Here is a 144,179-nt window from a genome sequence, read left to right as displayed (position 1 = left end):
CTTTTTCTGTGCTGTGTCGCCTGTTGTGCGATAGTTGTGGCAGAGAGAGCGGGCTCCTGATGGGCTTCAGAAAGAGCCTGAGCTGCTGCTCGCAGCACAAGCCGAGCCCGACTCTTCCACCGCTGTGCAAAAGGGCAATGTAAACTGTTCCACATGTGGGAGCAGAGCGCGGGCGCTGTCGGGAGAAGGTAGCGGGGCTATTAAATGTAAAACCAGGGCTGAACAATCAAAATACTTGTCCACCAGCGTGTGAGATACTCAGATATCTGCGAACAGGGAGAGAAAATTAAAAGCTGTAAGTACATACTGTAAAGCTCTTTAGTTTCTTGTTTATGGTCACAACGGGCCAACTTTCAAAGCCACTTCTTGAAACATTGCCCACGGTTTCCCACCTGCAACTAGTTAGGCACACGAGCCCTGTACTTCCCGCGCTGGCACAGCTCATTTGCATCCCTCCTACCCAGCTGGTTTGCAGTGTGGGCACGGGTCTCAGTCCAGCCCCTGCGCCGTGCTGCAGTTGCAGCCCCTTCGCTGCAGCCTTGCTCCGTGCACGCACCCCTGTGTTGTCCCCTTGTGCTTGCCATTTGTTTTTTGCACCTGCTGTTTCTTTACAACCATCCAGTTCAACCTGCTGCACGTTGCTGTGATGTGAGCCAGCCTGCCCAACGCCACGTTGGCCTTCGTATTGTGCATTTCTCCTAGGAGTGAAAAAAAAAGGGATTGCATGGGGCAGGTAGCTTACTGGTGTGCAGCTCTGCCAAAGAGCCTCTTTGGAGGCTAAAGAGGTTGCTTGCAAAATATAGTGTCTTGGCTCAGTTTTCATTGTCTAGGCACATTTCATTTCAAAAAATCACAAGCTACCAACACAACCATGTCATTGTGATTTTTCAACCATTTTCTTTTTTTTGTGTGAGTGTGTTTTGTATTTTGGTGAAGTCACACGCCCCCCAGCTATTGGAACAAAGCTCAGCTGAGCGCTGAACACACCGAACAAGAGGAAATTACTAAAGCAAAAAGTTCACGAGGCCATAAGCGTGGGCATTTCTCCCGCAGCCTCGGCGAGCCCTGGTGCAGCCACGTGCATCCCCTCCGAGATGCTCAGGGTTGGGTCCTGCTGGGAACCCACAAAAGCAAACCCTCCCCAGGAACACCCATAAAACCTCAGGGATACTTTCACAACACTCCTGGGGCACCATGACCCTTCACACCCCTCCTCCACCGAACAAACTTTTTAAAGGCTGAGATGTGTTGCCGAGATAATGAGCACCGAAGAATTTACAGCAGGTGCTATTTGAAGAGACTTCGAACAATGCAGAATTACCTGTGCCCATTTAAGTCCATTAATCTTCTCTTGTAAAAATAGCAATAAGCTGTGATTTAGCAGCAGGGAGGAGCGAAGCTGGGAGCCCTGAGGTTAAGAGAGAGAAAGATCAGCGCTTGTAGTTCGTTTTCTCTCTGCTTGTGCAACAAGTGGCTGGACTGCTGGAAAATGTGACTGCAGGTACGGCTTGGAAAATGCCAAATTTCTCTAACTGCTGTTGCTAGCATTATTTAGCAGCTATATGCAAATAATAGAGTCCGGTGCCCAAAGAGAGTTTACAGCCTGCGAAATCCCATAAAGCAGACAGGCTCACACTGAAAGCCCAGGGAAGCCCCCAATAAAGGTGGGTGCTAAAGCACAGCAATTGCCTGAAATTTGAAGGTACACAGCAGCAGTTAATCATGATAATTACCACCTGCTCAGCTATTATCTCAGCTGCTGCCGCTGATGTGTCCACAGCAGGTACCCTCAGAACAAAGTCTTATTATGATGGATAGGCTCTGATTTTTAATCTTGGAGCACCTAAAAAAAAAAAAAAAACCCAAGCCCTGACCAGAGCTTGCTGCAGCCGAAGGGGATTCTTCCCCACCACCAGCCCTGTAGCGTCAGGAGCCTGTCCAAAGAAGTGATTTATGTGAATACAGCCCTGGAAGATTTTCTTCCCGCATGAAAACAAATGAGCTGGCAAAGCATTAATTTAAAATACTTGACTCGTTAATGAGCAGTATATAGGATAATGGTTGCTTCTGTAAGGCCTTTCTGCCTCGGCTCTGCAGGCAGCTGCGTTTGCCCTGACCCGGTGGGCGCGTGCCTGGCCCCAGTGCCGGGGGCTGCACGTGGGGGTGGCCGTGGCTCGGGACAGCTGCTGGCATTTTGGTGAGGGCTCTGGGCACTCTGGGACAAGTTAGCCCTAATTAAAAATACTTCTATTTTTCCTTCGATTGAAAAAAAAAAAAATCTGAAATAGTTTTTGAAACTATTTTGTTCACCTTCTGTTTTTCAGGTGAAGAAGGGCTTTCTCGGTGTCATGTTAAAATAATTCAAATTCTTCCAATATTCACTAAAAGCTCACAGAAATAACTTACCCTTTTAAACCTAGGAAGCTCTAAACAATTACAACGTTGCTTTTTGCTTCATTTTAAAAAAGCAATATACCTCTGGTTTAGACCACATTTATGTAGAAAATTATTGCTTGCTTGTTTGTTTGCAAGAGGCAGTCAGTTAGTGCTGAAACAGTAATTCTGGAAACACGGAGGCCTCTGTTTTTTCTGTACATCATAGCTTGTTTTGCAACTCTGCTTCTGATGTACCTGAAAAGCATTGCCCCCGCGGTTTCCCCACCAAGGAACCCCCACGCCGAAGCCCACAGTGGGTGCGGGAAGGGGGAAACGGATGCGGCACTCCCCCAGCCTACTGCACTTAAGCCTGAGTCTGTGAAAAATCCCTTTTATGATGGGCAAACTGCAGTACGATTGACTTAAACCTCCAGCCTCCGTCGGAGGTTGCAATGCGACGGAAAGCTGGCGGCAGAGCCAGCTGAGGGGTTTCGTGAGGTCTTGTTTCAGGAGGAAATAAATTTCTCCTCTGGCCTGACGCAATCAGTTTACTGAGTGGCCAGTAGCAGCGGATGCCTCATGTGCTGTTTTGCAAAGTGTTTGTGGATATCCTCGGATGAACGTTGCCAAAGATAAGATCTTCATTACGGAAATCTCGAGAGCGATTGAGAAAATGGCTCAACGGGGATGTCAGGGTGGTTTCCCCAGAGGAATCCGGGTGGCCCTGCGGGTGTGCAGCACCGTCACCACCTCCAGGGAGCTGTTCGTCAAGGGACAGCCTGTCCTGGCACGGCCACTCGTAGATGCTAGCTCCTGCCTGACTGTCTTCTCAGTGCCTGCAGGTCCCGAGGCACTCTGCTGTAAAAAACCATGAGCTGGGTCTCCAGTGAGCTCCTTCTGGAAGGGATTTTGGGCTGACCCAGGAGGTGTTCATAGGCACTCTCTGAACCGTGGAGGGGCAACACGTGCCCTCCTGAGGAGTTAACTGCTCCACGGCAGCTGCTGTCGTATCTGAAAGGACCACCAGAAAAATCTGGAAATTGTCCATGACCAAGGAGGAATCAGCGAGCTACACAACAAGTGTGGTCTTTGTGCCACATTCAGTCCTGAAGCCAAACTGAAGAAGTTCAAAGAAATATGAAGTTATGCTGTTTTACATCAAAGCTTTTCCCTAAACGCTACTAATTTTCCCCAGACAAGAAGGCCTCAGAGACAGCTGGACTGCCAGCAAGATTACCAGCTCCTGGCAGCTCCTTCTTAAATAAATCCTGAGGATCTCTGCTCTGAGAGAAGCAGGGAACTCAAAACTTCAGACTGGAATTTGCATCTCGTTCTTGATAAATTTGGATACAACTCTCCCAAAATAAGGTGGGAGACCTCCTAGAAATTCTGAGGTGTTGGAGTAGAAACTGAGGAAATTCTACCAAACCCATGGACATCAGCTCCAGCCCTACTGGATGGCAGGTGGGAAGCCATCCTTCTGCTTGCACACTCACGAGCATCTCTCAGCACTGTGTGGGCTTTCCTTGGGGTCGGTGATTTGCACATACTTGGATTTAGAAGAGATATTTTGCTGCCAGTTCCTGGAAGCAAAACGTGAGGTGTTGAATGTGTAACACTTACCATTCTACCCTAACTAGGTCCATCACACAGGCCAGGACTTTGCCTCTTTTTTCCTACCTCTCTTTTTGGTAAGCAATGTTTCCTTACATCTCAGTGCTTTCCCAGTTAAAGGACTGGTGTAAAACTCACGTACATAGGATTTATACTTCTGGTTTTCAATAGGCACTGACTGTTTGGCACTTCCTTAATGTGAGATCGTAAAATACCTAAAACAAGGACTGCTTTGGAAAGATAATGAATACCTGAATTGCTCTTGAGAGCAGAGGTAATTGTGTGTTAATGCACACGTTGTGAGCCAAAAATCGTGGCTCAGGAAGAAACTCAAGACTGGGTTCAAAAGGTGCTTAAAAAGGGAAGCTATCTCAAGCATTTGATATGACATCCAAAGGATTTACCTGGGTCAGAGCAACCTGACGAATTCACTTGAAAGTGAATCTCCCTGGAAGTATTCCTTCATCCTAGAAAAAGCAGGAGGGATCAGAAATGCCATTCTTCACAGAGAGTGTGATATTCAGCTCACGCAGTCCTGTAAGCACACAGGAGAGGAAAAGAGGGTGATGGGCTCAGGTTTCGGAAATAATATTCTCTCCCCTGTACATCCACTATCTTTCCATACACAAACAGATGTGCTCACAGATTCATCTGCAATGCAATTCTAAAATCAGTTATTTTCAGAGCAGTGCATGGGACAAAAACTCCTGAAATTTGCATTTTCTTTAAAAGAATTTATATTATTTTTAAAAATAAATATGCATTTTATTACTCCTCAAATCACCTGATGATTCAGGCTCCCCCCGAGATGTACCCATGTATGAGTTTTTCTTCTGATATCTTTTAGGTGGTTTCCAAGCCTTCGAAGGACTTAAAATACATATTAAAGAAGATATTAAATTTAAAATCATTTAGGAAATGAACGAAGTTCAACAGAATTTAGGTATTCTGAATGTGTAGATCTGAATTTGCTTTAAAGGTTTTCCAAGATATTTAGGTTACAGGGGTGATCTAATGCTTCCCTCAAACACTGCTCACAGGTTGATTTGCACGGCTTTGGAGGTTAATACTATATTTCAACAGATTTTTTTTTAATTATTTTATATTATCTCCCCTTCTGCCCAGGATGTCTTTGTAAGACTTTTAGATAAGAGAAATCTTGATCTGGATTGGGTTTTTGGTTGAGTTGGTTTTCCTCAACTTCTAACTTACCTTTGCAACACCACCCATCAGCATGCTACTATGCTCTGCAATGCCACCATAGCTCTACATCAGGGAGTTTTTCAAAAAAATCACAAGAAGGTGGGCTGATGCCTCACTCCCAGGCATACCAGATGAGGTGAGGCTCAGTACTGTAGCCCAGACCAGCTGCACCTTTCCTTCTTGGAGCATTAGACCACAGGTTTTCACAGCCAGCACTCCGGTCCCCTTCAACCTCAGACTGGGAATAAGCCCCAGTGTGTCCCACTGGGCAGGCACATGCTGATCCTATTTCTTCACCTTGCTGGAGGAGCTCAGCAGCCCCCAGTCCTTGCCTGCTGCAGGCTGAAATGGGGTTTTTGCTTCAGTGGATGGAGTCCGCACTTAGAGAAAAGTTATTATAAAGCAGTCTTCTCTGTGTATGTTGATCCCTCTGAAAGGCCTTCTCTGCTAATCTCAATAGGCCTAATTTCTTTAGACATTCCAGGAGGATTTTTCCATCTCAGTCTAGACACACTTCATCCCACTGTTTCGAGAGAGAAAGCCTTTTGAAACTGCCAGAGCTCCTTTGTTTGCTGCTCTGAAGGGCTTTGGTGCCTGCAGACATGGTAGGAGAGGCAAGGAGAAGGTGAAGTCTTCCAGGCTCACCATTACCCTGCGTGTCTACCACAGGACACGCTGGATGGCTTGAGTTCCTAGTCTCTTTCTGTTTCTTGTTGCTTAAAAAGTTCCCTATGAAAATAAATAAAAGGACATGATCCTGAGCTCTAGCTCTGCCTCTGGCGTACCGAGAAAGTGCCCTCATCTCTGTTTCCTGCAAATACTATTTGTATTGTGCAAATGAGTCACGTAACATCTATGCAGCGTCTATAGCGTTAGCAAGAGTACAGACTAAAAAGGCATAATCACGACGTTTTCTGTGTCCCTGAATGAATTCCTCCATTCCAGGATCAGTCTTTTAGGGTATAAACACCTTCTGCTGGGATTTCAGAGCATGCCCCATCCTTGAAAGCCAAAGGCATGACAGAATCAGACCCAATTTACTTTTTATATTTTTTGGCCGCACTAGTGCCCACGTATGGCAGTACTTCTAAAGGCAGAGCCTTTGCGGAGCTAAGTAAGCTAGAGAGAGCTGCCTGGCCTCGGTGAGAAGTGCCAGCCAGCGGGGCTGGCCAGGTCACTGGGCTGTGTGTCATTTTGGGGTAACGAAGTCAGCAGCATCTTAGACGCAACGGCAACGCAGTGCGCTTTGTTATTCTCTTACCTTTGCATGCAGCCCTCCTGAAAAATGTCACAAAGTGTGACTCATCACATCTGCATGAAGTTATGAAAAAAGTAAGCCTTGTTAACCTGCTGTTTGAAAACCAGAACACTTTTATCAGTTCATATAATTGCTAACCCCTTATTCACTGTTCAACACTGAAGGGTTCTTTGCCTCCTAAGATCCCACTAATTGCTGACAGATTTGATTTCTCCGTGACAGCAGGAGTCCTGTTTCTGGCCTTTACATCAAGTAATTGCTTTATTTTTCTCCCTCTGCTCTGAAAAACGGAATTCCCTTCTCCCCTGCTTGAACCTCTGTAATGACTTCTTTCTATGTTATTAAATCCTTGCCATTTAAATCACATTTAGAGATGTTTTGAATAACTGATTCCAATTACTAAGGCTCTTACTAAGGAGCAGCTGAAAACGCAAGTCATTACTTGCCCACAGACAAGCAGCTACACCTTGCAGCAAAGTCTCTGGTGGACTGTATTTTATTCTACTCGGTAAGGTGCAATTTATACTCACAGGAGGCGGGTGTTCAACAAATATACAGCTGCTGGAGTTCTCATGGCTCGTCACTTGTGCAAAATGGAGGCCTGCTTTTATATTTATTTTATAAATAGTACCAATCCTTAAAGAAATCCTCCTGTCCTTCCTGCGGTGGCTTGGGAAGCTTGGAACAACAGTGGAGATGAGCAGCTGACCGGGGAATGACCCACGCAAGGTTTCTATCCAGAGATCTAATAAAAAAGCATGGCAGGGGAAAAGGAAACAGGACTGCGGGTCGTGCATTCCTTCCGCGGGACACGATCAGCGTCTGTTGTTCTTAACATTGTTTTTTACACAGGTCACGATTCCTTGAATCGTCTGAGAACTTCCCAGCAACAACAGTTTAGTTCAGTTATTAATCATACTTGTAATCATTAGTGCCTTTGTAGAAAAAACTATGTGCCAGGAGATGATTATTTGACAAATTACTGCAGGGACTCAGCATAATAGCTTTGCTGATACAATCAACATTGAGCCATTACTTTAGAAAAATAATAAGAAAACAAAACAGCAAAACACATATGAAGCAACTTCCAAACTGTTTATGAAACACCCTGTAAATGAAAGGGGACTGAGTTTTGTATGCAGTCATCTTTACAAATGCAGGCTCAGTTCGTTTTCATATGCAGGCGCTACTGTGGCACATGGAAGCAGCTAATAAATGAAGATAACTCATAATAACTGAGGAATGTGCAGCTGTCTCTAATTCAAGGAGTGTGGATGCTGCAGACTCAACTCAGGCTCAGTCTGCACTGGAAGCTGCTGCACAATGCACTGGGAAGGCTGCAGCCTGTGGGCAGCGCCCGTTTTCTTCTGATGTGGGTTGAACTGGGGCACTGGAATCCGTACAAGAAACACATAATCACTTCTGTATTCATACATTAACTTTCCGGTACTTCCTTCAGTCTAGCCCTGATAATTAGCCCTGCTAATATACACAAAGGCCCTGCTTTACTTTTGACCAGCGGACTAAAACTACCACCAAGTGGAATAAAAGGTATGCTGATAAAAGCACAGCCTGACCACTAAACTCGCATCAGTGGTCAGGACTTCTGCCAGCACAGCTCTACAGCAATTTGAGCTCTCCTTTTTCCAGCCCTGACAGCACAGAAACCAGCACAGGCCCTCAGTTCTTACACCCTCAGGCTGCGCATGGTCCACATAACAAAATTCACCTCTCAATATGCAATGGTTGTTTTTATGCAATGCCATTTTGCTTAATAAGCAGATACTTTCATGCCTTAATACTTTTATTGTATTTGTTTGTACTTTTATTGTATTTGTTCATACTTTTATTGTATTTGTTTTGGAAAGTTACTTAATACTGGGTAAGGTGTTCTTATATTTTGCTTGGAAGTGCACTGTGTGTCTTCAGGTTGCCTAAAAGTGTGAGCAGATGCGTATCTGCATCTCCTTGCATGCACTGCTCTCTTTTCCATGCTCCGATAGATAAGTATTCACTAAGGTCCAGCCTTACCTTCACTGAAATAAATGAGAATTTTCCCATTGACTTCACTAGGTAAAGGTATGGATCCAGAACCCAACTGCTTATATTAACAGTGCCCCAATGATATCATTTCATGCATACAAAATCATAGTTAATGAGCACACTAAAGAAAGTGGATTCATTTGGTATTCAGAGATAACCTTCTTAAATGTGTAAGGTAAAATAAAAATCAAATTTCGATAAGTGTAAGAGAATTGTTTTCTGTTCTCTAGTGTGAATGTTCACAGCTTTCCTTTCCTATGCATGAAAAAAGGAGAATATTGAAACTACCTGCTGTTTTGTTGTTGTTGTTGTTTTTAAACCTAATATCAAGAAAGTACTAGTTGTGATGACATTATTTTTTTTCTCTGAGCACAGACCAATATGCCTTGCAAGCTGGATTTGGTTGTTACTTGTTGCTTGTCTGGCAGGCTGGGCCACGGGCTGAGGATGGGGCTCACCTACACAGCGCAGGCTGGGGGAGAAAGGCTGGCTCAGTGCTGAGCGCCCCGCTCGGCACATCTTTTAATTAAACCCATTACTGGCTTTAGCTAGAGATGCTTAAGAGAATAATCCCTGAGTTTTGATCTGCTCTTTCTGAAGGGGTGGTGGTATCTGAAGGGATTTTAGTTGTTTCCCCCCCAAAAAAAATGATGAGCCAGCATTGCCAGAGGGAGGATGCTTTTCATGTACACTGCTGATGTGGGAAATGCCTGGAAACAGAATGACCCTTTCTTGCCCATCCTGAACAAGTTCCAGGCTGAAAAGTAGTGCCAGAAGCAGGATCTGAGCTGGCAGCCCTGCCCACCCCATCCCTGCTCCCCGGCCACTGGCACCAGTTAGGTGCCTGCACCTCGGGACACCTGCAATTAGCCCCAGCAGGGCAGGCTTTCCACAGCGGTTAGGAAAGAACAGCACCGTTTTCAAAAGAGCCAGGACGTCAAACTTCACGTTTGAAAGTCTCCCCAGGAATCCCGTCTATCTGCCTTCTTAGTCACTTTGAAGGTTTGTGATTAAATCCATACTTACAGTGTGATTCTCCCACACACGGGGAGCGATGGGAGCTTTGTCATCACCACTAATGGGGACGGGGTTGTGAGGAATGAAATGTGCAAGGAGTATGCGAGGGGAAAAAATAGGCTTGAAGTCATCAAATGAAAAGAGCCAGAGGAGTTTTTAGTTTTTGCTTGTGCTTTAATTACTGAAAATGATAGAAGTGTTTTGCCCTTTTTTTTTTTTCTTTTTTTTTAACAGTTAAGTTTAAAACTGTTTGGAGTTGTTTGTTTGTTTCTTTTGGGAACGACTTCCAGCAACCGCGAGATATAAATCAAGCCCTGGTTTTGCTTTCCTTTTTCCTCTGCAGCCGCAGCTTAAACAACCAAACAGCGGGGCAGCTTCGCAGCAGCCCGAAGTCATACTGAGCGCTCTGCAAAGGATGGCGTGGGGCCGCGGCCCTGCTCAGCCCGGGGCAGGCCGCATCCTGCTGCGCTGCCGTGGCGTGGGCAGGTTCCTGTGATGGGGCAAGCTCAGAATGGCCTCCTCTTTGGGGTCCCTCATCCCTCTCTGCTCTCTCCTCAGGACCCTTCTCCCCTTGGATTACAAAGGAGCAGCGCTGGAAGTTGGACGATAGCCTGGGTTTTGTGGTTATTTAGGGTGAAATTCTAACTGAATTCTCACTTCACGGGCCTGCCTGCCTTCTCCCTCGGTGCTTCAGTTTTCTGTTTGTAAAATACAAATCGTAGCTCTTCGGCATCTCCCAGGCATGCTGTGAGGATAAATGTATTAAAGATGTGCAGTAGTCAGAGTCCACATCGGGGCAAGAAGTCTTAGGGAAGATAAATATGCCTGTAGACACCAAGTAGTCTCTTTCTTTGATGCTTTAATGCATTTATGGTCAATAAAGAAACCTTGAGTTGTACAAAGGCTGTCTGGCAGTTCTAATATTAGCATCCATGCCATAGCTGCTCCTCATGGGCGATGCGTGTTTACATCTCTGTGTGGTGCTGATGCTGCTGATAACGTTTTCACGTCCGATAAACCGAGCTGCTATAAACTCGGTTTGTGCCTGTCAGTGAACTGGCTTGTGAAAATGAAGAAAGACACAGCTCAGTCACTTGAGAGCGCGAGGAGAGGAAAAAGACAGAACGTTTCTGTAAAGCAAAAAGATGCAGAAGTTGTTTCTTCACAGGAAGTGACTCTGGGAAAACCATTATAAAGTGGCAAAGGAACAAATATCATTTAGCGGACGTGCCAGTGGACGGTCGTGTTTCCCTCAGTGTCAGTGCAAGGAGGCTGAGAGCCTCTTGTGACGAACACGGTGAGCGTTGTCACCGGCTGATGCCATCGCTGCCCTGGGGAGCGGAGCAGCAGGCGGGGAGCAGAGGTGGTGCTCGGCACCATGCGGCCACGTGCAGGGCTCTGGGAAGGCTGGTGCCAGCAGCCATCCACGCCGGGACACAACCCTCCTCACCAGCCCTGTTCCGCTTCTTGCTTCTTACCCACGCAGCTGCCTCAGAGCAGGGTTGGGTTTTATTATTATTATTTTTTTTTTATTTCCTGGAACATTCGTCTAAATCACATTTGCAGATATTTCAGATTTTTCATCCACGTGACACCTGAGCTTTATTTACTTTTGAAATAAGTCATCTCATTAACAGAATTCATTATCCATTATTACTGTCATGTCACTCCGGCAATAAAAGGCATGACTGTAGAAGTATTCAGTGGCTTAGCTGGTAGCATAGTGAGCCATTGTGCTGCAGACCTGTATTCATGCCGTACATCGGTATGCCAAGGCTGGCAGGGACTGGGAGCATCAATGAGGTAATAGTCTTAATCTCCGAGGGGAGGATTATGTTGTGCTGCGCTGCAAATGCCTCCTACCGTCAGCGGGATAATACTTCAGATGGAGCTATAAATTGTTCAACAAATAAGCACAGGTGCTGGGAAGAGGCTAAAAAAAAAAATAAAACCCACCCTGCAACGTTCCACCATTATCTCCAGATAAGAGGTGGAAAAACTGTTCTTCTCCCTGCTAAACCATTATCGCTCTTTCTGCATTTAATTTGCCAGCGTGGGACGGCCAGCCACTCGAGAGTGAAGTGCGCCTGTAGTAGTTGGGGCTCTTCTTCACTGAGATGCTGTCTGCTTTTGTTGGTTGAACAAAGGCTGGTTGTAGATACATGTGGCATGAAGTGAATGCGGGCAGGGTGCCCCAGCCCTGCAGGAGCTCCTCCTGGCCTGACCCAAGCTCCCTGCTCTGTGGAGCACCGAAGGGAAGGGACTCCTGCAGCCTTGGTTCGATAAACGCTCCTCAGCACCCTCAGCCAGCTTCCTGGTGAGGATTTCGACTCAGCACCTTGCGAAGGATGTTTTGTTCCCTTTGTTACCTTCCTAGCAAGGATCAAAACTGAAGGCAGGGCTTGCTGCTCCTCCGTTTTGCACTGTGTATCACCCATCGACAAGGTGCTGCGTTCATACCGAGCTGGAAGTCAGCAGCCGCTGTGCTTTACGCCACTTTCCTGCTCAGGACAGCAGTTAACGATCGTTACCGCACATGGCATGAGGAAGCTCATAAATTCTCCGTTTCGTACTTTGTAGACCTGATACTTAGTTCCCCTTTACTGGCCCAGGAGAACACAAGGCATTCAGCTGAGGCAGATGCATGAATGACCTTGGTTTGTTGGTTTGCTTCCTGCCCTGCTGCAGGTCCTAGCATGAGAAAGAAAGCAAATGAGACGTCTCATTTACTAGAAAAAAGTTGGCAAATGGTTTGCTACAAGAAACTGTACTTTCCACAAAGCCTTTCACCTTAGGATGCCAAAACTGGGCAAATGGAATTACTCCCATTTTACAGAACATAGGTATGAGATAAATATTGACAATTATTGAATCAGTGCTTGTGTTGGGATTAACTTTGTCCAGTGACTCCTGGAAGATGTTCCACTGCAAGACAGCAGAAGAGGGGAGAAGGCATTTAGTGGCTAAACACTGATCAGAGATTTGCTCTTGAATATGCTGACTTTTACAGGTAACACTGATTTGCATGGCCCAAGCACTTGTCTCTATTGTTATCATGGTCTTTCCAATACTAGAATGTGTACTCGATCCAAAGCTTCATCCAGCCACAAAGCAAATCAGTGAGATTTTGAGTGGGAAGCAATGTTTTCAGCCTCATGGTTATTGCTGGAGTCTGGCTGTGAAGCTTTGTTTTGGACCAAGTTAACATTAATTTATATTTTCCTGAGTTACTTCTCAAGCAACTTCCCTTTTGTGCCCAGCTGTAACTGAGGGACCTGTTCTTTGCCCAGACTACATCTCCCACGATGCAAGGAGGACCTTCTTTCTTTCCATACAAAATACCTTTCTTTGATTAGAGATGTCCAAATAAACAATTCCAGGACCCTGGGGATCAACAGTTCTTAAAGGGTTATGTTCCATGGGATGTTTCTACAAACAATTCTTGCAAACAATGTCCTGTGTGGGGATTACAGCAAATGCTGGAACATTGAACTTGCCCATCAGATTGAAATTCCTTCCAAAATTTTATCTCAGCTCCAACTTGCTCAGTTTTGAGAAATGGGAAGAGAGACCTCTTTTGAGCAAACTCTTAGCAACATGTGATTTTAAAAATGATTAAATTGTGGCTCTGACTCCATTCCCAGTCATGCAAATGGAGACATTAAGTAATTCCGCTGATATGAGCAGTCTTTGCTATGGGTAGAACCACAATAAGCTAGAGGAGAATGAAGCTCACAGTGTAGTTCAGGGTATAATGAAACAGCTTTTTCGTGTGGCAGTGGAACTAATGCAAATCTTGGTACAATTCTGAATGTTGTGTCCTTTCTTCTTCAGGTAGCGTGCACAATACTGCACAAAAAAGTAAGTAGCAATCACTTTTCCTTAAATAAATGTTGGTCTATTCCTGACCTCAGACTGATTTCATTGTTTCCGTCTCTTCATGTTTCTTTGCTTTCACTTTTCCCCCTTCCCCACAGAAATGCCTAATTTTGTTTGTTAGGAAGTTAATGGTTCTCGCAGGGTTTGCAAAGACTAGAAGAAACTCAATCTCTTCTTAAGATCTTGGTCTGGAGTTTTGCTTTAGTACCTACTCATCCAGTCATAGCAGCTTCTTATGACGCAACTCAAAAACAAGTGTTTTCTTCAAAAGAAAGGTAAGAGAGCTTTCCAGAGTCAGCATTGTGTGGTCTGGCCTTCACCTGAGTTGCATTCACACCAAATCTGACCTGAATTGTTTGTCTCTAGTTACCCATGATCAGGGGAGAGGAGATGGGAGAGAAGCATTGGCACATAAAAAAAAATAATAAATAAAATAAAAGAAAGAAACAAAACAAAACAAAACAAAATCACAAACAAACACTACTTTACCAACATTTCAACAAAGTACCCAATGCACCCCTATCGTTTGGGTGGTTTTCAACAGGCTTTGGGAGCCCTTTTATCTTTCCGCCACTCTGATTTAAGATACAGTGTTACTTAAAACCCCCTAACAGTCAGCTAAATGTCAAAAGATGAGAAAATAAATTTCCACCAGGTTCTGCTTTTTATAAAAAATGTATCAATTTAATAACTCGGTTTAAAGAAAAACAGAATGATCATGTTAAAATACTGCCAAATTTATAAACTTTGACAGTCCCACATACTGAGATGAACAGGGCAAATTTATTTAATAAGAAATAAAATACATTTTCTCCCTGCATTCACTGAAATAAGAAGACACACACATCTGTCCCAAATTTCTTTTAAGAAACAGAATGGCTGCTAGTTATGGGAAAATAGTGCCTTTCTGCTGGATTACTTCAAGATAAATCTACAGCTTTGCTGTAGCAGTATCAGAATTCAAAATGTAATCAGTTCAAGTAGAATGAGATCAAACATTTTTGTCCACATTAACTCCTTGATGTCACAACTCAGTACCTCACAGTGAAAGATGTGTATGTGAAACACACCAAAGGTTATGCAGGGTCTTGCTGGCCTATTGCATGGGTTGGTAGCTTCCCGTAGGAACGTGTGGGCAGCACCGCAGCAGCTTACGCTAGGACAGGAGGCACAGATTTACATGTTTTTAGAAAGATGCAATTCCTACCATTGGCAAGACCTCACAGCCTCCTTGTCCAATAGCTGCATAGAGACTAAACACAACATTCTTGGATTAAAAAGAAATTGTTTCAGGTATACTTCATTGCTAGATTTATTTATTATTTTTTTTTCAGTTAGAGCATTAACCAATTTGAAAAGGGTTTCAGAAAAGGGATTATTCTTTTATCGGTTGACCTTAGAGGAAGGATCGTCCACTTTCACCCTCAAACAGTACAGAAAATGGGGAAAAAATGTTTTCACACAAAATAAAAATGGCACATTTTCAAGACTGAGAATATGGTAATCCTTCCCCATCACAAAAGGTAGACATATTACACAAACAAAGTCTTGCTACATCTCCAAAAGATGGAATTTATCCAGTAACCCACATCAAAAGGAAAATCCTTGTTTAGGTACTTCTGGTCTCCTCCCAACCCAAAGGCTTTTCTTCTGGATCTAAAGGCTTTGGTCTCCTCTGTTTACTCTGTGCTTGTCAAATGTACCAAGGGGATACCAAGAAAAGCAAGGAGTTTCCTTATTTATGAAGCTAGGACCAGATCATGCAATCCAACCTGGTGTATAAGCAATTGTTTTCTTTTCTGTGCTTTCCCGCTATCAGGGTGAGCATATGCTGGGCCATGTTTTGGGGACCTGAACTTTATAAAAATTTTAAAAACCGAAGGCAGCAAAAGCATGCCAATACCTCACTGTATCAGTGAACCTTCCTAACGAGAAGCAAGAAAGGGTTTAGTGGGGGCAAATAAGGGTCAGACAAAAGGACAAAGGTTCCCCATTAGCGCTACCTGATGAAGTCTTGGTTTGTGCATGGTGTGACGCAGCTGCAGCTGCCCAGCAAGGCTGGGCTGTGTATGCCCTGGCACAGGCTCAGCTTGTGCTGGCCGGAGTGCTCTTTTCTGCTACAGCCTGAAATGGTTCTGCAAACAAGGCGACCTGTATGAGCAAAAATCACTTGATGCCAGTATAAGCTGTGTTTCCCCAAAAGCTTTTGCCAGCGTGAAGTGTTCTTAAAAACTGTAAAAATAAAAAAAACCCACAATGTCACACCCTTGGCTGGCACTGCCATGTGTGCAGATGTTTTAAAGGTATATTTGGCCCAGGTTTGCTTTTGCTGGATAAGACTGCACCAATGTAATTGAAGAATGTTATATTAATAATAAATGGCATGTTTATTAACATATTTAACAATGTTAATACACTGGAAGCTGTCAGACTGGTGTTACCCTGAGTAAAGACCATAATAACCGTACGTGGTAACTCTAGGGGAAACTCAAACCTTTCTTCTCATGGATGTGGAAAGTGCTGAAACCAAAAAATAAAGCGACATCTCTCCCACCTTTGCAAAGAGCAACTTTTAGGCAGGAAAACTTTGTTAGGCAGGGTCTAGAATACAATACAATGAAAGCAGGAAAGGAAAAAGAAACGAGCTTGTGCTGCAGCATGTCAAGGTCTGTGGATTCCCAAAGGCTATCCCTTGCTAATGGAAGCGCTTTGCTCTCTATGAAACAGAGATGTTGTACGTAATTGCCTGTTGAGAAGCATCTAAAGTGACTTGACCTGCCATAGTGAAATGAAGACTTCCATGAGAGAGTCCCAGAGGGAAAATTAGTGGCCCTGAACACACCTGGCTGGGACAAAGCACGTGTCCTCCAAGGAACAGGCAGGCCAGACTCTGCATCTGCCCAAGAAGTCTGAATACAAATCCTTGAGAACTAAAATTAAAAAGTAATTACCCAAACGAGGGTTGCAGAATCCATTACTTTGCAGATAGATAGGGTTTATTAGAACGAGCGAGCATCGGTCAGATATGACAAATGTGACCTACCATAACCCACCGTACCACAGCCGCATATAAAAATGCCCTATTTCATTCTGCAGAGCTGCCTGGTTTTTAGGGCATTGCTCGTGCTGGAGCACTAGCTAGTGCTGGAGCTTTGCTCTAACAGCACCCAAGTCCACTCCCAAGTGTCCTCCTCCCATCTTCAGAGCTGGCAGATGATGGGGGCTACAAACCAGGGAGACTGAACAGCTGTGGTTCAGGATGGAGCATCTGCATCACTGTGTTTGCCAGCTGAGGTTTGGAAAGGAGAGGACTTAAATGTATTTTAGGACCACAGTTTTTCCCATTCAGCCAGCACTTTTTTTCCATAGTTGCGTGCAGGTTAGAAGGGCATTTGGACTCCAACCAGCAAAAGCTCATGAGCATTTCCAAGTCATGAGCTTGGAAGTCGGTAGGATTACTCACCTATTTGAGAGCAAGGTTTTGTAGGGAGAGGTAGTGCATTTTATGAGGAAAGCTGATATCACTGGAAAAAAATGGACAAGCTTTCACGGAGACAAGTTGTACGTGTGAGCCCTGCCCCAGGCTTTCATTTGTGGTGCAGATGAATGGCTGGGTTCACACCTCCTGCTGCCTCGGAGCACCTTGGGCCCGCTTTCCTCGCCTTCACAGGCACTTGGCTGCTGTGCCTGTTCCCACAGCATCGCCGCTGAGAGCCCAACTGCTCCCTAGATGTATCCGTCTTTTTCTCCCAGGGCACCTGAGGCACATCCTGAATTACGTGCCTGTAATTCAGGGGGATTTAGGACACCTGATGTGTCATGTAATGTTACACAATTACATCCCAGATCCTGGCTTTCAACACCTAAAATCCAGCGAACCTGGATGAGGTGATTTCAGGCGGAGTTCCTTTGTGCTTCCATTAAATGATTCTTTGGACAACAATTAGCTGCAACATCAAGCAAACCTAAAACCCTGGCTCCGAATTCCCCATATTCTCCATACTCTAATCCACCCCCGCATAATCTGTTATATCACACAGCCTTTGGTGTAGGTGTGTAGCTCAGCTCTGATGACTGAATGCTATTATGCGAACACCCATGCGGTGCTTGCAGACGGAGCAGCGCTGCCGTGCCTACTTCTACGCAGAAGTCAACCTTGAGCATCCTTACCCCCAACCCCTTCACCCCATCGGTGCTCTGCATTTCAGTACCAGCACCAGAGAACTGGCTCCGCTCCCTGCTCTCCATCTGCTTCAGCTCACTGGAAAATGAGTGGGGTGAGCACACCTGATGCTGTCTGAACAGCAGGCTCCCAGCAGGACAGGTGAGAGTGGAGAAAATGATGTTCTGTGCTTCCTGGTACGCACAGCCATGAGCTGGCGGTTTGTCTTTGAGGTGAGATGAGGAGGAGGAGAAGAGGATGCGGGATAAGGATTTCGATTCATTGCATTTCCCCCCGATATTCCACTGAATTTGATGTGCAAAGGTTGTCACGTAGTTCAGCTCCTGTTGGGGAGACTTAAACTCTGTTAGGAGTTACGGTGCCAAGACAACTGCTCTTGCAATATATACACAAGAGAATCTTCCTATTTCTCATATTCAAGAGAAAACCAGGCTTTTTACTTGCATGGAGCACAAAATCTTAGTTTCTTCTTCCCTCAATATATTTCATTTACACTAGAACTGTAACTCTGAAACCAAATGCCTTCTTATACCCATTTATATTTGTCAGCCATCACAATATGTGCCAAATGCAGAGTTCCTGAAAAACAAAGGACTGGTGAACAACTCCTGCCTGATATGAAAATATGTTGTGCTGTAGAAACATAATGGGAAGTTTTCAGAATATTAAAAAAAAAAAAAAAAGGCAAAAAAAAAAAAAAAGGGCAGAAACCCCAACAACCTCCACCCACCCAAATATGAATCAAGGGAACAAACTGGCCAGAAGCCTTGTATGCTTACATAAACCTGCATTATTATTAAGAAACTATGTACTAAGGAAAATTCAATCCCTAGCAGGGTGAACCTCAAGAAACAGGAAAGTAGCAAAAGGGAGTTTAGCAAGAGCAATGGTAACAGCACATAAGACAATGGCAGTGCATGCCATAATGGCATTTGTCCGAAAGAAACCCTTCTAATTTTGAAATTTATTTAAAAATTGTTATAGCCATTATCTGATTATCACAAATCACATTAGCTGATTCCAAAAGCTGTTTCATCAGCGCAGAACTTTTTCATAGCACTGGGGCTGCACAGGTGCATACAAAGGTATAATTTGAATTTATTTCTTTATTAAATTCAGCTGAGCAGTAAAAAATACCATTTTATCAGACATATTTTTCTAGGTGCTCATAATGGCAAAACTATTGTAAGTCACTCACAGGCTTGACAAACTGGCTCTAAGAGACCATCAAGGAAACATCTGCTGGCAAATTTCTGTCAAGAATAACTCAAACCTCTTTATGAAAGGTAATTTCAGCATCTCTGGCCTAGCAAAGACCAGGTGGAACCAAAGCAGCCCAGCTCTTATTTAGGCAGTTCTTTGCTGGGCTGGCATGTTTTTGTCCACAGTTCCCCACACAAACCTGACACTTTCTGACTGTGGCTGAAGTCCTGCAGTACACCGTGCCTTCACTTATGTACAGGTTGTCTGGGATGTCTGGACACAGAAATCTGGGCAGATGACTAAAACCTTTCTATTCAGATAACATTTCCCTGTAGTTCCACGTTGTTGGAAATCTGGGTGGCTACTAGTCCTTTTTCTTTCTTTCTTTCTCTTTCTTTCTTTCTCTCTTTCTTTCTTTCTCTCTTTCTTTTTCTTTCTTTCTTTCTTTCTTTCTTTCTTTCTTTCTTTCTTTCTTTCTTTCTTTCTTTCTTTCTTTCTTTCTTTCTTTCTTTCTTTCTTTCTTTCTTTCTTTCTTTTTCTTTCTTTCTTTCTCTTCCTTCCTTCCTTTTCTTTCCTTCCTTCCTTCCCTCCTTCCTTTTCTTTCCTTCTTTCCTTCCTTCTTTCCTTCCTTCCTTCCCTTTCTTTCTTTCCTTCTTCCTTCCTTCCTAATACACCCTCTTTTTAAAATTCACACTCACACCATTTAATGGTTTTAACTTGTACCAGTTCACTGGATTAGTAAAACAAAATAATAAAATTGTGACGTATCTTCCCACCATCAATAGGGAAAAAAGAAAAAAAAAAAAGTTTTTAGGCTTCCCCCAGCATTTGCAGTGATGAAATTGCTAAACTATTCCTGGTGTGTAGTGCAGAAAAGAACTAATTATGTGACTTTTTTTTTTTTTTTTAATTTCAGAACAAAGAAAATATAATAGTTGTTGGTCCTGGAAACTTAAATATAGAATGTGCCATAATCCAGACTTCATTATGACTTCAGGGACTAGTAATAATAATAATAAGGCATTATGTAGTCCTAAGGAGCTTCATATCTAGAAGGTAAATACTTAAAAGCCATGGCACATCAGCAAATCCAGGGGCAAGAATAGAGATTATTATGGTTTTAGGTGGAGGAATGTTATTATTCTTTTTATTATTTTATTTATTTATTTTTTAAAACAGCTCTAAATCTGATCGCAGAAGAGCTCAGTTTTGAAAAGGAGATTTGGTGTTCAACATCAGGTACTTTGTGCCACTTCTGTGTTGGTATTCCATACTACACAAACAGCCTGAAAACCCTTAAGAATTGAACAAACTCAAGTTAAAAGCTTTGATCATGGAGTGAGAATAGGAAGCAGATAAGTGTGTAGTGTTTCCCTTTGTTGTTTTGCCCTCAGACATGGACCGCTGCAATTTTAAGTCATTGTTTGCTGATTTTTTTGGTTACACTTGTACAATGTTTTGATCATCTCCGTTCTTCATACAGACAGACCCTCACTGCAGAAAGCAACCACTAAACCATCCTTGTTATGGACAACCTACAAAACCTGGGTGATTAAAGATATTAAATTACTTTTATCCTAAAAACACTGAATAGCATCTGAGTCATAAGACTGTGTAAATATAATATATACTCTATACGATATAACTGTAGTTATAGAGTCTAACTATAGTTACTCTATAACTGTAGTGAATATAATATTGGTAACGAAGTAATGGTTGCAGTGGGTGACCTACCTTGTGTTTGCTTTGAACTTGAGTAACACAAGCCTTGTGGAGGACCAGGAGAGTAAAATTACCTTTGGGGCATCTCGAATTTAGTTTTTGGAGATGTCAGTGGTTTCATATTCTGCTCAAAATAAGACAGGATCTCAATCACAGTCTACCTATGTTAAATGGGTACCAGCTGAATATGCTGGCCATTGGACTATGGGAGAGAGGAGGACTTGCTCTTTGAAATAAAAAGTAGGATTAGAAATAAACCCTACAGAATGGACTTTCTTATCAGTTTTATTTTCTAATGGCTCTTTTTGGTCACTTGCCCGCTGTGAATCCTCTTTTTAAGATGCTAACAATCCACCAAAAAAAAAAAAAAAGTTGCACAGGTCTCAGAGCCTGCTAATGAGCGTAATTGGGTTCTGTAATGATTAACACTGGCTCCAAGTCACTTCATGGAGAATGATGATTTAACATGGATAAGTGACAAAGAGTGACCCATTATCGTTCAGAAAATAATGCTGCTTTGCCAGCAAGGGGTTCTCAGGCAAATTTTCTGCAAAGCTATGGGTGGAAAAGACAAGAAGATGAGAAAAGCATGCCAAAGTAGCCCCTGAATTAAGGGAAAGGTAACAGCTGGATTAATGTTCAACTGCTTCATTTTGGGGTTTGCCATGAATAATTAAATGCAATTAATAAATAGTACCCTGAAGATAGGATCAAACAGACTTTGGGTGTGGTGCTTAATCCTTCCTGGGTTGGGGAGTAAGGCCAGCAGCCTACAATGGATTTAACTAATTCTTTTAATTGCAGCTTCATTTGCCTGATCTTTCTAAATGGTATTAATCTAGTGATTTGCAGAATAAGCACTTGGAAGAGACATCCCAAAATCACTTTAAAATCTCAAAGATATATTTCTCTTCTTATACTTTTTCAGTGGGAGAAGAGATTTCAGACAATGCAAAATTCTATTAATTTGGCTAAGCATTCATAGTCTTTGTTGATAGGAAATGAGAATTTAAAATGCTATTAACAAATTCAACCTCTGGAATCAACGTTTGTACTGACAAATTCTGCAAGGCTCCTAATTATTTATTTATGTATTAAATATTTTGTAAATGACAGAACTGCAGCATTTCACTGATTTCTGTGCTGGGAACTGATACCTTGCATAGATTTCTCTGTCTCACTAAAATATTCACAAGAAAGTGCTCTGGTGTGTTAGTGACCACATCAGGAGATGATGCGATAATCCCATTTCCGAATGACTGTAGTATCTTTTGCCTGGACAGCAGCAAGCAGAGCTCATATTTACAAGAAGCCTTTAGCTCTTAGGAAATGCCAGCTAATCAAAGTTGTAGTCCATATCCCCACGATCCTCTTTTTTTCCATATCAGATCTGCCCTCCACTTCATCGCAGAACACCGTTCAGGTGTGCAGCTCCTTTCTTTAAAGAGTTCACTAAGCTGAGCCCAGCAGGGCTAAAACAATTAAAGAGAACTTGAGATGAAGACTATCACCAACAGCTCCCCTCCTTGGGCTCAGCAGAGAACTTCTCTGACAGCAGTTCATCCAAGAAAAATCTCATGAATTGCAGTTCACGTGGAAAGAAGTGAAGCTCAGTGAATGTGTATGATTTGCCACGGGTGACTGATGTGCCCATTCTGACCCTGGAGACACTTAGAGTTTGATCCTGAGAAGCACTGGCTTACTGAAATGCGTGAAGTGGATGGTGAGACAGTGGTACTTGGGATCTCCCAGACCTGGGCACCAAAATCAAGGCATTGCTGCTTACCGTGCATCTTGAACACGCTGTCAAGACCAGATCTTTCTAGGCTTGTTCAAGCTGTAGGTCATTTTTCTTCTTAAGGTATCTAAGGGATGTCTGAAGGGTGTCGTAAGATAAGAGAAAAGTGAAACTCAACATTGCTTATGCTGCATGGGCCTGGCCTTTTACCATGTAAATAAATAGCAATGTTCCCACTGGCTCAGCTTAGTCCTGCTTTGATGTGCCTCTAGCTCACAGGAAGGCTTGTTCTGTCTTTTAATTATAAACTATGAAGAATATGTTAAAAAAATGATCAACCACGAGTAACGTGGGCTGTCCAACCACACACACAGCTGTGCTGACTTAATGCAGGTTCACCCCACTTTTCCTTCTCCTCCCCAAGGGTTGCTGCCTACATCGCCGTGCTTTGCCTTCGGTTGGCCTGTAAGTTATTAGGACAGGCTGTTTTTTTGCTCTGTGTTTGTACAGCATCAAGCACAGCAAGACTCCAAGGGCCTCTCACCCTACTGTCCTATTAACAATTAGGAACAGTCATTATCTTATTCCCGTTACCAAATCAAAGAAATAACGCTGCTTCGAAGCAACTAACAGATGCTCTTGCAAGTAGCAAAGCACTTGTGATACCGTCAGCCCTTTTGCTGCTCTTAGCTAGCCACTAACTCACTTAATTTTGTGTAGTTTAGCACATTACAAGATTGTTCAAGAGTGCCATAAATGATGTCAGGCACCATCAGAAACCACTTCAGAAAATCATTGCCTGTAGCCAGATCAAAAGGTGAACACCTGGAAACTTGCAGTTCTGGGAAAGCAGAATAAATCTTTTTTTCTTTTTTTCTTTTTCTTTTTTTTTTTTTTCCTTTCTCTTCCTCTTGGAGATTTGTTTCTTTTTGCCTTAAAGAATTTGAAAGGTTTATTTACAGCTTTTCAAATGACCCCTAATCTATTTAGAAAAACATAGCATGGCAAATTCATCTCGGGTGTAACTCCATTTGTTGACTTAAGCAGACTTGTGCCAGAAGGGAGCCTGGCCCAGGAGTTTCTCTGCAGATTAAAAAAAAAAATATATGCATCTGAATATAACGGTTAATTGGCTTGTTGAGTCCCATCACACAATGTCCTGGAATATATTTATTAAAGGTAAATCTCTTATTTTGGTAAGATGCTATCAGTAACTGAAACTTGCTCTTGGGACAGCTTTAAACCTCGTCTTGTTCCACAGGCATCACTGCTGGAGGCTGACAATTTTCACAGCACCTGACAGCATTTAAAGAGACATTGTGTTACATAGTTTGGTGAAATATAAGACCATAAATAACTTGGAAAATTGCTTATTCTGTCAGATATCAACAGTATAGGTAATTAAACAATCCATCGGGGTCAACTTTTAGGAAGTAATATAAAAAATTATTTATTGTGGTACTGGAGAATTTAGAGATGTGTTGGGAGCCTGTTGCAAAGGCACACAAAGTCCTTAAGTAATATTAAAATGAGCCTGCTATAGATAATTTAATCAAAACATAACTTGTTTGTTTAAGCTTACTGACTGCTGGCGTTATTTTTTGGAGAGGTGTATATTGACTTATTATTTCTCTCAGTGAGGCCCAAACCATGAATATTTTTATGGACACATGAACCTGAGAAAAAGACGGGTGCAAGCAGCCCGATCGATGCTGGAAGCTGCCACTCTCCAAGCAATACGGCGCTGCGTGTGGCTTCTGGAGCTGCCTCCGTGTGCTGCATGGGGGAAAGGGTGCTCAAAAGGACGAGGTAAAGAAAGAAACATTTTGGAAAAATCAGTTGCTTTGTTTTCTTTTGGATGCTAAAGGTGTGGTATTTGTGGTTTTCTCAGCTACATGAAATTCTGTAAAATTGTGATTGTTTTGCTATGAAAGGGAAACAATAAGGTGACTTGAAAAAGTAACATTTCATCTAGATTTGCAGATTTACATTCTTCTTTTATGACTTTGATATACCCACATGAGACTTGTGCTTCCTGTACTATTCTGGCCTTTCACCATAGCTTTAGTTCTGTAGTTGAACAATTTACAAGAAAATCCTGAGGCCACAGAGCATATACAAACCCCTTCCAAACTGAAGTGATGAAGACAGCACTAAGATGGAAATTTGTTTCAAAAATGAAAATGACCTTAGATGTGCACGCAAACTGATTTGCAGAAAAAAAAAAAAAAAAAAAGAAAAAAAAACTTAGAAACATGGAGTGCAAAACAGTCTTTTAATGAAACATCCAAACATTTTTTCTACAAATCAATTTCTTGCTAAAGAAGCTGGCTGAGTATATGCACATGCATTGTTGTTAAAATCATTTTACTATGTATGCTAACACATCCTAAATTTCAGCCAAGGTAAAGGAAATTTTACTACTATAAAGGAAAAAAAAAAGTATTCTGTAGAAGGCTGATTTGGTATATACAAGAAACTTTTGAATTTATACACTAAGAGAAAGAACACTTTCTCATACAAAACAACAGAAAGTAATTTAAAAACAACAAACATAAACATTATCAAAGCCAAAACTATTATTTTGAGGTAAAATAAATGAAACCTCCAAATTATTTCTATATATGAATCTGATCCAGCATCACTGGCATTTTAAAACTGGCTTCATGAGAACAAGATCAAGTTCTGAAGCACGGTATTACAGACTGTACTTTGTTTTGGAATTATAAAGTCTGAAAACTTTCGTCTTCTCTCTGATGAGCTCACTTTTCTGAAGCACATTTACAATATTTTCAGTGGTTCCAGGTTACAAGAGACAAATCATATCTGAAGAGTAACATTTATATGTTTGATGTTAACTGTAATAACAGCTTTATTCAGTTAGACCTCTTAAACCTTTTAATAAAGTAGATACTTGACACAGAGTTTTTATTTTATTTTTATAATAGCTGTATACCTATAAAAGTATGAAGTGCTAAGTAATCTGAATAAAGAGTGGTGTTGGTTTTTTTTCCCCAGTATTTTCCATGTAGTACATATATGTAACTATTGCATAATAAATAGATGTTTTAAATATTTGCTCGTAGAGGTCTTTCCTTGAACTTAAGCATAAGTTATCTAAACAGTTGAAAAAAGATTTATAGTTATGAAGAGGCCTATATGTCAAGCAAAGTTTTATGATATGTTCCATAATAAATTAGCAATAAATGGATACAGGTGACTGTGGAATTTATGGCCTTTAATGTTTTAATGCTTCACTAAAGAAAAACCTATTATTAAGGTCCTAAAGGGTAATACAGGAATACCATCTACAAATTGTCAAATTAAATAGTTGTTGCTAGGTATTTGAATGGTGGAACATTTTGGTTTGACCAGCAGCAGAGACAGACAAATGAAAGTAAGAGAAAACTGGAGCATGTCAGAATTACAAATGGAAATTTCATCCTGCAACCCTACTGCAGCATGTACCATCTGCTCCAGCCATTGTACTGAAAATGATGGGCCTGATCCTGCAACTATGTTGCATTTGAACATCCTGTAATTATCCATGTAATCCTGCTAAGTCTAGTCACAGGGCTGTGAGTTACTCGCACAGGTAAAGGCTGCAGGATTCTTCCCAGGTTATTGGATGGACAAAACCCACTGAACAAAGCACTGTGCCCCCCTTTGCTGGGCTGAGACCTTTTCAAATACTGCCATCCAAGTGAAAACTATTGCTTGAATCCGAGTAATTATTACACACCGTGGGAAAGGAAATTGCCCTAAAATACATTCAGACAAATGCCAAAACAATATGCACCTTTTGCAGATGCCTGCAAACCTCCTTTAACAACTCTTGAGTGGCTAAACCCTATCAAAAGACAAAAACATGGATAAAAATGATAACGATCCGACCAGATAGATAAGAAACCAACCCCCTGGGCCAAAACAGCCTTGGTATTTGGTGGGTAAGGGAGAGAGATTTATCATGGAGGAGAAGTCAGACCAGGTGGTAAGGAGTGAAGATCCAAAAACCACTTGGCACTGCCTGCCCACTTGTGGGAAGCAGCCAGCACCACGGACGTGACACAGGCCCAACAAAAAAAAAGCAGGTCAAAACTGCTTTTTAAGATGACGCATACCCAAGCCATTAGCACTGTGTCCACACATTAACACATCAGCACAAAGGTAGGGCCCACGGAGGGCAAGGGGAGGGGGAAAGAGTTATGCAAAATGTGCTCCGGGACCGCCGCTGGGGCAACTCATCTCTAAGAGGAAACACATGTTATCCAGCCCTGTGCCTAATAGGGTTGGACAGTAATTAAAAAATATCTTTTATTTGGAGAGCTGGGTCTTGAAACTAACAACTCGTGCCATTAATCTTGTTGATCTACAGTGAAGATCTGCCCCAGGGTCAGCGAGCGGGGTTTCTGCAGGTTGTGCAGGGCCAAGCACAGCAATGGGACAAGGCACGCTATGGTAGGCCCGGCTGCTTCCTGTAGGTATTGATGCCCAGTGGTCAGGAAGGGGATCTTTCTGTGCTCGTACCACCAGGCCACAATTGTTACATCGCCTCTAAAGATACTGTCAATTCCTCCCAGACACAATTTAGGTGTTGGGTGGAATAGAAATCAGAAGCAGGCGATAGCGGAAGGAATGGTTACAGCCAGGCCCCCTCATTTTGCTCTTGTCGAAGGTGGCTCACGAGGGCCTGTCTGCTGCTACGCTGGAAACCTTGAGATTTGCTCAGGACATTTGCATTCCCGCATGTGAATGTGAGCTAGCAGTTTATGAATTGTCTAAATCTGAAGCTGTGCCATGCTAACTGCGTTGCAGACCTGCCTCATCTGTCCCCGGCTGCGGAGCCCTTCTGGCCTAGGGCACCTTGCCATGTTCCACCAGTAAAAGCAAATCAGTACCACCAGGCAGAGCTCGTGGTCAGGAGAAAATCTATCCACAACCAGACATATCATTAAATAACAGCTTCTTAGGGCAGTTTCTAGAGAGCTATTTTTAAGCCAGCCTCCAGCTCCGCCTCAGAAGATGTCAGTTAAGCCCTGTTATTCAACTTCTTTCCAGCATGGCTGCAGTAAAGGAAGATGCTCCCTACCCCAGATAGTCAGGCTAATCGTTAAATAACCCATTCGTCTTACTCACTTTACAGTTCCTTTCTTTTCTGTCTCTACTGTCATGACGCCTCTAGATGTTTTTCCTTATTTTGACAGGGCTAAGGATCTCCCTTTGTTTTTCAGATTTTGGTGTGTTTTTAAAAGAATTCGATGGAACACCTGTGATTTCATCTGGAAGCTGTTTTTATCCTCATGCTGCGAATAGCTAACTTCCAGAACACTCTCCAGTCCATCTGTCTATCAGATGTGTTCATGCTGGTTGGGCAGGGTGGGGTTGTTTTTTTCACTGTGGCATTGAACTACGAGCTTGGCTGACCCTTAATAGTGACTGCTGCAGGTGAGTTGTGAATATATCTGTGTCCAGATAAAACTCAGGCCATGTCACAGGTATCTCCTCTACTCCCAAGAGCCTTCTGCAGTGCTCTGCTCAGATGGCCTCTCCCTGTTACTCCTCAGGGCAGGCTCCTTCACCCAAGGGAAAGCAGAAAGCTGATGTCTGTGAGCTTCCTCACCAGGTCAACTGGGCCCAACAGAGAATCCTACTTTTAGTTCAGACATGAACATTCATGCAAAAAATCTGATTTTTCAGAGTCAAACATTATAGAATCTCCAAATATTTGTTATGTTTTCTTGTGCTGTTATTTATCACTTGCACTACAAGCTGTGTTGTTATCCATATAAAAGAGAGATTATTGAATAAAGATCCCACAATTATTTCTCTGAATTCTCTCTCCCTCAGTAAAGTGCAAACTATCCATGTGAGCAAAGGGTTAGTTTAGCTTGAGCAAGTGTCTCAGGATCAGGAGCCAGGGTATAACATCAGCTTTTCTTTGTCTCTGAAGTGCTTACACTCAGGAAGCACAGGGGAAGAGACCCTCAGAATGTATTTATTTATTTATTTATTTATTTATTTTATTTATTTATTTTACTTAAACAACAGAAGTTAGCAGACTGAGATCTAATCCTGATCTCCCTTAGGTTAATAGTCAGTCATATGATAAAGAGACCACATTCAGAAACACCCCAGAAACAGAAGGTCAGTTCACCAGCACACTCCATTTCTTGAGGTAAAATAACTCTCAAGTGAAGACAGTTGATGTGTATCCTCATCTTTCTTCTACATGAAAAGTTACAAAATATTAGGACAGATTTGCTGGTTCAAGACAACATTTGTTCAATTTGCATGTGCAACTACCATATGTGTGCAAGACAGATAAAAAGTGCATTACTACTGTACCAAAGGTAAGATTCTTTGTTATACATAACTACAGGCTTTTATACGATGGTTTTCAGGCTACCCTGTCTTTATATAGTATTCCACCATGATAAATCTTTAAGTATATTACATAGCAATGTATCTTGAGATTTCCTATGTATGGATATTTTAATGGCATCTACAGTAGTGTTTAAATGAGGATAAAGGCATAAAATTTATGGATTTCAGATGCTTCTGAGTTTAAAAGCAGACTGAAAAATAAGGAAGTGAGTAAATGATGAGGTATAATGAACTACAATTGCTTTGCATTTGGGATTTTCGATCATGTTTAAGTGATTGGAATCTCTTCTTGTGTTCAGACATACTTCAAAGAGCTTTTATGTCTTCTTTCTTCATCTAGATGCTGTGCATTGGGAATGGGTGTGAATCAGATCCCAAGCTCTGGACACTCCTGGCTCTGGATCTCAACCTGGATTTTGCAGCTGACATCCTTCCCTGTTATGTACAGGATTAACAATACCTTTTGTAAGGCACAATTTGTGGTACTAAAATTAAATCTGCGATCTCTGAGGGCTACAGCTGGGAAGGAAGGGATGCTGAACTTCAGCTGCCACCCCCAGAGAGTGTCTGGAGACTGGACTGCAGGGACAGATGGTGTTTGCACTCACTGCATGTGGAAACCTCAGTATCACTTGTAATGTCCTGCAAAATATGTGAATGCTCTTCTGCCGGGGCAGCATATACCAAGCTAAAAGCCAGTGCATGCTGAGGTGAGCAGAGATACAGCAGGTGTGCGACTTTCACAGCCAGGCTGCTGAGGCCACTGTCAGAGTAACAGGGATGGGGGAAAGGGAGCAAAGTCTGCCTCCAGACACAAAAGTAAAGTGAACTGGATACCAGCAGGAGGTCTTCTTCCAGAAGGAATGGGGCAGCTGACTGAAGGACTGCAGGACACAGTCATGTCCAAGAAAAGACGAAGACATTAGGATGGGGATTTTTCTTCTGGGAACAAGGGAGAACTTAACAAAATCAGAAATAGTGAGAAGTGGGAAAGCCCTCTAGAAGGAAGGACATGCTGGTTGCAAAATGAGAAGAAAGATGCTGAGATAAGTGTCGGAAAGAGTTACTGTAAGAGATGATACATGTACCACGCCAATGAACAAGAGACAAAAGGATAAAAGGGTGTGTCAGTTCATATGATTTCAGACATTTCAGGAGTTACTCCCAAGTCTGCACAGGAAAAAAAAAAAAAAGCCAATGATGTTGGGGAAAAAAAAAAAAAAGAAAAATCAAAGAGGACAGGAAAGTGAAGGAGTCAGCCTTGAGATCTTTGATGTTGGTGATACTTTCCTGAAAAGAAAAGCACTAGAAACTCTGATGGTATCTCCATAAAACCAAAAGGTACACTTGCCCATACAGCCTCCCTCTACAGCAAGGGACTGGGCTGCTGTCTGACTTCCAGGGTTAATTTATTTATAGTATATTTTTTCATGTTAAATATTTCCAATTTGGTGATAATGGAGAGTGATGTTTTTTCTTCTCCTCTCCTGGAGGTATATGCAGCAAACTGATTTTTGTGTCCAGCTGTATGTGGCTTATTTGATATTGGCTCAACAGGTATTTTAGATAATACAACAGTGTCTATTCTCAACAGCATTTTTGCTGGGATTTATATAAGGGCTATTTATCTTTTTTTCTTCTTCTTCTCTTTTTTTTTTTTTCCTTTCTCTGACCATATCTCCTTGTCTTTTATTTCCCTGTTTATTTCAACTCAAGAGGGATTCAAGGAAAAAAAAAAAGTGGAAGTTATGCTAATGAATTCTGTGCTTCCCTTTTAAAGATTCAAACATAATCTTTCTCTAACATGCCTACTGCAAATTCAAGCATGCAGGATCAAAATTTAAAATTATTCTCACTCTTGAAATAAAGCAAATACATAGAAATCTCTAAAACACAAATTTAAATCACAGTAGAGAATACCACACCTTAAAATCAATAGCCAAGTTTAAACACAAAGCTGACTTTCCACCATTAAAGATGCTGTGTGGTGAACCTAGCCCAGGTTTCTGTCAGTTAAGGCACTTCATTAAACATCCCCACCCTGGGACTGGGAGAATGAAGTGACAGCACAGAGTCACCTCCCTGGGAAGTAAACTGACCACATCCTGACTGAGCTGGACGTCTGCTCCTGGTTTTATTTCTACAAAGCTCTATTGCAAGTGTATATTCTTGCCCCTGTGATTTGACAGAGGAATGTGCTCAGACCCCTAACATTTGCCGTGCTCATCTTGCTGCCATTGTTAAGAGAGCCTACTGCCTTGTAAAAATCTAACGATATGTGTTTCATAAAAATCTATATAGAAATAACGACACTGGGGTACTTACATCTTTCTGGAACAATTGAATTCTGAAACAAGCATCTCTGGTTCTTCCTCTTGCAAATGGATCAAATTACATTTCACTAGGTAATAAAGTACGGTACAAAAGCCTGCCCAATCTGTTTTCATCTTGTCTCGTACAAAGTCTCAGATATACTTACTCATTATTCAATCTAATAGGTCTGCATTTGGCATATAGTGAATGTTAGCATTCTCCTTGGAAGCTGCAGAGGTTAACTGCTCCTAACAATCTCTTTCCTTCCTTTCTGGGCATGTTTTCCCCATGAATAATAGAAACAACAGAACTGAATGTCATAATATCCCAGAATGGAGGTGCTGGTGCAAACCACGGTGATGAAGTAATGGTAGCAATTTTTTGTCTTAAGCCTTGACAATCCCAATGGAGCCTAGTTCATACCTGGAAATATTTTGAAATGCATCAGGGAAAGAATCTGCTCCTGATGAAATGCTTGCAGAGTTGAAGGTCCACATTATTAAGCATTATCATCATTCTTCATTGACTTTATTGGCAGTGTTTCTGTGACTGTGGCTGTGCATGAGGGAAAAAAAAAAAAAAAAACTGCTTGCAGAAGCTGAATTGGAGATGTTACACCATTCATTTCAGGAGAGGAAAAAATCTTTCTAAATACAAGTGACCTAATTTAATGTTAGCTATGAGCTAAGTCGTGTTCATCATAGTCCTGTGAGTGGTCCTGCTGCTGCAAGTTAAAAACAAATGTACTTTTGAAAACAGCAGCTTGAAAAAATATTTGGATATAATTGATAGGCTCTACAGCAAGGAATTACATAAATTGCTAATCACACACAAAAAATGAACAGAATGTTGATACAGTTAAAATGTTTTCTTTGCTCTCATTTTGCTCTATAATCATTTTCTAGTCACTGCACTCAAAGTAGATATATCACATTTTTAATGTAGTTTGGCTCTTTTCAAGGTGTGAAATTGGTAAGTACCAACACCAAAGGAAAAAAAATCTTTTAATACTGTGTTGTGCCACTTGAAGCAGTATTACCCTCTGGCTCAGAGCCAGCAAACTCCAGTGAGAACTATTTTATAGCACATGACTATAATAAAAGATATTTAAACATGGCCTAACAATGGATTAAACTAGTAAGACATAGTTTGTGTTAGATCCCAAGGATGAATATCAAAAATAGAGGCAATATTTTTGAAACAACAGCCAGCAGTGAAAAGTTTATTTCTAATACAAACCAGACAGTCCCCAAAATAATTTGTGGTTTATTTAATTCTTACCGTTCATCTTGTGTTCTTTTGAGTAAGCTAAAGTAAGACACCCGCCTGAAAACACCAGCTGGTTTAGATTTTGATTCTGGATCTCTAGTGAGCTGAAAAACTGTAATCTGCATCTGCAGGGGTGGGGAGTCATTTCTGTAAACAGGAAAAATAAGGATTTCTTCGGGGGGGGAGGGCAGCTTATGAGAAGGTGCATTTGGGAGAAGAGAAGAGAAAAAAGACAAACTCACTAATATATGATAATAAATTACAGTTTTGTCATTATCTGGTTATATTTGCACAAACATCAATTGCATGTGAGCCCTGAAAAAGAATGTCTCATTGCCTTTAATATGCACTGCAGTGTGCACCCATACAAAATCATTACTGTAACGAAACCAGCTGCGTCTAATAGAAAGCAAATGATTTACAATGTAACTATAAGAAACTACTTTATTTCGTATTATCATAAAAAGAACAGCCCTGAAAATTTGCATGACAAACACAAGAATCCAGGAAATTCCAAATCTAATTCATTTTTAGTTTTTAATAGGTATTAAATTATGAAGGTGAATTGTTAAAACCATTTCTTGAAGAATATTTTCAGAGTTTAGCTGCAATATTGGAAGTCGTGTTTAGGGAAATGCATACAAGTTCTGTAGATGAAGAAAATGTATAAGTCTTAAATAGTTTGGATTCTCTGCTGGACCTAGAAAAGCATGAAGGCTCGGCTGAAGGTTCTGGTCTACCACAGATCCCTCAGAAACCATTGGGACTTCACTCCCTGGGATGAAGACTGCTGGATTAGATGCTGTTATTCTTAAAATTTCAGTTGTTATCAACCTACACAGATATTTTTTCAGCTATTGTGAAATTGCAATAAATATAAGTAAGTGGTTTCAATCCCTCATTCTATCCGTTCATAGGGAGTAGGTGGGTTTCTCAAGTGATTTACTAGATTATGAAGGCTCTACCACCATGAGCAAGGACGCAGACTCTGTCTCACACAAGTCATGAAACAAGTTTTTGTTGTATCACAGCAGGTAAGCTTATTTTATGCAGCTATTGAAGGAGATAACAGCTGTTACAAAAAAGGTGGCAGGCATGTAAAACAAAAACTAAAGTCTTGAACAAATGGAGCTTTATAAGACCCAGGCAGAACTCAAACAAATGTTCAATGAAAGTCACTTTTATGGCTTTACTTTGGTTTATCGCAAGGCAGTAATAAATGTGTCTCATTAAAAGCCAGTAAAAGAACACCACCTACACCACCAATTGCTGTAACTGCAGATATAGCAGATCTGGAATAGTTACCTAAAGACCCTCATTTCCTAGCATTTAATGCTTCCCTGTCCGTATAAACTAGCCTTCTATGGATTTAAGGACTGTTGGATGCTAAAAGCAGCAGCTGTTGCTGGGAAAATGACACTTTCAAAGTTCTGTTTCTTTCTCAAGGTGAATGTAGAGGGAGGTTGAGTGAACATGTAGGTCTTAGTGGCTAAAAAATCTCGCCGGAGGAGAGTGCCAACAGAAAGACAAGCAATTCCCCCATTCTGGGTAGAGCATAAATGTTTTGCCTCAGCTTTATTGCTCAGCGGGTCAAATTCGTTCCTGGTGAAATGGCAGTTCCCATGGTGAAGCCACAAGGAAATTCTGAAACCTTCTGGCACCTGTCAAGGGATGGGGATGTGAAAGCGGGGGGAGGAACTGGCATGTAGAAGCTGGGATTAAGGGTGGGAGCCACCACATAAAAGGTTATTCTTGTTCAAGTTGTTAGAACTTTTTTATTGCGTAGAATTTACATACATGCTTATTAAGTGGTTTAAAAAAGAAGCCTGACAGATATTAAACAGCATGCCACACTCTTTATGCTGCTGCCATACAGATGTGTCCAAAGCATAAACAGACTTACATTCAGCACTCGATTGCTCTATGGGAGAGTATCTTTCTAGCAATCTTCTCCAAACTTTTCAGGACAATTAGCTTGAGAATTGGAAACTTTTTTTTTCCCCTAATTTGATCCTTTGCTTGATCTCTCACTGCTTTCCAATTATGAAGAGAAAATATATAGCAAGTGTTTTAATGCCCTAGATTGAATTTCCTAAACGTAAGCTAGCAGCAGAATTACTGGGCTGGGGATTCTGGCACAAGAAGTACAGCTGTGTGTGAGCTGGTGGGAAAACTACTGGAATATCATGACTAGTCTTGGTGTTCACACTTCAAAGAAGGCATGGAAAATTGAAAATAGATCAGAAAAGAATGATTTCAAGATCTGGAATATCTGCCTTGTAGGGATCGATGTATGCAGCCTAATCTGTTTACTTTATCAAAAGAAAGGTTAAGAGACTTGATTATGACATATTAATATCTATCTACATGTGGAGAAGATTTGTAATGGCTCTGAAACTTAGCATGTAGAAGTGCATCAAGGCCTAGAAGCTGAACATGGACAAATTCAGGTTATAGATAAAGAAGACAGGATTAACAGTGAGGTTAACTATTCATCAGGAAAATTTCTACAAAAGGATCATGGGTTCCTCATCACAGACGATTTTAGGTCAAGGCTGGATAGCTCTTTGATGTAAGGAGAAACACTGTGCTTGACCTATGAACTGGGCTGGGCCCAGGATTTCCAGGTGAGGCATTGTGGCCAGGAAAGGTTTGTTAATCATGGTGATCTCCATGACCAAGGATGTGTGGGGGTCAGTCCAGTCTTACCCAGTTGAACTCGCTGGCAAAATCAAAGCCAGTATATGAACCACATTGAAACCTACGTCCCAAATGGTCCCCTCTTCACAACAAGGCCGACACTCTGGGAAGCTCTGTCACCAGTGCCTAACGTGGTCCACAGCACTAAGAACTTTCCCTCCTGATGCCCTCCATGCCTGGACTGCCCTCAAAGGGGAACAGACCCAGTAGGCATCCTCAGCTCTTGAGTACACTCTCCAAAGTGATGGACTGTCCAACAGGAAGAGCACATGCATAACTTAAAGTTTATCACCCGACATTTTGTTTTTAGAATGTTTAATCTGTGAGGATCCTTCCTTAAAGATTCATCTATGATGAGATGTTACATGCTTACACTGAGAATAAGTAAACAGTAATCATTCTGTTCCTGTTCTCCTCATACCTTATCCAAACCATATTCAAAAATTCAAAAGTGAAATTATTTTTGAAAGTATTTTGAGGCTTATAAAATAGTCATGCTATTGGTAAAATCTTTTTTAAATGCATGGGCCTGCATTATCTAAATATTTTTGCATTTGTCATCTGTTACCTCAACTTATATTTCTGTAGAAAATATAAAAATGGAGCCAGGTGATCTGCTTCTTTCAATTCCACTGATGCCATGCACCACCCAACTGCTCTAATCCTTCTTCTACCTTTCCATCTCTTTTCTCTCACAGACTCATAATTGTCAGGCTTGCCACTGGATAGAAAAGTCTGGAAAAATGTCTTCTTTGGGAGCACATGCTAGATACTTAAATGTTGAAGCAAATCTGTGATTTAAGCAATTTCAGGGATGAACCTGGAAAGTAGTATCTTGGCTGTGAAGATATTTAAGTTTTCTTGCGTAAGGATTATTTTCACAGTAACGTTAGGCTCTATGCATTATCATGCCACTCAAATCCAACAGAGGTGCAATTACTAATGCTTTATCTAAAACTTTCTGTGACCTCTTGGTCTTTTCCCTAGGAATGTAAGGACCCAGGTAGTGGCAGGACACTGTACAAAATCCAGATGAGATAAATGAGTCAGCTGGAACATCTGATGGCCAAAATGAAGCGTTTAATTATACAGTCTTTTCTAGCACTGCAAATGAAGGTAAACGTGCTGTTGTAGTAATATGGGTTAGAGAAAAAATGAGTTTGAGCAGAAGCAAAGAAACAAAGGAGAAGCTGAAGGAAAACAAAATATGGAGATGATTTAAAATCACTTATGAGACCTGTGCCTGCTAATGCATTTTTTCAAATGATTATGACCTACATAAAATACATTCAGACATCTTCTTCTCATTAGAAATACTGAGTTGAAAAATATATAACCAGTATCCCAGTGTGTTTCTCTTACATGAGCTTTGAACCACAGTTACAAAGTTGCATCCAACACTAGAATGCCTTAACATCATATGTTGCTGGATGATGAGACATCTGTGTTCTTATATGGACAATCCTATTTACTCCAACATCAGTGAGAGTGTTTCTAGAGAACAGTTGCTGATGTGTTAGCATGGTTCTTATTTTTCTATTGAGACTGATGTGCTTCATCTTTGATTTCATATTTTTCCAACAGATGGAGTTTTACTTGTATTCATCACATTTTCACAGTTAGATAGAAGGTTCTGTCAAATATAAATGGGAAAAGGGAGCACCACTGGCTTAAGCCATGAAGATACAGTGAAAAGCTTAAGGCAAAGGTAAGGAAGCATATCACTTGCTAACACAAGGTCCATTCAAAGTGGTGGATGAAGAAGCTCAGAGGGTGGCCCCTGGATTCTAACGCTGTTCATGATGACTTCATTAGCGAGGCTCAACCAGTTATAGCTCCAATGACAAACTTTCATGGAAATTCCTGTATTAGAAACAAAGAAGGAAGCACAAAAGACAAAGGTATATATCCAGCAAAAGATTGTAACACAAGGTAACTGTTTTCATTTTTATTTACTCCAACAAGAACTAAGTCTGACTGCACGGCTCTGCTTTCAGACAGAGGTAAATTCACTGAGCACATCTCTAACGCAATAGTGAACACAACTGACAGAGCAGACTCAGGAGACTTCTAGTGTAGGGGAGAAGGCTTCAGAGCTGCAAATACTAATCAGAAGCTAAGTTCTGCTCTCAGTCACACTGGAGAAAGTTCAAAATAATTACCCCACTGACTTCAGTGGAGTGATCCTAGATTTATATTACTGTAAATGACAGCAAAAATTGGACCCAATGTACAAATAATTTATCTAAGGCCCTAAGTATAGTTGCACAATTCAATCTGTAAATAACGCCACTAACGCGCATATGGCTAATTTACATCTAGACTATGAGAACTTATCCAGTGCTGATTTCCAGGATGCTTGAAGCACTAGGCAGTGCCAAAATAAATTTGCAGTATTCCCATAGCCCTCGCAATCCTTCCAACTTTTGGTGTTGGGAAGATGCAGTACAGATATCTTGGAAAAGTCAAATTTTATCTGTTATATGTCTGGGTATTGGATAATTCTTACAAAAAAAAAATAGCATAGAAGGCTGTCAAGCAGCACTCTATGTCTATTTGCATGAGCTCTGTAAGCTCTCTTCTCTCAATAAGTTGTTTTTATCTAATTTGTCTCTTACTGGGAGCAGAATTTTAGGAGCAGCTTGAGTTTTCTAAGAATAAACCATGCTTCAAAGAAAAGAGGGTTGTAAGCAACATTGGAGAAGAGTGCTTGGAGTACATACATTTAATGCACATAAAACTTAACTACAGCAATTTAATTCAGATTCCTTCTCTAATCACATATTTATATTAAGACCATGCTGAAGCCAAATTGAAATTTATATTGCTAGATGTCAATGATGATATAAAATCTGAACTATTCATCAACACAGCAAGCGAAAAAAACTCTCCCAAAATGCCAAATATCGTTCTGAGATTTATACCAGCTCTGTGACATGGGGTGAAGAGTTAGAAAATCCATGTCTTGGTTTATCAGGACTTGAAAAGGATTCATGTTAAGTTAAAGTCTAACAAATACATAAAATTTCCTTCCTTCCTAAAACATTTTATGCTATGGCTATGTTATTTTATTTTACTTTTATTTTATTATTATTACTACTATTTTCCCCCCTTGTATCATCAGGGAATAAGGATTCTCCTGTTACCAACACATCGGAGGTGTTGAGACCCTGCAGTTAACTGCAGATTAATCACGGCTGACTCAGTGGTGCAGGTGGATTCCATTAGACCCTTCAACAACAGAAGAGACATGGGGTAGGCCTCTGGTAGGAGAAAATCTCTGGGAAGAAACTTTGGGGGCAGCTAAGTCTGGGAAAAAGACTTGGGAATGAGGAGGAAGTTTAGGTGTGTTTTAGTTAAGAAGACCAAACTTTAAGAAGAAAGGCTGTTTTCACTCTTTCGAGCAGCACATGGTTTCTGCTTTAAGGTGGGTAGATACTTCACCATCTTGCTGTAACTGCAAGCTTAGTACACAAAGCAACGTTGGAATTTAATGTATCTGCAAATAAGTTACTTTTACCTGGTCTCAGGTGGCAGCCTATCAATGTTGAACGTTTAGGTCTTGTAAACAAGGGGAAAGAAGTTGAGAAGGTCAGAACTCCAGTTATTAAAAACTTTTTTGGGGACGTAATTTTATGGTATTTGCTGAGGTTTTCCTTGAGAGTTGATAACTTTGGGATAATTTCTGAGGTAATGGTCTCTGAGATCCTTGGAGAACTATAAAGAGAGAATAAATGTATGATATATTTAAACCCAGAAAAAATACTTCTAAAGAAACCTCATACTCGGACAATGGTAAAAATCTATTCTTTTTTTTTTTTTCTTCTTTTCTAATTCAATGGGAAACCAGAAAGGTCATAATTTTCAAGTCATTTATTTATACTGCTAACACTTCTTAGTTCATGTCAAGTGCAAAAAAAAAAACGATTATTCTCTATAGAGAGGGCAAAATTATCCGTGACTCTCCTTATGTTATTTAAGTCCAGTTCCAATGCATGGAAGTTGTTTGCAACCCTCAAGCATTAGATATGTACTGCAAACAAGAAAAGAATGTGCAGATTTAGGTCTGAAAATAGATATCACACAGGCAATTTCTATTTCTAATGTAATTCTTTAGATTGAGCCTCAGTTTGTGTTTCTGTCTCTTTTAAATTGGGTGCTTCCCTAAGGGTTCACTTGGAGGTTTCCATTACATTTTAGGAGAACCAAAGAGAAATCTGGATCCAGCTCTCAGGGGCTGCATGTGCCTGGTGCCATCCCATGTGGAGGTCTGCCTGAAGGCAATGTGAATCCTCCCAGGTCTCGGGCAAAGCCGTGGCCTTTTGGTGTGCCTGAGGTATCCTGTGGGTATTTTACGTTAGAAGTGCATGGGGAGTTTGCACAATTGGGATGCTTTGACAGAAAAAACAGAATGATTTGCCTGCCTATGGCTTATGGTAAAGCTGCTGAGAGCTAGGTGTCTCCATGGTTTTATAAAACTGAACTGAAGTCTAACGCAGACACCTGACTAACATCTTGAGACACAGGCAGTTTGGGTCAAATCTGGATGACTGGCAAGTTTAATTATAGCATTTGATGATTGTTTTACAGCATTTAAGCCTCTTTGAACTTCACAATGGATGACAGTGTTGAAAGGCTGTGAAAGAAGTTCAACGAAAAATGAACAAAAAAGATGATGGTTCCAACATTTTTAGTATTACCTGGTGTTTATTTGAAGTCCGATATTTTACATATTCTAGTGTAACTGTGACTCCAGATTTCTGGTTGAAAAGTACCAGATTTCAATTAAAACAAAGGACAATTCAATGTGCATTTGCCTATTTTAATCCTTCACCCTTTCTTTATGCACGCTTTTCCTTTGCTATTTGTCGTGCCATCCTTCGTGTACCAGTGAAGAATGAGGCAGGGAAGACCGAAGCTACATCCTAAGCAAAGAGGAGGAAAAACCCATACCTGGTGATAGAGGAGAAAGGCACAGAAGAAATGACAGTGGCAGTACCTGAGAGCTTCAAACCAGCAAGAAAGTGTGTGTATGGCTGTTGAGAGCTATAGGAAGATTCAGCCTACTGTTGAGGCCAAAGGCTGCTGGAGGATGAGATCTGAAGAGACACAGGCCATAAGAGGGAAGGTGAAAAGTAAAAGGGACCATGCCAAGCGGGACATTGCCTAGCTCATCCAGCCTAAGAAAACCAAGAATCGCTATTCTTGGGGATGCAGCATTTGGGTTCAGACCAGAAACACAATGAATATGTTCACCTAGCTTTTAATATTTCAATCAAAATACATTCAGCTTAAGGATTTATTTTTTTTTCTCAAACCAAGAGAGCAGACAGAAACAGTAGCATGAGAAAAACTTTCCAATTCACTGTGGTGGGTTTGAGCCCAGCAATCTGATTTCTGCAATCAATTAATTCTACTGAATTCCTGAAGAAGTCAGTAATTGAAACAATAACAAAAGCTAAGATAAAGTTAACAAACAACTGTGTTCGGTCTCAAAAATTTGCATAGTCTCTCCAGTAAATGTGTAATCTGGACAGTTGCAACAGCTACTGAAAGTTAGTCGGCTAGGCTGAAAGCAGGAGCTTGCTGCATGTCTAGACAAAACCAGCCTGTACCTCACAACTGCATAATGTTCAAAACAAACACATCACCCAAGATCTGCCAACAAAGAATCATTCAGCAAATAATCTCAAAGAAGAGAGAGCATTTAAAAAAAAAAAAAAAGGCAAAAAGCTTCCAAGCTTCCTACTTCATAAATAGAAGTCGGGGAGAAATTAAATCACCAGATTATCTGCTCCAGTTTACCACTGTAAACTGCTCTGATCCTCTTTAGCAAGTATGCAGCTGGAAATGAAAAGCAGAGGATCGAACAGCCTCGGAGCAGAGTAGGCTAAAAGATTTTCTTGCCTTTCTTGTGCAAGGGCAGCCAGAATATCAAGACTGATGTTTAATCAGATGTACCATTGGCTCAGTAATGAGAGTGGAGAGGGAATTTCAAATTACTGAAACTGACAAAAATCCACCGTAATTCTTGGAATACCCTTTTTTTTAAAAATAAAAACATAAAAATTTAAAAAGTTGATCTTTTGGGCCAGAAATGCCTGGAAGAATGTGTAATAGAGATAGATGGCACACATGAGGATTAAGGTTCCATGCTAAATATGCTGTAGATATCCACTGTTGTTCTGTGATAATCGCTTTTTAAACTCTCTCATCATTGTACCTTGTTTTCTGTCCAAGTCCATTTATTGTGAGGATATTCAATCATGTCTTTTCTTCCAGTTCTTTTTTAAAGATTTTTGAGCTTAAAATGTTACACTTGGAGCTTGCATTCAAAAGTATCTCCCTTGAGAGCTACATCGTGTTAAAAATGATTTGGCCTCCAGGAAGCCTGGTAGCTCTTGTATCCTTCTCTGCCTTGTCCTTCTCCCCTAACTCCCTCTACCCATGGAGGGCTGCAGGAAGACAGCTGAGAAAAGCAAGGCCAGACCTCTTGCTGCTGAGGAAAAGTCATCAAAGCTAGAACCTCTGCTCTCAGAAAGGCTTCTATGGTTCTGATTTGCACTATTTGTCCTGTCCTGGCTGCTCCTGCACCTCCTCTTTTTGAGGCAACGCCCCTTCTCTCATGTTCAGTCCACTTTGTAATTCCTTCCTAAATAAACCACTCAAAATAAACAGCTTTTTATGACTAAGATGCATTTTAGTGACATGAGCTAACTAGAAGAAGGAACGTGATGACCTTGACACATAAAAAGATGAGTGCTTTTCACGAGCAAGCATGAATTGCAGATCTTGCCAAAAACACAGCCTAAGGAAAACGCCTCTCTTTACCCAAGAGACATTTGAGTTTTAATTATCTCTTCCAGAGTCCCAGGACTTTCCTTCTCCTGTATCTATTTTTGTCTGCTTATTCTAATCAGCAAAGAGACAGTGACAAGAGAATTTATCCATCACCCCTCAGCTTCATGGTATCCTTCCCCACATGAACTGTTGTTTGGTTAGTGCCTGCTTCAAATTCAGGCAGAAAAAATGGTTTCTCAAAGATTAGTCATCCTCATTAGCATTCCCACTGTACTGCTAAGGCAACATATTTAATCTTAATGACCACTGATATTCCTGCACTGTTTGTCCTGCACCCACAATGCTTGGTCTCAACATGGAGGAAAAGCAAAAGTGAAGGAACATTACAGTCTTGTCACCACAGCAGTGCACAGAAAACAAAATGGACTTTTCTAGTGTGATACTTGCTGAACCATGGACGGGGATGAGCAAAACCTACAGTGCATGCAGCCACTGAGTGGTGGCGGTGGTTTAGTAAATGGGAATCTGAGTCGTTTCTGGATTAATGCTCTAACATAGTGTCAGGGGATGCTGTGTTGCTGGAGATATCATTATTTAACTGAGATGTTTTGTCATTTATATTGCACGTTACATTCAAGAAGACAATGTCCCTATTCCAAAGAGGATGGAATCAAAAGGCTGGATTGCAGCTTGACCCTGGAGGGCTATAAGAGGGAATAAATTATATCTGGTGCACCTTTGAACAAAATTCACTCTAATTCACGGGAGTGGGTGAGCCGAGAGGTCCCCACTGCCTGCTCCGCCAGATGAACAGAGAGAGGGAGAGCAATGACAGGGAGAAAGGCTCCCCTCTGTTCTTCTCACATGCCAGGTTATGGACAAAGAGAAGAGGACTAATAATCTGTCACTGACTTTTAAATCAGGAACAGCAGACTGTGTATTGTGTTGGTATATTTTAGGCCGAGTTACAAAAGTTCCTTCACCTTCCCCTGTTCAGCTGCAAACATATGTATTCAAGCTAGTCCCAATTTAGAAAGGCACGATAAGATGAAATAATAGAATACCAATAAAATTCAAGGAAAAAGCACAAATCCTGCCCGCTGTAAGAGTTCATAAAACTTTTTCTATGACACAGCATGCAAGACGTGATTTCTGACTTAAATTTCTGATTAAATAAATACGTTCTGCCTACCTAAAATTCATTTCTTGTTTTCATTTGATAATTGCATCATGCTTGGTTTAGATTTGATGCAATGAAGAATATTCCATTAAAACAGAAGTTGTATGTGGTAAAATTCGTTTAAAAAATAATGTGATTTACATATGTTTTACTGGTTCCCCAGTGTTTTTTCCCCATGACCTCAGTCTCCTGCAGAACACTTTTATCATCATCCTTCCTCACTCTCCCAGCCATTTGTCTGAAATACTGCTACACCATCCCCAAGCACAGCAATTCAGCCTGGGAACTTTGTTAACAACTTATTGTGACACGTTTTGGAAAGAAACCTAAGGATCTTAGGGACACTGGCAGCTGGAGAGGAGGGCAAGCAATTTCCAGGTGAGGGGTGAAGGTGATTTATCCCAAAGAGTTGATGTGCAGCCTTAATTTGATCAATGGTATCTCATTGTCATGGTTTCAGCTGGATAGAATTGATTTTCTTCATAGTGGCTGGTATGTTGTTTTTAAGTTAGGAAAAAAATAATGTTGATAACACACTGATATTTTAGTTGTTGCTGAGCAGTGCTTACAAAGCAGGTAGACCTTTGAAGGGACTGTGGCTCATGGAAAAGGCCATGCTGGAGCAGGTACCCCTCTAAAGGACTGTGGCCAATGCCTAAGTCCAGGCTGGAGCAGGGGCGACGGGAGGAATTCTTTGCAATTTTAAACCCTGTAGTCTGATCCGAAGGGACCAAGGGTGGAGATTTTGATGGATAAATCTTTAAATTATTGTAACTCTGAGTTGCATGTTCTGGGAAGTCCTATAGCAGGAACCACTTGAAATGTTGGAGGATGAGCCTCACAAGCAGCGGAGCAAGTGACCTGACCCGAGATGGCTTTGGTGACCAGTAATTCCACACAACATACTGCTTCTCCTGTCTTGAGCAACTACCATAACAGATAAAAGATAAGTCATGGACTAAAAAAATTCCTTGGATATTTTATGGACATTTCACAGGGGTGGTCTACAGACTAAGGGAATATCAGTGTATTAATTGAAGAGTCGTGATTAATGAGGATTTATAGGAAAGTGTGGGACCTGAGCATGGCTTAAGTGGTATGGAATAATGGGTGGATATTGTCTTTTTATTTATTTATTTTTTTTTTCTGGGATAGAGTTAATTTTCTTTGTAGAGGCTCAAATGAAGTTGTATTTTGGATTTTTGATGAAAATAGTGGTGATAACACACCGATGCTTAGTTGTTGCACAGCAGTGCTTACACAGAGGCAAGGACTTTCTGCACGGCCAGCCTTGGGCTGGGGGTGCACCAGGAGCTGAGAGGGGACACGGCCAGGACAGCTGGCCCAGGCTGGCCAAAGGGATGTCCCATACCTTATGGCATCATGCTCAGCAATAACAGCAGGGGTAAAGGAGGAGGAAGTGGGGGACATTTGGAGCGATGACGTTTGTCTTCCCTTGAAACCATTATGTGTGATGAGGTCTGCTTTCCTTGAAGTGGCTGAATGTGCCTGCTGATGGGAAGTAGTGAATGAATTCCTTGTTTTGCTTTGCTTGTGCACAGCTTTTGCTTTACTGAGTACACTGTCTTTATCCTCAACGCATGAGTTCCGCACTTTTGCCTTTCTGATTCTCTCCCCATCCCACTTGGGGAGAGTGAGTGAGGGGCTGTGTGGTACTGAGCTGCCTGCTGGGTTAAACCACAACACTCACCAATACCAAACCAAGGCAGATAATTGTAGCATTCATACTCTTCAAGAAACGCTACCCTAGCTAACTCATTTACATGCTTTTGTCTAAGTATGATCCCAAGAAATGTTCTGAAGTTATCATTTCCAACTGGACTATCTTCCAACAAGAACAAAAAGCAGATATGATGAGGAAGAGGAACTACATGCCAGTACTGTATTAATTATCAGAGCGTGCAGACAAACATCCAGTTCACAGTCAAAACTTAAGGGTCATCCAAGTAGTTATTTAAACTGTTAGAGATAACATGAGCCTAGGCTCGGCTTGTAAAGGGAAACTAATGACTGTGTGCAGACCAGCGATCCCCAACCTTTTCTGACCCTGGACAATAACTCGCTCAGCGTTATGTGTTGTGGGCAACATCATACTTTACTCTCCCTAATGGCCTTCAATTTTAGCTTTTTAATTTCCTGTAGCTCAGAGCAGCAGGAGAAGGTCTCCCAAGCTTTTGTTGCTCACTAACCTGTGGGCCACAGGCTGGGGACTCGTGAGTGAGGGGTGGTGGATGAAGTATTATCTGACTGGGCTGCTGATATCTCTGCTTGCTGTGGTTTACATGGGTGGGATACAGACCATACAGACCCTGGCAACCAATATTGGGGGGGGGGGCTTCTGTTTTTTGCAGAAGTGAAGTTAATGCCTGTGACTCTGCTTACAGGTGCATGTGCACAAACACCCGTTGACTCCAGGTGTGTAACATCAACAAAACTGTGCCCTCAAAACGTCTGCCAGCTATCTTTGCTTCCTCATTTAAGTTAAATACACTTGTCAGGGTGGGGTAGGAAAAAAATTAAGAAGCCAAAAGTTCCAGGATTTCCCCAAGCAGCCTGCAGCAGGACAAGCCGGGCTGGGGCCGGCCTGCGAGCCCGTTCCTCTTCGGACCCCCGTGAGGAGCCTTCCCCGGGCTGATGCAGGTGAACTGCCCCCGGCCCCACAGCCGGGCGCCCGGGCGGCACCGGGCCCGGCCCCCCGCTCCTCTCAGCCCGGCCACGGCCGGCGGGGAAGGAGAAGGAGAAGGGGAGGCACCGCCCGGCTGTGGCGGTGGCGGCGGCTGGGAGGGGGCGAACCCTGCCCTCTGCCCTCTGACCGCCGCCGCCGCCGGCAGCATGGGGAAGGCGGAAGCGGCGGAGCCGGCCCGCCAGGCCCGTCAGGCCGGGGGGAGCGCGGCGAGAGGCTGAGGCGGCGGCGGGGCAGCGCCGGCCCGGCCCCGCGGCTCTGCCCGCCGCCCTCAGGCAGCACCGAGACCGTAAGGGGCCGGGGGAGGCCTGCGGGGGCTCCGCGCCGCGGCTGAGCCCGGCCCGGGCGAGGGGGGCTGAGGCGGGCCCGGGGCCGGGGGATGCCCTGCGGGCGGCGGGGCCGGCCGGGAGCGGGCGGGCGGGGAGCCGGGCCCCGGGCAGCGCCGGGCGGCCCCGGGAGAAGCTGGGGGCCGTGGACGGGAGGGAGAGGTGTCGGCGGGCCGAGGGGACGGGAATAGGGAGAGCGGGAGCCGGTAGGGCGTAGGATGGAGCCGCCGGTAGGGCTGCCGGGGGCCGGTCAGTGGCAGCCGTAGGCAGAAGTGCCGGGGGAAGAGCGCCCTGAGGCTGACAGGTGTCCCCGCTGTAAGTGCCCTGGACTCGGGTATTGCTGCTTCAAAGATGATGCTGGCAGAGCAAGCCCAGAAGTGGTTCCCAACTCACGTGCAAGTCACGGTTCTTCAAGCCAAAGGTCTGAAGCCCAAAGGCAAAGGTGGCACCAACGACGCTTACACTATCATACAGCTGGGCAAGGAGAAGTACTCCACCTCGGTAGCCGAGAAGACCCTGGATCCAGTATGGAAAGAGGAGGCCTCTTTCGAGCTGCCCGGATTACTCATGCAGGAGAACCCAGAAAGATACATCCTGTACCTGATTGTCATGCACAGGTCGCTGGTGGGGCTGGACAAGTTTTTGGGCCAGGTGGCAATCAGTCTGAACGATATATTTGAGGACAAGCAAAGGAGGAAAACAGAGTAAGTGACAGTTGTTTGTTTTTGTTTGTTTTCTCGTTATAACTTGTATTCCTTGTATGCATGCACTTTGGAGGGGGGATGGGAAATAGCCTTGTGATTAAGGAATTTTGAAATGAAATTAGGGCATTTCTTTCTTCTCTGGTGTGTTGAAAGCCCCAGGCATATACAGTTATGTCATTGGGGACTGACCTCTTCCAAAGAGAAGTTTACTGAAATCATAGTGGTCACCCAGTGCAGGGCAGGGCTGTCAATAACATTAACACTTTGTGACAGATTATTGTGTGCAACATGAGCTCATTACAGTCTGTTTTTCTAATGATTTCTTTTTTTGTTCTGCTAAAGGCAGTATCCCCATTCAGCTTGTACCTGTTTGAACCATGTATGAGACTCAGGCTCTGTTGAAGCCTGGTGTCATTCCCTCTAAAAATGTTTTTCTTCAATCGCTGCAACCAAGTGTCTTTAAATATTTTATATTTATGTTTTAGTGGTCAATGAACTGTGACTTAATGAAGGCTTCCCACAGCAGTATGGTAGTTTTCTGATCCTGATTAGTCTTAGGCCACGATCCTGCAAGCAGGCCTCTACAGAGAAGACAGAAGAGAAATTTCTGCCATTGTAGTAGCCTCCATCATTACCTACAGAATACTTTTCAAGTAAAAATGTTGTTTGCCAGCAAATTCAGTCACTAGAATGCAAAAAATAAAAATATAATTTAAAAAAAAGCATCACAGCAATTTATTAGACTGAGCAGTAAACGTATCTAACTTGTTCTTGTGAGTCTGTTTTTTAGCTAAACTAGTAAAATTGTTAGCAACTCTGGGGGGGGAATGGTTGCACAAAGATGTCTGGTGCCAGTGTGATTTATCCTCCAAAGGGTATGGGAATAACTGTATAGGTGTAAGGGTACTGCTAGCATGCTTGTGACTATATTATTTATGTCTGGTTTAGCTAGATTTGTCCCACAGAAGGTGTACAAGAACAGCATGGAGAGACCTCTAAGCAAGCTGTGAGTGGTCAAAGATGTTCTGCAGCAGTTAAGAAGTTCCTGCCCCAGATGTCTTTCTTCCTTCATCTCTCATCAGTAGAGTAGAAAGGAACCTGTGCCCAAACCTCAGCTGGTAAAACCAACGTTAGGCATTTTTACTGTTAGAGGTATTTCTTCTGCTAGAGGTGGTGGTTTATGGTGAGATGGTGGACTTTGCATCAGTGACTAAGACTCTGGCATCGTTTATCTTTTGCTGACTGTGCTGTGGAGGCGTCAACCTCCAGCAGAGTCGGAGCAGACAGTTGGAGGCGGCAGTCAGTGCAGCAACACTAGCCAGATCTTGTTGATCAGAGCCTGAAAACCATCTCAAAACCTGGTTCTGCTTATGTGGAGTGGTGGTTGAGGTTGAAGGAGCACCAAAGACAGGTCAAAGCTGTCTTTGCTTTGTGTTGTGTTTTTTTTTTTCTTTTAACTGAATTTTTAACAAAACAGTATGTTCCCTAACCATATAACAGGGAACAACATGTCCATAAAGAATCTCTTGTGGGTCTGTAGTGCAAAGTAATACACCTTTTAATTGCTTATCTTAAAAAGATAGGGCAAACCAGTAGCGGTACAGTTATCTTTTTGCAATACATGTTAATGCCTCTAGCCCTAGGGTCTTAATTTCTGTTTACACTTGGTTCAAAAAGTTTCAGTGCTCTTCAGACATGGATCTTAAATATTCTTTTAATCATCAGCCATAATTATCTTGGAAGTCAGTAGACAACTGCTTTAGGTTAAACACCTAGCTGCTCTGCAAGAAAAAGGTGAATGAATGACGTAAAAGTGCTACTAAATGTGAAAACTTTGTCAAACTAGATAAAAATATGTATTCACGAACTGTAGGAAAATATGTAAATTATTCATGTATTACTGTGAATAAGAAAACCTATTTCCCTTTGGGGATCCAGACACTTCTGCATTAATTTTAGTAAAAATAGTGTTGGAGTGTTAAAAAATTATCTCAAGAATTTGTAACTGGCGAAATTAACATAGTCCTTGTCAGTTCAATAAATATTCAGATCCTGCCAGTACTTTTTACATGAAGTTGTGCTTAGCCTGGTTTCATATGTGTTCGTTGTTCTTTCATTTCTTTCTCTGAAGTGTGAGAGAAGAACTCCTGCTACGTAAATGTGCAGCGATGCTTCCCCAGACCACCACTGAAAACGCGAGGGCTCCCGAGAGCGCTCCGCGCTGCCTGCGAGCTATGCTTCACCAGACAGGGGACCGTTGGGAAACTTTTACAAACAGCCTAAGTCCTGTTTTCAGGAGTTACTTGAGCATTTAAGATTGCAGATCTTATTAGAAGCTGATGGGTGTTAGGCTTCTAGAGCCTAACAGCCCTACTTGTAAAAGTCTCGCGTGTAAAAGCGCGGCTAGATGGTTGCTTGGAGTTTTGGCAGCACGTGCTCTCTGACTGCTGATTTAAACTCTTACGAGGTAGGAGCCATCGAAATTCCACTTTCCTATTGTGGTCTTTATATGCTTAGAAACCAAGAAAAATGTGTCCCTTGGAAAATCGTTTTGGAAAAAAAAAATAACGTGGTCCTTAAGCATTTAGATGTTTTTGAAAAGTTATTGTGGTTGTCTCCTTTTATGCCTTCGTGAACGCATGTCTGCTGTTGCTGTTTCCCATAAGCGTTAGCTGGAGATGTAGATGCAATATTTGAACGTGTGTGTGAGAGGGAGGCAAACTTTCAAGAAAATACTCACAAATGTGATCTCAAAAAAATGCTTTTTTTTTTTCCTTTTATTAAATCCTTTTTGATACAAAATATTCCTAGTCCTAAGTTGGCAGTAAAGTAAGGGTGATATATTTGGACCTGAAGACCATCTAGCTGTGACTGTGGTATGGGAAGTGAGATACCCAGTACCTTTCAAGACCGAGTCCAATGTCTTTATTACCGAAGCATTTGATGGTTGAAAGCTATATTCATTGTTTCAGAAACACTAATCTGTTTTATTAAGCAATGTTTTTACTTTCAAATATGTTCAACAGGCTTGTGGTGTTATTAAATCCAGAGTTATTTTCTTATGTTGATGTAACCTTAACATTTCTTGCTTTGTTTGGGGATGAATGAGATCCAGTTATTTGATGAAGTGTCTATTGGTAATATTTCTACTTTTTAATATATTTAATAGCTTCCTCTTTCCAACACAGCTGTACATATGGTGCTGTAAGAGACAGACTCAAGAGTCACCAGGGTATTGCAAAAAAGATATTTAATATTCTATACAATGCTGAACCCTGTCAGCAATTCCCTAGTGCTTTCTTAGTAAGGAGGTATGAGAAGTGAAGGCTACCAGCTGATTTTGAATTCCTAGGAAGAGTACGGGGTGTGTGACATTCAGCTCTTTGTATTTTTTAAAAAAATTATTTAATATTTGATAATTTGGAAGAAATACCCTTACAAATTCACTGCAGCTTGAAAAACATGCTAGAGAAAAATAATCCTTTTTTTTATGTATAACGCTTTCTGTTTGTTGCTTGTGACACCTTAAGAAAAATACTTTCTGCAGTGAAGTTTTTAGGCAGAGGCCTCACGATAAGATTTGCGTGTCTGGTGTTCTAAGAAACTTGCTCTGGCAAAGGGTTTAATGAAACAAAGCAACGATTTAGTATAATTTGATAGTGAAAGTTCTGTATACACCATCATGCAATGTCCTTTTTCTTCCTAAAACCGATGATTTTTCAATTTCTTAAAAGTGAAAATTCCTGGAACAGTTAGATCCAGATGCGGCTCAGATGGTCATCTGCTAGGTTTCTTCCAGAGACCTCAGCCAAAGCATCTGCAGGATCCTCGTTCATTTTCTTTCTGCCTTTGTGAAAAAAAAAAGTGCCCATTGCATCGTGGTAGCTTTGTAAATTTGTCTCTCTGGCGACTCTGCTGTAATTAGAAATGGGCAGGCTCTTTTTACTCTTTCTGTTCATTTCTCCAGGCTTGAAAACTAGGCTCCAGATGTCGGGAGTTTTTAGTGAGTTTATTTAACTGTTTGAGAAACTTGGGAGATACGGCTTCATTGGAGGTATATTGAGCATAATTCTTCTGATTGTAGATTTCTACCATAGTTTAATTTTTTTTGCAGTAAAATCCCATGGCAATTTTCCTTTTTATTCATACTGGTAAATACATTGCTTTTTTTCTTTTTTGGCCTGCTATTCTAGAACAAATACACCTCTTCCGCTCTCACAGTTAAATTTAAATGACGACGGGTGACTGTGTTGTTTTAAAGTGTATGTATATTTTTGTAATTATTTCAATTCAGTTATAATTCATAGTTGCCTTAATACTGCTGGTGATCTGACAATGCGTAACATCAAAACACATTTTTGAATTACTGTGGAGTAAAAAATACCCATTTACTGACACATCTTAATTTACTGCAGTATTTTTCAGTAGCTTTCTTAATGACTGCTTAGTGTGTTTTTTTTTTCCCCTCCTGTGTGCTAAATGAGCACAACAACAGAAAAAAAGAATTTTCATTAGCTTTCACCATGATATTACTTATTTCATCAGCATTCATTTGGTCCTTGTTGTCCTCTAATTCCACATTATTTATTGTCCATTCCTTTATTAGCTTTCCTGGAGAGCTAATTTTATTATACCTTCAGCTGATTTAAGGTGCAACACTTCTCTGGAAGGGTAAATCTAGAGGGGGCAGGCCGTAGTAGAGTTGTTATTTCTTAAAGATTTTTTTTTTTGGAGGAGACATTTTTGGTATGTGACTTATTTCCCCTTCTCCCTGGTTTCTGTAATACCTCAGCCTCCTCTCCGCACCGTCAAATTGCAGCAGTATTGACAAAAATGTTTATCTGAGCAGAGTACAGTAAAGGAGTCTTGGCGTTATCTAAGATGTTTGTCCGCTGTGTACGTTGGCCATATAAAAGAGTCACAAACAACTTCTCATGAAGCGAATCACAAAAATTGAAGATTGACCTCGATCAATACCACTTCACATTAACGTACGTGCTTCTCCTTATAACTGCTGAGCTTCCTGAAACAGAGGAAAATGTTGTGACTTCCTCCAAATTAATGTGAATTCTTTCTCATCAGCCGCCCTCTTTTATACGGAGAGGTTCCCCCTTCGCTTGCCTCTGCCCTGTCCTCTCTCATCTGCAGCAGCGTGAGCAGGAGGCAGGCTTCCAGTGCAGCTTGGATCGAGTCAGCAAACAACTGTGAATAAACAGAAATCATGATTGTGGGGGGGCTCAGTGCTCGTCAAGGAACACTTTTATAAATAATTATACAAAACATAATAAATATTATTTACTAATTTTGAGCCTTACGTTTATTTCAAACCAGAACAATGCATTCTGGCTCATTTTACAGTCTTAAATTTTAGTGGAAATGGCAGGCTGTAACATAAATTATCAAAATGTTGTGGTTAAAGCAAGAAAGAAAAACTCATTCTGCTCTAGTCAAAAGTGGGAAGAGTGGTAATTACAAAATTTCTCAAAGGTACAAAAAGAATAAGCAGTGTGGAGGATCCATATGGATTTGTTCTGTTGCTTTTATGGTAGCACTCAGGAAACAAACAAACAAAACAAAAAGGAGGAAAGTTAGTAGTGGGGAACAAACAGAAGAAAAAGCTGCTTATGGGGAAAACCAAAAAGTGGAGCCCAGCTGTAGCTTCAACATAGCAATATTTTAAAATCAGCTAGCAATATTCCCAGCATTTAGGTTTCGACAACAACTGTGAGCGTATATCCCGAATAAGTCATAATTCTGACTCAGAGCCTGAGTGCCATCTGGACTGCAATACTTCTGCACTCCAGTTTCTGTGCACACACGCATGCTTCCACACACACAAGTGAAATAACTCGCCTTAATCCTCATACCTTCACTTATTTTGTTTCTGAAATAAAAGTTTTCACACACAGTCTTCAGCCAAAACAATAAATAGTGTAAACGAAGACCGGTTTAATTACTTTGATTCCAGCTGATGTTAGCTAACCCCTTTGTACGGGTATTGTAATATGTGTCAGCTCCCATATGTTTTGTGGTGTTACAATGTCAGTCTGTAATATTTATTTTTAAACTCTACTTTGTATATCTCATTTCGGTTGGCTTCCAGAAAGTAATAGTATTCATCTTTGTGAATGTCATCACTTATCTTAATAAATAATCCATTTTCTTCTTCATTTCCCCTCATGCACTATGGAGGCTGGGCTCAGTCCCTTGCCTTAATTTTCCTACTTTTCCACCTTTTTGGTAAGACTCTTGAGTATCCGAGTGACTTACTGGGAAAAAATACCTTCTGCATTTTTTTTAAGTGCGTTTGCTGCTAATGAATGTGCTAGACAAGTCTGGGCTTTGGATGCTGCTTTTTAGCCATTAGCTGAGGACATTTATGTTACTGAGATTTGGTGGAGTAAATTTCTTCAGCGTATCTAACTCAGACAAATGTAATCTAACACGAAGTAGTTCCCTCCCATGACGGCTGGTGGGCATGTTCTGTCACTGGGATTTTGGTGGTGTTTTTAGGGGTAGTTTGATAAGTACCTACTGACCTCCTCATAACTGCGTAGCAGAGTGAAGTCACTTACCAGGTCAGGCTACTGCTTTTAGCCGTAAAGTCAAGGTTAGAAACAGAATTAATTCAGTAATTTCACAATTAAAATCAGGATTTTGCAAAAATCTTTGATTCAAACTAAAAATTACAGCAAAGGGATATTAGATCAACTCAGTAGGTATTTATGGAGTGAAAGCAGAATGCCATATTTGCGAAGCAGTGAAATGAGGGGGAAAATTCCTTTTTTTTGCTCCCATCTTCAGCACTGGCAAGGAAACTGAGTCAGAAGATCCTCTCTTTCACACACAGGTTGAATGTGCTGGCTAGAAGACTTCTAATGCCTGTTGAAGTTGGTAGATAGGTATCCCAGTGGTTTTGGAGGCTTATAAAGTTGTATATAATTAAAATAGATGGTGATTTTTCATGCCCATACTGTTAGTCACGTATTGAGCAGAATAGCTTGAGTGACACTTCTTAAAACAAGAGGAGGACCAAGTCTTGGAACAGTCAAATTCCATGGCAGTGTTTGAAGGTAAGACACCATGACATCAGCTTCCTGCTGTTAGTAGGGGAGGAATAAGATACTGTTTTCAAAACATTTGTTGGATGTAGGATGAAGAATAACGGGAGTAGTAGAGGTAAGCAAGAGTGAGTTGGAAAACCGAGTACATGGAAGGAAAATGAAATCAGCAAAAGGGGAATAAAAGAACAGTTGAAGAAATTGTGTTGAAAATACAAATATTTGTAGATCACTAGTTATTTGGGTGGAATTAAGCAGACTAGATTTTTTGTAACTTATTAATAGTAACTTACTTTACTTTTCTGCTTTACTCTTCCTGTCTGCCTTTCCTAAGGTGCAGGATTCATTGCCACTCATACCATACAATTTTCTTTAATAATATGAAGAAGATTGTTAGCGTCTCTCCCAGAAATAAGGGAGCTTTCTTTTTCCACCCCTAATTGTAGGCGTGGCCAAAATTAAGTAATTTTGTCATGGTTAGAAAATTGCCACATTTCTTCAGATTGGGGCTTTGTTTTTCAGGGCAGGCTGAGCAACAGGATTTTTCCTATTCAGCCATGAATCCTGATCTCTTTATGTGTTCAAAAAATTGCCAGCGTGTAGACTGACAGTTTATATAATACTTACAAAATAAAAATGATCAGAAACCTGTGCAAGACAGGGAAAGCCCATTAGCACACTCAAAACCATATGAGAAAAAGAAGCAATGGTTCTTCTGATGGAAACCATAGGGGAGAAGAAGAAATTAGAGGGTGTATGGAGGATGTTGTCCTACAGAACATTGGAAGGTGAGAGCAAGAAGTATGAATGTGATTCAGGAGGCAGTAGGGCTTCCTTTGAAGTTGAGAAAATTTGCCAGACTTTGTACAAGGTCTGTTTAAATAAAGACTGTCTGCAAGACTGGATGTAATATTTGGTTATTAAATAAAAGGGCATCTGCTCTCATAAAAGCCACCCTGTTTTGTTCGTGTATGTTATTGGCTATTTTCCTACTTTGTTCAGGCTTTCTATAGAATAAGCTTATGGCAGCCTGACAAATGGAGCATTTATTGTGGCTAAAAGTACTGTAAACAAAACCAAAATAGCAAGTTTTATTGGCTTTTATAATACATTACAATTTTTAAAATTGGCAGTGGTATAGTGGAATTTAGTATTTTAAGATCAAAATGTTATCTGAAAACAGTGGACTTCATTTTCCAGTTCTTTTTTCTATTATGTACAGCACTGTTTTTCTATTTGTTGCTCACGCCCATGTGTTGTAGAAACAGATTCTAATAAGAAACATTTACAGACTCGCTTATTCACGTGCAGCTCCACACAAATGCATTGCTTGCATTTGTTCTCATCTGTTTAAAAAAATAATTATTTGCCTTTGAATTTGAAGAAAATCATCGAGTCTGCTTCTCATATTGTCCTGTTATGAGCTGAAGCATATGGAACCTTCATTGTAAGTTAATCAAGATAAACTCTCCAAGGTAACAAAAAAAACCCTCCTTGAAATGCCTATAAAAATTAAATGTATGTGTTTTATACACAGACCTGATCTAGCAATCATTCTTCAAATAGAAATTCCACTGAAGTCCAGAGGAATTTAGCTAGAGTAAAAAGTTTATGATTAAATTCTATTGGAATCAGAAATAGCGTTGAGCCTGGTCCCACCAGGTACAAGGTCCAGTCCCTCGTGCATCTCTGTCTCACTAGGGTAAGGAGAGTTTCTTTGTTTTCCCAGCTGAACTTAGTTTTGGTGTAAAGTTCTTCAAAGTCTGCTTTGAAAACAAACGTACAATCCACAGATGTCGATGTATGAGCTGTGTACCGAAATTCTCTCCTTCAGACCTGGTGAATGTCAAAACAGTATGTGTAGGTATACCATTAGTGGGGGGGTGCTGATAGCGACACGGGGTAGTTGTTAATTCATGATAAGAATGTAAATAATTGGGTTGAATTAAGTTTTAAATGAAAAGTCTTTCTTCAGCACACCAAAAGCTGAAGAATTTGTGTCTTGATACTGTTCTAAAACAAGTTAGCATGTGTCATACGTGTTTAAAGTTTCAGTTATTTCTAACTAGAAACATGAAAATTCGTGAATCTTATCGGAGATACAATATTGTTTGAGAGATAAGAGGGGAGGGAAAGGGAAAATGTTTCTTTACCGTCTAGGTGAGCTAATAAATTTGAATGTCAAAAAGTCATAAGCCTTATATATATTTGTCTACTATGTAAGCAATCATGGACAGGGCTTTCTCTTTTTTTTTTTCTTGTTGTATTTTTCACACAGACAAAATCTGTAGAGATCTATAAGCAAAGGCTTTGCTTGATTGTTACACATATTTTAATTGCTCTTTTTTAAAAAAAGAACGTATGAACATAATTTCTTTTAAAGAAGAGTTTTAAAGGAAGCAGCCTATCTTGTCTTCCAGTTTTTGTGATGTTATGCATCATAAAAAAGAGTCAGTCACTCTTGTTTCTGCTGTGTATGTTTTCTTTAGAGACTGTAGATGAATTAAAGAGTTTCTGGAATCAGTTACCAAGAAGTGAAATTTTATTAACTAAAAGGAAAAACCATCCATCTTTTTCAGACGCTTAACATATTTCAGTTTTTGCTTTTCATTTAAAATACATAAGCGAAGTTATCTCACAGCAGAAGGAAAACTTTTAGGAAGCAAGTTTAATCATCCTTCATTAATTGTCCTTTTTGAACTCCTGGACCTGCTGGTCTGGGTTCATGTTGTCCAGTGTCAGGACAGAGTGTCAGGACAGTGTCTGATATTTCTTAATTATTCTGTTTTACTGTGGTATATAAAACATTTTGGATGTCACAAGGCAACAATAAAGTCCATAATACTCTTTACCTTTTCATTGTTTCTTTGGAAGGTCACTTTTGAAAGTATTTTCTCAACTCAAAAAATAGTATCTCTCCCTGAAAACTTGATTTCAGCTGTCACCTTTAAAAACATTTATGAAATCTGAAAGGAAATTGAGGGCTATTTTTCTCCTTCTCTGACCTTGTTTTGTGTGTTTGGCAGTATTGAATAATGTATGTATAACTGCATAATCAATTTTGCATCTGCGTTGATAGGCAATTTCATTTCTTAGTCTCCGGTTCAAAAGTTACTTGATCATGATGATGTACGGTTGTGCTGGGATGCGTGCGTTGCTCCTGGCAATGCGTTACTACACGGAACCGTCTTACAGTAACTGTTGGGATGCTGCTACTCCAGTGTTTAGCTGTTTTTTTTACTGGTCTAACTTGTGTAAGCACAGAGCTAAAATACATATATTGTTATAGAATTTTGAAATTAGTAATTCCATAAATTGTGAGGGATTTGTGCACTTTTTCGGGACTTAAGGTTTAGCATCATCTCTACAGGTAGAAGAGCTTGTCCTTTAGGGGATTTGTTCTCTCCTCCCCAACTTTTGAGGGAGGTTGAGAAGTGGTATATTGCTTTTCCTTCACGGTACCAACCAAATAAGCCATTGAGCACTTTAATACTTAGAAAAAGTCTCAATACTTAGAAAAAGCCTTGAGTGGAGGTTTGAGACATGGTTCCAAAGCCTGTGGAAATAGTCCTAAAGTTAATCCTGTTGGTGACCTGCAAAAGATGGGGCAAGTGTTAGATACCCAACCCTACGTGCTCGCTGTTCTGCCACTGCTGCTTGGGGAGATGCTGTCGCTATCATCAGGGGTTGCAGTTGCAAAACCAAAATGATGATTGTAAATCATTCCAAGGTCTCAGATATTTCCTTGGTAGTGCAGTTGACATGAATTGTTACCAGTGGTTAGAAGGAAGGGACAGAGAAGAAGAAGGTTTGCTAGCACATAAACTGAGGCAAAATCAAACGAGAATAGGTTAATGAATCAAATCCTTGGCACATAGTAAACATTTGTCTAATGCATCTCAGGTATATAAGGGCTACTTGAAAAATAGCACTGATCCTTTAATAGTACAATAAAATTTGTTTGTATCTATAATTAATGAGGTACAAATTATCTGTAAGCAGATGTGAGCCCATTGGCTTTGGTGAAGTTTAGTAAGCTTCCACTGAGTTGACTTTGGTTCTTGCAGCAAGTGAATAGTGCAAAGAGCTTCATGCCTCTTTAGTTATTAAATGTTTCTTCTTTCAAAAACAAATATGGACTAAAAAGCTTTTCAATACAGGAGTATTTTGATTTTTGGTATGGAATTTGGTTTTCCTATTTTTAATTATACTAGCCAGACATTAACCAACTAACTAGAATTCAATGACTAGCCTCTGGAAAACACAGCTTAACTTGTTCTTTTTCTCCTTTAAGGTGGTTTCACCTAGAGTCCAGACAAGGAAAAAGAACTAAAGACAGAGGAGAAATAAAGGTCAATATTCAGTTTATGAGGAATAACATGACAGCAAGTATGTTTGATTTGTCAATGAAGGACAAAACCAAATCCCCTTTTGCTAAACTAAAAGACAAAATGAAGGGTCGAAAAAATGATGGGACGTTTTCAGATACATCCTCTGCAATCATTCCAAGCACCCACATACCAGATGCAAACATAGAGATATGTAGTGGTGAAGTACAAATGAAATCAAAACCAAAAAAACCTTTCCTTTTGGGACCTCAACGGTTATCTTCAGCGCATTCAATGTCAGATTTAACAGGATCACATGTCTCCTCAGAAAAACTAAAATCCGGCACAGTTGGCTACTCTCATCTCTTCAGGCGTCAGCTAGAATCTTTTGGTTCGGTTGATGAAGGCGGTAAGTAAAACTCATGCTACTTAATCTTGGCAATTATAATCACAAGTCGCTGCTACTAGGACATTCAAAAGTCTGTTTCTTTAGTTTATGAAGCTATTCCAAGGCTAAAAAGTTAATAATATATATATTTTTTTCACTTCTGTTAGTTGGTGGTAACTTATAAATGCTGTTTCTGAGCATAAGGAATAACTTATAAACCATAATGTATGATAATTTATCATTTTTCATCTTATGTCCTCATTTAAGAGTATGTTGTAATGAAACATTGCATTCAAGAAAGAACTCTAGGGAAAACAATGTCTTCTGAAAAATAAAAGTGTCTTTAAAAAGTTTAAAAACTATCACCAAAGTTTTAAACCTGATTTATACGAAGAACTGAAAGTACTTTGCATTGTGCAAAGTTATTATGCAATAGACTACTGCTGTTTTCTGGAATGCCACGCTAGCCACAGCTGTATTGTTTGTACAACCTAATTTTCACACAGAAAAATAAATTCACACACAGAAAATAAAATGCTGTAGTATCTATTGCTTCCTTAAACGTTTCTGAACCACCAAGTCGAGGCCACAGCTGTTCATTTTTAAAAATAGATTAGTTATTCAAGCATGTTTTGAACTAAGACTCAATTGGAACCCAAGACCTAAGTTAAAATGGATACTCTGCATGTCATAAGGTGTTCTGTGCTATCTCATTGATAATGTACTAATGACAGATTGTTTGCAGGGAGTATAAAGTCTCCACATAGAAGGACATTAAGTGTCGATACTTCTAAAATGAACCAGCTTGACAGCACAGTTGATGAAACTGCACTTGAAGCACAAAACGACCCATTTACCAATGTGAGTGCTTCGTTACCCCAGAAATTTGCTACGCTGCCAAGACAGAAGAATCCATTTGAAGAAAGCCCAGCAGCATGGGATCAAAACATAAGTCTGTTTTCCAAACCTGTTGAAATAAAAAAAGAAAGTAAAAAAGAGAAAAAAGAGAAAGTAAGTCTTTTTGAAAGAGTGACGGGGAAAAAAGACAGCAGGAGGTCAGATAAATTTAGCAATGGGGGATCAGAGAGTTCTATGGACTTGAAATCACCCGGTGCATTTGGGGAAACTCATCAGGAGAGTTTTGATTTTGAGTCGACTAATCCGTTTGTGACAAACTTCAAGCCTACAAGCATGTTGCCATCTTCAAGGTAGGTTTCTACTGTACTTTGATCTGGTATATTGAATATGTTATATAAATGAAAATGCGAAGTGTTGAGAAACACAATCTTTGTGCTTTATATACATTTATATCATTGCTTATCTGTTCCTAAGTAAAAGTTAGCAACTTCTAATACAGTTTTATTTCATTTAGAAGTTATATTTATATTGCTAATATGAGCTCTGACTGTTCTTGGGTACTTGCATTTGTGGAAAACCTTGCTCGTGCTTCAGAATGGGTTCTTCCTGAGAGTCTTCTGCTTTCATTGAACATTCATCACTAACTATTACAATGCTTTTCATCACTAACTATTACAATGCTTTAAGTCTAGGGAAAGGTTTAAGTATAAGGGAAAAGTGAAACAGAATAAATACGTGGTGAAGAAAATTTGAGTAATGATAACAAATGCTCTACTTTTTACCACTTGGGAAAAAAAAGGGTTTAGAGTCTGTGCGAAACCTGAAGAAATGAAGACCATTCTGTTTGTAAATGGGAGCATCTGCGTGGGCACTATCATGCTTGAAATCATTTGGCTCACTGTAGCTTTCCTGAGTTCATGTGTATTCAAGGCCTTATACAAGACAGCAGTTTATATGCTAAGCAAAGTGAATTGAGTTACAGGGGGTGATAAGAAACTTTGATTTAAATAATCCGTTCTAATCTTTGTTTGCTTATCAACACTTTACTTGTTTTCCTTAAATTAAAAAAAAAAAAAAAAGTTGTATCCAAAATTTCATTTCCCTTCTGGCTTTTGTTTACCAATGAGGAAGATAGTCTTATATATACATATATGTATATGCATACATACATACACAGTGCCTATGCTGAATCCAATATATATGTTTAAGCAGTTAAATAATTGACTTGTTCCTCATTAACTTGTTATTTAAGATTTTAGAACAGATCAGTCTTACTGTATCCCAACTCAATTTTATTCATAGGTTTGAATGTATGCACTCCTGTTTTAAACTTATAATCATTTTTCTCAACAAAACTAATCTTGGATGTGAATTAGATAAACTGAAATGGAACAACTATAGAAAAGATTCAGTTGCGAGAAGCTCATACGGACTTCAATGAGTTATATTCTTCGTGCTTCCTACAAGACAAGTCAGTGCAACTGACTTAAATAACAGGTTTACAGCCAGAGTCTTAGATTATTATTTATTTAATGAAGATTAGAGTAAGGTTAGGATGTAGCTTGGTTTGTCAGAAGTTAAACTTTCATTTAAATAAGCTCCTTTAAGGAGAAGTAATTTAAATAACAATTAAAATTACATAGCATTTATTTTTTTTAATGAAAATTTCTATTCAGGCAGATGCTAGATATAAGTAGTGAAATCTTCTAAAGTTCTTGAATGCAACAGATCTTGATAAATATAAATCTTAAACAGTAATCATGATGGACTGTTTTTCTTTGTTTTGTAATTAAAAAGCTCATCACAGTGCCCCTTCAGAAGGACTCTAGTCATTTATTCCCCCTTTTTGTGTGAGACTCTTTTACTAGTTCTTGACTTTTATGTAAACATATCTATTTGTCTTATCAAAAGTTTATTTTGTTATTTTCAAAAAGCCAAAAATAGTAAACATTCTGACCTTATTGATAAGAGAGCTACTATGAAATAATATCTATCATGCAATAATTTGTTAGAAGCTCTCAGTTTTTGTGTGCCACCACTATTATGGTCTATGAGAATCTTTTACAATAAGTTCACTTTCTTTCATATGTATCTTGTACAACGATTTTCTTTTGAAGTAGAAACTAATATAAAATGTGCATATTTAATAAGTTTACAGTTTAAGTTTACCTTTTATCTGGGGAGGATTTGTTGAATAGAATCCATTTTTAATTTTTAGAATTAGTAATACTGTGAAGAAAGAACTGTATAAATCTATGGGCACGAAATAATTGAGGTTGAGTAACAAACTCGGTATGCAGAAAGCATACACAGGCAACTTAGATTTTAAGTTGTTTTTTGTTTACTCAGCACACTATTAATCTCTTTTGGATGGATACCATCTTTGCAAGTATGGCAGGCAGTATCTGTTTAGTAAGCTGTATCCAAAATCAGTGTTCTGGTGTGGATGAGGAGTTTGCTTCGCACTTGGATCTCCCATTTATCCCCACCTTGCTGTGCGTTGCTTTGAATGATGGAGTGTTCATGGGTTCCTGCCTGATGAAACTCACGGGAAGATGTGCGTTACAGCCATGGGACCAGAATGGAGCTGGTGCAAACCAGAAGAAAAGAAAACAAAGGAACACTGAACAAAGCCGCACACTCACAATACGCCTTCCCCCACCCCCCAAAAAAAACCCACAAACCACCAAGCAAACCAACCAACCTTGGACTGAAACGTGCATAAATAGATAAACTAAAAACCTTTGCAAATATATTTATACCTCAGTCAGCCACAGGACCACAGGAGGTTTGTTTTTTTTTCTTTCTCCTCTGTCACCTAGTTAACAAGATCTCAGGGGGTTGTACAACCTCACGAGTATAATCCAGTCTTTAGGAACTGTCACTATATGTTTACCTTACACTGAAGAGGGTCTCATTTTGGGGATACCTCGATACATCTGTGCCTCTTTATACTCTTACTTTCTCTTTTGTTTTCATTTAGATTCAATGATTCATCTCTCCCTGATCCTTTTGTCTTTTTTTCACATTCTTGCCTCCCTTGATAGCTGTGATCTATAACATAATCTACGTGTTAGCATTATAGCAAGTGTCTTTGTAATAGCAAACGTTTCATCAGCCATCACTTTTATAAAAAATAATAAGTTTACCTTTTTAATCATCATCATTAGAGGCTCCTACTGCCACTTGTTTGTTTCAGGTGTATTTGCTATTTTAATTACTATCTTTATCATTATCAGTTTGCTTAACTGCTTTAAGAGCAACTGACATTTGGCTTTGCCTTGCCTATTAACCTCTTACGAGCAAAGTGACAAATTTTAGGTTAGAATCCAGTGGATCTACAAGAGACTGGCAGTGGCACTCGGGGTCATGTATTTGTGCTTAAACGTTTGGCTTGCTCTATTACTGACAGTGCCGAAGTTCTAGATTCGCCATCACAGCTTTGGGCAGAAAAGTATAACCTAGAAATTGACTGTTACAGTTACGTGTCATGCTGATGTGGTGGTTGCCAAAGTTGTGGGTGGCTCAAGGAATATTTGAAGGACGTTTTGATATCATCTGCTTTCTGCTATCATTCTCAGTTAGTTCTTCCAGCTTGCATTAGTGTATAACGAAGCAGACTGCTAGTCTTACGTCGTTACTCGTGAAGTCAGTGACTTGTCCCATGATGTGAAAGTGTGCAGAACCTGGCTTCCAGTTTGTTACTTGAGTATCTTCTTTAGCAGACATAACAGAAAAATGTTTGTCCTGCTTAGATACAAAATGTAAAACGCACACTTTGGAACGAGTAGGGGAAAATTATTTAACTTCTGATGTTATCAGGTTCGGTAATCGTGTACCTTGAGCAAAGAGCTGAAATAGTGTCCTCAGTGCATAGCTGGCAGAACGGGCTGCGTGTCTGCTCTGATAGCTTCTCCAGGTCAGAATTTGATATCTCAAGGCAAAGACCACTTTGTCTGTAACAGAGATTATGATTGTTATGACCCAAATATTACCTGAGTCAAGTGTCATATCCACACTTCACAGTGTATATGGTTAATGTTCCTTGGCCAGTGATTTTAATTGATTTAAAAAAAAAAAAAGGGTTTAGTTCATAATAATATACTCTGTATTGCTTCCCTCAAGGTGTTTGGAGCATCTTCAAACTCTTTTCCATGTAAAAGGGAGCATGAGATGATTTTGGCTTCATGCAGAAGTGAACAGGCTTAGAGAGTCAGTGCACTCGCTCTATTCCTTCATTGTTTCAGGTCTGAAAAAGGGTGACAGATACTCCATGAGCCTAATCCTAGGTCTTTAAAGGTAATGGGGTCAGGCCTCAAGTCCATCCTAATTAATTTGATTTGGTAGTCTTGACTAAGCAACAATGATCTGTGGAACAGCAGCTCATAACAGCAGTGCTGGCTAGGGGCTGGGGGAGTTGCTGAGCAGAGCTTACCCCAACCAGTTACGTAGTGCTAGTTGGCTGTATTCATACTCTGTCAGTAACTCCTGTTATTTACTAATTAAAAGAATGAAGATAAATACATTTTCCATGTGTGTCTTAGCTGCTGATACAGAAAATGTAGATGTGGTTGGTTCGACAACAGTTGCAGGATATATATATATATATATATATATATATGTACATACATTTTTTTTTACCTAAAAGCAAAAAGTGTACCAGGATTATTTGAAGTTAAAATTTATTGTTATTACTATTGTTTATTGTTATTTCAAGAAGGATTAAGAAGTATTTTGAAAAAGCAAAATAAAATCTGCCTTTTTTTTTTTTTCTTGTAGAAAATGAGTTGCCAGGAAATCACAAAATAAGGACCCGTACTTTCTATTAATCTGAGCTCTGGCAAAGGCTTTTTCTGTGGTTTTGGGAAAATGACTTAGTCTTCTTTCTGCATTATCTGTTAAGTGGGGCTTTGTTACCTCTTCCAAATGCTGTGTGGATCCATTAGTATTTGTTAGGTTTTGTAGTGTCACATTTATTTTTTTTATTGTCTGGTGCAAGTATAATGTAGATATTTATGAGCTGTTTTCCTGACAATTTCAAAATGCTGCAGTCTCCTCGTGAAAGAAGAAATGCCTTTTGTAAATATTACAAAATTCATTAGTTCCAAACCACTTATGTAGCCGATGAAGCACGCAACACGTTCTAGTATTTTTAGTTAGCATTTACCAATAATAGATTTGTCTTCGTATTTCTTCATCCACTGTTTTGAAGGGTGTGCCTATTATTATCTTTAAATGCATTCATTCTTAACAATTACTTCTGTTGTTGTGGCTCTCAAGAGGTTAATTTGCAGTCAGTAGCCACGTGGATTTTGTATTGAACACAGTTAAAGAAATTGACAGTAATCCCTGAAAACAAAGGTTTTTTATTGTGCAGTGACCAAAGCTTATGCATCATTTCTCTGAAATTGTTTGTGTTTAGGAAAATGCACTACAGTAGGCTAATAAAATGATGTGAAAATTTCTCAATTTACACCACTTGACAAGTGCTAAGAGAAAAGCATCTTTAATTTTAATGTGTTATTAGGACCTTTTTAGAGAGATTGTACAAGTTATTAACAAGGTCCTCTGAGACAGGAGACGGGTAATTAACAAGACCTACAGAAAGAGAGTTTAGGTAATTAACAAGATCTTAGGCAATGGACACAGGGAAACAAATAGTCCAATATTTAAAGCTGACAGGTTGTTACTAGTCTGATCAAATTCCGGATCTCAGAAACTGGGTTGATAGCTGTGAACCTTCTAAGAAACATTATATGTAGTGTGTGTATGTATATTTATATGTAAAATATGTGTTTGTGTGTGATATATGTATATGGTTCTCTACGTCTGGAATACGATATAAGTGTACATATATATACATATATGTATACACATATAGAGATACATTAAATGCAAACAATTTATAAAATAGCACTTCCATAACCTAAATGTTGTTAAACTTCGACAAAATAAGATGAAGCTTATTCTGCATACTGCTTATGCTTTATCTGAAGTTCAAGCAGTAAATGTGCTATATTCTAAAAACTGTGGGAGGTGGAATAGTGGTGGAGAAAGAAGCATAACTCATATCTTACGTAGTAGAAAGTATGAATAACACTGATATTAACATCAGCTATTGGTGAGTTGGAGCCTAAGGAACAGCTGATGTTAAATTTTAGGAAATATTAATATTATGTGTGGCTGTCAACTAATTAGAGAGGCTATTGCAAAATCACACGTCACTCTGGCTTTCTAGGTCAGCTTATTGAGCCGGGTTAGTAGAGCAGGTGCCTGGTACCAGTCAACTGCACTTCTCAAGTAAAATATGTTAGCTCCAACCACAGTGAAGATAAGTTATTAGTGCAATAACTTGAACATCAAAGTTATATGACTGCTAAATGGTTTCAGCTTTGCCCCTTATGTGTGATGGGCATGGTTACTGGACACAGCTCCATGGAAATGGAACCCCAGAAACTACCCGATCAGAGCAAATGGTTGTAATGTCCGTGTAGTCCCTTACAAAGCATGTCACCCTTTTCCAGTGCACAATACATCTCACTTTTTTTTTTTCCTGTGCCCTGTTTAGAAAATTTGATCTTTAATGAGTTTATAGCTGTGCTTGCTAGAGCAATAAGGTCTGTTCAGACATTTTAGCATGCACTTCTCGCTTATTCAAAAATGAAATCAGGTAAACTGCACTATTTTCAGAATTTTGTTTCATCTGCTGGTGTTAGCATGTCATGTTTTAAGAACAGCACACAACTGCATTGCTCTTCTTGAAAGTTTTTTCAGTTCTCTATTGAAGTTTGACTACACGTATTTCTAGTCGTGTGATCATTGCTAGGTAGAATTTTGATAGGTTATGGCAGTGCATTAATTATTTTCTAGACTGTTAATATTTGTTAATTCAGGATGGCAAAGCTGTCAGTAGCACATCCTTCAATCAACAAAACAAATACATGACAGGTATATGAGAGGTAACAAGAATCTACGAAACCAAGAGAAGTCATGCAGGGAGTCTTGGTTTGTCCTGCTAAGACAGTTAGTATCTGATTTAGAAAGATCACACCATGTGATGAGAGAATAATGAAATCTTTCCTAAAGCTGCCACAAATCAATGATCACATTATTTGTGACATTACTAGGATGGGTTGGAGCAATTGATTCCTGGAGAGAGACTACCCACTATTTCTACAATTAGAAATATTAGTACTTAGTATTACTCTGCTACAGACTGTTTACCAGCAATGACTTCTTATTAGTTGTCAGGTTTAGGAACACTGTTTTAAAAGTTCTTCCTGCAGAATGACAATTTTTTTTTAAGCTTTCATTAACTGTTGGTGCACATTAGGCCATGTGAAATCTTTTTTGAAAGGCTTTGATGCATATCACCTGTCCCAAGGGGGAATGCACGGCCTGTTGTTTGCTTTAAAATAATATTGAACAGTTATATCCAGTTTCTTTATTAATAAAAGCATTCAAAAATCATTATCAAATTTTCAATGCAAAGTTTTACTTCAGGGTTATTGGTGATTGTTTTTGGTTGACTACAGATCTGTATAAGTAGGGTCTCCTAGTAGAGGTGCTGGCACAACCTTTATTACAGAGGATCTTGAATGGTCTCTTGTGGATAAAAATTCATGAGTTTTTTAGCCATAGCACAGCTGCCTAATAAAAGCAGAAACAGTTAAATGCTTAAAAATATTAACTCTTTTATATTAAACTGTTGTTTGTTTCCAAAACTTGCATTAATATTTGGTTGAGTACGCTGCTTAAGATCAATTTGGGTTTAGATAACTTGTAAGACCTGACTAATGAGTGAATTTACATGAATAATGTGTCCAGCTCTGGGCAAATACAAGGTCCATTATTGATAGATACCAATTGATAGATACCAACATTTTTGGAAGGAGAAGGCTACCCATCAGATAGAGCTCACAAGTGCAGCTCTGCATGCCTCCAGTTCCCTCCATCTGTCTCCAGCAGTGTTGGATGCCTCAAAACCAGCCACAGCCTGTTGTGGATCCCGATTCATGTCTGTTTTCCAAATGAAGATGTTTATACATACACATAAATTTGGGATCCACCTTAGCACTTTTACATCTGCTTCTTAGTTTTCTTACAGATACGTGAATGACTGCGTAATGTAGTTGTGCTCTTGTATCCTTTATTTAAAGCATCAAAAACACCACCAACAAAACACTTTCAAAAATATGTGTCATTTCAGGCAAAACAATGCAATTTTCAAAGTGCTGAGGCTGTGTTGTTTAAGGGTTGTCATATCTTGAGTTGCTGTTAGTCTTTACAAACAGTTTATTTGGTGCAGTCATTGAGGAAAGTCAAACACTGTAGGCTGTGCTTCACTTCTGTCTCAGGTTCTTTAGCATAGCTAGCCATAATAAATTTAGTATAACTCTCCCTTACAAGAGTATGTAGCAATTATTTTTTGTTAAATTCAAGTTTTATAATTGAAAGCTTCTGTGCTACTGTATAGTTGCATTGTAGTGTTTTTACTGCTCTACATTTGATTGATATATATATGTATATAAAGAGAAATACCAGAGGAAAGGTTGCTTCCTTGAAGTGCATTTTGTTCAGGACCGTTATCAAGGACTGCACTCTGAGTCTGTATCTCCGTTATCTTCATGGAGCCTTCCGCTATCAGAAGGGCTCCGCAGAGTGCAGCAGTCCGCTCATGAACAGGTCATTTCCAAAGGAGTCTGTGTAAAGAATATGTAGATTGGGAACAAATGGTTTGCAATAAAAATGCGTCTTGCATTCAAAGTTTGTGATTTTTGGTCCAGTTAACTCTTGGCATGAGTCGTCTTAGCAATATTAAGAAAATGGAGTGATCGCAACAAAAACTGATGCTCTTTGTGTGTCCTCCTGGGGTTACACAAACTCCAGAAGGCTTTGGAGCATGGCTCGACAGCAGGACAATTTATATAGCAAAGTGTCTTAAGTGATGTTCCCCAGAATCTGATTGGGAAAGAAATGGCAATATGCTTGCTTAACTGCCAGACGTGACAGTCATTCCTTTTCAGAGTCTAAAGTGATGTCTGCATTGCCAGACACAGCAGGCTAATAATATTCTATGGAAAACTCAGTTTCTGAATTTCATTAACTGTATCTGATTTTATTCATTTCTTTTGTTTTTTTTCTAGTACATTGGTAATAACTTAAACTGTATCTTAGCATTTCAAGTTGCTGGTATGCGTGTTGTGATAATCCAAAGAAAAATAAGCAAAAGGACAAAGACCAAGTAAATAGGAAGAAGAATAATTTTTAAACTAACGGAAAATGACCATGGTAGAGTTTTGCTAATTACCTGTACAGAGATGTTCTGAATTAAACAAAACTGAAAGCTCACACTGAACACATTGATACAATGGATATTTTACAATATATGAAATACTTTCATATATAATACTTCAATACTTTGAGTATTAAATATTAATGTAAGTATCCTAGTTTTAATTTCTAATAGTATACAAAGCAGTGATCATATAACTAATATGATTAACAAAAGATAAGTAAAAAGCTTTTGCTCCTTAGGAAAATATGATTTCCATAAAGCATAATTTAGGAGTCTGATTCCCATTCATTATGTTGTTGGAGTAAATGGTTCAGGCACTAAAATGGTTAAATCAGTTATAGGGAAAAAAAATAAGCATGGTTTTAATTTCTAGACATTTAGAAGCTAAATATTTAAGCAGCCACTAGTCCTAATGTTTGAATTTTTAACTACCATTAAACTTCAGAAGACAAAATTAAAAACTCCAATTATAAACTTGAGCTTGTGATAAATCTTCAACTCGAGGTACATTTAATCTTAACAATAGATAACCCAGACAGCGCTATACCAGCACAGAGCTCAGGGAAGGCTCAGCAGTGGGCGGCTCCTCTTCTTGCGGTGCTTCACCTTGGTAGTGCTGGAGGAGTGCCTCCTTCACACCGTTCCTGGAATGTTTCCATTGAAGTTCCTACCTAAACTGCAAATAATCAGCCAGGAATGTAACTATGAAACTGCCTCATAAAGGGGAGGTGTTAGGAAAGAAGCATGAGAGTTTCATGTGATTCTAACAAAATGCATTTAAGGAAAATAGCAAGAAAGTACAAAATAATATGCTTGTTATGATTATGATGTAGTCATCCAAAACTTAGAATCAGACTTACGTATGTCTGTCACCATTATCATTTTATACCATATTTATTTCTCATCTTTTTTCTCCCCCCAGCAACATGGCAATAGGGCAGGATTCTCATCTCACGTACCTAAACTGAAATCTAAGCTAATAAAACACAGAAATTCTAGCAAGCTTTACTGTTCAGTAAACATATAAAGACAAGGTTGTAATAAAATAATGGATATGATTTAATGTGGTGAAAATATCTGATATAAAGTAACTCCTAAGGCAAATAATTGAATTCCCAGATGAGTGAAATGGGGGCATGATGAATTTCTGTGCTAGATTGAATGAGACTATTGTACCGCTGGTGGCTAGAGGGGATGTGGAAGCTGGGTGGCGTGCTTGGTCAGTCACCTTCTCGATCTTACTGCAGCTGATCTTGAATCTGTGCCTTCTTCCTCAGTCCTGCCAATGTGATTTGCCTTCTTTTACTAGTTCCTACATTTCTTGAAGGTGATCAGACAGTGAAAGTTTATTAGCTGTAAGAGAAGATCTATGGACCTCCTGATACCAATTGCTGTGGGACCTGCAATGTGACCCTGACATGGAGAGGGAGGCTTCTCAGCCTGTCTGGATGAGCAGAAGAGGTAGAAGATGACTCCGTTCCTTGAGATGATGAAGGAAACAGGAGCAAGGAGCAGTCAGGCCAATTTGTGTAGGTTGGAAGGTACATGCAATAAGCAGGCATCAGAATCAGAGGTAACACCTGGGAGGTACACACAGTGCTAATGTTGATGATGCATGAGCCAGAGAAACCCAGTCTGACTTCAGTTCTTAGGGGAGTTGGCAGAAAATCCATTTGTTAGGAAAGAAACATCTTTTTACTTATAAACTGAGCAGGTTTAGCTTGGACATAATTGAGAAAGTAATTATAGTCAGCATGCCATTATTTTACAGTCTCTGTTTACAGTGAACTGCAATCTAAAAACTTTTTTTTTTCCCAAACTTTTCCATAGCAAAAGTTCCCTGCAAATCTATCAAGCCCTGGGGGAAAAAAAAAGAGAGACAGGACTATAACTTGCCTATGTGCTGAGATGGTAACGTAGTAAAAAATGACACGATTTCATATTATTGCTTAGATCAATACTTTTGGAATGCTCTTACAGAGTTGAGAAAAGAGTTGCTTGAAGGATGGTTATGATCATTGTGCAATTCTTGGGCTGTAGTCCTAGAGGTGTGTTTTCTGTAATCTGTTATGAGCTATCAAGCGATCAAGTAGGATGATAACTGAAGGGTTGTGTATTATTGTGATGAAATTTAAATGCAAAACTAAATGCTCTTGTTAATTTCAGTGCACAATATCTGTAACTCCCCCGGCTGTATGCATTCATAATTTTACAGTATGCTCTTTCAAGGTATTAAAAGGTTCTTGTACAGTGAATTATGGGTGCAGCTGGGAGAGTCTGCAACTGCTCACGTTCACCTCGGGCTGGAAGAGCTGGCAGGAAACCCAGTGAGGCTCGGCGAGGCCACGGAGCTCCCAAGTCAGTTAGTTAGACAATCTGACTTGAAAATGTTAGACGCAATCTCAGCACCTGTTTCTTCCTGCTTCACTGAGAAGCAGTATATTTCCAAATATCTCTCTAAAATATGAGTATTCATGGGATTTGGGTTTTATTGGTGAATATTGCATTTAATAGTTTTTCGTTTTTTTCTGCAGGGGTATTCAAATTACTTCACGTGAAATAGGCAGATGTACTCTTTTGTAATTGCAATGTTAGAGAAACGAGAGACGTTTTTAGTTGAAAAAAAATTAGTCCATATTGGCAGTGATTTATATTTCTAATTTTCATATGTAACTTTTCCTGGTCAGGACTGCCCCTTTTCTTTTAAGCTGCTGCTATGAAAGAGAGTCCCAGAAGTTATTTCGCAGAAACCATAAAGTCATTCAGTGCAGTAAAAGATCTTGCTGTTTTAACCTTTCAGAAAGTCGCTCAGTTGAGCAGTCGGGCCGCATTATTCTATATCTTGTCTAACATGAGGAAACAGTCCCAAAAGAAAGATAGCCCAAATTAACGCCACACTTCGTTAAATAGAGACATTCTTGGTTTTCACCAAGCTAATTCGATCCAGTTCAGTTAACTCATTTTTTTTTTGTGCTCGGATCACAAAAGGCAGCCATGAATGAAACAAGTTCATCATGGGTTTGACACATCAGTGTGCAACTAAAAGGCAGGCCGTGAGGGAGGGTTCCTGCCTTTCGCTGGTTAGACAATACCCGATGAAAGCGGCCCCTCATTCAAAACCGTTCTCCAGCAAACTCCAGCAGAATGCTTCAGATCACTGTTACAAACAGGTACAATGGGAATTAGCCAGAACTTGATTCTTCAGACACCTTTTTATTTCTGGTTGTGACTGGTCATGTAATCCAATCTTCATCTAATATCCTCAGTCTGGCAGATGGTTCACTGGGCTTCTCTATGAGCAAAAGACTACTTTTGAAACAAAAAAGTACACTAACTGATGTTTTATTATGTATTGTGTCTCTTCCACTTTTACGCGATGAAACACATGGCTTCCAAATTCAGATCACAAAGAGTGACGGACACAAAATTCCTTCCTTTAAGCTACATTTAAAATTATAAAAAAGGTGTACAATTACTTGTGTAACTTTTGGACTTACTTTTTTAACCAGAGACTAAGATTGCAGTATTTTATTACTAATTTATTTGTATTCATGTACCAGCTTGTTGACTGTAGAACTAATCATTAGTATTAGGCCATTGAGGTTCTCTAGTGTAAAAAAAATAGGAAAGAAATGAACTCATTACGATCTGAAGTCTATAAAAGCTTTTGTAGCATTCGTAGTAGCTTGTTACCAGTTCAATGCAGCCAACTATAGAGATCTGTTTTCTAGAAGCTGTCAACAGACATTACCCTTCACAGACAATACGTACAACCTGACTAAATGGTAGGCTTTGTGATGTGAAGGAATGATGCCTACTATGATGCTACCAAGTAAATATTATCAGTGAGTCATGTCCAAATTCTGACTTGTATCCAAATTCTGAGCACGGTTTCTCTAAGACTTAGTTTCTCTTGAAACTTGCTATAGCAAGCATTGATTTTTGAAGACATTTGCAAATAATTACATCAACCCGTGTGAACAGTGGACTGATTCTTGGGTCTGACACTTTGACAATGGCTGCTTTTATCAATATCTACTGCCCTTTTGTAGTTGAGGAAGAAAAAAGGAGGAAGAAAAGCATCTCAACACAACAAAATCGTGAAATAGCTTTGCCTTCTGGATGTGTGAGATAATCTCTACGTTTACAAGATAATAGTTTATTTACTCAATTTTATATGTAAAATAAATATTATTAATACAAGATAGCTTTTCAGCTCTAACTTAACCTGGTGACCTCAGTGGAATTTCTGAAGGGCCTTTCTCCTCTGGCAGCTGCAGTGAAAACTGGTAACACACATTAGTCGTTTTTTTTTTTAAACAACCTCATCCCAGGGACCTGTTTCCAGAATATTTCATTTAAAGTATCTCTTTTTTTTTGCTTAGAAGCTTGAGGTAAATCTTGAAATAATCAAAGAGCTAATGAAGCTCAATCTGTAATATCTTAGCATTGCTTACTCTAATTTTATGACCAGAAGGAAAGGAAAAATTGTGAACAAAATTTTCCATTAACTTTGAATACTGTCCTAATTATAATAAGTTTCACAAATCAGGTAAATAAATCATCATAAATACTTTGTACACTTAATACACCTAGTTTACTAGTAGTTTCTGGTAGAAGTTTTGTTCAGATAAACGGACCTTTAATAGTTGTTTGTTTGTTTTCCCCACAGTTTTAATATGAATCCTTCTGGCAATGAGGACCTCAGGAAAACAATGGTGAGTTATGAAGTGTTACGGAAAACCATTGGCAAATACCGACTAATTGGTGCCCAGCACAATATGAGCTATTATTCTTAGTGAACCTCTTATAAGGAAATGCTTATGTTTTGTTTGTTTGTTTGTTTGTTTTCTCCTTGCCTTTGATTGATGTTTCCAGAGAATCTAATTGGAAAATTAGAGGCCTAAAATAAACTTGGAAATGTGCAAAATATTTGGATAACTTCTGGTGTTACGATATAGAGAAGAAAGGGATAATTAGATTTTTACACACACAGTGAAAAAAAACAACACCGGGGTATTTCAGAGAGCTCTAGAGAAGAGTAGTCAGGTGAGTAACCCTGTATTAGGCAGCAAGGCATTAGCTGGCCTAGCAGGTGTTTCCTATCACTAAAGTCTGAGACCTGAGGACCATTTGTAAGTGGCCAATCCAAATGGAAGAAATGAACTGATATGTGGCAGGATTAATAGCACAAATAATAAATAAACAGCCTCGCAGAAAACACTAAAAATAGATGTACTAGAAGTTGTTATTCAAAATACTCTTTTGACTCTAAAGGTATCTAAAAATGTGTACTAAGAAAGAAAAGACGAAACAAAATCCATGGATTTACTGTACAATGTCTTTCTTTGCAAGAAAATATGGTCTTACTAGAATTTGTTCTGCGAATAGATCAAATCTTTAAACGTGGGTTTGTTTTCAATCTTTAAAATATATAGAAAACAAATTTCACAAGGAAATATGACTTTGTACTGTTTGTTTTTCGCTGCTTTATGGAAATGACTTGTAATAATATTTGATGTTATTATAAACACCCAAGTTTTCATAATGTAAGTAACCGGTGGGAGATGTCAGAGTATATGAATGCTGCCTTTGATCAGATAGTAAACTGAATGCTACCAGGCGGTTACTTAATCTCTGACAAAACACAACATCAAAAAAATTGATTTAACTTTGCAGCTATTGTCTGTAAAGTAACCATAATTACAGTTTCTGTGTGCTTGCAAATGTACTACTGCAAATCATGTAATTTATTGCTGGTAAAAGCATCGTTATAATTCTTTTAAGAAATAATATGTGAATTGTTTTATTTAAAGGATTTAAAGGTGGTAAAAGAAATCCTTGATGATTTTTCTTTTGGAATAGCAGCTATCCTAAATGTCAGTTGCAGGATTATGAGGTGGTGCTCATCTAATACAAAATACAAATTAGGAGAGAAGAAGCTATATCTCAACCATAGTTTTGAATGAAACCATTTGATTTTTTTTAAAAATGTTCAAGATTGCTTTCTAAGGTGTTTGAAGTAATTTATTATTAGGTTCTGCAATAATAGCCCTCACCAAGTTATTATATTTCTTCCTTGTGCATCACATTTAGTAATTATGTTTGTATGTCTTCTACTCTGGTGCCAACACCTGTCTCTGAAAGCAGTGCTTGAATGGGAGCAGTAGCCAGTTGAAAGGGCAGTGTGAGCTCTTTAAGGCCTAATTAAGAACTGAAAGGAAGATGAAGTAAGTAGGACAAAAGATGTGAAAGTAGCTTAGATGATATTCCCAGAGCAGAATTCCTCATTAAAACAATAAAGAGATGATCAGAGATTGCCAGGCCTTTGTTTTATCTGACTCCACTTCCTCCATCTCCTCTGGATGTCCGTTTGCGCCCCAGTAGGAATTTGTAGCTGAGGCAATCCTTCTTTGCATAGCCTGTTATTTAAAATCTTTTTTAAAAGTACTTTATTAGAAGACTAATATTTTGAATTAAATTTCTAGTAGCTGTTTTTGTAAGGATATAGTTGCTCCTTATATATTTGTGTTACTAAATTGTTCAAACTGAACATCTAAAATCTTCCTAGTTTTAACAATATTTATTTCTAAGTACTAAAGGCATTTTAGAATTTTCTTGTATATTTAACGTGATAAGTTATTCACTCAAAAGATCTGTGTAGAGCATGTGTATGGCAACACATCTTTAAAGCATATGTATTACACACAGTTTTCCAGTAAACTTTATATAATAATTAAAAACATAATTGCATCTTTGTTCCAGTTCCTTTGCCAAATCAGAAAATGAAGCAAACCCTATATTTTAGACATTGAAGTCTTAATGTATTTTTCAATGTTTTTTAAAAAAATAATTCTGTAAAGATAAGATTTAGCTTCCTTCTTGTGGAAGAAAATGTGTTAAAAATCTAACAACCACAAAGTGAAGCTATTTTCTCTCCTATACTTGTTGGAAATCAGTTACTAACCAATATATAAATTTCATCAAGGTAGACATTTTTATAACCTGGGAATTATTGATCCTGCAAAACGCTGCAACTTGATAACGTAAGTTTAAGATACTAAATACAAGTACATAAACGTGACATTAAATATCTCAAATGTAGTGAGAAATCTTTAAAAGCACGTAATTTCAGGAGCTGCTATTACAATATAATTGATGTAGAGAGGCTGATTGATCTGTCGTACTTCAACCTATTTGCAGTACACCATCACTTCTAATTAGGTTTATTTGGAAACTTTGACCACCTGCATGTTTTAATGATTTGACATATGCCAATGTGTAAATATGGAGCTGTATGGGAAGAAAAGGAACGAAGCAGAACACTTGTGTCTGAACACTTGATTATGTGCTGTGCTACCTAGCTGTGCATGCTTTATCATTTTTAATGAGGAGTTTCTACTGTAAACAAAAGCTATCTTGTGTTCATCTGCTGCCCTGGTAGTTCAGGATTTGAGAGGTTAGATGATTGTACTTAGAGGTTCCCTATCTTTGATTTTTTTGAGTTTCTGAATCAGAGAAAACTTACTGTTTTTCACATCTCATCGTTCTAATGCCTTTATGAGTTGACTCTCAGAATCTCTTTCTCATTTATCCATTTACAAATGTTTCCTAATCTGGCTCCTTAAGGTCACAGTGATTTCTTCTTAACACAGAACAAGACACTCGAGTGTGCAGTGTTTTGGATCGCGTGTTGCCCTTTGTTACAGGGACTAATTTGTCCATCTCTGCTAGTACCTGTATTTACTGAGTCAGCAGACGTCATTACTGAAACACCTCTGTTTCCTTTGCTGTTTAATTCTGTGCCCCTCCTGCTTTGAAGGAAGCAAGACAGATCTTTTAGCAGTACACATTTCTGCCTTAAGTGCTCTGGTGCAAATGAGATGCAGCCTTTTAACTTCACCTGAGATTTAGAATTGGAAGTTGTAATGTATGATTCAGAGGCCAAGGTCTGGCAAGCCACTGATGACTAAAAATAGAATATGAAAGACAGATGAGGGCTGATGTCATTTAAAGCTAAGTAAATGTTTTGCTATAATATTCTCAAAAGGCAAGAACTCAAGAACATTATGGTTGGGCTTGAATTCTCAGGGCTCTTTTTCTTTTTCTATTATTATTAATGTTACCATGTAGTTGGTTTCCAAAATGGACCTGCTAACCTTTCTTGGCGTTACTGCTCAGATGTTCACAAGCCATGGATACGTCTTTCTGAGAACAACATTTTTTGCTGACATGATAGTGGGGGGAAACATTTCAAACTGAGCAACATGTCTCCAGCTGTTTGCTCCAGTGCGGTTATTGGAGGGAAAAGCTCTAGAGCAAATGGAGGTATATTGTAGAAGAAAAGTGGCTTCTGTTAGGACATGTATGTGGGAAATATATGAAAACGCAACAATTTGTTCAGATCAATGAGCTGTTTAATAAAATCTGTTTTTGTTTGTTTTTATTTTGTTTTGTTTTTAACTTTTCTGTAGGATGTAAATCCTTTTGATGCCACTGCAGGATACCGTAACCTTACCTATGAAGAGGTTTTGCAGGAGCTGGTAAAACATAAAGAGCAACTTAAGAAGAAGGACACCCATATTCGTGAACTGGAGGATTACATTGATAATCTTCTTGTACGAGTAATGGAAGAAACACCTAGCATTCTCAGAGTGCCATATGAACCTTCTCGAAAAGCTGGCAAATTTTCCAAAAGCTAAGATCGTGACCCTTGATGGTACTTTCTGCTGAATACGTTAGTGGAAGGAAATAACACTTCAACATTTTGACTTCTTTTCATTCCTTTTGTCCTAAGAAATTCCAGAAACTGGGAGACAGAACTATGGCATGTTTTTGTTTGTTTTATTTTATTGTTTTTTTTTAATTCCAAACACTAGCAGGGTCTGCCAAAAGTAATGTTTTGTTGGATTAGCTACATACATTTTTTTTTCTTGAAATACCTTTAGCTACACCATACTTACAGTAGAGTAAATAATGCACATGAAATATGTCCATGCAGTTTTATATGATGGCTTAGTGTTCACTGTGTGGCAGTTTCAGCTGGAATAGCCTGTGCTGTTTTGAATGTTCTCTCGACCAATTATTGGTTTTATGCAAATATATCAATTCTGATATTACAGCATGCCATCAAAACCACTGTTTTCAAGCCAGTGTAGTATGCTTTACTAAATCGAAATGTGACTTGTTGCAATGGAATGCAGTTCGTTCTACACATGCTAGAAGAAAACAGTGATGCACAATCTTTGCAGAGTAAATGCTGTACTGTATACAGTGTGCTTTTTGTATGACAATGTAAAAAATATCATGCCATTTCACTAATGGCACATGCTGGAATCAGTTATTTTACACTTAAATGCTGAATTTTGTGTATAATGATTGAACTTTGGTAGTGAGCTCATGACAGGATTATTTTGAGGATCTTTTTGTATGAAGTTATTGCATGCCTTTTTATATGTTAAAGTACTTTGAGCAGTGTTAATAGAGTCAGAAATAGGATGGGAGAAAAGTATGGAATAAGATAAGAATACTTTGTTCAGTCAGTCTACTGCAGTAAAAATATAGGAGAAATGAACAGACTGACTTAAATAGACATGATAATTCTGCAAGTATATAACCAACTCAATTTAAGGTTGAGTTTTACATGATATATGTCTCTTCGGGTTTTTAAACTTAAGGCAACAAAGTATATGCCTTTAGAATTAGGCTGTGTTGCTGAAACACGTCTAGAGTACTAAGAAAGGGTTATCATTTGGAAAAAAAGAAGAAAAAAAAGATCTGTATTACTTGTAAGTACTTTTAAAAGTCAGTTTTCATTGAGGCAAATGAAAGAAGAATGTAATGAAAGTCTTCCTGATCATTTAATAATTGTTTGTAAGATGACATATGAAAAGGATATCTGTTATTCAATAAATTGGCAAAATATCGTGATGAACTTATAATGGGAAAATACTGTAGGAGAAGAATCCTCACAATATTAACATAAATAGATTTTAATTTTAATTTCCTTTATAAGCATCTCAGTCTCTTGCTGTGAAACAGGAACAAGGTATTAAAAAAATACAGGGAACATTTTAGATTTGGATTTGGAAGGAATGACTGTCTTTTCTTCCTCTTTCTACACCTGATCTGTTTTCTTGTATCATCAAGTAATAGCTGTTTTTTTTTTTTTTTAGATATAAAAGATCTATATTTTCATTTTTAAATCTGCAAAGATTGGTAATATCTAGATTAACTGTCATCTGGAAAAGCTGAAAAAGTTCTGCTCTCTTTCTTAATGCTTTTGACAATATTAGTTTTCTATGACAGCACAGAATTATTCTTCTTAGACAAAAAATTCTGTGGTACAATTGTTCCCAGATTTCATTTTCTTCCCTTTTTTTTTTCCTTTTTTTTCCTTTTTTTTTTTCCTTTTTTTTTTCCTTTTTTTTTCGTCTTTGTTCTTTTCATTTTCTTCCATTTTTAGGAACTGCCTCCTATCCCCCAGTGCTAACATTAATGCAGTTTGAGTATTCTCAGCCCTACGTTGGGATCCACTAGGGTAGGTCATTTTGCTTGCATGGAGCCTCAGCAATTCCAGTCAAGCCCTACCAGTTGTAGTGCATTTAGACATTTGGGACAAAGAAAGAAGCCAACTTCAAGTAATTTCTCTTTTGACAACTGAAGGATTTATCAAGTTCTGTACCTCGTAAACCATATGAATGTTCTTTTGACCCACTCAAGGTCTAAATGACTATAGATTTGTTGTAATATATTCGAAGTGCCAAAGGTTATGTACTAAGTTATGGTACGTTTACTGTTGGAAGTTAGATTTTGCACTCAATTAGATTTTAATTTCCTAATTACACCAAGATGTATTTCAGTTACTCAGTATTTCCATAAAAGTTCTTGAACATTTTTGAATGTTTGGCTGAGGCAAGTGGTTCTCTCATATTGTAAATGGGGAATTGTTGTGCAGTTGTTCTGAATTCAAGACATATTAAAACTAACTGGTACGCTATGAGACGATCTGTACTATCCGTGATGATTAAACCATACACATTGATGGGGTTTAACAAGTAAACTAACCAGAGAATATGCTCCAATGACTTTTCACTTGCAAGCCAACTTATAATTATTAAAATGAAACTCTACTATATTTAGCACCTCTGAAATCACTTCTTTTAGAATGTAAATGTAGAATATCAAACTGCATAATTGACTAAAAGCACATCATTTGACATATTTGCATACCAGGAATGATAAGCAGATTAAAGGTAGCGAAAAGATCAATTTTTGTGCATTAGTGAAGAAATCTAGTGAGGCTTTGAATGTGCTATCAGGCCTTTATCTGATCTATAAAGTGAATAAAAGCACCTTTTGTTAGTCAAGAAAGAGAGGAGAACGACAAATGCAATTTAGGAAAAGGTAAAGATACCAAAAGAGGCAGAATGGGACATTTACAACTCTGAAAATATTTTATGGAGTTTTTATGACTAAAGATATAAGCTACTTTGGAGCAATTCCGGAAGGATTGCACACATGTAATTTTCTGTTTAGAAAGCAAATTTTAATATTTTTCTATGTTTTGAGATTATTTTTGAAAAGCGTCTTCACCCCACCTGTGTTTGATGAACAATGCAGCTTTCAAATGAAAATACTTCATACTGAGTAATGTATATGTTGAAGAAAAAAAAAATTGTTTCTCTTGTATGATAAAACTGTAAATTTTCTTGCTGATCATTTAATAATTCGCCACTTACAATTAGTTTTTCTTGCCCTTTACACTTGTAGGGATGAAAATTTTGGATATCTCTACATTATTTCGATCTCTTCTGCCAAAAATTAGCATAAAAGTTCATCCATGCACACAATGTACTTGGAAATTCTCCTTCAAAACAGCTCTGCTCATAGCGATGTACTTTACTTAAAGAACAAATACAAAGGCCATATTTTAATTTTGCAAGTAACAAAACTTTCTGCTCTTCAAGAAGGATGTTTAGTATTTATGTATGTTACCTCTTGCTGCTGTATTTTATGTTTAGCTTGGTTTTCCACCTACTAATGAATGTAGCATTCTCCTTAGATTATACATAACTACATTTATTGCTGTTGGCTGTGTATCAAGAACTATTTGTAATTTTCCAGCTGTGAAAATGTTGCCTTGCATTTAGAAAGGTTTCATGATGTGGGGACCTAATGAAACTCATGCTCCTTAGGTACTAGTGTGCAGTTCTTTCTGTACAGGATGCCCTTTCTTAGAAGCATCTTAAAACAAACAGAACTGTTGTCTTAATATGTTTACTGCTGCACTGGAGGTTTATTTACACTTCCAGCTTTAAAGAAAAATTATTGTATCAATTATGTAAAGTAAGCTCCTGCTTTTTTGCTGTTTACGTATCCATTACTGTTGTAGATACAATAGAGGCGTTAGCTGTATGATTTTCAAATGGCGATATTTAAAGCATGTTGACTAACTTCCTCTCTTTGAAGTCTGTGGTGAAGGATTATAGTGCTGCTGTATTCATGATGCTAGATTTAAGGGTCTGTCAGCACTTTGAGAATGAAACCCTATTTTCAGGGATTTATAACTTCTAAATCTAGATACAGGCACTGGAAGTATTTGATATGCAATAGGTAGCACTTTAATCTGTTTATGAAGGATTTTAAGATTTGTTTCTGTTGAAAAAGTCATGGTCTTCTAAAGCATAGTGGGCATTTGCTTTATCTTTCACAATTTATACATCGAAGAAGCCACTGTATATTACAAGTGATAGAGCCATTCCTATTCATCTTAGAAGCTTCCAGATGTCTTGTATTATTACAATGTGCTATAAAAAGCTGAAGATCCAGGTTATACAGGAAGTTGATAAAAGATATGAGCATTACTTATAACTTGAAGGTTGATCTTTGTCTTGTGCAATCAATGGTACTTTGTCTAAATTTAATAATGGTACAGAATCACAACTATATGCACATGTGAGAACTATAAACTTAGAATGCATGAAAAACTTTATTTTTGTTTCATTATTGCAACTTCCGCTCCTTTAATTTGATTTAAATGTTATCTTAATATTTTAATTTCTGTCCATTAAAAAAAAAAATAATGCATGTCTAACACTAATAAAGCACCATGATGCACTACCACGGTATTCCTTGAATTGTGATATTAATCTGTGTTATGCAAAGCATGTAACTTCTAAGCCCTACTTAAATACGTGTTTGTTAGGACCAAGATTTTAAACTCACAAGTCACAGGGAGGGCTAGTTCCTTAAGGACAGTTCTTACATGCAAGGTAAATGCAGGGTAGCTGTTGTAGGAGATCCCTTCAGTAGTGTCCAAATCTTCCAACTGGGGGGTTGGGAAAGGGGCACGTTGTTAATGTGCTAAAATGTATGTCTTTTTTATATGACAGCTGCAGTTCTTTCAAATGCACCGTTCCTCTGATTCTCTGGTTGTGTGAGCATTGCTAGGTCTTTGGCCCTGCAGTTCAGAGTTGCATTTAGCATGAGGACAAACTGCAGATTTTGTTATTCTGCTTGACTGAGTAGAACCCAGCCAGACTGGCAGAAAATTGACATCTCCTTGCCCCACAGATACTTTTTCAGTGCTCCTGAGAGCATTTCAACACGCTGTTCTCAGCAAAAGATGCTTCTGTATGTCTTCTTTTCTTCTTCCTAGAGGCAGCAAGACAGCAAAGTCTGTCCCTGCACATTTGTAGTTCCTTGGCTTCTGAGGAGATAAAAAGGGTAGTCCTGGCTCAGAGGAGAAGAATTTTATGAGTAGTTCACTCAGTCACATGAAGAGGCTTGAAATTCATTTGGATGTGCTTCCTTTCCTTGCAGTTAACTAGCTGCACGACCAGGTCCTACACTGAACCGCTTTGGGGACTTGATAGGAGGCTTCTAAAGGGGTTTTCTTTTTCAGTTATCCATGAAATGTCATGGTTGTAGGAAATCATGGCCAAATTTTGAGACGTATGTGTACTTACACATAGTTTGTTCTGCAGATCTGCATCACCTGTTTAACCCCATGTCTCACTGACTGCAGCTTTCCTAGTGGGTGAGCAGACTAGGAATGAGGGCAGAAGAGGAAGAGGGTGGGGGCTTTTTGAAAGCACCGTGCTGCATATTAAAAACCAGTTTCATCTGTAATTCACAGATGGTAACTTCATTCTCAGCTCCTATGCCCATTTGAAAATAGAGCCCGTGTAATTTCCTTGCCTCAGAGGCATGATGTTTGTTAGTCAATACCAACTGTAATTCTGTTGAGAAGATAAAAGCCCAGCTTCCTTAGGAAGCTTTCAGTTTCCCCAGCATGGAGTTGGTCTTTGAGTTTTCACTATTTAATATTTCAACTCCCTGATACAGGTTTTTCAAGGACACTTTAAAAATAGTTTAGCAGTTAAAAATCTATCAAAATACTTAGATGTAAACTAGAAGGACTATTATGGACAATTTGTCTCTCTTCAGTTACATATATCCTAAAGTTATTTGGAGTCAGTTCTTTATGGAACCATACAGGGTAAAAATCAGGATTTCATTTTCATATTTAAGTTGTTTAATCTGTTGTTAAGGGGGTGTTGTGCAAACTCCGGCTGCAGCTCACTTGTGAAATGTTGTCCTTTTGTATAACACCAAGCGTGTTAGTAAAGTTACAAGGCATGATGAAAATCAAATCTCTCATTCCACATTAATAAATGAAATGTTTGATTATTTTGTACTAGTGCCATTTTATGAGAGAGAGGAGTGAGACTAGCTGTTAAAGGAAGCTGTTACTCTCTTGTCTGTTCTACATAGTGAATAATGTGATGGAAGGCTACCACACGTAGTACATTGAAAACCGTATGGCATTTTAAGACATTGTACAATGCTTATATAAGTATAAATAAGTATAAATAAATGTCTGATGAAATTTGGGGCCTGCAGCGCATGGCTGGCCAGAATGCCTCTACTGGTGCTTGAAGTGGGTGACTGGCTCAAGGCGTCGTGGAGTTTGACAAGTACAACGCCAAAATGTGTCATAGCGCCTCTTTAAATGATTAATTTGGGGCCTTCTTAGGTGATGAATGTCCCCTTCTCTGACAACTTGCTGCTTACATTAGGGATTCCTTGAAAACTGACTCCCTGGGACATCTTTACAGAAAACACCAAGAGTCTCCATTTAAATTTAATGAATTGATTTTGCAATTTGCCAAGGACTTGTACAATGCGTTAAGAAAATCTGCCTCTTCGAGGCTAGAGCTTTGTCCAAATAACAGCAGCTTAATGGCGTCCTTTAAAAACAGCTGCTGACTCTCAAGCTGTAAGTATTTCTATTTCCTAGTAATAAGTTTTTCTCATTAAAGTAGCTTATTTCATTAACTTACAATTCATAGCTTAAACATGCTTATATTTTGCTAATTGTAGATTACTTAGTACTTATTTTTAAGGAACACAGTCACAAGATGCAAAATGTCACTTTAACAACAACAACAAAAAAAGACTTGCCTTGTGCATAGAATTTCATTTCAATAAACATTCTTCAATGCACTATTTTTAAGGAATTTTTACATGCTCTTCTAAACTAAATCATTACAATTGTATAACAAAAAGCAATTCAAAGTGTTTATGCAGTTTATAGTTTTGATTCCTTTATAGATATCAGCTCCCATATTTTAGGATTCGAAAGCTACCACAGTTAGATATTTAATTTGTAAAGTAACATTGTGAGATCACAAATTATTACTTTCCAAAATTTACGTAGCCAAAGTATCTGATATACTCTTTTGTGTACTGTAGAAGTTAATAATGAGCTCTGGGAGAACTGAGATTTTCCTAAATTAAATAAATAAATAAATTGTACAAACCTTTGGGTTAAACTGCAGTGCAACTACTTTTGGGCATATAGCCCAAAGCACTCCTTTATCAAAGAGGCTAGCATCAAATTTGCTTTCCTTTGTTTATAAAATGGAAGACAAGAGAATAGGAGTCGCATTACAACAGGTGCTAGGTATTGCTATTATGGAAAAAAATATATTAACACAATGAGAGATGTGGTCTTGACTTTTGTGTGAGCATGAAGTATGTGAATGCCATGCTTATGTATTTCCAGAATAAGACATTCCTTATATTTTCCTATTTAAAGACTTGTATAAATAATCTGGCCTTTAACAATGTGAAATAGTTATTGTTGGCTACAATACATGTATTAATGCATGTATTAATCAAGTTCACTTGATTAATGTTACTGCAGTTTGAGACCTTCTTGTAATTGGCCTCATCATAATCCACACACAGAATACAGAGAAGTAGCATGAATTTTAAGTTGAGAGACTAAATGAAAGGAGCAGCCAACAGCAGTGGGGAGAAATAAAATAATCCTAATTAAAAGCAAAAGAATGATGTGATCTGAATTAAGATTCAGTTGGTGGATACTGAAAACTGTTTTTTCTGGCAAGCAATTATAAGTGTCCAGTATAATAGCTTGGGAGAAAAAAAAAATAATTAAAAAAAAAACAAACCCTCTTCCTTCATGTTTGATGGTATAATTTTTTCTAGCTCTTTATAAACCAAATATTATGTTAAAGACTTATGCTTAACCTTTGTTTCATTGGGCATAATTTCAGAGAGTTGAAGCATCCTTTATTTGCTAGAGTTGCACATGATTATATTTACTAATGGGGACTTAGTTATCCTATCTGTTTCACAATTTTCTGTAGTAGTTTTAAGTTCTGAACGTTTCACCACATTCTATTTAGAGCATTATTTAAAACTTGTTCCAGTTCTCTTCATTCTTATGCGTGCTGATGTGCTAAACCGCTCCAGAAAGGAGCTCAGCTCTCGCCATATTTGGAGGCCGTTCCTCTTCTTCGCTCTTTGGCTGGGTTGTATGGGGACCTCTATGTAAAGTAACAATCAAAATATGTGACAGGAGCTGCCTGCCAAAACTGGGATCAAAGCAAATTTATAAAGGGCTCATTTGAAAATTATCTTGAGCCTTGGAAGGATGACTGAAAACCACGGTCTAAATAGAACAAAAGATAGTGAATAGCCAAGGTGGGAACAAATTTCTTGAATACAGGTGAAGATTTGCAACTACCTTGTCTTAAGTGAAGGGAAGCAAATAAGCAGATGGGTTTCCAAATGCATATCCATCAGGATGGGATAGGCAGGTCCTGTTTAGGCTTAGTACACACAAATAGTTTAATGCTCTTTAGCTAAGACACTTCAACATATAAAGTAGCTCTTGATAATGTCACGTGGGACATTAACTTGTCTGAAAATTCACCAGGTTGGGAGATGAAAAGGTTAAAAATATGTGAACATTCAGCTTAAATTCAGTAGTATTAACCTGTTCATCTGAATAAAGAGACCATCTTTTTCCTTTCCATGTATCCATCTGAGAAGCATGCAGTGTTACAAACTACAACTGATGTAACTGAGTATCTGGCTGTACTTTGCAGTCGAATATATGTGTTAATAAAAAAGCTAGCTTTGGAGAAAAGACTTCTGTGAAAAACCTAACCCAAGCCCCTCTCACAAATACAGTATCTTTCAAAGTCCCAGGATTATAAGGTGCTCAGAAACAAAGACGTAGGAAAAAAACCTTTCAACAATGGTGGATTATAGCAACTGGGAGTTATGCATTTAGGTAAAAAAGTGAAATGCTAATTTTAGGAGAGGAAGTAAGACAGTTTTTAGATAGCCACTGTATTAAAGAAGATTGATGATATGCTAATATATAAGGTAGCCTTAGACAGGAACAGCATCTCACTCAGAATATAGAACGTGAGGAATGAGCTTCCTGAGTTTTCCCGTGGTAGGCATGAGATGCAATAAACGACTGTTTACAGGAGGCAATAACTGGCTAGCAACACTGAGCATTACACTTCAAGAGTGTGCTAGATGCTGTGAACACAAATAGTAACAGATTTCTGAGATTTTTCTATTACCTGGAAAAAGTACACAAATCTTCTCCCAAAATACATTACTTGAATCGCAAGTCCCTGTTTTTATTTATATATCTCTCTGTTTAACCAAAGGACAATTAGCAGATACATAAATATCAAATCTCTCATTGCTTTATTCAGAAGCTTCAGAAGACAAATTGTGGATTTTAATCTGACAAAAATCCAATGGAGTCATTGCTCTGTTCAAAGACCGACACAGGAACAGGGTGTGAGGAGGAGACACGTTAGGATAGTAGAGCTCTTTCTACAACCAAAATGTTTTTAGTGAAATGGTAATCATTGGTCAGGAGCACCTGTTGTGATATGTGGTCTTGATGTCCTGGGAAACACCCTTCCCTGATTTCATCCCTGTACAGGTTAGCTATCAGTCTGGTTTGGGAAGAGTTGTTAGCACATCAGCGGCCAGCTGAAACACTCAGTGCAACCCCAAATGCAAAGTGATACTTTTAACGTATTTTAGAAGTCTATGCACTTTAAGAGACTTAGGCATAAGAGCATCGCCTTTTTCTCAGGGTAGATCTAGGAGTGGTGCTTGGACAGCTGAGTCAATCTGAAAAGCTTTGAGCAAGCTTTTTGGAGACCTTACAGTCTGTACAATGGCTGATCTCAGCATGACATTTGGATTATTGTTATCCTTTTTCTATGGTACATTTTGAAACCACAGTATATTATATTAACTTGTGTCTCTCAACTGCTGGATATTAATTATTTAGACCATTGGAAAACTGACACCCTCTGCTTCCCTCAGGTATAAAATCTGTTTATTTTAGTTGTGGCCCTGGAGTTTTCACTGTCTATTGCTGCCCGTGAGGAAAGATGGCAGCATACCTGCCAACAACCATGACCAAACCACAACCATACCGCTTGTGAAGTGGGTTTTTGTTTTGTCTATAGGCCCTTACTAAGTAGAAAGTTGTGGAATTCTCAATAAACCTTTCTTTTTTTTCCTTCAAACTTTGACATTAATGTCAGACTTTGGGATTATGCCAGGTCAATATGAGCTCAGAAGGCCACTAAATTCCAATATTAACAGTTATTCCCACTTTGCATTGGTTTTAATGACTATCTTGGATCCAGGGAAGCAGACTCTTACTACACCTGCTTTCAAAGTAGCGATTAGCTTTATTGAAACACAGGAAAATTTAGAGATGAATATAAATCCTGGTCCATAGGAAGTATTTTGGGTTGTCTAATGGTAAACTTACATAAAATAATAATAATAATCATAATCATAATAAATGTGTTTGTAACCCAGGATCTTTGAGAGATGGCAGCAGCATCAGTCTGTTTCTTTCTGAGACCTGTCCTTCCTCTGACACACAGGTAACCAGCTGAAGATGTTGATTTACACATCAATTTTGAATAAACCATTTCATCAGCTGTTGAAATGCTCTCACATGCTGGTGCACCCCTATTTTCAATTCGGCTTCAAATTGGTATAGAATGTGCACTTTGGAAAGCTGTAGAAATTAGTTGCAGAACAATAGTAAATAGCATACTGCCCAAGCACATTGCATTTCTTTACTAATACCATTGCTCATTGAACATATTTTCCAGATATACTTGTGTATATTTAAGTATGTATCTGAATAACTGTGCTTTTAAATTCAAGAGTCAAGTAGCTACTTTGTATGCCATGCTTATCTTAAATAGAGTTTGATTTAAAACATTTATCTTCCCCAGTATCATCTCCCATGTCAAAGCACATTTAAATCACGTTCCTAATATCCCTTGTGTTTAAAATGGTATCAGAGTACAAAAAAAAGTTTGATGAGTGCTCTGTTGTTTGCCCACTTTGTAGTTATTAGCTTACTCAGTCATTGTTTTGAATATATCACTGAAGTTGAGAAAGAGACATTTTAGCAAAGTAAACTTTTAAAAATTAAAACCAAGGTCAGACTGCAGGGCTAGTAATACTAGAAGACTGTAATTTAAGATGGGTCCAATTATGCAAAATCATGTGTTGAGTTACAGCCTCATTTTCTCCGTTAGGATCTGTGAGGTTGCATAGGTAGAAATATCAGAGGAATTTCATGAGGTTTTTTCTTTTTTTCTCCTTTAATCATGACAAAGGAAAATGCAGTGCTTGCAGAAGTGCTCATTTTTAGATCAGTAGCTCAAAAGGAAAACTCTTCTTCCACGAACATGTAGTAAGGGCATCACTTCGGTGAAGGCAGCAGACTTAGCACGAGACTTTGGAGGGATTTGGCACCTTGTGATATTATATTGATTTCACAGGTAGAACATTTAGGCAACACCTCTGAATCTAGAAATAAATTCCAGTTGACAGACAGGAAGTGACCATCTCAAGCGGACCAGATTTTACTGGTTTTATATTCTTAGTGTTTAAACCAAATGCCATCAAAGTTGCAAAAAATAAGTGTTTTTTTCCAAGAATTTAACTTTCCCTTATCCTTATTTTTTTCTTTATCTGTTACTTCAGGTAATTGGAAAGTACTAGAAAGCATGCAGTGGTGCCAAACAGTAGTTCCCAGAAAGGCCAGAGTGGTTGAGTTCCTGCCTTTATATGTTCTCAACTTCCATGTGAACAAGGCATACAGTTTCATAATTTTGATTGTTTATATTAAAGCATTCTTAATAAGAGAAACAAAGAGATTATGTTCAATAAAACCAGAAACAGTTCTGAATATGTTTAAGCAAGTTTCTGCATTAATAAACAAAACTACTGGGTATTTTTTTCAATCACGCAAACATGAAAAAAGTCATCAGCAGTTACTAAAGCATTTGTACAATGCTCAGGGCAAGTTACAGCTGGATTCTCTTAAAAACTTCAACCTTTTCTAATAAATGACTCATAAACCTATTGTAGCTAGGAAGCTTTTCAGAAAATTTATGCAATTAAAAGGGGTTTTCACCATTTGAACAAATGTTAAATTATCATAAATATTTTCTTGTATGAGGAAAAGAACACATGTTGCTTTTGCAATGCGTTTTTCTTTCAAGCAGCCAGAAATTGAGTTTCAAAGCAGACAAATTTACTACCATAATTGTTGAAATGTCTTTGAAAGAGGGATGCTTCCTACTGGGCAGCGCTGATGCACATGTTATGAAGTTCTTGTGCCATCTCTTTGTGTAATTAGCAGACTACGTGGGACTTCACTGTCAAATTAGTTCTTTAATAATTCTACTGGGCCAAACAGCCTTGTATTATCTTCTGCAAATAAAAGTATTTGTAAATATTGAATCGCTGCTGGGAACTGAATTCTAAACCCTAAGTTCTGTCACTCTCCAGGACCAGCTCTTATCTTCTGATGTTGTTTAGCCCCCAAGGCACCTGTTCTCCTTCCTGTGGCTGGCAGGTGAAATCTTGTTTCAAGCTCTTTCTCCCATCAGTAGCTTCTCCTTCACCTCCAGGATCTCCCATATTGAAAGCATTTGCCTCTCCTACTTGCTCAGTGGTCAGTGTCCGCACTGGGTCAGGAGACCATCTGGTGAGGCATTGTAATGTTTGCCTCCAAGTTGTACTGGTTGCTCTTAACATACTTATGTTTTCAGATATTCCTGTGTTTACCTAAAGAAAATTATTGCTAAAAAGATAGTGGCACAGCCTGAGAGAGGAGAAAAAGTTTAATTTAAATATCCATCTTTATCATGTCAATACTAGAAGAAATAGTCTGTGTAATATGGCCAATACCAAGTCCAGCCAAGAAGGTTGAAATGTTTCTTCTTGACCAAAATGCTAACAGGAAAGAGATTCCTAGTCAAATAATTTTTAATATATCTTGGACATCTCTTTTCACCAAGTGCTACAGGGACATTTTTATCCTAGAATCATGGAATAATTCATGTTGGAAGGGACCTCAGATTGGGTCAACCCCTGTAGTTGGTCTTATCCCCTTACCAGGAAATGTGTGTCAATTAAATAGCTTCCTCATAAGAATATAACCAACCTTCATGTTTTTGTATCTCAAAATGCAGAATTGAACTGGGTAGTGTCTTTTAAGATGTAAAACCAAAACAAAACAAAAGAATTTACAATCTTTTATTCTTGTATGCTGTTTTACTAATTCTAACATGACTACATTTGTGAGTGATAGACATGGGATTAGGTCATCTTCTAGTTGGCTAAATGAGTTGATAATAATGAATTCAAATTGACATTGCAAAACTACTCAGAGATGTGTGCAGATAAGTATTGCCTCTATGCGTACATTAAAAGAGAATATGACTTCTAGGAATCCAGGAGAAACCCTTTATTCAAACTAATATGAACTGTATGATAGGTAATATTAAAATTTACATTTTTACTCTGATAAAACCAAAAATATTCAAGATATGTTTGCAACAAAATTACTACTCAAGCAATAAGAACAACCATAAGCTTTTTTTTTTTTAATATTATATTTTTTTATGATTATATATTCTCCAAGGATCATGTTAGAAAGTGCCAGCTTGTAAAAAGGATAAAACTGTACCTAACTACAGTTAGGTACATCAATAATAGTTCTCATCATCAAATAAAGTGCTCATTGATAATGAAGAAGAAAAATTAAAAATCACAGAGGGCCTATAAACAGATTTAGATGGAGAATAAAACATGGACTATTCAGTCTATTAAGGTATCTACTGATATTAAAGAGATAAAAATGACAGTAATCTAGAATAACATAAAATACTCCTCAAGGAATTTAAAATTATGTGAGGTTACCATTAAATGTATATTTATCAAAACGTCATAGAGGGTAAAGGCATTTGGGTTAACAGAAAAAAGATAACATCAGTGTGAACACTGAGTAAAGGAGAAAGTTCAGGAACCAAGTTGGACAATGACATTCTGGTATGCAATAAAGCAGGGAAGAGATCCAATGGTAAACCTTTTACACACAAATGTTTTTATTGTGGCAGCAATACGGAAAAGCTTGCCCAAGCTCAGCCAATACTCTTGTTGTCTTTTATTATTATTATTTTTTAAAGGATAATTCTATGAAATTCATCATTTTTACCTAAAGGTCAACAAATATCTACCATGAATTACAAGCCACAGGGAAATAAAATGTTCCTGTGAACTAGGTCAAATTGATTTAAATCAAAATAGTAAAAAAAAAAAAAAAAAAATCTAAATAATAACTATCAGGCAGAAAGCCTTTAAGGGTTCTATAATTTGTCTGAAGTTTGCTAATATGTAGGGCACACCATATCTAGTGTATATTATTGAAGCACTTGTATAATTTTTTGCATATATATGTTTCTATTTGCATTTTTTATATGTTAAATAATGATTGTATCATCATTTGTGTAGAAACTATAATTCCAACGGATAAAAAATCTAGGAATTAATCTTGTTGATGCAACTGAAATAAATTACCCTAAGTAGGCTATATATATAAGAAAACAATATAAATTCATCTAAATTCAATTATTAAACAAAGAGAATATTGTATTTAATTTAAAAATTGAATCAATTTGCTTACATTCATCCTTATCCTTCATAATTTCAGAGATGATAGATCTCTTCCTCTTACACTGTATTGTTATGTACAGATAGGAAAAAGAGAATAATCCCCTTTTCATTCTTCAGTTCCTGTTCGATTTTTTTTTTTCAGCTGTGGATGAGCAAATTACTAATCAGAACCAGTGGAATAAACTGATGCAGATGAAATATTCTTATATAATAGAAGATGCTAGTGTTGTCAAAACCTTGTTTAAGACAAGCTAATACAGATGTTTTGCCAGGACTTCTAACTAAGCACTTGACTATTCAAAATTTAAAAAATAAATAAATAAATAAATTGCACTGGCTTGGATATTTCTAGATTTTAAATAATTGAACGGATTATGGTAAGATTAGAACTAACAAAGATTATTGCAAATTTATTGAAATGCAGTCATTTTTGATTTAAAGAAAATGTTAACATTTTAAAATTATTTCTCTTAGTCACACCAATTCATAGTGAACAAATGAAAAACAAAACAAGAAATATTAAATTTAAAACACCTAATCCAATGGTTCCAAACTTTCTAAATTGTTAATAATCCAATCCAACAGTTGCTCAAACTGAAACCAGAAGACTGAGCACAAAAAAAGCTGGATGGGGAAAAGATATAAACAAAGCTTGAGAAGGGCATGAACTGTGCTCTGATTTCCATATAAGCAAAATCTTGGTTTTCATAATATTGAATGAAAATAAGTTAAAAGTATTTTATCTTGGTTTAAAAGAGCAGAATTTGGCCACAGTATCGATGGTCATTAAACTGAAAATATTTTTAATCCTTACATATTATCATGAATTTATCATTGTTTAACCACTCTGAACTCCCATAAAGTAAACTGATACAGGCTTAGGCTATAACTTGTAACTTATGTTTGAAATCCCAAGTCACTGGACTGAAGTAAAACTCATGGTTCAAAAAGGCACAATATTTTCACACAAGAAAAGCAAAACAAAAAGGAAAGAACAAATCTCCTTTTGAAATAGACTTTATTATTTGGTTTTGCTGGACTTACATTTTTTTCTAAGGGAGACTTAGGGTGCTTAATGTACAATAATTAAAAAATTGAGGATTTATTATGATACTTCAAAATATCATAAAGGCTTATATAAACCAGGGTTCAAATTGCAATTAGTCGAGTTCCTTGGAGCGATTTAAGCTAGAAAGAACTCACGAGTTTTACAGCCTAGGTTTTTATGAAGCATATTATCCTAAGTGGGCCAATCTGAAAATCACCATTGTAAGAGTATGTTATATTTGGCTGAGATCTGCAATTGTTAGGATTCAATCCAAAATTCAGTGAAGTCATGGATTTTCATCAAGTCAGTATAGATTAATATGGACTAGATCTGTTACACATCAGCTAACAATGATCCTTCTTTACATGTATGTGCATTCACTTTCTAAATTCGATTACCAATATATATATTCCTTAAGCCCTACAAAGTACTTTTCTTGGGAAAAATACCTTGCCTGTCAATTTTTCAACCACTGATTATAAGTGGTCATGGTAAATCGTGCAAGCTGCAGTGAGACTAATCCAGGCAGAAGAAGACCTGTGCAAGCATCAGAAGCATAGGCATCCAATTTTTCAAAGAAATATAAGTATATTTAAGTATTTAAATCATACATGAATTTTGAATAAGATGCACCAATAAGCTTAGGGAGTTTCTTAGCATTACTTTTCTGGAGAAACTATTGGGCTAATTTCCACAAGAATTTATCATCACATACGAAATTGCCGCAGTTAAGAAAATTGCTGTTTGATGTATAAAGGGGCGAATTGTTCTTCTGAAAGCAAGGTATTATAGAGTTTGGCAGTTGTTATACTAGGTTATATGAACTGTGAATGTTCTACAATGTTCTCCTGTACCTAATCGGCTCTAACTGTTGATATGTCTCTGAATGAGTCTTGTAAAAGGTGGTCCCATGAGTGCACGCCAATTTTGGAAACTTTGTTACAGCAAATGGAATAAAAGTTTTGATAATCAAGTAACATATATGCTCACTGTAGCATGTAAATTACACCACTTCTGTTTCTCTAGATTTACTTTAAAAATATTTGATTGGCACCACACACTTTGCATAAGGTTATAGATTTTCCTAGTGGTGTATGTGGAAAAGCTTTTTGCAACAGACTGCAGATTATTCATTGATGCAAGTGAGTCTAAGAATGGTGTTGAGGTATTTAATCTGTCATTTTGATTGACTGGGACAAAATAACGTGTAGCCTACACTGAGCTAGACTCTTTTCTGTAATTAAGATACTTATGGAGTTCTTTTTAAAGATGGAAATGATACCTTTTATTTATTTATTTATTTATTTTTGATGGCAGAGAAAGAAGTGAGCAGGACGAAGAGCATATTAGTGATTAAAGAGCTGGTCAGGCTGTAGGAAATTCAGGTTTTCTGTCCTCTTCTGCAAGACTCTGTCAGGGTCCAGACCCTCTGCTTTCCAAAAAGATGCTTTTTCCCTGGCCAGTCAAATTTTCAGGTTCAAGCACACACATACTCCCGATAACTGTCCTGGGAAGATTACACAGACACAGACTGACAGAAGCTGGAAAAGTCACAATGACAAAGTGAGTAAGATGTCAGAAAGACTTTTATCTTCTGTACTCTAGATGGGAGGGAAGATGCTGATCTGTTAGGCAGAGCAACCAAGGAGAAGTCAGACTGAGGCGTGCAGAACTGCAGCTGAGGCTCTTGCCATCAGATTTACAGTGGCGTTGGGATTTGCTGGAAAATAGGTCGTGAAGTGCCCCAGGATCTCACTCACCTGCCTCAAGAGTGTTATACAGGCTTTGGTTATGTGTCACACACCTTTCCTTTTCCTTGCAACATCTCTGCGTCACTCATCGGTTGGGAAGCCTAGCGTGCGTGGCTGCTGTGCTGCTGTGGTAGCTGCTGATGTAGCAAGGCCAGTTCATCTACTCGGCTGCTCTAAGATAATTATTTGATAAGTATAAAATGTGTCACTGCAAGACAGTTGAGGGCCTAGACAAGTCTCTAAAAAATGAGAGTCTTTAAAACTTGACTCCTCTAGGTAATTGGGAGGGGATGGGGAGAAAGCAAGAGGTATAATTTCAGCTCTCAACATGAGCACAGTACAACCTGTAGGAAAAATTATATGTGAGCAATCAGGAAACTTTAACACTGTTATTTCTCAGCTCTGGAGCACTTGACTTTATAAATTTATCTTTCTAACATTTTTAGAGCTGTAATTTGATATATAATTTTAACACAAGACTCTTTTCTACCAGCACTGGGAGAAGGTACGAACGCAGTTTTCCTGCAAGTGAAGAAACTTGCATCTCTGGAGAGTCACCTGAGACTGAGCGAGCTTATTAACGAATTTAAGAGTAGTGATGCTGTTCATCGGTGTTCCAACAGGCACCAAGGTGTCAACAAGGTTTGGGCTGTCATGATGCCTGCTCTGGAACAGCCTGTTCTTACAGTGTTAGGAGACATGAGCTGGCACGCTTATATTTGCCTCTGGGGCTTCCTGCTGGAGCTTTGTATGTTCTGGGAAGCCTTGCTCCTGCCCCTGCTGCTGGACTCTCCCCGAATCTCCTGGGAGAGGTCTTCCCTTAATGGGGTGAAGGCACAGCACCCGGTCATGCTCTGCTGCATACCAGGCAGCCGGAATAGGAACTCCCGAGAACTGACAGTGAGAACTTTGTTTTGTAAATCACAGAAAAGTGTTAGTTGCCAGGCTGGGGGAGGCTGATGAAAAATAGCTGCTAGACAGTGGATCTGTCCTGTAGTATAAAAATCATATACACACAGAGCTTGGTTTATAAGTGCACAGAGAAATCAATGGTTCAGATCAAATTCTGCTAGTAATATTAAGAAATTCTGTGCAAGCCCAAGAAACACTGACAAAAGCAGTATTGCTCTGTATTTCTCTGATTGAAGGGGTCATAATTTGCCCTCAATTACCTTTAGCTAAGCACGGATCTAAACTAAACCCTTGGAGCTGACCCTCCTCAGATTCGCAAAGCGTCCAGAGGAGCTCTGGCTGTAGCTGCAGCTCTCGGCTCCCGTCTCGCACTCTGACTGCAGAACTGACCTTTTGAGTTTACCTGTGCGTTTGCACAGGAGAACTTCAGAAGATTAAAAAGTTAATATGAGAGAAATTTAGGGCCAACATGCTCACACCGTGAAGGCAGGTTAATCACCCTCTTAACATCCTGCATTTCCCCTGGCAAGTAACGACATTATGCTTCAATCACATCAACCTTTTTTTAACACTGCCCTCAAGAAAGATTTGGAAAAGATAAGCATTTCCCGTAACATTTCCCCCTCCCCCTGCCCTCTGCCCAAGATAATCTCTCATTAACTCCACCAGCAGATTTTCTCATGGCAAGAACATTAAACAGAACAGCTTTTTTTTTTTTTTAATGTGCTTCTGACAAATTTTTTAATTTTGTATCTTTTTTTTTTTTTTTTATTTCATTTCTGTCTCACTGATGTAGCAGACATAATTTATTGGGATAGCTTATGCACTATTACTTCAACCAGAGTTTAATACGTACCGTGAATGATAAATAGATAGCCTGGTGACTGGTGTAAATTACGGAAGCACAGGTATTGCATTAGCCTTCGTAAAATATTGTCAGCCTCGAGTTACTTAATGGCACCCAGGTTTAACAGGATGCTAGCAGTGTTATTGTGGCCAGTAAGGAACATACAATTGAAAGTGGGGCAGGTGTTTGCATCACAGGTATATAACATGCTATGCATTAGTAAATCATAAAATATGATTGATCCTCCTATGCTTAGCTTCTATTTTTATTTATGACACTAGTCTTTGCACTTAGGTATTGAGCTATTTTTCTATGACAGGGTTGCTGTTATCAATGATTTTATCTCACGTTAACTTCAGTATTCATCCTTTTTTGCTAAGTGACTTGGTTTAAGAATTTGAAAGCCTACATAAATCTTGCCTTAATATTCTGGGCTGTAAGAGGTAAAAAGTTATTATACTATTTTCTTTTTGTACTGCAGGGATTGTTCTAAATTTTATCACGTGTTCACTAACTTTAAATTACACTCTTGAAAATGCTTGTATTCGTGGTTACCTTTAGTAAAAAAAAAGAGTGCATGAAATCAGTGCTGTTCTTTTTGCTGTTCAAGTTAAATGTTTAGAAAATGAGGTCCTGAATTAGAATGCTATAGAGAAAGCAGACTTTCAATGTTAATATTCTTTTTTTTATGTAGTTGTCAAAATTAAATGTTTTAATTAGAAAATGTTTTTTGTTTACTTTCTAGGAATAAGGATTTTTTTTTGTTTGTTTGTTTTTGGTTTTGTTTTTGTTTGTGTGTCTTTTATTTTTGTATGACTTCTGCATGAACTTCATTACAAAATCATGTATCAATAAAACAACTCCCCTAATGATTTTACAAGTTTTTTTGAACCTTTTTCCTCATTATGCATTACTGACTTGCAACTAAGTGCAAGATCGGAAGACAGGTTTTTCAGCCCTCAACAAGCTGTACCCTAAGAAAATATAATGTTTTATTCTTCCTTGTCCAGTATGTAGGATCCCTTACGGAGAACCACCTAAGACAGGGAGGATGTATTACTGCAGTTTTGCAATCAATGTACTTACTTCATTGCTGTTTGGCACGTGATATGATGAAAGTGAAGCCGCTTGTCTTGTTGCTTAATTAGTTTCAAGGCTGCAGAGAACGTTTCAGGGAGAACTTTCTCTTCTGAGCTCATAAGCAAAATGAAATGTCTCAAACGATAACAATGATGACAAAACTGAGTTGCAGTTCCACATCTGAGCCTGGGGGGCTGACCAGGCTGACCAGGCGGTGAAGCCTTGCTGTGGAATTGTCCCTGTGGCACTGCAGATCTCCAAAGCATGTGCCAAGTAATTCTGCACAAAGTCCAGGCTCTCACTTCAAAGCCATCTGATCCATTTGTGTTTTATTGACATGTTGCCTATCCCTGGGTCCCACTTTCCTAGTAGCAGAAATGATTGTTTTACCTTGGGAAATATGGAGGCCAGATGTAACTTCTGAAGAGCAGCCAGGAAAAGCAAAGTAGACCTATCCTTGGGATCCCTGCCCATCTTGCAGGAAGCATTGCCTGCCACACTACCAGACCTTAATTATAGTAGTAGAAATCTGGTAGTACAACAAGAAAAGATAAATATTTACTAGCTTCAAGTTGAAAAAATTGTCCCTGGGACAACGGGTTTCCAGGGATCCCCAGACAAGAGTGTGTTTTTCCACTGTTGGGTATCCTCACATGTGAGGCTCCTCAACAAAGCAGTAGTATTTCTGGCCTGCTTAGTAACAGTTACTCTCTCTGCTTGGTGTCAACTCTAAATATATATTCAAGTGTTATGAACACAACCGATGTAAAGTGGCAGGAGGTATTAAAATAATGTTTAGAATTGCTGCCACTGTGTTTAGTTCATTCACAGTCATTGCCGTGAAGGAGGTGGTTTCTAGAAGCGTTTATTGTCCGTGCTTGCACTCATTGCAATGCAGACTGAATGCCTCTGCATAAACAATTAATCTTCTTTGCATCAGGCACCCTTTTGATAAATACTGCTGTTGCAACTTGTTTGCACAGGGTGAAGACCTATCACTTAAAAACATTTACTTGATGTATTTACATATAATTCTGCATTCTCTCAAGACCTGTTGGCAGCATTAAGTTATTCTCCAATGTCAGCTGTTACAAGGTTGTGAACTTCTTGGCTTTTCAGCACTGCATAGAAACAAAGCACTTGCAGTTGCTTTGCCATTTGGCTGTAATGTTGCTTTCCATTTAACAAAAAAGCATTTCTTGGATGTCATATGAGCATCAGTATCAGATTTCCAAGCGATTATAATGGTGGCACAGGTAGATCTAAAACTTTTGCTACTGCTGGTGTGTACTAAACCTTTAGTAAGGTCTTTGATGTTCTACCTGAGTGCTTACAAACCGTTGCCACCTTAGTCTGTCAGCATTTTTGATGTTCCAAAATGCGAAAACGATAACCACATATCATTAGCAACCTGTTGCTGTTCAAAGATAAAAGTCAGTGAGGGCAAAAGCAACATTAATAGCCACACTGTTATCTTAGAGGCATGTTAGCTGAGCTGTGCCGTGCAGTAAGATATGTCTTGCAGCCATTAGAATAATTAATCAACAAACTGACACATTAATGAGGACTTTAGAGATGCCTAGATGGGTGCAGAAAAAATGATCCTTTATGTCTGAAGCCAAGACATTTCTCTGAACAAATGTTTTTTAGAATTATTTTTTGATTCACCTGAGAGAAAAAAAAAAAAGTGGAAACTCTGAAATATTGCTTTTTGCTTATTTGTTTGTTTGTGGTTTTCTTTTTCTTTTGGTTGTTGTTGGTTGTTGTTTTTTTGTTTGTTTTGTTTTGTTTTTTAAGGTAGAAGTAACTTAGATAGGGCTGCGGTTGCAATTAAATCATCTATCACTGAAATGCATGTAGGTCTCGATGATAGTTTGGGAAAGAAATCCACCCCTAAATGTTGATAGGAAAGTGCTTGGAAGCAAAGTGCTTAGTAACAATCAGAAGAGATGACAGATTGTATTATTGCACAACAATAAGTCTTCAAGGTATTAGAGGTATCAATTTACAGCCCTTTCTATACCATCATTACCTGCCTCAGTCTGACTCTAATCACAGCAATAGAAACTGGGGTAGCTCCATGGGTGTTTGTGACTTTCTCTGAATATTTATGAAGGTTATAAATGAAATCAGGATCTTGCTCTCTGTTCTTAGCCCATCTGTATAAGCATGAAGGCCAAATGAAGCTTTTAGTCATTATACTTAATTGGATGAATGGCCTTCAAAGCTGTCAATAAGTGGTGTGTTCACAGTAAGGTAATTAATAACGCTATTTCCTTTTGGAAGACATATCATTAGCCATTATTTCTCAAGATACAACACTGATGTCTTTATTCAAAGAGGTAATTGCAGGTTACCCACCAATTCCCCACCAGTGACATCATCTTTGCAAACTGAATCTCACAATCTGTCACTTCTGAATTCATAATTAGGATATTTTTCTAACGACAAGTGAATGTTATTGAAAGAAATACCTACTTTGTCTTTACAGGAATAAGCACAGCCTCACTGAAGAGTGAGGGGCTTGTAGCACACATAAGGCTTGTGAGTTGTTAGACCGAACATCTGGGCCCTCCAGAATGACTGTATTGATGGATCCGGCAAAAGTCACGAAGCTGTATCGCTACCAGTTTGTCACCAATGATTGTGATTGCATACTTGAACAGACCTTCCAAAAATATTCTCTGGTGCAGAATTTATTTGCTAATTCAGAAGTATTTTATAATAACAGATAAAGAGGGAATGTTAGATTGCCTTCATTCAGTCTTCTAGAAAATATGAACTATACAATGTGAATGTAATTTTCCACCCCTTTTAATTAGCTAATTTGCTATGCAGCATAGTTGATTTCTAAGACTATTCTGGGAAGTCAGAAACATGGACAGCGATGAGATACTTTAGTGCTTTTTATTTGTTCATCCTATTTAAAAAAAAAATGCGTACAAATAACAAGAATCATTCACCTAGAGGTGAACAGCCCTTGCTAGTGTTGTAAAGCTATACAGGTGAAATATGTTGCATTTACATCTGCGTGAAATCCTTAAAAACAAACATTGTTTTCAGCTATCTTAGAGAGTTACTCTTCCTCTTACATTGGCCATTAGGCTTTTTTTTTTTTTTTTTGGTGTCTTGTGAGCTTTGTAAAGGTATAAGCAACAGCATGGTTTGTACACTGACTTTGATCTGCAGACTTCAAACAAATATGCTACGCAAGTATTTGTCACAGACCTAAAATTCTAGCAGAAGCTGGAACCCATTCTGTATCCAAACCCAGTTATTTTGATTCTGCTTTTATATCCTCACCTAGGCAGTAGCAGGAACCTATTTGACATGGTTTCTGCTTTCTTGATGCTCGCTGTTTGTCTGCCCATCACGTGCACCGTCTTTTTGCCTCTCGGCTCTTCCTCTTTCAGAAGCACCCATCAGCTCTTTGCTGAAAGGAGACCTGGCGAGGTTGCTGCTCCAGTCCCACACGGGGATGAATAAGAAGTGGCAGAAAACTACTCTGTGGGCATGTATTTGTCATCATCACAACCCTCTAGCTTGCTGCTCCAGTTAGTAGCCAGGCAAGCATAAAGTGTAGCTGCAAGGCAGCCACCAAGATCCCAAGTACTTGTTTCAGCTGCAGGGTAGTGTCAGGTAGTGTTTTGTGTCACCTCGCAGCTGTTAATTCTGTTCTTCAGCCAAGCTTTTTTGTGCATCCAAATACCTGTGTGAGGAAACTCAGGTTCTTTGAACTGAGCTGGCCTTCAGCTGACCCTACATCCATTTGTGTACCCCAGAGAATTCCAGATTCAGATGACAAAAGACTGGATTTAGAGGGTTAATGGTATGGATAATCACCAAGCAGGGCACACAACTTGAGTCAGGTCCCAGCCAAAAATAGTGTTCATATTCTTGACCCAGGATAGGGAGATTATTTTTTTCTGTCAGAAAGCTGTAATGTAGTGGAAACTACAGTTTCTTTCTTGGTGGTTAAAGATATGGTGCTAAGCAGTTTCTTCTGGTAAAATATTTTAAGTAGTGACATAATTTCCTTTGAATAACTATCATTTTCAGGCCCAAAAAAAGTGAGAGCTTTATGGGCTGCATTAACTCAAACAGCTCTTTGGAGAATGTCTGACATTTTATGAATACTTATTGTCTGCTTTTTCTGCCTACTCTTAAATAATGAAATACCTAACACCTGCAAGTGTGTAATGATGTCGAGAAGGAAGATCTGACACTTACTGCTGCCTGGAATAACAGGCATCAGAATTTCTCATTTGTAAACAATATATTTTACAGGGCTCACAAGTATCAGAAAGTCTTTGCCTCCGAAGTTGCTGCAGGAAACATTTAGACCTTCAGTGGGTGAGTGCACTTTGACTGACGGCATGCTAAAAAAATTTGCCTTAGTATCTTAGAGATACAGGCCTTGAAAACCATAAGCATGGCTGCAAATGGCTCTTACAGAAGTACAGTGTGAAAGAACTTAGAGATTGTAAAAAACTTCTCTCATGGGAATGAAGAGATGTGGTATTTCAAATTTAATACAATAAAAATTGAGTTCAGTGCCTGATCTCTTTTTTCTTAGCTATGTTTGCTGTCTAACTTGTTATATGGAACTTGCTATGACACTTTTCTTCCCCCAGTGATCTCATCATTCTTTAATCTTTTTTTTAATAATTATTATTTTTTTCTTGCTCACATCCCCCAGTAGTATTTACCTATTTAAAAATCTAGGAAGAATACTACTGCATGGCTGCATTCAAAAAGCATCATTTAAAACACTTCTTCTTGACTTATTAAGCAAAAGGAAAGTGGGTTTTTCTCTATCCTAATTCCTTGAATATATGACAAATAGTAATGCGGACTTGAAGAACAATTAAAATATAATTATTGAGAAGTGAAAGTCTGACAATAAAACCTCTTTGAATTTTGCATTTTGAATACAGAAAGTTGAATCTTGGAAATCTTACCTTAGGGTACATACTGTTGTGACAAAGACTGTTCAATAAATGTCCATTTATTGAAACACGTTTCTTAGGTGGTAGGATAGATAAAATGATGAAGCCAATAAGAGCTTCCTTTACAGGAATGATGTGGCTGTTGGATGAGGGTGGGTTCCCCCAGCTCTATTAGAACAGCTGCAGCCAGGGCTGATGATGGAGGATGAAACATGAGGCTAGGCTGGGTGCAACTGCCACTGCAGTTGAGAGGGACACACACTCTTCTTGGTTGTGCCCCAATGCTCCTGCATGGTCAGTCATTGCAGGACTTGCTCTCAGGTTTCTGCTTTAGGAAGAATGCACATCACAGGCAAAACTCCAGACCAAGACTCTAATGACGCTGACTCTCACGTTTCTGCCCAACTGAATTAGCAAGATAACAGTGGGATTGTGGTGCCTGCCCTAAAGGAGGTTTGGCATTTGGGGCAACTATGGAACCTCTTCCCATCTCCTGAAGCAGAGTTGTCACAGGGTACAGGAGCACTGCTATGGTGTGCTGTTGAGTTATTCTGGCATGATGCAATTAACTCTTGATAAAGGGCCTTTTAGTTGTCAAAGACAGCTTACAAGAAAAAACCTCAGGGACCATGCCCTTCCAAATCACAAATTCCTTTTTGTCATCCTGCTCCTTTGGCTAAAAATGTGTGTTTCAAATCTGTTTCTGTGCCATTTAAATCACAGGAGAGGATCTGGGCGTTACTGGCTGATAGCTCACACAGCTGAAAACATTGGCCCTAAGCACTCAGGCTGGAGGGTTGGTTTGCACAATCTCAGGATGTTCTTACAGATGGCTTTGTGCAACAGTAGCTGCCCTAGGATGATAGGCATGATTCGTGTCCTATATAGCTATAATATATCAGTAGAAAGAGTTATTAATGATCGTACCCATAACTATCAACAAACTCCTAGATGCTCAATCCATTGATTGTATTAAAGAGCCTCTTAGGAAGGTGTAAAGCATGAGCATTATCACTGTCGCATAATGAAATAGCTATGTAATGCATACGTAATTATGTAATGCATAAATAATGCTAATGACACTGCCAAATGCTAACTGCATTACTCACTAGAGGGCAGATTATAATCCCTGCTGGGTACTTTCCTGCTCACTGCCTGTGTCACAAGGAGGCACCAGCTCTCACAGCTTGCTGCCTGGCAGGCAGGCAGGTGAGGCAGGGAGGGTGGGGGACACATGGAGCCCGTGCTCAGCTCTTCCCAACTGGTAGCAGAGCACAGGGAGAGGACACGGAGAAGTGTTCCAAAGTCAGTAATTCTGGTGGAGGTTGCATCTTCCTGTTGAAATAAAGGGGAACCGTCAACCGTCCCGACTTTGAGTAACAATCTGGTTTGCTGCTCCTTCTGGAATTGCATAAATGTGATTTTTTTTTTTTCAACCTTGTTTCAAATTTATGGCAAAGTAAAAATCTTTTTTATTCATAGAAAACTCCAGTCCAGCTAAAACTTAACAAGAGCATTTGTGATAGTATAACTAATTCTATGCAAAAGTGTTTTGCAGAATCAGGGTGTTTATGATTAGTTTATAAGCTCATTGGTATTTAGTATGCATTATATTCCACACATACACACACAGACACTTTTTTGTCTTTTTAGAATTTATGTAAAATTATTTATTACTGTAAATCTTACCATAAATTTTCCACAGTAATAATTTATTGGAATCTACATATTAAGCTCACTCAGAGTACATACCCCACTTCCAAAGTATTCACACTCAGTTTTGATGTTAACATAAATCTCTACCTATCTATATCCAGGACAACTGTGGGGGATCAGCTGTGTGCTATGTAACTTAAACAAACCAAAAAGAGTTGAATGAAGTTTGAGATCAAGACAGCTCTTGCCTTTTCTTCCAAACCTCTGTATGCTGATAAAATCAGTAACTTTTCAATCCCTTGGATTTTTAAAGTAGAGAGAGACTAAATATAGACATGGAGGCCTCTCGCTCAACCTACTGACCCTGAACCAAGTGACTGTAGGTTGCACTGACAAGAGCCCCTTTGTCCTTTTCATTAATCAGACCCACTGAGCCAGGTAAATCTTTAAACAAGATGAATGGGCAGCATTTTTAAAAAGTAAAATAATTCACCAGGCTTTGGATGTGTTTCTCTTTAATTAGTTTGATGAGCACAAAGTCTGAGGCCTTGTCAAACACCCAGTATTAACTTCAGATACTGACCCAGAAAAGGAGCATTGCAGAGGTAAGAGAACGGGCAGGTGAAACTAAGTGAATAAGAGATCTTTTCTGTAAAAGCCTTTTGCCAGATGAAAAGAATCATTACCACAATGATACTTCTAATTATACTGTCATTAGGGTACTACTGCAGGTTCCTATGGTGCATGAAGCTTTTCAACAACTTGATCCAAAAAGGGTAAAATATAGGCATTAACCCTTTCACTGGAAATAGAGCTGAATATAGGCAAGCTAAAAGAGTACAGTTTATTTTAAATTTAAGTCATAGTATTTTTGAGGATTCTGGAAAATCTGCCAGTAGTAAACAATACTGAAGACTAATTTACCTGACCTTTCTGCATTCTTGCCAGAGGCCACAGATGGAGAAATGATGTATTTCTCACGATAGAGAAAAGGCAAAGAAAATGCACTTTGTTGTTCCCTGACTGGAAAATGGGAGGTGAAGTTCCTGGCACAAAGTTGTTGTCCAAACGACTGAAAATGAGCCAAGAGCAGATAACACACTGGGCTGCAGACAACTACGTTGTTCAAGGTCATGTTCAACTCCTGAAGCAGCTGTTTAATCTATGAAGTAAAAAATACTTCAATTTTCATATAACTTTCAAACCCATATAATGCTATAACATAATCTCTAGGCTTTTCTTTTTGATTTGGAGGCCTGGATTTATACCTCCAAATCCTGGATCTCGAATGGATCCAAAATCACAGTTGTGCGTGCAGGTACGGCCAAAGGTGTCAAAAGCTGTGCGCTATAAAATGCTGTCATAAGACACCTTCTACCTAGTGCTACATTGCTTCTAGATTTTGGATCACACGTCCAAGCTGACCTGGAACCCTTGTCTAAAATTGATCTGGAGGTGAAGACCGTTTCCTTGCTTTGTCCAGTGCCAACACTATGCTTGTATTGCTCTGGATTGAGACTAGTTCATAGCTTGTTCTCCAGGAGCAGACAGATAGACCATAGTCAATTCTACCACTATGGAACAAAATGTCCTCATCTTCAACATTTCAAGAGCAAGGGAATTGAACCTGTTGAGTTCCATGTGTATAGAGTTACTGGCGTGTTAAATAGTCTGCAGCTTTCCCACCAGGACCACCTAACCCAGTGTGGGTGTTCCCAGGTTTAGCTATGTATAGGAGATCCCAAATTAGAAGCTTATCATCAGAGATACCGAGACAAAGGAGACTTGAATTATGCCTGAGGCAGACAGCATGGATGATGGGATGAAATGAGAGCCTTCCGTTAGAAGAAATTTGACAAAGCAGGTATAGCAGAGTAACAGGTACCACAACAGCTAAATATATTAAAGCAAGACAAGAAAGGGCGAGAGAATTTTTTACAAGCGGGGTAAAAATAATGGTATTACAGTATCCTTGTATACTGAGGGAGTGGCTTTTTTGTCATACTCAGCCAGTTGTGACACTGAGCAGTGAGACCGCAGTACCACAAAGCCACCCGTGGCACTGTAAAGTGAGGATGCGGCAACGACGGTTTTGTGAATCCCGGAAGCTCCTCTTTAATGACTAAATTGTTATTAGCTCTTTGAGACTGAGTACCATTTGGATAATTGGCAAGTGGACTGTGACCTGAAGTGCTGATAAAACGGGGGGAATTCATTCAAAATTCTTTTCAGTTTTCCTCCATACTGCCTTTGTTTCATGTTCACACAACTCAATCTAAAACATGAATCATTATTTTCATTTTTAAAAAAATCATAATTGGCATAATTTGAAGAAAAAAAGAAAAAGTAGCAACACTTGTTAATGTGGGCAGAATTCAATTAATGAAATACCAAACCACATATATAGTTACTGATTTGTTTCTAAAATACAGTGTTGTACATTAATGGGCAAATATATTGTCTTTTGTGGTCAGTCTTTTAAAGACAGCAGGGTTTATCCATTCTACTCCATTTTTTAATCTTTGGTCTTATCCACACTTTGAAAACAAAGAGCCCAATCCTTTGTCTGAAACTGGTAGGAATTTTGCCCAAAATCACATTTCATAGAATATGAAGAATATTATTTAAGTAACATTGCAATGATGCCTGGCATATATATATATATATAAAGAGAACTTTTCATGGGACATTAAAAAGTCTGTGTCACTTACTCCAGACACTTCCCATTAACAAAGGAAGCTGGTAGATTTGTCATTACTCTTTGAGAAACCAGCCTGCAGACCCAAGAGGACCCGTGCCTCGCCTTGACAGCACTGTGCAGCTTCTGGAGGGCTTCATGTGAAGGTGTAGGTACACATCCTTTTCAATGTCCAAAATTGGGCTATTCATGTATATGATCCCTATGCTCTTTTTAGGGAAAAAAAAAAAAAAAAAAAAAAAAAACACAAAACATTGGCAAAGACTGAGGGCTTAAATTGGCCAAGCTAGCTCCTTTCCTTTTGCCTCACACAGGTATCAGTCGGCAAATCCAAAGGAGTGGTAATGGCCAGCAGCAGAATGCAGTGCAGCTGGGTCTGGAAGGGAACATGTAATCAGAAATACCTAGCTGCAATAAAAAATGGTGGTATTTTTACTAAGAGAGACGGTGTCCAGTATCACACTGCATTGTGCAGCCCTTCAGGAGGTTCAGAGAAGACAGACTTGTTTGCATGTAGAAGTCTTTCTGAATGAGCTATGTAGCCTGGGTCCCTGTCCTCCATTACACTGAATGCTTGCGGGGATTCGTGTTTTCATTTGAGCTTTACGGTTCAGTGTACGCCTTTGTAAAGGTCCATAAGGCAAACTGCTCAGGCTACGTTACTTATTTTTGCATAGTGCCAGAGAGTGTTTTGTGAAAGCCTTTTACAATCGGTTGTTCTTTCTAAACCCGGAGTGGTGTCAAATTATTTTAAAGAATTTCTAAATATTGTAACTTACCAGCTACTGTTCCTTTTGAAAGCAAAACAAATGGTTATGTGCAGCCCTTGAAATACTGCATTCATTTATCCCTCTCCAATCCCTGCTTAGCGCTCTACTTCGCAATGTGCTCAGAGGATGTGCATGGGCTCCTCCGCGCTCCTCACCTCCTCTCCCTAATGATGGATGCTGAACCAGCTCTGGAATGAAAGAGCTGCCCTGGAGCATTAGCAAGGCATGGCCACCCCTGGAAAAGGAGGGGAAACCCTGGGTGAGTACTTTGGGAAAAGAGACTGATGAGCAGCACCCTGAGATGGCCTTTGGTTGGTTTTGTTTTTCATTTGTTTGTAAAGTGAAATCACATGAAAACATAGCTTCACAGTTTACTTTAAATATATCCTGGCTGGAAGAATGTCTCAGCCTTAACTGCAGGTATAATAAAGGGAAAATGGCTTACTTCATATCTCTTGAAAATCTCTTTTTAATCCATTTTTTAAATTGCTTTAGGCTGCAAAGAAATTTGTATGATATTTTTTCTCATTCCCAGCCTGGCCCTCTCACTACTGCTAGCTTTTACAAACTAATTTCCAAGTAGAGAAATTGTAATACTGCCTTCTTCGAGAGCTACAGAATTACTGCAGTTATTACTTGTCCAGTCATTTGTTCCTGTTTAGTTAGTAAGTGGAACATATCCTACAACTTCCTTCAGATAATGTTCCTCATTTTCCACATTTAAGGGGCCCCTATTGTATATAATCTCTCTACAAGATAAGAGTTTAGTAAAGAATTATTTCTAAATAAATATATGTTTGTCTATAACACCTGTTTTTATAGATTTTAGATGATTTTACTCTAATTTTTATATAAAAAGGAGATATAAAACTTCCTTCTGATATAATTAGAAACCTAAAATGTAAGTTTGCTCACTGAAAAGTATATCTTGGAGTTCTTTTGCAATACAAGTTAATTAACTGGATTTAGATATTTGCAAGATGATATATTTAATGGGATTACTGCTCATATAATGTTCTCAGTGACTGATTTGGAATCTAAGCTTAGGGAACAGAATACTGAATTTCCAGCTCTTTGAGAGTTAATGTTGTGTTAAAGGAAAGTACAATTTGAACCTTATTGTTCATGAATAGCGAAGTTATTCCAGTGAAATGGAGCCGGTGCCTACAAGGTCTACACGAGGCAGATGCATGAGCAGGAGTACGCAGACACCGGCATTCCTGCAAGTGCTCGGGGTACAGATATACCCACACCTGAACTCCTGGCAAGTTCAAGGCAATTGCATATCTCATCACAGCATAATGGCCCTTTATTCAGCCTGTCTCCCAAGTGGGGTCAATTAGAAGCTTTGGTCTGCAGGCTTAAAAATAAACACTCATGTTTTCGTTTATATTTAGAGTGAAAATGAGGACATGTGACCATGTCTGCTCTGCCTGCTTCTGTCATGTTTTGAAACAAATGTTTAATTTCTTCTTTCAAAACACTGATTGTCTTTTTGTTAGAAAAAGGTAGAAAGTTAAATGATAACTTGCTCTGAGGAAAAATACAATAGCCCCGACAAAGAATATTTCAGTGTGCCAATATATCCCACATTAGTGTCTATCTTCTTTTTAAGGCAAATATATTTCTCTGTGTCAATTTGGTTCACTACAATGTTAAAGTTTCACTCCTAACATAGGGTTTCTCTAATGAATATGATAATTTAAATCTTATGATCAGAGTACCACTTTTAAAAGAAATTTGACCGCTTTTTGTTTAAAAGCTATTAAGTGTTTCAATATTAGCTCAGTCAAATAACTATTGGATTGGGGAATTTATATTCTCACTTTAGTGAATGGCTGTGTAATTCTACAGTGCTTCTACATTGTAATATTTTTAAAAAATACTTCATAAGTAAAATGATAATTCATGTTTAACCAGGTAGATTTTAAAATTTAACCATTGTTCAAAAGCTCCAGTGAGTTCAAATGTTTTAACATTTTTATTTGTGAGTGTAATTTTATTTTTAAGCATTGCTAAAATGAAGTCTAAAATAATTAACTGGATAAAATCATTTGTATGACTGTGGTTCACCTGTACACGTGCTGGAATGGGAATGAAAAGCCCATGAAGAGAAGGAAATTCTTACATACCTGGATGCCCCTTCCCAAAATATGAGCTAAAACACTATTGAAATAATACTGGCTTTGATTGTTTTTGTTTTGTTTTGTTTTGTTTCCCCCCGACACACCAATTTTTGCTTATTTTGTTTCACACATTTTGCCATTAACAGAAGATCCTTGGGTTTGGATGTGATTATATGCTCTGATCAGAAGGTTTTAGCTCTATGAAACAGAAGCAGCGTGAAGTTACCTGTACAAGCAAAGTCAAAAACCATCTGTCAAATCAGAATTGTGCCAAGACAACTGTGATATCTGACATTTTACGACTACTACATTACAAGTATTCCATTCTAAGTATTTTAGTACTTGAATAAACCACACTTATTAAGCTAATTTTAGATCTGTTCTGTTTACAAATGCATAAAAATAATCCTGACAATTTTTCATGATTTGTCTGTAGTCAAGACAACTATGAAATACACCCTATGAATTGAAGCAATCACTGAATAGACCACAATAGATTAATAGTTTACAGAAATCTCTTAAAATACTCTCAGCTCATTTATTTGTGAAGAGTTTGTGATCTTGAACTATGATATTTTGTGATTTACCAGTAAAGGAATCCAAATCATGCCTTCATATTCCTGTCTTGTAGCATAATGTTCTTATTTCTGGTTATGGTTTTCACTGATGCAAAACGAGATACTGCCTTTCCTGGACTGAACAGCAATGCAACTGTATGAGGGGGAATTCCATAGCTAAGAGAGAGAGTGTTTTTCTCAGTTCTTCAGTTTATGCCATGCATATTATCACTGTATGCATCACAGGAAGAAACTATGGTAATTTAACATCTTTCTTCCAAGAAAGAGAGTCTTCATGAACTAGCAACGTCAGGTTTTTGTGATGAAGATTTTCCATCTTTAGCTCTTTTCAAAATACAGCCAGTTGTGGAAATAGCAAGCAGACTTTATGAGTGCACAGCAATATCCAGTATCCAGGAACAGCATCTGCAATGTCAATGTTAAAAGATAAAGAGGATTTCTGCTACGTGGGATTCAGTGAATCCACTGCAATTTGTCAAGAACTCTGCTACAAGCAATCTTGGTTCTTTTCTTTTGCACTGAACACGTGGAATTAGTGTTCTCCAGGAAGAAGATACAGTCAAACACACAGAGAGCAGGGAGATAATGAATTACTGCTTAGATAAAGGAGATTTGATCAACATATATGAGAGAACTTGGCCAAGGATGGTACTTCTGATTCAACAGTGTTGATATCAGTTATGCTTAGGAAGTTTCTGTCAGCTGAGACTAAAGGCAGTTGTTTGCACACAGCTATAATAGCAGTGAAAATATATATACATATTCCAAATTAGTTCATTAGTCTGAATAGTCTTCTGTTAACAAGAAACATAAAATGAGATCAGCCTTGAGGAACTTTGAAGAAACCGTGAACAAGACATGCTCCATCAGAGCACACCGCTTGTCATAACTGAAGTGCTTTTGCAAGTCAGGTGTTGCCAGAACATCTGAAAATGTTTTGACAGTATCAAAACACATCTTTTGGAATGAACCGATAATGCTATTTTGGCTTTGAATATTTTTTTTTTCTTTCAGTTTCCTGTTTCATTGAAAGAGAATAAGCTGAACAGAAGCTAAGTGTAACAGAACATCTGTGTATAAATTAGTGCAGTTTTTCTCCAGACACTGAAAGAACAGAAGTTACAAGCTTATCTTGACAGATGTATTTTACAGCTATCTTCTATCTTACATCTTCTTTCTACAGAGAGGTGAGAAAAATGCACTAAGTTGTGCTATTGAAAAGGCAATATCTGAAAGTATTGAAAAATTTGTTGCTGCTTTAGTCCAAAAATAATGTCATTCAGTATTAATAGCAATTTAGAAAGCACAAAATGAAGCTAGAACATTTGTAAAAATAATCATCCATTACACATATTAATTGACAGTGCTCTCCAGGAATTAATTAATATGAGCACAGGATCTGGCAGCTATGGCAGACAGTGATGCTCTCCTCTGAGAAGCAGGAACATGCGGTGCTGGTGCAAGGCAACAGCATTCTCAGGCTCCTAGGGGAGTGCCATGAATGTTTTTTCAAAGGCATCATCTGTCCTTGCAAAGGGGCACTGGAGATCCTCGGATCAGGCCTGAAGGCAGTTAGGTATCCATTGTTTCAATTACAGCCCAAACATAACCTGCAAATGGACGAGTCATAGGGAATGCATTTGGCAACCTAGGGCAGGCAGCTTTTCCCAAAATGAGAGCCTGTGGAAAGCTGTTTTCATCTTCCCAAGCTACTGGCCTTATGGACTTCAGCACAAATAAGTTTCCAAATAATGAATCTGCAGTTCAGTTTCTGGCCAAGGCGAATGAGCACACGTTAACTCATTCAGAAAGGAGATGAAAAGCTCACATTCAGGATGCATTAATCTGAAAACAAGTGTACTTTTGTGTCTGGGGAGTATTATTTTCATTGCCATCAATTTAGAACATAGATAGACTGTGATTCTAGCTTCACTATCAGGTTGCCCCGCAGGCTGAGACCCCTCACCAGGCCACTCTATTTAATTTAGAATAATCTAAAGCTAAGTAAAACTTTGTACCCTCTCTGATTTCTCCCTATAATCAGGAACACTCTGATTTCCCCTTCCCCAGTGACCCAGTCTGAGTGGCTGGGGAGATGGGGGGAGAGGTACACAGCAAAGTGACCTCCAGGTAAAGGCAGTTGTTATTTGTGCCAGCTGACTGCCTATTAACAGGTGGTAAAAACGTTCAACCACATCTTCCTTAGCTGTTGTTCTGTTTGAACTTTCCTTCACTTTTATACTATTCTTTTAAAGGCAGCCTTTTACACTTCGATATGTGACTTTTCCAATGTGTTGCACATATCAATGGAGATAAATCTCCCACAGAGTAGAATAAAATTTGGGTAATGCTGCTTTTCCACAGTTCTCGTGATCCTAAGTTTGTAGTGAAATTTGGTGGGGCAGAAATTCGGCCCTGTAATTTTAATTTTAATCTGTTTCTTTCTTTGGTTTGCTCTGTTTTGATTTATTTTCCTTGAAACAAATTTTTTAGTAGGCTGGAGGAAGAAGTTGACAAAATAGTTCCCATAGGCAGATGCACTGAGGGCAAGATATATCCCTCTTTCTCAGCCTTCCTTTAGAAGAATGTAGCTTTGAAAGACATGGAGGGATCTGTGTGCACATGTGGCATTACATACACATCCATAGTACAGAGATGAGCCTTAACATTTACTTATATTTTTGTGAAACATGCAGTGAGTAGGGTTATGGATATGGCCCATGGTTGTTGCACAGATTCTGATCTTAAAAATCAATTTTACTCAGTTTGCAATCAGATTTGTATATAAATTTTCATTTAATGCAGTTCCACAGCTCTTAGAGAGATTGTTAGTGGCATCAATAGCTACAAGAGAATCTATTTTGGGAGATATCTCGTCAAGAAGAGTTCAACAACTTTGCTACGTATTTCTTTCTTTGTAATTTACAAAATCATCCATATGCAAGACCTTAAAGAAATATCTTTTGACAGTCTCTTGCTATCATTTCTGATAATTGGGGTTGGTTTGTTTTGCTTGCCCTCTCTCTTTGACAAGTGGAGAAGAAAAGAATCTTCCTAGTAATGGTCCTCAGCTGGCAAACACTCAGCAAGTGAATAAACAGGTTCCCACGCCTAAAGAACCAGACTGACATAGAGTTAAGGTTCTTAACTTCTTATTTGACAAAGTAACAAGACTCAAGCTGCCTATGACTCAAACTTCTACAAAGCAAAATGTATGGTCTCTAGTCACAGGCAAGAAAAAATGATCTGCAGCAGTACTAAGTTTAAATCAGTAAGTTTGTTTGATAGTAACAGAAGTACTTGAGGTGCAATTCTCTAGCGCGAACTCAGATACAAGTGGTTTTTCCTGTCTAGTCCTTTTTTTTTTTTTGACAGTTGTTCAGACTCTTTACCCAAGTACACCAAATATAACCACCACATCTGGAATTTTCTTCTTCCTTTCATCACTTACAGGACAAACAATTTTTATTGTCCCATCTAATGTAACTGTGGGTCAGTCATCTCATTTTCCTCATAGATGATTAATTCACCTATATTATTTATCTCATTTTGGTCCAATGACAAAGATCATAGAGGGACTCTCGTATAATTTCCCCAATGAAGCCACCATATTGCTAATTAAAATGAAAAGAGCCTGATTATGTTTCTCTTAAAAAATATATTTTTTTTCTGGCTTAGAGATATAATGCAAAAAAAGTAAAAATTCTTATTTTTGTGTGGTGGCTCACAAACCCTGCATGAACATGAGTTTTATGAGTGTAAAACTGCCAAACCAAAGCCAGGGTTGAAACTCTCAGGGGTCTGAATATTGAGCAAAAGAGAGAAATGAAACAGCTGAGATACTGCACTGAAAAACATGTGCTGTACTTACACATTTACCAATGTTCTAAAGATTTTCAGATATGTAGCTGCTCTCTTGAACATTATCTGCGCAGTTGCCTGGAGTTGTAACATAGCTGCAGAAGACATTTTGGTTTATAAATTAAATTACACACCATTGCAAAGAAGTTTATAAACGGGTATTTATTCCTTAGACGGAAAGGACTTTGAAGGATTTCTACCAGCCTAATGGGTAAATAACAAGCTGTTCAAAAAACTGTTTATATGTACACGCCCAAGAGTATTTTTATTATCCTCTATTTTTTTGTCTTAAAACCCAAGAAATTGTGTTGAAACAATAATAATGTTGTCACACATATTGAAGACAGGAAATTCAAGGCTAGGGCTGACACTGGTCATAACTCAGCAGCTGACAGCTGTCAGCCTAATCATCCATTCACTGCTACCATCTCCATTATTTGAAATCTTTTTATTTCATTGAGTAATGCATGCTTGAATCAATCAGACATACGATACTGGCAAATGCTCCTGCATGTCCCATCCACTCCTGTAGATGTCAACAGCCAGACATCAAATAGTTAGTGTTCCTAGGGAAAGATTGGACTCTCCATGGCAGAAACCACAAACAATTCCTCCAACTTCAAGGGAATTAGCTATTTTTTATTTGTGGAGATTTGTGTCTTTTAGCTTAACATGGGCAGTTCTGCACCATGGTAAGAAATAACTAGGACTGCTCCACTCTTCTATTTTATTTATTTTTTTATTTATTTACTTATTTTTCTGAACTGTATCTATTTGACCAATGCTTCATACTTACGTATGTAAGCATGTGTTTTATGTTGAGAGAAAATTACCTTATTAAAGGATGGAAGAAGAAAACTAATGTCAGAAAAAGAGAAAACGGATACCTGAATTGTACTGTACTGTGCATGAAGGGACTGGCAGAAAATACACGAATGAGGCCATCTAAAATTGCATTGGGGTTGATGTAAACACTGGTAATATCAGAGGAGATTGTTCCCATCAACTTTGTTGAAAGCCGAATTTGAACTTTTGCAATTTTTAGATGTTCTTGCATCTTGGTGCCCATGGAAAACACAGATTGAGTGGTGAGTACCAGCAGTGAGGACACCGGCTCCTGTCAGAGGTATCCCTCCACATTTCTCCTGCTACCTGCAACTGCTGTTGTAGGATCCTCCAGGGTGGCTGGACAACTCAGTGAAATCTGTTTCCTAAAAAACAGACAACCTAGGCTTTGGAGCAACTTCTGTGGAGTCCTACTGCTCTGGCTCCTGGTAACGTCTATGGTCTCCTCCAGTCCTCAGCAGGGGCAGATGGCCAGAACTAAGGTTCATCCTCCTGGTAAGTGCTCTGAAGAGGAACGTGTGGGGCTTTTGCCTCTCTGGGCCTCCTTTTGCTGTTTTCTCCTCTTCCACTGCCTTTTCTCTAGGAGTCAAGATGACACTCAAATCTCTTCTAATCATGGCCTATCTCGTTCTAAATGGACAGTTATGTTGTTTTTGTATTCTTCCTATCTATCCTTTCTACTTTTCTTTCAGGTAGTTCTATTTGTTGCTATCAGTTTTTTTTTTTTTACTTTTTTTTTTTTACTTTTTTTTTCCCATAAATATTCTCTTTCAGCTCTTGATACCTCTTTTTGTTGCCAGAGTCATACATTCTGCCCCTTCTCACAGTAATCTCATGACCCTCAGGTAATATACAGTACTAAAATAGATGAAGTCTTTTCTCTTTCCTCAGACAGCACCTAGTTTCCAGCCCTGCTAACTTTATATGCCTGGGGTCAAGTTAAGATGAGTTCCACAGAAAAGATATTACTTTCTCGTTGGTAATTTAAGATTCAGATTGAGAGCCAAGGGTACAGCACTTTAAGAATAGCTATCCATGTAACAAATGCAGTTTGACTGTCGGGAGCACAGAGTAATCTTCTACCATTTTGTCAGAGACTCAAGTATACTGAAAAGGGTGAAAATGATGCTTTTGCAAGCAGACTCTTTAAATACAAGCATTTGACTAGATCTTTCTTTCTTTCTTTCTTTCTTTTTCTTTCTTTCTTTCTTTCTTTCTTTCTTTCTTTCTTTCTTTCTTTCTTTCTTTCTTTTCATTTTTTCGTTCCTTCTTTCCTTCTTTCTTTCTTTTCTTTCTTCCTTTCTTCCTTTCTTTTTTCTTTTTTTTCTTTTTCTTTTTTTTATTTTGATGTCCGTGTGACATGCATGGGTGCAAATAAATTAAAACTGCATTGCTAGTTAAATGATTTGACAATATCCTTTCCTTTTAATGCTATTCATATCTCTAGACAAAGCAAAAGAGAGAGGTCTGAAGCTCACAATTTCATGTCTACAAACATCAGAGCCAATCCTGAGGAAGGAATTTTCATCACATAAGAACTTCTGAAATTTCAAAACTCAGTTGCACCTTTGAAAGGCTAGTGTCTGGTGAAAGCAATCGTTGTTCAGGTCCCTCTGGTAAAAATGCCTTTGCTGTCAGTGCTAACTCTTCTTCCTGTGCACAGGTTCTCTTTCATCTAGGTCAATGGGCACACGATGAATGCAAGAGAGTAGTCTGTTATTTATAAATCAATTATATTTAATGTACTTATATGCAAACATTTTTTATTTCACTCATGAGGGATAACTCATGGAGGAAAACATGCTTTTCTTCATCATGATATATAGCAGTTTCAAAGCTTGATGGTCTACTTGGTTCCCCACCATTCTGCAACCAAAACTGTGGTATTATCTGCTTTCAGACAAACTTTGTGTCCAAAGTCATTTTCTTTCATGATGAAATAAGAATTATGTTCCATTCAAACAAAAAGGACTTTGGGCATTTATGCCACTGGGGGATCATGTCCCTATGCCTTCACATCTGCTTTAGCATTTTAAGTCATCCAAAAGCTTAGATCCATCCAAAGTTAAATTTGATTTAAAAATCCAAAACAGCTTCAAAAGATTTTCTACCTGAATATAGGCTTATGGATTTTTTTTTGTTGTTTCCAAGTCAAAAAGTAAATTTTACTATTTCAGATAAAATGCCAGCTGTTTTAAAGAAATAGGGCAGGGACAGTTATGCTAGAAGACCCCTTTCTTAGCTGTCTTAGCCATTAATCTGTTGCTACAGTGCTAGCCAGTGCTGTCATGATTTGTCCAAGTAGAATATGTTCCATTGTGTCATGACTAGTGCTGTATTAGTAAACACCATGTGCATGTTATTTTTGCTTTCTGAAGAAGGTCTAAGGGGAAACAAAGTATTTAATGAAAATGGTGTTTAGTCCTGAACTTAGCTTCACATTGTGGTAGAATGAAAATTAAAACTCACCTAAACACAGAAGGAAATGCTGCCAACCACAACTGAAGGATTAGTAAAAAGTGTTAAAATATTATATGAAAGTTTTAATTACACAGAAAAAAATATAAAATGCCCAGTAATTACAGTATATTGATTCCATTTTTTTTCTTGAAATGCTAAAACTATTTCAACACACACAGAATCAATAAACATAATTAAAATATGAGCTCATCAAAACAGTAATTAAATGTACTTAACAGCTTTTGTGGCTTTTCTCCATATGGTTACTGTGGGAGTGTGAATCTGGCTTGCTAGATAAATGTAACAAAATAAAGTGAAAGCCTGGGAAAAGATTACTGTGGTATCATAAGCAAATACAATAAAGTCTAACTCTATAATAAGTTCCAATAAATCAAGAACTTGACAAAGGAAGCAGTGTTTACAATTATTAGAGAGAAATTCTGAACGTTTTTTATTTTTTATGAGATTAACACTATCATGGACATAATATAGAAGCCAAATCAAATCTTTCCTCCATCATTAAAGCTGTTCTACTAGAACATATTCTGTCCAATGAGAGCTATTTTGGCATGTTTCTGGCATGTTGGTGTTAGTGACAAATCACTTGACAGCTGTCATTCAGGGGGCAATCCACATCAAGGACCTAATACAGCTGCTCTGAGCCGCCCTTTGGAGCAGCAAAGCTCCCCTCAGTGCTTAGATAAGAAGCATGACTGCCAAGCAGAAAGTAAATTAGATGTTTGGAGCAGGGTGTGTGGATGCATTTTCGCCACCCTTCTCCCTACCTCCTCCCTGGCTGCATGTACAGCACTATGAAGAGGACAGAAAAATCAGTGGACAGTTCTTAAAAAAAATTGCACAGCTCCTCCTCTTTGGCTGCCTTTTCTGGAGTTCTCACTATGTCTCTCTGCCTTGTCTTCTGAGATCTTTCATAAATATGGCATTTAAATGCCATTTTTTGCATCATGTCTATAATAGTCATATGCAGGTCACATGCAGTGCATGTTATGTTATGTGTTTCTTGTATATAAAAGAATTTGTACAGGTATTAAGGAAACTCTTACCACCCAGCACTCCCTTGACTGAACTGAGGTTCTCACTGGCTTAACACGAAGACATTAAAGTAATCAGGGTGGATATTGTGTAGTAACAAAAATAAAAATCACAAGAGTGAAGAAGTGCAGACATACTATGTCTGCAATTAAAAAGCATGAAATAAATTTATTTTTACAGTGCACAGGCACTATTGATGACTTTGGCTGTATAAATAAAGTAATTACTACCTCTTCTTTTCCCTAGTCAGCCTGAAAAAGCAACTACATTCTAAAATGTGATGCATAGCAGGGTATTGCAAAGATATTCATAATTTTCTCAGTAGCTTATGGATGCTGTCACACCTCACACCTTAATATTTTAAAAATGTGAACATTTATTTTAAAAGCTTTGTTTAAATCCATCCCCCAAATCTCTGAAGCCAACTAAGTTCAGAGAAAAGAATAAGACAATACTTTAGAATTTCTTCTACATTTTTTCCAAAATCAATCACTAGAGCTTTTTCTCACCCAGATCAGGCTTCACCCCACAATGCATATACTTCTTCAACCCCTTGTAGGCTGAGAAAATAAATACTTTTAGATTGTGAAGTGGCATAAAAAGGCAAAAAAAAAAAAATCCTGTAAGCATATATGTGCATAGTCATTGTCTTCTGATCTGTAACACATCAAGTCTAAACGCTTAGCTGATTATTTGATGCTTTAGTTTCTTCTGTGAAAAGAGTTGGATACAGGTGTATCTGCTGCCTAACTGGACCAGCAGAAATCTTCAGCAGCATTTTCAGAGGTACTTCTTCAGCCAGGAATCTTACAGCAGTGGAAGGTCTTGTGATGTGTGAGACGTCTGCGTCCCTCAAACAAGATAAGTGGTCTCTACAGATGTTAGAAAAAAAAAATCCCTCAATTTTTCTTGAAAGTGTTCATAATTTTTGTTTCTTGTTGTTGAAAGTATGCAATCTTTCTATAAATAGGAGCTGGCCCATAACTTCTGAAACTGCAGTCCTATGGACCTTTTTAAAGTTTAATGCAGGACTCAAATTGTGGTAATAGACTTATGTTATTCTCAAGCGACAGAATTACATTATATTACATTCCTTTACTTTTATCACATGAGCTAAGGAAAAGGCTCCCCCCTGCCCTAGTTCTCTGCAGATAAAAGCATACAGGTCATTCACCCCAGAATTATTTAAACAAAATCAAAGTCCTTCAAAATCCTACGAACTTTATCAGAATAAAGCACTAAGTCTATTGGCTACTATTCGAAAACCAGTCAATATGTTTCTGTCTTTAGACACCTGTTAGAAAATTTGAGCTAGCACTTTTACACCTGAAGAACAGAGAGTGATAATCTGTTACTGGACCTTGATGTAAATTGTTTCCTGCTTCTAACTGAATATAGCACCCTATTGCCTCTCAGATGGTGCTATGACTTTATTAGACTCTGCATCCAGTTTCCACATCTTGTATTATGTTGCCAAGGAGGAGACAAAATGTCTAGTAATTAAGGCTGCTTTTAAAGTTGAAGAGGGCCTTTTAAAAGGCCAAGATTGAAATGGAAGATTGAAGACAAAAATATCTTTAATGAAAATAATCGAAAGGGAAAAAAAAAAGTAAAAGGTTTATTTTAGACTTGGCCTGAATATTGAATTACTATGGATTTAAAATATTCAGCAGACATTAATAACTAGGAAACAAATATTTGGCAAATTAGGCATTGTGACCAGGAGCTTCATCATCCTTACAAATAAGTTTTGTAGGCACGTTGATTTTTTTTTTCTCCTAAATCAGCCAACTAAATATAAGACCACTTGATATTGCAAGCATATATTGTCAAAGGAAAATCTCTCTAGTGATCTGTGCTGTCTGCATTAATAAGGCTTTCATTTTTAGCAAGAAACTTTTTAGCAAGTTTCTATAGTAATTAATAAGGTAACCTAGGTAATTAATAATAATAGTAATTAATAATAATAGTAATTAATAAGGTGACAAACAACGACAACAAAACTCTGCATTATGAGAAGGACGCAGTGAGATATGGCCAATCTACCACTTTTAGCCATTCATAACTCTGTTCAATTTTTCATAGCCCCAAAGGCATGGACTGTGTGGATGACACTTTATTTGCAGAAGATCACAGATTCTCAGCCAGTTTTCCAGAAGTATCCATGAGTAGGGCCAGCCTGACATAAGGTTTTGGTGCATGCATGACCTTTCTCATCGCTGCTACCATTGATGTTAGTAAGGTTTTTCTGTTTATAGTAAGCTATGTTGAATTAGACCAGGCTTTAGACATTTTGATGCAGGTATCTTGTGGTCATATTTTCCTTTGTAAGGTAATTTCTTTGATAGGGCTACATCTCTTGTTGCTGTTTGATTTGATTCCTGCAGGGATGTACCCGAGAACAGGAGCATAAGGGGCTGCCAGGCCCCTGTTTTCACGCAGTACAAAGGTATATCCATTATCAATGATTTCTCATTACAAACAAATTAAATATTTAGATTCTGGAATGTTTTGTTTGGTTAGAAATGCCAAAGTGAAGGTTTTATAGCTTCCTAATTAGCAGGCATTACACAATTTGTATTACATGATTTTTTAGATATTGCAAGTTGCTTTTCCTTATTTGAGACAAAACTAAAGTTAACTTTGACATTTATCATAGGACATCTTTTACATAAGATGGAGATGGCTGAGAACAGTATCTAATGTAGGGACAGGAAAGACGCAGGTGTAAAAAACATGGTGACCCTTCTGTAGGGGAATGAACATTGTTACAGTGAACCATTTAGTTTTTAGATCTATTTCCTATTTTATGATTGTCTGAGGAGAACCTGGCTAGGCATTTCCAGGCCCTATGCTTAATAGGAAAATATGTATTCTGTGTTTTTGAAACATTAATTTGGTGTATTATATTGGTTTTTTTTTCTCTGAAAAAAAAAAATGTAACCTGAGTTTTTAAATCTGGCATATAGGTAAGAAAAATGAAGAACATCTGCCTAGCTTTGGTTTTAGAGGGGAGGAAAAAAATGTAGCAATAAAGCTTTGACAGTTTGAAAAAGTGTAGTGAGCATGTGTAATACGTTCATGTCTTATGAATTTGAGCATGCACACGTAGCTAAGAGCAGACCCAAGTTTTGAACCTCTGGCAGCAGGGCTGGCTCCCACCAGTCTCTACACAAACGTCGCGCCTCCATGCATGGCTAGTCCCATTGGCTTCAGAGACACTACTCATGGGAGTAAAGTAACTCATGCATTTAAGTGCTTGCTGGATTCAGGCCAAAAGCTTAATCTTTTCCATTTAATACCTTTTTCCTAAACTGATAACAGCCTTCGAGTTTTCAGTATCATGTGCAGCAGTTTAAATAATGTAGAACGAAGGGAAAAAAGTAAAATAACATCATTGTAATTTAAGGAGTATCATGAGATAAACAGCATAGCACAGGCACAGTTTTATTAGCATTAAGTAGCAATCTGCAAGGCTGCTGTATGTCACTGGTCTGAAGGCACTCTGTGTCTCTCAGGTTCTGAAAAAAAAACAGGCAGGGAGGATGGGCAGCTCTGAAAAGGCAGGCACATATTATCAGTGTAAAGCGAAGTGTACAAGATCATATTTTGTCTGGCTTGACAGCAATTAAACAAAACTTGTCCTGTTTTTGAAACTCTATCAAGACAGGAGGGCAACAATATTTCCATAAAGCACACAGAATGTTGACAACCAAACCATAAATATGGTTTTTATTGTTTTTGTTTTTTTTTTTAATTGTGATTTTCCATCAATGTTGGAGCATTCTAATCTTGCCCAGCTCCTGTACTAGCCTCCTTGTGATCTTACCTTCTTTTTTATTTCAGATGAGCTCTGAATGACGTTGCTAACCTCCATTAAAGGTGTTTCATTCTTTCTCCTGTTACCTCCTAAAAAGAATGTTACATATACAAGATGATGTTCCATTTTCTAGAAGGTGTTTTGTTGGGTTTCATTATTTATATAAAAGCTGTTCACATGCATGTTAGAGTAGGCAAAAATCAAAGGAACATGCTTTTTACCTGGAATGGAAAATATGTCAGCTTTGAATGATATTTACTTCCTTTCTGTTGGTGGTCCTTCAAGAAACAAGATGGGGAGTGAAGTTCTCTCTGCAATGTGGGTAAGGTTTGATTAGGAGTTGAAAAGTTCCCCTGTCCGTATGGAATGGGAGTGCTGATAACCTTGTCCCACAGCTTCCCAGGCCTTTCAGACACACTAGGCTTCTCTGACCTCCCTACAGACCAAGCCCATGAATTTTACTTGATACTCTCTTTGTGAGGAGTCTAGAGAAGGAGAAATTTGATGGGCTCAGAGAAACTTATCTACAGTAATAGTCAGATATGGAGTTTTATAAGGATTGATGGCTTTTTGCCCAGGAATGTTTCAATGACGTAGCCCAGACAGGGACTTCTCCCATGGGAAAAAGAGCAGGGGTAAATGGAAGGGGAGGAGATAGAGAAGAAAAGAAAAAAACATCTAGTATTTTTTGATTTTTTTGAGAATCAGATTGTATGTCTTTGGGTTTTCCTCACAAAAGAGAGAGAGAAAGTAAAACATAGAAGTAGGGTATTACCTGATATAATTAATAGCAATGATGCAATTTTAACATCATGTATTTATCAGCATTAAGGACACATATTTGATGGAAAAGAACTTAAGTATATTTTAAACGTGTATGATATGAAAATATGCAGGTCTACAATGTTCAATATAGATATATTCTTTAAAAATATATTTGGTATTTAGCCGCACAGTTTTCATGTAGATTAACTGACTTATTTTTGCACAGTCACATCCTGAAGTATAATGTTAAAGAATATGTGGCTGAGCAGCTTCTTCCTGAACAAATGTAGAACTAGAGAAGTCTGTGGATGAGTAGTACAGGTAGCTACGTGAGGAAAAAGGTGCTTAAAAGAGCCCAAGGAGGTGGGAACTTCTACAATCACACTGAAAACAATGGACAAAAGTTCCAGCAGAGCAAGCAAGGTGGAAATGGTCCCTGGTGACAAATTCTAATATATAACCATGCCATGTTACCACATAAGCCAAAGTGAATTCAAGTCAATGATAGCTCTACTTCTTCTGGTATCAGACCTGCATGTGCATGGGAGAAATGTGATGGGATCCTGTGACCTCCCAAAGGTGTTAGAAAAGGGAAACAATTTGTATAAATACAGAAATTCAACACCAGAAACAAAGTACTGACCTAATCAGTGAAATGAGCATCAAAATCAGTCTTCATGCTAAAGCTGGAAGGGTCTGGCATATCGAATAGAGCATGAATATCTTCAGGAATATGCCAGAAGCTAATTGGTTTAAGAAATCTGGCTGTATATAGAGACTATTACTCATAGATATCACGTTTTTCTGTTGCACAAATTATCTACAGTGCTCATGGTGTCTGCTCAAGGAAAAGTTTATTTTCATTCAGTCTTTTCTTTTCCCCTGACCTCAAAGGACTAATTAACAAAGTATTAGCATGTTTCTAAAATATGACTGAATTCATCTTCTTAAGAAAATGTACTGAAGAATGTACCCTATTATTAGAAATGACAGGATGTATATAGGGCCATATGTTTTCAAAGGGTTTTCTGTCAGTGTTAATCAAAACGTTGGAGAACTTATGAACATACTGAGCAGCACGTCAACCATATGGATAATATCTTTCTTTTAATACTGAGAATTTGAATTAATAATAAACATTGGAAAGTAACCTAAAATGAGACAGAAACAATAATATTAAGACCAGCACAAGCATAATATCACATCAGTCTGAAGACTCCTGGGTATTTTGAAAAATCCTATTGTGTGTTAATTCTGATCATGGAACTACATTCATTAATTTTTCTTAGTTTTGCTTGGAAAGGTAGCTCCAAAAATGTCATTTATTTTTACTGTTTTTTTTACAGGACAGAGTTTGGCTCTTACAACATGCTATAGTAAGCATCAGCATCACGTGCTTGTCTGCCTGGTAAAGGTACATTTGTTACTGCAGTCATTTGTTATTAAAAAGGCACTGGAATATTTGTTTGATGAAACACGCGTGCACAAATCATTTCATGGACTTTGCAAGCAGAGGCAGGAAGAAAACTGAGCTTGTTTCTAAGTTTGCTAACCTGGAAAATGGATTGAGAACACATTATTTTGAATAACCCTCCAAGGGCTTAACGTCACGGACTTACCTGCTTTTACAGATGGTGAACTCTCTGAACTAAATACTGAGAAACCTGCTCCAGAGAAAATTAATGTTGCAAGTGCAGTTGTATCCTTCTACATCACTTACGGGCACATATGAGAGGTGCACGTAATGAAAATGCAAAAGTTTTAGTTGTTTGGTAACACAGCCCTGCACATCACAAGAGGTCAGTGGGGTCTGCTCCTGTCACCCCACTGTCCCCAGGCTGCTGGGCTCAGGTCCCTGTTTCACCACGGGGCTCCTCAGCCTCTGCCCAGGAAAAAGCTGTGCTGCTGCCTTGGCTGGCGACATGGTTGTGGTCTTTCTTGCTGGCCCATCATGACCTGGAAGGTTTTATTTTCACTGATACCAGCCCTGGTTTGTTTTCTCCTTAGTTAAATACAAAGTTACACTTAGAAGTTGGACTGCTCACATTGAGACGTAAAGCCTCGAGCTGCTGATAAGCACAATCTAGCCTTGGCAGGGTGAAAAACTGAATCTTCTAGCAGAGATAGGGAGAAGAGGAAATATAAAGTTAAGTCTTTGAAGCTATAAGTTGAGATCTTCCTATTATATAGCAAAGGCTTTTATTGGTAACTATCCATCTGCATCAGTTCCCAGCTTAGGAGAGAAATATTTTCCCTGACATTTTCTGCTTCATTTTTCCCTCGAGTCCACTCTTGCTTTCCAACTTCCTTTTCTGATGCTGGTTGAGAAGCATGTAACTACGGCTAGCACCTTCTGGCTGGTGACATTCCTCTTGCACCTGCTCTTTGCTTTGGTTTTGGAGTAGCCACAGAGGACCCTATGACAAGGAGCAGAGCTCTTCCCTCCCTTCCCCTCTGCGCTATTCCATCAGCTTCTGCAATTTTGCTGTCAGTATTTGTTCTGCCACACAATAGCCTGTCCTGCAGATCTCAGGGGAGTTTCTCCTCCACCTAGGAATTAGTATCCACCTGCAAAATATCAGTAGAAAATATACATCAGCTTTATTTTCTTTCCTTTCCTTTCTTACCTTTTTTATTTCAGATGAAGTTCAAGTACCAGGGACCCTGCACATAACAAGACAAAAATCTGTGTGGCACCCTACAGTGAAAATCCCATTGCCTGCCGTTGAGGGGTACAAGAAAAAAAAGCTGTGCTCTGCCTGCTAAAGATGGGCTGCACTCGGGTGCAGAGCTCTTTCACAGGGCGCTCTCCCAACACGCCGTGATCCAGCCTCCTGCCCAGCCCCTTTAGGGTCTCCTGCAGTGATTCTGCCATGGATTACGGCTTCTCTCTTTCTGAATTTTCACAGATCCCAGTTCTCTGGTATGTCCCAAGAGTGCTTGAGCACTTTACTTCTGCTGTACAAACTATGAGAAAGATCTCAAAACTGGCATGTAGTTCCCATCAGCGAGGAGATTAGGGAGCCTTCTGTCAAGCAGATGTTCAGCTACAGGAGTGCTGCTGCATGAGGCCTTGTACTGATGCTGAAACTGATTCCCCTTGTCTCCAAATTATAAGAGGAGGTGTTAAAACCTAAATAAATAAAATATAACCATGAGTCAAAAGAGAAAAGGGGTGAAAAACATGCTTGTTAAAGAATCCAGGCAGCCTGGCAATTAGCTTCACCATGGCATAATCCTGATGAGCTTTCACATCTCCTATTACACTTGGTACACAGCGTTTGTTAGCATTTTACTCCATCTGCTCCTATACAATCTCCATCAGCTGAAGGAGGATATGGTTACTCCAGTCATTAAATGTTGATGATCCTTACAGGGTCCCAGTTGCTTGTGGCAGGTATCCATTATGTTAACTGTTCCTTCTCCTCACTCTTGGAGTTAATGTGTTTGGGTTTGTTTGTTTGTTTGTTTGTTTGTTTGTTTTTTTCACCCATGTGTTTGCTAATAATAAAATTACTGCTTTTTCGATTAAGATTTTAACATCAACATGACTTTTAAGTTCAGTTTTATATATATATATATTTATTTATTTATTTATATTAATACATTAACTTCTGGGAAACAGTGATCCACTATCCCTCATTAGAAAGGATATCTCTTCTTTTCAAACCAAATCTACTCCTATTCTTCTGAAAGGAAATAATATGCTTTCACTTTCCTTAAAGCCTGTTACTGCTAGATTTACGTGGATAAATATATTTGACATTCTTTGCCTTTCCATTTTTCTCTTGCCAGCAATGCCAAACAGACTGAAAAAGAGAATTAATTCATTATCCCAAGATCTGTAGTCTTCTGATTCTTGGACCGCAGGTCATTAGCAATCATTAATTTTTAAAGCTACTTATGATGTCCTCTGAAGCAGATATCATTTGAAATAAACAGGTCCATTTATGTGGTAGTACGGTGAAGCCCGGGAAGCTGTAAGTGTATGGAAAAGCAGAACTTTAGCTCTGCAAAGATCTTTGATGAAAACTGAGGCAGGGCCTGGCAGCTATGCTGCCATGTGGCATAGCAAAAGGTATGAGGATTGTAATTATAGGCATCAAGATGATTTTTTGCATCCTGTTTCTGCACTCCAAGCAGCCACGAAGTGATAGTTACCTTTTATATAGCTTTTATCACAGAGCAACCACATCATGGTCAGAGGGAGCCTACAGCACTCTGCAAGAGGTCCTGCAGACACATTCATTGCCTAAAATCTTTTCTTTCTATGTGAGTGTAGAGTATGTTGTGGTTTTCCTTTTTCCTCTCTAACAAATACACACATCCCTCCCCATTTAAGAGTTAAATGTGCCTGTACTACCCCAGTAATCACTTTCCTTTTGATGTTTCCATATAATGATTAACCCATATTAATATGTAGTGCTCCCAACCTGAGAAAAGATGTGAGAGCTGAGGATAGCTGTGTTAATAGTCAAGCCATATGTCCTCCCAGAAGTATGATGTTGATTGCGACCTCAGAAGAAATCAAGCCTGCTTATGGCAAATATATGGAATTGATTAAATGAATAAATAACCCTATTATTTAGTTTTGCATAAAAATATGTGGGACCCAGGTCAAAGATAATCCCTAATTTTTCTATGCATAATAGATTCCAAAGTGTAAACATTACCAGTAGCATGAACCAGACTAGATGCTTTAAGTCAACAGTCAAAGGTGCGAGTGTAAACTCAGAAATATTGATAATGTTTGTGAATAACTTTAGACTAAATTATGCTGGAGTTCCCAAGCTGATATGAGTGCCTCTGTTGTTTTAATACTCCAGTGTCTGTTATATGTATGAGTTCAGAGACTGACCACATTTTATTTTAATTTTTTGCGTTTGAGGTTTCTGTGTAATATTTGGTGTATATTTGCTTAATTTTAGAGCCTTGGCTTCTGTGTCAGAATAGTATAATTTACTGAGGAACGGAAGTAGTACTTTCCTTCAGCCCCTGTTTTCTGACCACAGCTAATAGGTGTAAGAACAGCAGAGCACCTACAAATTATTCTGCTTTGAAGAAGCCACAGATTTTGTTGCTAAGCAATGCATGCTGCAAATGGCCTTCATGCCAGGACCCCATTGTGCTCTGGTGATTTTGAGACACAAATCTAAACTTCTCAGCTGCTTCCTATGTGTAGAATGACAGCAAACTCAACCCTCACACTGAAATGTTGTGTTTGGTGAAGTTCAGACAAGTTCTGAACCAAGCAGCTCTTCATAGTTAGCCCTTCTATCTGCTGAATGCACAGGGGTGAAAAGAGAGCAGTGCGTCTGGTGGTGCACAGAGAGCAGGTCTTATCTAATAGCATACAGGCCTGCAATTCATGTGTGTGCAGAATGCATCCCCATTGACCTCTAATAAGGGATGGATCCAAAGTACACCAAAATGGAAACTCTCCATCGACTTCAGCTGACGTCTAGGTCAGCCCCATAATATGCAGGACTGTATCTCTGATCATGACGGCAGACAACAGCAGTTGTAAGAAGTCAAGGGCATCACTCATGTACTTATAACAGGAGCCTGACTAATAAGCACAACATGATGTAAAATGATGCCTAACTGGGGTGGAAGGGAATAACAGCAGCTCCACCCTGCATTAAATTTGGATTTAAGAAATTTCAAAGAGTTGCTGTGATTTAAATGTTCTTCCTGACAAACAATAGTGAGCATTGCAATTGATGTTCTAGAGTTTGGATTGGCTGACAAATAGCCATTTTTGTTATTTCGCATTTTCTTCGAATTCAGTGTTTAAATATGATTTCATTTCTGTTTCCCTCCAGCATGACTTCAGGCAATATTTTTTTAAACTATAGTTTAATATAATTATTTTAAGTAAAGGTTTGAGTTGTTTTACTTTATGTAATTCTGTAATTAGCACCATTGTCCTGTATGCTGTAGGTATCCATAGTTTAGCTTTCTACAGTCTGCTGGCAAATTATGCTATGGTGTTTGCTCTGAAAAATTACATGATTGGGATTATATACTTACAGTTCCCCAAAATGTGCACTGTGTGCTTCACAAACCAAAATACAAAACAAAACAAACAAACAAACAAATAAAACCTGGGGTAATAGCTGAGAAATTCTTTTTGCTATCAGCAAAAATAAGCACTTCTTTGATAAAATAATTCAGCAACTCCTCCACCAAAGATAGGATGTATACTTACATGGGCTCATAAATACAATTTGTGAGTGTGAAATACAACCCAGTGTGTTTGCAAGATGGACCAGATCCAAAACCCACTGAAGGTAATGAGAGAATATAATACACCATATTTTATGCATACAAGTGAGCCCTGAAGTGGTCAGGCAGTGGGACTAGATGGAGGTCCCTTCCAACCAAACTATTCTATTCTGCAAACTGTGCACATAAAAAGTGTGTAGGCATTTAGGTGTGCAGGTGTACGCAGGAGCACATGCCCTACCTGTGCATCTGCACAGGCATGCGTGCATACACAGAATATATGCTGCATTTTGGCATGCAAGCATTTTGTACACAGGGTTGTCATGAAGTCATTGCAGGATACCTATTCTTTGAATAAATTTTCCCCCTTTCATGATGTATTTAAAGCCCATTTACCATGATTCCTGGTGCAGAGAAGGAAGTGTGGAAGTTATCAGTTCAGTTTTAGGTAGTCTGTGTCCTGGTGAGAAGAGGTGATGCTAGGTGGGACGGTTAAGTCACAGAGGGAAGGGGCACAGCAAGAGGCCACTGTCTTGTTTGTTTTCCTTTTTTAGATGCTAACAACCCTAAGCAATCACATCACCTTGCAGCCACTGCACAGCCATGAAAAGCACGTGAAAATAAAACTGAGCCTCCTCGAAGAACACCTGGCCATGGAACAAATTGTTGGCTGTCCCTCTCAGAGAGGAGACTGCTAGAAGCCCTGCAAGTGACCTCTTCAGCAAAGCAAGCAAAGATTTGCATTGGCTTCTTGTCTCCCAGCTATCTCTTACACTGTATATATATTGTTGCTCCTATTGCCTGTGCCATTGTACCACCCTTCCAACCTCATGTTTTAACCCTGCAAAGGTTTTCACAGGGAAGTCAGCATGCAGCGATGGGGTGAGTTTACAGCTACTTTGTGCTAATTCCCCATGAACACACTTTCAGGGCATATTAAAGGACCTTCTACAGGCAGCAGTTCAAAACTGGGTACGATGCCTTGCACACTGGTGTGCACCCAAGGGTGTGCAGCTGGGCAGGTGGAGCAGGACTCCTCAAATCACGAGTCTGGAATCTTCTGTTATTTCCAGTTATTTTAGTGGGTGCCAATCCTTAGATGAGAGGTAAATTACTGCCTGACACAATGGTCTGCAGTGTGAGGAGACAGTTTCTCCAGATGAATTTGCTGAGGAAGTAAAAAGCCTTTGTTATAAATAGGCTTTTATAGGCAGGATGAAGTAGCATCCAGTATAAGATACTAAACCAACGTTGATCGCATTTTTTGGTGTGTCATCCTGTATATAAATCCCCAACACTCCAAAACCCAATACATTAACTGTTAAGAATAGATCTAATCAATAACCTATTGCATTATTCATGATTTCTGCGATGCAGACCTAATCCTTTTAGGTAATGGCATTAAGACATTTGAACAACACATCACCCTGCCTGATGCCTAGTCTGCACAGAGGATAAAAACCAACTGCCGTAACCTTCATACCCTTTGCTCAAGTGTCTCTGCTTAGCTCTGGACCTTCTGGAGATGGTAAATATGAGAAATCCTTCCCCAGATCCCTCCTGACTGCCTTCAGCCCCTTGCCACAGAGAAGGGCGAACATCCAGGCTGCCTGTCCGTGATGGCAAAGGAATGATATATTTGTTTCAAGGTAAAAGAGGTCTTAATGTAGCATCTGGGGCTGTGTCCATGCAGGTGGCAAGGTCTGGGGTGCCCTTGGTCCTGCAGAGGGGGAGCCGCGGTGTGTCTGAGCCAGCTGCAGCTGGGGCGGGGGATAGGAGGTGGAGGCACCAGCCGCCAGCGCCTCAGAGCTGCACCGCTTTCAGTATGCAATTATACTGTCCCTAAAGGTAAATAGAAGGCTTGTGTGTGAGAAATATTTCTGTAAAAGAGTTTGCAGCTGAAAAGATAACACTATTCCCTGCCTCCTACTTGGCTGTACAATTTTAATTATGTCAGGGAATCTCTCCTATTTTATATTCCATATATATTTATGGAATAAGCTGTTGGCAAATAAGACATTATTTCAAATAATTTAATGTATTTATTAAAAGAGATTACAAATCTATCCAGGCTATAGTCATTGCACTTAGGGCAACTATTATGGCTATATTATTGTTCCATTTATTTCAAAATATCTTTGGCAAGGACTGCTCCTCCATGAAGAGCATGAGAAAGAGACTGTTTGATGGTGTCGCCTCTGTGTGGCTGAGGCTTCAGCTGTCCCTTTTCCCTCCTAGTCGCATCCAGATGACCTTGCTCTAGAGATCCAGAGCAGGGCCAGGAAGGAAGGGGGAGAGCCTGATACACCTTGGCTTGGTTTTTCAATTTGTGCTGCTCAATTTTAGCCCAGAGTGGAACAGCGATAGACAGCCCCCAGGGGGCAGAGCCAGTGAGAGGCTGCAGAGATGCTGAGGGACACAGGGGTCCACATACACTCCTCTTGGTCTGGCCAAGGAAAATAAAGATGCCAAAACTGGTCCTTGCAGATACAACCTCTCTGTCACCATGGCCTTAGTGCTGGAAGAAGAGATGGGAGCAAAATCCACCGTGCTGCACAGTATGACACAGAGAAACCTAGGTGATGATAGGGACAGTGGGGGCACTGGGGTCTGCTTGTGTTCACGCACACACACACAGTGCGGAAAAGTCACCCTGAGTGCCAAGCAGAGCCTTGCTGGAGACCACCCAGAAGAAGCAGCATCAGTAATGGGCCACAAAGTCTCTTGAACTACCACATCCAAGCCGAGAACATGAGATGACCCCGTGTTTCCAACTAACCTTAAAAGAAGGGCTGGTCTACATTCATCAACGTCATCACTGTTGTTATTGCTGTTGTTATTATTTTTGCAGCATTTCTACTCTGGTGGTGGAGACAAAATCACCCTTCCTAATGTGCAGCCCCCACAAAGCAACTTGCATGAGCTGTTACAGAGCTGCTGGTATAACCAAGGGGACCTGGCCGGGGATATAACCGCATTTACCTATGGAGGAGGAAAGGAGAGGAACATATCTGTTGTTAAATTAGTACAAAATGTTCAGACCCTCAATGATAAGTGATCTCTATGCCTTCAAAAACCCAAGGATGAGTATGAACAGGGTCTGACGTGTCCAGAGCCACTCTGGAGTCATCCTGTGCTGAGATAATAATTACTGCTGTCAACCAAGGTATCATTTGTTTCTGTTTAATCAAGATCTAAAGCTTTATAGTATTTTTTGTAGGTTTAACATGATACATTCAAACAAATAACTCTAAGTGCTGTATTTATTTGTATGCAATAGATTCTGGGTAATAAGCTCATCAATTGATACACATCTTAAGAAAAGCACAGGTTAAGTAAACCCCACAGTTATGAGATTAACACATCCCATCACTGTAAGCACCTGTGTGCCTTACTCCAGAGTCACTGTGCTCTGCAGCCGACACAGCCCCTGGAGACGCTTGCTCTCTGGCAGGATACAGCCCCAACCCTTTGAGCTCTCTCACACACACAGGTGTTGCTGGTCCAGTCAAGGTCATAAAATTAAGTGTCTTTATACCTGTTGGTAGGATTAGAGCAGTAATAATATTTTGGGTGCCTCCTATCTTCCTGAATTGCTGCCAGTGCTGCTTGTTTGACACAACGTAACCCATAGCATATTTTATAGGTTTCCAACCTTCGAGCACAATGGATTAGAAAGGAAGTTAATTATGCATAAGATAGAAAGATTTATGTAAATATAAAACCAATATAATGTATTATTTACATACGGCCTGTACTTACCCTAAGTAACTTCTACAGAAATCTTGGCTATCATAAACAGCTCACGCCTCGGTTCTGAACCTTATTCCAGAATAGAGGGGAGGATTCTGGCTACTTTAAATTGGTGCTAATATTTTCTAGACTAGATCATATTTATATAAGCACATAACATAACTCAGCACAGATGGACAACAAGCAGGATAAATCTCTATCATTTATTACATTTGCTGAGCGATCAAAGGTGTCTAACGATATTTTTCCTCATTGGTTGTTTGCATTAGATATGCAAATCTCCTTTCTTGCAGAGCCATTTCCGAATACATTTGCAAGGCTATTGATGTCCATTACTTCACTTAAATATAGATCAGAAATACTGACAAATATTTTCATTCAAAGAGTTTGATCATTTTCAGATTACTCTCCATGCTAGTAATTAACCTCAGTCAACACCCTTCCATAGCACTTTCAAACACAGTTCCTAGCAAACATAAAGTTTCATAAATATGTACTAAATAACCTTAAAGCCCTTTATGAATAATTATGAGTTTTTAAGTTTTTGTGAATCTGCATATTAATTCCACGGCATAAATAATACATGAAGCAAAAATCCAGCTTGTTTGGTGTCTGGGGACAGAGGAAGAAAAGGAGGGGATAATTATCAGTTTAATGTGGGAAAATACTTAACCTAAAAGATTATCTTCAAAACTGATGACTCCATAGGTTTGTATATATGTGTGTATAAATACATGTATATAAAAACATATATATATACATAAAGATGCGTATATCTGCAGACACAGTTGAGGCACGCATCATTCACTCTGAGAATGCTTTCATTTGAAGCATGTTACGCTTCTGTCTCTGCTGTGCCATGCTGAGCTCTTTAAGTGAAAAGCCATGTGATGAGCTTAGCCTCCATATAGTCCCTCTTTCTATAAATGTATGTTCCCCCAAAGGTAGAAAATTAATGAGAGGCTGCTGACTAAAATTACTACATTTTGCCTTCTGTGGGACATTATGGATTTAAAAGATAAGCGAGAGTGCAGCAAGTCCAAAAACAATTTCATTTCATTAATCCCTTAAGTGCCTCAGGATGAGCAGCCCATGTCCAGAGAAGGTGATGCCGCACCAGCTCCTGCACGCCTAGCGCACGTCAGCGCAGCGCCGTGCCTCTGCGCCCTGCCTGCTCTGCTTCTCATCCCTGCACGGAACGCATCCAGCAAAGAGATGGGCTGGGAAAGATGTATGGCTGAATGGGCTTAGACTGACACTTCCTGGATGCTTGCTGACAATAAAAGGAAACGTAAGCGGTTTGCGGAGCCAGCTCTTAGGGCTTTTTTTTTAAAAAAAAAAAAAGTTTACAGGGAAAAAAAAATTAAAAAAAAAATTAAAAAAAAAGGTATTTTCTGGTCAAATGTTTTTGCACATAACAAAGTTGAAACTATTGTGTTACAAAAGCAGAACCCAAGAACATATTTAATGCTTGCCTTTGTCACCGGAGCGTAACTACTTTTAGTTAGTAGACTCTTTGGGGAGAAAATCATCACACTTGAATTTTTATTTTTAAATAAAGAAATCCATTTATTGTTTTTACATATTAATCCACCTACATAACGAAAGCAGATTTCACTTTTCATTTCAAGTCCTTTAGATCTATTTCACTTTATGGTCCTGCTCAGCGGTTGGCTAGAAAAATGAAAGGCAGTATAAACATTTTGATAAAAATGAGCAACTAAATAGCGAGCCTGTTCTCTCAGTTTTAACACAGAAAGAAGAAAGAAAAGCTAAATTTGTACAAGAATTTTGAGAGATACAAGCGCTCCCTTGTTGCTGTCGCTGTTTCCTAGCCCTGCAGCATCACTGGAGCAATGCCTGGGGGCACAGACATGCTGGCCAGGAGGAGCTGGGGGGTGGGCTGGTAGAACAAGCAGGGGCACAGCTCTGGGGGGCTGGTATGAACCTACCCCAGCTGAAGGGCTCTCCCAGTACGTGGGGGGAATGTCCTCCTATAAGTCCTCACACCGCTTTTCCCAAAAATGTCTCTCCTCCTAACAGTGTAACAAGGGGCCTCTCTGTTTGCGTGCCCTGAAATGCAGAGGGGGATGTCCTCACCCCAGACCGTGGCATGGACATCAGCTGTGGTCTCCCATCTTCCCGCACCCATCCTGTGCACGGCTCCCACCCTGAAGTCCCTCTGAAAGCTTCTGGCAGTGGGTGAGGGGCTCATGGAGGCGCTGGCAGCACCACATCTCTTCACTGGCAGCCTGTTAATTGATCTTGGTGGGTTTGAGGATTCAGCTGGAAACAGCTTCTGGAAGAATGTATGGAGCACACTAGATTTTATTTTTTTTTTTTTTGTTAGAAAGGGGACACATAGTTGAATGAACGATTTTGAATGCCTGTATCATGGCTATTTGGAATCTGTCTGCTTTGTAAACTGAGAGGTTGTTAGGAATTTGCAAAACAACTTTTTTTTTACATAGATAAAAATACTTTAAAATTAATTGTGGTTCCGTGTCTCATGAAAAGATAAAGACTTCTTATCCCTGAGATGTGCTGTGTGGATACAAACCTGTTGATGAGTGGTTTAAGCTAATTCTTGTGCGTGCTGGACTCATAATTTCATAGACTTTAGGAGGAACTCAGCTGCAGCCAATGTTATTGGTTAAACTGTTTTCATCTCAAGCCCACTCTGAATCCTCAACAAAAATAGTAGGCCAGATGCCCAGACTGCAGCTAGAGACCCTCATTAGGCATCATTTGCATCCTATTAACCACTGAGCTGTGGGTCATTCGCTGCCTGTCAACCATTCAAGTCATTCCTTTTGTGTTAATTAGTAGAGAAATAAGGAGTTAATGAAGATCTTATGATCTGTGATGATTCATCTTTGTTGTTTCAAACGAATCCCTGCTCTCGGAGCACTCCAATGAGCTCCTACACACCGAATAATAGGGGAATAGTTGGAGGGAGCTTACGGCGGCCTTTGGAGTGCCGTTCTCCGGGGACCTTTTGCATGGTGGGCTTTGTTAGCTAAAGATTAGAAGGAGTTAATTGCTTCAAGATTGCTGGCAGATTAGGTTACATGGTGTGTTGTATCTATGTAAGCATATGTCAGGTCTAGTTAAAAGATAGAAGATGCTTATTTTAATAAAATTATGAAAGGAAGAATTAATTTGTCATCATAGTGGAAATCTTATTTCTACTCTTAATTTGAGCACTTACAGATAAATGCAGTGCTGGTTTTGCTCTCCCTTTCCTGCTCAGAAGGGGAGAGCACTGCTCCTTGCAGTGGTTTCAGGCTTTTCTGCCCAGTTTGAGGGTGGCTGGGCTGCACAGGCACTGCAGCTCCTTCCTTCCATGGCCCCAGTCCTCGTGCTTCGAGAGGATGAGAGCTGACCTGCTCTTCTACCCCCTGCTGCAGGGTAGAAAAAAGGACAATCCCAGCAACCCGTACCCCTAAACTCCAGGGCTGTAGCCCCTACATCTCAGCTCCTGCAGCCTGATGTGCATGTGTAGGACTTCGCTCCTTGTTTCATGCCTGCTGACCCCTGATGGAGCTGCGTTCGGACTCCCTCATTTCAGAAATATGCATGGACCTTCACAGCCTGGATGTATTAAAAGACAGCAGAAAATGAATATTCTTGTCTGTAAACCAACACAGGACAATAAGGAACAGGTTCTTGCTGTAGAGGATAGTTGCTGCTCTTCTCACCATGGTGGCAGTAAATTATAGAAAGAAGCTGAGCTGCTCCATCCATTGGCATCCTCACGCAGAGGCCCTGCAGAATCGCTCCTGCTCTTCCTCCTTGATGCATTTATGAACGACACCTGAGTTCTTTTAAGAAACCAATGCCTTCCTTTATTTAAAACAAATAAATAAATAAGACCAAAACAGAAATTAATTATTTAGGTTTGCCAAATAGTGTGGAAGTTTTTATTTTGACCTTTTTTCCCCCTGTACACCTATCAGATGGAAAATGAAATTAATTATATGTTCAGCTGTATATTAAAGTGTCTGTGAACACTGAGTTCTGTTTTAGCAATGAACAACATCCTAAATGATGTAAGGATTTGTGCAAAGCATTTTGGGTAAAACCTGAAAAATGCTCTGCTCACTCGTCTCTGTTTTAGCTCGGACAAATATTTAAAAATTCCAGTTTTCTTGTTTGTGGAGGAACACTGTGCAAATTGCAAAGATATGCTTGGAAAAAAATGTATTGTTGTGAAAATAATAATTAAATTTAATAATTTATGTCTTGCTGACAATAAACAAAATCTGAGTGCATCCCCTATGGCCAGCACAGAGGCTTAGCACTGCCCAGCCGGTCAGGGGGAGGTTGGGGTTGCAGCTGGGCAGGTCCATGCGGATGTTGGGATGCTGTGCAGAATATCTGGCTCTTCATGCACATAACCGAGCTCTGGTGATGCTGGTGCTGGCATCCTGATGTCACCTGCAAGGAGGAGGTGTACAGCAGAGGCTTTGCCAGGCAGCAGCACCATGAGCCCAGTAACCAAAGGATCAGCGTTTACTAAATAACTATTTGGGTGATTCATTACATTAAAATCCCTCTCAACTTTAATTGCTCTAAATGAAGAGACATTTCACACTGCTTGGATGTTGAAGGAAAAAAACCCTACCCTGTCACTACGCAGGCACACAAGAGGAAGAAGGGAAGCCAGCACAAGTGATAAGGGAAGAAGGCTGTGACTTGTGTGACTTCAGAGAGGAACTGGGGATGTAATTGGAGGCAAATCAGGCACCAGAGGAACCCCAGGGAGCAGGCAGGGGGGGAGCCTGCACCACCCAGGTCCTCTTCAAAAAGGACCACAGCTGAAGTAGGTAGGGCCACTCTTTAAGCATTCCCTTAAGCCTATCCCAGGTTTCAATGCTTGCACTAGCAGAGTGGCAGCTATAGGGTTTATTTTTCAACATCAATCAGAGAGAGCCAGCTTTTGCATGGGGGCAGGAGGGGGGGACGAGATAGAGAGAGAGAAGAGGGGAAAAAAATAAGCAGAAGTAATTTATTCGGGATCTTTGAGAGGATAATAGCCAATTATTTGTTTATAACACTGGTTAAATTTTCATTAGGCAGATTAATGGAATATCATGTACTGTCAACATTGGACTGAGGGGTGGTCTGTAAGAGATAAACGGGCAAACAGTCGATGTGTCTCCCTGAGTAAATTAGTTTTTGCTTTCCTGTTTTTCATATGAAAATGGAAAGGTGGACAAGGTGGTGCATTTTAAAACAGGTCTCAAGATGGGCCAAATCAGTTAAATATGAAAGCAATTCCGGTAATAAATACATTATAATAACTTAGCATCGTGCCTATCATTTTGATTTCATGAAAGTCTGGGATAATGTAGATTTTTAACCTGCTCTCTTAATACACATTTCCTCTTCCTGAACTTCAGCGTTTCTTGCTGTGAGGTGAAAGCATATTACTTTTTTTGCCTGATTTTTCTGTGTAATCTGTTCAGTATTACAGCTGGTAAGTGCTAGAGGCTCACAGCTCTTTCTTGTGAATTCTGGTATTATCATCCTGGATAGCATGAGCAGTCCCCTCTAAGTACTGTATTATCAGCATCAGAACCCCTGAGTGGTTATGGTTGCATATCGTGCTCTTTTGAAGTCAGAATATTTCTACAACACTTAACGTATTAGCCTGGGACTTTCAGACAAGCCACAGGGAGACAAGACACCCAAATCTGAGCTGGAGCCAGGCCCAGAAGTCCACCTGACTTCTTTGAAAATTGGAAGTTATTTTGCCCAAGAGCAAAGCCATGCAGAAGGTCTCAGCCTCGCCACTGCCAATGTGATGGTGGCACTACACCGGAGAGGTCATCCCCAGCAAGTAGGTGACTCTGTAAGGCATTGCAGGTTTAAGAGAGCCCCAAGGCATTTCATCTAGGCTCAGCCACTAACAATTACAGAACACTGAAATGGCCTCTTGCTATTGCAAATGGAAAAATCTTTATGTCTGATGATACATGATTATGGCAGTGCCACGTATGTTTCCGCTTGCAGACAACATTTGGTGATATTTGCTCTTTTAGATCACAAGTCAGCTTGACTTTGAAACTACAAAATGTTTCCAGGAATAATATTTATTCTTATGCTTCTTAAAATGTCAATTTTAATATCTATCTATACAAAAAATGATCTAATACTTTGTTTACAAAGCCCTCTAGTACACACAGAATACCAATAAGCATTCTGAGACATGATAAGGGAATGACTTACACTTCTACATGTTACCCATCCTCATCAGAGCATGTGTGAAAGAAATATAGCTGAGAATTTAGCAACGGTGTGTGGAACTGGTCTGCTGCTTGGCTTTGTTATTGCAGCCTTCTTCAAAATCCCCCTCTAATGCATTCATAGCCCTACCTTTGGAAGTCAATTTTCCCTGTTTTCTGCTGCCACACAAGATGGTGCTTTGCCAAGTGCTAGCAGAAGGTGCATTTCTACTTACCAGGATTGAGACGCTCAAACTGCACTGAGACTGGACAGGGAGAAGACCAATGTCAGCATGGCTCTGGACCTACCAGTGTCTTTGTACTGATCTTGAGAGATAAGAAAGTTCACCCCAGATTTTAAAATTCATTTCTCTCTCAAGTACTATAGATTTATTTTTTTTTCCAAGTAGAAGGTATTCGTTGACATGCATAAGGTGTTTCTGGTCTATAAACAGCTTGTACATGCCTGATGGTTTTAATTTTTTTTTTCTTTATTCTGATCCTGAAAGTTTACCAGTCCTGTTTTCAAAGCAACAGGGGATTTAGCTGCTGGGATCCTTAGATGAGGCTTTCCTTCTCTATATAGACCCAGTCACCCTCGTCCTGCAGGGAACTCTGATGTATAGAAATGTTTTTCACTTTGAATGGGGAAAAAGTCAAAACTGTGACATAAGAATTCCATTTAAATATATATATATATAGATGTTTTTAAAACATTCCACTTTGATCATGTCAGAATGTTATAAGAAAATCAGACATTTTTAAATGTATATTTAAAGATGAAAAGGCTTGAAGAAATTGAATTGAAACAAAGCAAAACCAGAGTGCTTAATGAAGCATTCCCCTAGAATTTGAGACTTTTTTTATTAAAATCAAGAAGAGAAAATCTCATTTTTAATGGAAATAATTTTATGATTGGGAAGTCCCTCTGAAAAAAAAAAAAAGTCAGCAAATGTTATTGAGTCACTGGCTGCACCGTGCTGAAAAGCACTTACACACCAGAAAGGATTTTATTCTTATGTAACCAGACTCACTACTGAAATCCATTTCAAGTGATCCTTATTTCCCTTTAATTATACTTGTATAAAAGTGGTGTGAGATCAGAATAGATCCCTGACAGCAATGGCCTATGAACTAAGCTAAATGATGTCCTGAGGTACAATTTTTAGCTTTCATCCTATTTTTGCTCAAAAATTGTTGCTGTGGTATGGGATCTGTGCTGGCATCTTTAAGGAGTTAAAATGTTTGCTAGCAAAGTTATGGACATCTATAATGAATAGGATTATCTGTACTACTCATCAGTGCAGAAAGAATAGCACTAATAACGCAAGTAAATTCTCATCTTGCAGATGTTTTTCTGTTTCATCTTGGAAGTGAATCTGTTCACTCATAAATCTTGCTTTACCTTAAAATAAAAAAAAAAATAAAAAAAGGAAGAAAGAAAGAAAAAAAATAGTATTCTAGCAAGTCCTCTCTACAGAATGACATTCATCATTTTCAATGTAAATTAAATGTTGCAAGAACTGATAGGCTCTATTCTCCTTGTATGTATTTATAAGATATGTGAATTCTGGAGAAAAAAAAATACTGTATACTTTATTTCAAATACTGTGAAGTATGAAGTTAATCCCTAAAACTGTTCCTAAGGGGTATGGTAGCAACTAGAAAAGGTGTTACTCCAAAATTGCCACCAGAAGCTTTGTTATAATTCCACTGAAGAAAAATATTCACCACAAAAGGATTTCTTTCCTTGTATGCATCCACAGACTCCCCATTTGTGTGAATGGAAGATACATGTGCGTATGTCAAGGTATCCTTTTTCCTAACAAATAGTCCACGTGATAAGCTTGGAAGTATTTTGTGAAATATTTCTACTTCCTTTGCTTGCTGTGAGCCAGACTTTTCTCACAGGCAGAGGGATATAATTAGCAAAAGCATCAAAGACGACATATTTTTAGCAAGTATACTTCATTTCCACATCATTTTTCCAAAACCTTCCATTTTTCAAAAAGTAATCCCACCCACTTGTCCATAAGGGTGAGGCAAAATGTGAGATTCAATTTGTGCACACAGATATGTGCCATTTTAGAGGATGACAAGTTTCCACCTCCCTAAATGAACAGGTCTGCTTTCACTGAAAAACTAATGAAGTCTGACCCTCTATTAACTATAAGAGGAGATTCAGTATAGGAGTTTTTTAATCACGTTAATGCAATTTATCTACTGCATAGGGAGACTAATCTCCACATTTCAATACATTGGCTAAAATGAGGTGGTCTTCTATACCATTTTGGGATTAGAGAATCTACTACAGACTTGCCTCTTTCCTGGGATGTAATTTTCCTTTCACAGGCAATCACCATTAATGGTCCTTACCTGCAGAACTAAACCGTGGTGCCCCTTACCTGCAGTACTCACAATAACCAGCAACAAACTATATAGAGACTGGGACATTTAGAGAAGACTAAATCAGAGAGGCTGCCAAATCCCATTAACTGATGCTTGTGCTTGGTCCCTCATCATTCTTAAATCCCTTTTGAAATCCCAACATTGATTCAAGCTAAAGAATCAAACGTGTTGTATAAAGCAGGTAGTTAGGACACAGCTCTGTTAACAGAAAGAATAAAGTCAGTCTGGTGACTCCCCAAAACACTTTCTGAAACGGCCTCGAGAGATCTCTTGGTGTGCTATCACACGTTACTTTCATTTAGAACTGATAGCATCCTGAGACTCACAGATATGATCTCTGCTTCCAGTTATATTCAAGTCTCTGATGACAAAATTTGGCCAACTCAGTTTTAAATACAACACCTAGAATGTTAACAAAATATGTTTCACGTGGCTGGTAAAGTGGCTGCTTTTTATTTCAAAGCCGTTGACTTCAAAGGCTCCTTGGATTGCGTGTGTGTGTGTTTTCTTTTAAAAATCTTCATACTGTTTCTGTCTTTTTTTCTCACTATCAAATAGATCATTACATTTTCAACACTTAAGGACAAAAATTCTTCTCTCAGATCTGCATGGCAGATCTTGACAGTAATATTCAGCTCTTCCCCACATGCAGGGAACTCCTGTTGACATCAAGGAGAAAACTGGAGAAATGTACAGGTAGGTCTAAGGAGAACACCGGCACCCAGACCCTCCAAGGTCTGGTGGGAAATCTGACCCCCATTTTCCAAATACCTTGGGATTTGGGTGCCAAGTTTCCCCTATGCTTTTGGTGGCTGATCTTGAGGAACCACTGAACATCCATTTTCTGAAAACAACTGCACTCAAAATTTCAGGCACAGTGTCCAGGGCCATGGTGATGCTCCCACCCAAATGTTGTTGCCTTGCTGCCAGGGTTGTTTCTGGTAAGGGTGGCTGCAAGATGAAGATTTGATTACCCTTGTCATTCAGAGAGTTGGCTGTGAATCTAGGAACAACCACCTATTTGTGCTGGTCTTTCTTAGCAGTAAACACAGTGTCGCATGTTTTCCATAAACTTTGGTATCAGGAAGTTTGTGTTTGGAGTTGTGTTTATTCCTATCCCACAAACTCATTAATAATATGAACCCTATAAAAAGTGTCATCTGATGACCAAGGAAAGGGATGTTTATTTTTTTACTGGTTTTGTTTGAGCTTTTGTGGGAGGGCTTCACTTCATCTCCATTAATGTTAACAAAGTATTGGTGAGACAGAAGAAACGTAGACAGCTGCTTATTACAGTCCAAAACACTAGAAGATTGGTGGCTGATCTCCATTAAAGTGTAAGGCTTTGTTTCATTTCTCTTGCAATTTTTACCATGAGTGTATTCTCAGTACTTTTCTAAGCATCTTCCCCCATATCATCAAACAGTGAAAATAACACAGACACCAAAATATCCCAGTACAAAAAGAAATAGCTCAGCCATGTTAAAATGTCTTCCCCAAAACCCAGCTACCACAGGGAAGGAATAGCCATTTAAATGGGCATATTTTTTAAAAATGCCATTAGGATAGATGTGTTGCTTCACCTCTTATTTCAATCTTCCATTGTGTATGTTTAATGAATAGCACAAGAAGGGTGAATAAGTTAAATAAGGCAAATAAGGCCATGGTTAACCTAACTAGTTATATGATTAATTCTTTGCTCTAGCTATTTTACTCATGTGGGAGTGTTTGTATGTGTTATGAAATGCATATTCAAAATTCAGTTATTTAAAGTTGTAAGGTTTTTATTTATACAAATGTACTTCTTCTGTCAAATAATGCAGCCTAAAGGGAATCTTACTGTTAGCAAAATTCAAACCAAGATCCAGGATGATGGAGAATCACTCCTTAAATACCCTTTTATAGCTCTGGTGCAAATGTTTCGCAGACATTAACTGGGAAAGATCCTGGCAGGATGTCACTGCTAGATTAGGGTGCTGGTTTCTAAAATGAAATGAATCTAAGCCATGCTACAGAGGTACAGGCCTTGTTAATCATGAGGAATTATAGACAAGAGTACAGGTATGGGGCAAATAGCAGTCCTTCAGGAGATTTCTCATCCCTGCTACTGCTGGCTGGTCTGGGAGTCATGCAGAGGAACATGTTTCAAGATTCAAAATTTCAAGGTGGGACAGAGCATCTCATGCTGCTGCCTCCTGGCATGAGAGAGGTTTCAACAACTAAGAGTTTTCAATACATGTGCCATGGATTCCAGTCCAGCTTTATGCAAATTGTTCTTAAATATTTGCACAAAACTCACCGGTCCACAATAAAAAGAAAATAACAGAGAGTGAATACAAAGGTTGTGAGAGTAAATGTGCTTAAAATTTCAAATGATTGCTCTGTTGGCCATCTTCAGTCACTCTCATCCAGCAGAGCAGTGCCTGAGCCTGTCTCT

At 39.0% G+C, this 144,179-nt stretch overlaps 1 protein-coding gene and 3 long non-coding RNA genes across 5 annotated transcripts in view; 3 read left to right on the top strand and 1 right to left on the bottom strand.

Moving 5' to 3' along the window:
- Positions 1-1,652, bottom strand: part of LOC308197147 — a 3,360-nt gene extending 1,708 nt beyond the window's left edge. Inside the window, exons 1-3 of one of the 2 annotated variants that reach the window (XR_013952629.1) lie at positions 1,322-1,652; positions 393-698; positions 1-266 (exon numbers count right to left, since the gene is read on the bottom strand). The exon at positions 1-266 is cut by the window's left edge and continues 1,708 nt beyond it. This is a non-coding gene — a long non-coding RNA (uncharacterized lncRNA). The remainder of the gene's footprint in view (positions 267-392; positions 699-1,321) is intronic. The other variant, XR_013952630.1, reaches the window with a different exon arrangement.
- Positions 1,653-1,759: 107 nt separating this feature from the next.
- On the top strand, positions 1,760-4,012 carry LOC308197148. Its single transcript, XR_013952631.1, has 2 exons — positions 1,760-2,197; positions 2,325-4,012. It is a non-coding gene; the product is annotated as an uncharacterized lncRNA (long non-coding RNA).
- A 42,010-nt stretch (positions 4,013-46,022) lies between these two features.
- RAB11FIP2 (RAB11 family interacting protein 2) lies at positions 46,023-81,672 on the top strand. Its single transcript, XM_080597091.1, has 5 exons — positions 46,023-46,617; positions 57,973-58,415; positions 59,140-59,602; positions 73,223-73,268; positions 77,025-81,672. Exons 1-5 carry the CDS (start codon positions 46,265-46,267, stop codon positions 77,250-77,252), a joined length of 1,533 nt encoding a protein of 510 aa, XP_080453217.1. The 5' UTR covers positions 46,023-46,264; the 3' UTR covers positions 77,253-81,672.
- Positions 81,673-107,133: 25,461 nt separating this feature from the next.
- LOC308197116 lies at positions 107,134-133,096 on the top strand. Its single transcript, XR_013952585.1, has 4 exons — positions 107,134-107,872; positions 111,332-111,504; positions 115,224-115,519; positions 124,469-133,096. It is a non-coding gene; the product is annotated as an uncharacterized lncRNA (long non-coding RNA).
- The last annotated feature ends 11,083 nt before the right edge of the window (positions 133,097-144,179 follow it).

The sequence above is a fragment of the Anser brachyrhynchus genome, assembly GCF_964034855.1.
Source record: "Anser brachyrhynchus genome assembly, chromosome: 6".
Taxonomy (NCBI): domain Eukaryota; kingdom Metazoa; phylum Chordata; class Aves; order Anseriformes; family Anatidae; genus Anser; species Anser brachyrhynchus.
The sequence above is the reverse complement of the archived record's forward strand: the minus strand, read 5'-3'. Positions and strand labels throughout refer to the sequence as shown.

What these genes read in the sequence shown, in the direction of transcription:
- RAB11FIP2 (XM_080597091.1), top strand. Translation starts at nt 46,265, where the DNA reads ATGATGCTGGCAGAGCAAGCCCAGAAGTGGTTCCCAACTCACGTGCAA. An exon ending in AAGCAAAGGAGGAAAACAGA is followed by an intron (nt 46,618 to 57,972) that starts GTAAGTGACAGT and finishes TTCTCCTTTAAG; the next exon opens with GTGGTTTCACCTAGAGTCCA. An exon ending in TGGTTCGGTTGATGAAGGCG is followed by an intron (nt 58,416 to 59,139) that starts GTAAGTAAAACT and finishes GATTGTTTGCAG; the next exon opens with GGAGTATAAAGTCTCCACAT.